Source organism: Myotis myotis, unplaced genomic scaffold (assembly GCF_014108235.1).
Source record: "Myotis myotis isolate mMyoMyo1 unplaced genomic scaffold, mMyoMyo1.p scaffold_m19_p_3, whole genome shotgun sequence".
Lineage (NCBI taxonomy): Eukaryota > Metazoa > Chordata > Mammalia > Chiroptera > Vespertilionidae > Myotis > Myotis myotis.
The window spans coordinates 205,737,901-205,879,637 of record NW_023416335.1 but is presented as its reverse complement, the minus strand read 5'-3'; the positions used below and the strand labels follow the sequence as shown (position 1 = coordinate 205,879,637).

Sequence of the window (141,737 nt, the reverse complement as noted above, 5' to 3'; positions counted from 1 at the left end):
AGAATCAAACCCCCAGACTCTTGAGTCCAAAGGTCAACACTCTATCCACTGAGCCAACCAGCTAGGGCTCATTGGTTGATTCTTGCATGTGCCCTGACCAGGGATAGAACCCACAACCTTGGCATACTGGGACAACACTCTAACCAACTGAGCTACCTGGCCATCGTTTTCTTGAGGTTTAACCAAGTTGTGTGTATCTGTAGTTCATTTCTTTTTATTGCTGAGTAGTATTCCATGCTACGGATATATGAGGTAGGCACCATTATTGTCCCCACTTTACAGATGAGGAAACTGAGGTCTCCAGCAGAAAAGCATCGCCCAGACCCTTGACAGTCAGTGGTTCTGTGCAAGCCCCACTGGGAGACGTTGGGTCCGAACAGTTCAGAGATCCGTGGCTTTTGCTTTAGCCCCAATTTTAATCATCATCATCATCATCATAACATGTGAGGAAAGTCCCTTCTGTCCAACCGCCCAGCAGCTGTTTTGTTCCCTTTGATATTCAAGCCTGTCCGTGGGGATCTGCCTGGCAGCTCCTGCCAGTCTTCCCTGATCCCTGCAGAGCCCAGTTTCCTGGATGAACACAGACGCCAGGCTCTGCAACCCGGAGGCTTTTCTCTGCTCTGGGAACACCCACCCCCTCACATTCTCTCCAGCTGCCTCTGGGAGTCCCTCAGGAATGTCCTCCCGGCCAGTGGCTTTCTGAGACTTCAGTGCAGCTCTTCCTGTGTGCTCGCTCTACTGCATCGCCCTTCCCCAGAAGTCAAACTTGAGTTCCGGATGAGCAACTCGCTCTCCCGTTCAGCACTACAAATTAGCGCGAATATGTGGCCGGCACCGAGCAGAATGCGAAGGACCCAGATGTACCTTCCGTGGGCATCTGCCACCCGCACGGACCCAGTCCAGCAGGGAAGACAGATGTCCCATTAATGACTGAAACAGTGGGATACCACTTCCCACTCACCACAGATTAGAAAGGTCAGTACTCTCAAGTGCTGGTGACACGGAGGGGAGACGGGAGGCCCGGCGCTGCTGCGGACCTGTGACTTGGCACAGCCATTCGGGAAAGTGACCAGGCGGGATTTGGCCAAGTTAAAACTGGGCACGCCTTCTGACCCAGAAATCCCACTGCGGGGTAATCACCCCAGAGAAACTCTCATAAAAATCCCAGAGAGAACCTGGGCGGGGACGCGCAGGGCAGCGTGGCTCATGGCCAGATGTAGCCGGTCCGCGCTTGGGAAGTGGGAGCAGCAGCAAGAAGCAACAATGAGATGTACATACAGCAACGATGACAGGTAGGTCTCAACATAGTAAACGGAGCGAGGCTTAATCTTTGAAAATGAAAACACATAAGAATTCCTTAGAAAACGGACAGGAGTCATGCATGCCTGGGGAGGTGAATGGGAGTGGGTATGAAGGAGGAAGAAAAACATGAAATGAAGAAGAAGGGGGTCGCCCTGACCGGTTTGGCTCAGGGGATAGAGCATCGGCCTGCGGACTGAAGGGTCCCAGGTTCGATTCTGTCAAGGGCATGTACCTTGGTTGCGGGCACAACCCCAGTGGGGGGTTTGCAGGAGGCAGCTGATCTATATTTCTCTCTCATCGATGTTTCTAACTCTCTATCCCTCTCCCTTCCTCTCTGTAAAAAATCAATAAAATATATTAAAAAAAAAAAAAAAGAAGAAGAAGAAAGGGGTCTTGCATAAACTACCAAAGATGGATTGCAACACCCTGAAAGTACCTCCAGTCAGCTTGGTGTGGCTGGACGTCCTTAGGAGCCAAATACAAACATATAACCACACTCACAAACAAACACTCTGAGGGTCATACCCCAGGCTGCTCTGCTCTGTGTTCATAATACTCCCTTCTGGCCGGGGCCCAGTGGCTTCAAATCAGTCTTCCATGTTTGGCCTCTCTTTTCCTTCCGGTGAGCTCTTTCCCGGAAGTCTCCCCAGCCCCACGCAGACAGGCCCAGGTTGGATGCCCCGCAGCCCCCGGCTTAGCTGAATCGCAGGTGAACACTGTATGTCTCAGGAGGAGACTCATGCTGCACCTGGACCACCGACCCATCCGTTCCTCCATTTGTAATCGTTTATTGAGCACCTGCTTCTTGTTGTCAGGCACTGGGGGCGTAAAGAGGAATGACAATGAGAAAACCCTTCTATTTTGCATAGTCTATTCCAGCGCTTTACTTATGTGAACTCACTTAAGTCCATTTACACTTGCACAGACTTATGACATTGGCTTGTAGATCATGGTGCCCCTAGAAAAGAAATGGATGGGCAGTCTACTAAATTCTTACTCGATCTGTGTAAGTGCAAGAATTCTAGGGCAAGTGAACGGAGACTAACGAGTCACCAATACAGTCACCACCCTCAGTCAGTTCTCAGACTTGAACCAGTTTATCGACCAGACACCTTGAGTGAAGTGGAGGCTGGTGTCCCTGGAGAAGAGACCCGGCCACACTGCCAAAGAGTTATACTCTTTTTAAAAAATATATTATTGATTTCAGAGAAGAAGGGAGAGGGAGAGAGAGAGAAACACCAATGATGAGAGAGAATCAATCATTGATCCGCTGCCTCCTGCATGCCCCACACTGGGGATTGAGCCAGCAACCTGGACATGTGCCCTGACCAGGAATCGAACCGTGACCTCCTGGTTCATAGGTCAACACTCAACCATTGAGCCACACCAGCTGGGCCAAGAAAAGTTATACTCTTAATCTCTCCCAGCTTTTCCTGAAGGGACTTCCAGTCATTTACCAGGGTGACTGCGCATTATGGAAAGGGAAATAATCAGACATTTATGGCCTAAACTAACACTAATAAGGGAAATAATCGACATTCATGGCCTAAACTAACACTAATTCCAGGAGATTCAAAACTGTCATTATGGTCCATCAGTCAGCGTATGGGTTTATGGAGGCCAGGTGATCATTTTAGCTCAGGTTTGTCTAACACTTGGCCAAGTGGTGTCCCCGAAACCATCGTGTGTGTGTGTGTGTGTGTGTGTGTGTGTGTGTGTGTGTGTGTTTAATGTTTTCATTGATTTTAGAAAGAGAGGAAGGGAGAGGGAGAGAGAGATAGAAACATCGATGAGAGAGAAACGTCAATCAGCCGCCTCCTGCACGCAGCCCACAATCCAGGCATGTGCCCTGACCGGGAATCCAACTGGCAACCTCTTGGTGCATGGGATGACCCTCAATCCACTGAGCCACACCAGCCGGGCCTGTCCTGTGGTTTTATTTCCCCAGTTCCAGAATGTATAACTGGAATAGACATACACAGCAACCGGCAGACACTGTTATGATCACCCCCATTTTACAGGCCGAGATACTGACGCATAAGAGATCAATTAACTTACCCAACCAAGGTCACACAGCTGGGAAGCCAAGAGTCAAACCCTGGCAGTTTCACCCCAAAGTCCACAGTCTTTCATCAACACGCTATTCTACCCGTAAGTGCTCACAGTTACTAGGGGAGAGAAGCAAGCACACAGTGACTGCAGTGCCCTGTAGAATTGCAGTAGTAGAGATGAATCAGGAGCATGGGAATCTGGAGGGGACGGGGCAGGGGGGTCAGCAAAGGGTTGCCAGCAGAGAGGGTGTCTAAACACAGTGTTAAAGGATGAGCTAGAGCTAATGAGACTAAGGTGGGTGGTGTGGACAAAGGGAGTCCAGGTGGGCAGAGGGGCCCTAGGGAAGAGAGGGGCTGAGGCAGCATGGGTGGCGCTGGCTGTGTGAGGTCGGGTGTGATTGGTCGTGGACTCTGGGACTGGAAGGTGCCAGGGTGCCCAGAGGGCTGCCACGGGTGGAGTCCTGGCCCTGCTCCTGGGGCCCAGCCCAGGCCGAGAAGCTTTTTCTTACCATTGCAGTTTGGGACATTCCAGAGCACCCCCGACATGTGGTTTCTGTCCACAGTCCTTGCAGTGTACTTTCATCTCAGAGTAAACACTGTTTTGGTTTTATTTTTGCTCTTTATTTATCGCCCTGGGCATCTTCCTGACCCCCATCTGAGGCCCCGAAAGGAAGGCCAAGGCTCTTCCGCAAACCTTGGAGAGTGGGTGGCCTTTTGTTAACGACTCTCATCCTGGTCACATGGACCGAACCACAGTCCTTGGATGCAACAGTTCTCTGGTCTTTTCGGAACCAGCAGCAGCTTCCGACATAAGGGAACACACTGCAGGGCCCCTGACCATGGCTTCATGGGAGAAGGGAGGGATGGATGTGTGTGTATGGAGAGGGGGCGGGGGGAAGGGGGAGAAAAGGGGGCGGGCAGTGCCTGCTGTGAGCCAGGCCCTTGCCATTCTGTTCTTTTTCTTAATCCACACTTCCACCTGTGAGATAGGCAGTAGTTTACCCATTTCTTGGATGAGGAAAATCTGGCACAGAGAGGTAAATGAACTGGCCCAAAGCGGCACAGCAGCACTAGGAGGGCTGACTTCAAGCCCTCCGCCGCCTGGCTGTGACATGTCACTTTCTACTCACCCTCCTGTGGCTTGAAGCATAGAGAGTTCAGTATCTTCAGGGGGCTGGAACTTAGGGAAAGAGGTTGAGAGCCTAGAGAAGAATTCTTATTTTCCTTCTCTCATCCAGTCTCCCCACAAAGTAGCCAGTATGAAAATCATAGCTAAGGTTATTGAGTGCTTACTTGGTTCTGAGCACTTTATTGGTATGTCTTGGATGCTATTACTCTCCTCATTGTATACATGAGGGAGCAGGTATGGGATGGTGCTGTCAGGGCCTGCTCTCGGCCCCTGGGCTCCGCTTTGCTCCCTGCATGATAGCAGAGCCAGCCAGCGCTCCAGGCTGCATCCAATCAGTTAGCAGCCTCGGTGCCAGGAGAGCTTCGTTCCTCACAGAGTTCCAGCAAACATCCTGGGCTACCCCCCACCTGCCAGGCGTGGTTTCAAGACCTTCTCAGGACATATCCTGGGATGAGGTCTGAGTCACGTGCCTGCTCCAGATTTGGGAAATGGGTCAGCACCACTTGAATCATGGGGGCTGAGAATCGGGGGGCTGGTGGCTCCCCAAAGGAGAACTGAGGTGCTGTTATCAAAAGCTATGGCAAACAGCCCTAACTAGTTTGGCTCAGTGGATAGAGCATCGGCCTGCGGACTGAAGGGTCCCGGGTTCGATTCCGGTCAAGGGCATGTACCTTGGTTGTGGGCACATACCTAGTGGGGAGTGTGCAGGAGGCAGCTGATCGATGTTACTCTTTCATCGATGTTTCAAACTCTCTATCCCTCTCCCTCCCTCTCTGTAAAAAATCAATAAAATATACTTAAAAAAAAAAAAAAGCTATGGCAGACAGACTGCAGGCGACAACCACGGGTGTTAAGAGTCCTGACCAGAGACCCTGGTCCAAGTTCTGGTCTTCACGCCCTGTGTGGCCTGGAGAGAGTCGCTTTCCCTTTCTGAGGATCAGTTTCCTCATCTGGAAAAGGGCATTTGGCTCTGTCGGTGAGTCCCCACCTGGAATCTCCTGGGAGCTTTTTAAAATACAGATTCCTGCCCTGACCAGTTTGGCTCAGTGGATAGAGCATCGGCCTGCGGACTGGAAGGTCCCAGATTCGATTCTGGTCAAGGGCATGTACCTTGGTTGCGGGCACATCCCCAGTAGGGAGTGTCCAAGAGGCATCTGATTGATGTTTCTCTCTCATGGATGTTTCTAACTCTCTATCCCTCTCCCTTCCTCTCTGTAAAAAAAATCAATACAATATATTTAAAAAAAAATACAGATTCCTGTCTGAGACGGCTCTGGTTCAGTAGGCCTCTGCATTTCTTTCTACAACGGCCTCAGGGGATCCCGACGTGTTTTTGCTTCTGGAATTCACTGGATGAGATGGTTCCTTCCACCCTAATGTTCTCTGATCCTAGAGTCAATGAATGTTGGCCAAATGTCTGAGTCGAAAGATTCTGGCCGACGCAGCAATGTTCACCAGACATGCCATCCACACCCTGGCACTGTCCTGCATCCTTTCCCCTGGGCGAGGCCCGTGATGAGTTCTGGCCAATGAGACATGTGAGAGTGACACGTGCCACTCACAGAACCAGGCCGTTCACAGCCCAGGCCCCAAGCATCAGTCTCTCTCTTGCTTGCCTTGACAACTTGTGATGTAGACCCTGACCTGCGGGTCACTGCCACACGCAGCGAGGATGTGACAGCGGACACAGGAGAGAACGTGGACTTGGGCCTTGCCGCTCTTCCTTCTGCAGCGAACTGGGAGCCTCCGGTGGAGAGGGGTGGTGGTCAGTCCCGACTGTGGCCCCAGAGGAGGAAGGACAGGAAGGCTGTCCAAAGCCAGAGGCATCCCAGGACAGTGGGGGAAAGCCTGGGTGAGGATTGGCTGGCTGGCTTGGGGCTAGTTGATACCCATGTAAGGCATTGGGTTGCGGGAGAGCTATGGCTCCTCGGGGAGGTATTTATCCTTGATTGGGGTAGAAGGGCAAGCCCAGAGGGGAGGAGTGAGTCACCCAGAGTCCTGAGTACCTCTGGTGCTGAGGGAAATCCATCCCTAGGACTTCTAAATCGAGGTCATATCCCTTCATAGAACATGACTTCAGAGTGGCTTTGAGAATGTTTATACCTTCTCAAAGGAATGAACAGTCATGCCTTTCAGGGGTTGGGGGTTGGAAGTGTTCCCCATGGATCTTAGGAGAAAACTCGACCCTGCCTTTCCATGGTGAACTCTGGCATGTGGGACACCAAGTTATGCTTTGCATTTGGGCTTCTTACCCCAGCAGGGCCTCTACCCAGGAGATTAAATAGTAGTTTTAAATTTTAATTGACTGTGTTTTGATTTTTATTTACTACATTTACATAATTTATTATATTCCCCCTTTAAATTTAATTTATTTAAAAAAAATACATTCCCACCCAGCTGGCATGGCTCTGTGGTTGAGCACCGACCTATGAACCAGGGGGTCACAGTTTGATTCTCAGTCAGGGCACATGCCAGGGTTGTGAGCTCCATCCCCAGTGTGGGGTGTGCAGGAGGCACACAGGGCGTGAAGACCAATCAATGATTCTCTCTCATCACTGACATTTCTGACTCTCTCTTCCTCTCTGAAATCAATAAAAATGTATTTAAGTCCTAACCAGTTTGGCTCAGTGGATAGAGCATCGGCCTGCGGACTCAAGGGTCCCGGGTTCGATTCCGGTCAAGGGCATGTACCTTGGTTGCGGGCACATACCCAGTGGGGAGTGTGCAGGAGGCAGCTGATCGATGTTTCTTTCTCATCAATGTTTCTGACTCTCTATCCCTATCCCTTCCTCTCTGTAAAAAACCAATAAAATATATTTTTTTAAAATGTATTTAAAAAAGAAATAAAAAATACATTCCCATAATACAAGTTGAAAAATACAGAAGAGTGTACAGTGAGAAGCAAGTCTTTTTCTACCCCATTCTCCCTTAGTTCTGGAAACAAAATCCAGGGAAACTTAAAGAAAAACTTGCTGGTAATAATATGTACCATTTATTAAAATTTGTTGTGTGCTGGACATATAGTAGGTAATTTCAATACACCATCTTCCAATGGCCCCATAAAGGTGGTATATAGCAGGAGAGGAAACTGGCCCTTCGACAGGTGAAATAACTGTCCAAGGTCACACAGAGAATAAAGGCAGAACCAGGGTCACCATCATGCTTTTTCCAGGGCGCTGGCTGCCTCACAATGTCACTAATTAACATTGATGTAACGTTCTTGTATTTATAAACCGTGTCACAAGACATTTAAGGCTCATGACGCTTGTGTGAGACAGGCAGGGAAAACATTGTTGTTGTATATAGAAGACAGATGATGAAACGAAGGTTCCAGGAATTCCTGGGGCCCTGTGCCAAGTTCCTTATAAAGCTGCCTCACTGAATCCTAACAAGAGCCCATGGAATTTTTTCCTCTAGAGTTAAACAAAGTGAGAGTCAGGTAAAAGTGACTTGCCTAAGTGACACACCTCAAGTAACTGGGAAAACCAGAATTCAAACCCTGGCCTCTCTAACCTCGAAGTGCTACTCTTTAAGTGCTCAATCACTGTGTCTTGCAGAGATAGAAATCCCCTGTTTTCCATTTCACTAGGCCCATCAATCCTCACATCAGAGCAAGGAGCCGTGTGATTATTCCCATTTCCCGGGTGAGGAAATGAGGCTTAAAACCTTGATACACGGGTTGCCCAAAGTCACGCAGCTAACAGATGGTAGGGCAGGATTTGAGGCGGCTTCTGATTCTCTGTGGGTCTCCCCTCCCCCCCCCCCCCCCCCCCCCCAACACTCAGTAGCCAAACTTTGGACCTGCATAATGGACCTTCTGGTGAAGCTGTGTCCTATTTTGCCAGGAATTCAATTAATTTGCATAATGTACTCAATTGGCTCGTGCTACAGGAGTGGGCGGGCTCAATAAAATCAACCTGTCAGCGGGTGAAGCGCCCGGGACAGGTCTGCAGGTGGTGATTTCATCAGACTATGTGAGCACCTGGCAGGAATGACTGGGAGGGAGAGGGTCAGCCCGGAGGTCAGGCACATGACCTCGAGCAATCCCTCAAGCCTCGTTTTCTGAGATTCGGTGCGATGGTCTCCGTTCGGCATTGCTTTTAAGCCCGTCTTCGCTTCTGCAGCTCTCGAAGTTTCCAGCTCCTTTCGCCCAAGGCAGAAGTTTTACAGACTTCTCTGAGCTCAGCCAGAATAGGAACCTGGCTGACCTGTTGCAGCTCCGCAATCGTAGCGCGTCGTAGGGAGCAGGGAATTCAATTCATTTGCATAATGTACTCAATTGGCTCGTGCTGCAGGAGTGGGCGGGCTCAAGGAAATCCACCTGTCAGCGGTGAAGCGCCCGGGCCTTCGGGTGGGAGGGGTGCAAGGAACACCTTGCAGCCTTGAATGAGGTCAGGCCGCCTGTTTGTGGGTCAGCGGCGTGAACGGCCTACACCCCGATCACAGCCGCTCCCGCTAGTGCGGCCTCGCTGTAAGTGTGCATCTGCTGGAGCTGGACGCAAAACACGGTAACATTGGTTACCCGGGGGGGGGGGGGGGAGGGGGGAGGGGGGGAGGAGGGGCCGGAACACATTAGGAGGGCAGGGGGGACTGAGGTCTGGGGAGGGAGTGGGAAGGAGATTTTCATCAGAAAACCTTTTATGTCCAAACTGTGATCCTTGCGAGCCCATTAAAACATACATTTAGCCCTAACTGGTTTGGCTCAGTGGATAGAGCATCGGCCTGCGGACTCAGGGGTCCCAGGTTCGATTCTGGTCAAGGGCATGTGCCTTGGTTGCGGGCACATCCACAGTGGGGAGTGTGCAGGAGGCGGCTGATCGGTGTTTCTCTCTCATCGATGTTTCTGACTCTCTATCCCTCTCCCTTCCTCTCTGTGGAGAATCAATGGAATATATTTGAAAAAAAACACATACATTTAAAACACACATTATTTTTAATTTTTTAGACGAATAGGTTCTCATGGTGTATGTGTACATATGTGTGCGTTCCACATATGTGTGTAGAGAGATATAGATATTGGTAGATGATATAGATCTTAGGACACTATCAGATACTTATAAATGTCAAACTTAGCCTGGCATTCAGTGCCCTCTGCAATCTGCCCTAGCCTTCTTCCCACCTGCCCATCAGCCTGAACCCAAAGCCACAGCCCCACAGATTGGTCTCTGTGCACAATCCACCTTTCTGCACCTACGATTTTGCCCTTGAATTTGCCCTGGCCTTTCCCTCCACACGGATGCCCTCTCTCCTTACACTTTATCTTTGACGTTCCACCCCGCCTTCAGGGACCACTCAGAGGCCTTCTCCCTGAACCCCTTAAGATTGACCTCTGTGCTTCCCGGCTTAGTTTGGTCTTGTCTGAGTGCGCTCATTGAACTGCGCACCCACACAGCCCCTCACATCCCCACTGGTTCATTGGCCCAGCTCCCCAACCTTGGCCCAGTGCCATTTATTGATTCAACCAACATTTATTAAACACTTTACTCTATGCCAGGTACTGTTCTAGGCACTGGAGATAGAGCAGGGAACCAACCCTATAAATTCCAGATCTCCTGGAGTTTACGTTTCAAAGAGTAAATGGCTGAATCAGCACAGTGTATAATTTGTCCAGTGGTGACAAAGTCATAAAGAAAACTAAAGCAGGGCAAAGGGGCTACCCTAGGAGGACAGTAGCAGCTGAACCAACCAGATACTGGTTCTCATTTGGGTTAGGGGTTGGGACATGACTGTGTGGAGGTGACGTGTGAGGAGTGATCTGCATGAAGTAAGAGGGCACCATGCAATATGTGGAGTGTTCCAGCCTGAAGGAGAGGGACTAGCCATGTGTCCTGTTGGTGCCCAGCATGTGGACGTTGAACTATATTGGACAGTGGAGACGGGGAGGGAAGATGGTTACTAGTCCAGGGGAAAGGGAGGAGAGCTTCTTATATTCTCCAGGAGTGGTGAACCTGGCCTCTAACCCAGTGACTGAGCTGTAACCAATAGCACAACCTTTGGAAGCCACACCCAACAAGTCAGGCTTTTCTAGGGAGGCAGCACATCATTTCAGAGAAAAGAACCTGGTGCTGGGTTCAGTCCTGGTTTGGGCCCTGTCTGTGTGACCCTAGGAGCCATTGCATCTCCCTGAGCCTTGGCCTCTACCACACCAACAAGCAATCCTCCGATACCATCTGGGTGTCCTGCAGTTCAACTCAGTTCCCACACTGTCTCCAGGGAGTGTCAGATCCCTCAGGTTAAGGGCTTAGTTACAAGACTGACCCTCCTCACCATGTCAAACTTCAGTCAAAACTCCAGGTTGTCACCTGTGCTTCCGACCCACCAGCTACAGATCGGAGGTTCCAACAACCCCCTCCTCAGGTTTGATTTGCTAGAGCAGCTCACAGAATTCAGAAATCCATTTATTAATTAGATCACTGGTTTATTATAAAACAGTATAACTCAGAAACAGTTAGATCAGCGGTTCTCAACCTGTGGGTTGCGACCCCTTTGGGGGTCAAACGACCCTTTCACAGGGGTCGCCTAAGACCATCGGAAAACACATACATAATTACATATTGTTTTTGTGATTCATCACTATGCTTTAATTATGTTCAATTTGTAACAATGAAATTGGGGGTCACCACAACATGAAGAACTGTATTAAAGGGTCGCAGCATTAGGAGGGTTGAGAACCACTGAGTTAGATGGAAGCGATGCACAGGGCAAGGCATGGGGAAAGGGGCGGAGCTTCCACGCCTTCTCCGAGAAGCCACCTCCGGAAATCTCCATGTGTTTGTTCCCCAGCCTGGAAGCTCTCTGAACCCCATCCCTTTGGGTTTTTACAGAAGTTGGGTTATAAAGGCACGATTGGTTAAATCATTGGCCCTTAAGGATTGATTCAACCTCCCCAGAGGTCAGGGAGTGGGACTGAAATTCCCAACCTCTGATTCCCTGGTTGGCTCCCGGGCAACCAGCCCCCATCCTTCCGCAGGGGGCCCAAAAGTTGCCTCATTAACATAGCAAAAGACTCCTTTGTTGTTCTCATCACTTAGGAAATTCCAAGGGTTTTAGGAACTGTGATCCCGGAAGATCACGTATATATGAGAAATATATTTTGGCTATATAAGTGACATAATATATATTTCTGAGAAATCACAATATCACAACACTGGTGGGGAGGTGTTGATAATGGGGCGGCCTTGCATGTGTGGGGAGAGAGGATAAATGGGAAATCTCTGTACCTTCCCCTCAATTTTTCCATGAACCTAATACTGCTCTAAAAAAGAAAGTCTTAGTTGAAAAAAATAAAAAAGGCAAGCTTAGGACCGCTGGCTATAAGAGCTCCTAAGAAGGGGACCGAGAGCCAGCTGTCCTGGGCTCGAAGCTGGCTGTGGGATGTTGGGCAAGTCACTAACCTCTCTGGGCTTCATTGGCCTCACTTGCAACATGGGAAATCTAAAGAGACGTACTTCCCTGGGCGGGTGTGAGGATGACAGCTGGGGGTATATGGAAATCTCAGAGACTGCCTGGCACGGCCGCAGTGCTAGATAAATGTCAGCTGCTCCCATCCTCCAACAGGCCGTGGGAAAGCACTGATGGAGACTGTGAGCAGAGGGGGAATTTCCAGACCACGGGAAACCACCATAAAGCTGGACATGGGCATTTGCATAGGGTCCGCCCCTGCCCCCTGCACTGATGCTCCCAGCTGCTTGATGCCTGTGTCCTCCATTTACTAGAGGCATCCAGCTGAGCCTCCGCCTCCCATTTGCAGGAACCTCCTCATCCTGCCCAACAGCACTTGCAGTTTTGTCACCATTTCCTTTGGTTAAATGCCTTCTAGGTAGAGGGGCCTTTCTTGGGCAAGAGCAGGGCTTCCTCAATCACTCCTCTGCTTGCCCATCTGTCGGATGCCTCAGCATCGCTCTTATCTCCACAATCTCGTATCTCACTCTCTCCACTTCGGCCAAGATAATCATAGACACACATAGGCCTCTTGCATTTGTCATTCACTTTCTCACACATTTTATCAGATGAGCCTCATCAAACCCATCTTGCACGGAAACACCGAGGCCCAGAGTGGTCAAGTGACTAGCTGAAGGTCACACAGCCAGGAAGTGGCAGAGTTGGCACCCCCATCGGGCCCTCTTTCTATGTAACAGTGAAACATTCATGTGTGTGTCACCTAGTGTGTGGTAGGCACTGTGCCAGGTTTTCACCTACATGATCTCATTTCATTCTCACCCTTCATTCATGGCTGCTGCTGCTGCTGCTGGGCTGAATAGACTGCAGTTTGAATGGCCAGGATCCTCTCACTGTCCTGTGAGGTAGGAATCACCACCCTCCTTTTTTCAGGTGAGCAAATGGAGGCTCTAGGCAAGTAAGAGATTGCTTAGGACCACCAGCTAGTTACTGGCGGAGCTGAGATTCAAGTGCAGATGTCTGGATGTCAGAGCCAGGGTGCTTGCCTTTATTTTATTTTATTTTATTTTATTTTTTAAAAATATATTTTTATTGATTTCAGAGAGGAAGGGAGAGGGAGTAAGAGATAGAAACATCAGTGATGAGAATCTTTAATCAGCTGCCTCCTGCACGCTCCCCATTGGGTACTGAGCCCACAACCTGGTTATGTGCCCTGATCGGGAATCGAACTTTGACCTCCTGGTTTGTAGGTTGATGTTCAACCACTAAGCCACACTGGCTGGGCCAGGGTGCTTGCTTTTATGTCCCAGCGGCTTGGCCCTGCAGGGGTCCAAGTTGCATTTGCTCCAAATCGCTGTAATCCTGCGACATCACCCAGACTCCATCCCCACCAGCTGGGCTGGGCTGCAAAGATGGCTTCCCCATCTTGGAACAAATTTCACACCACATGGCCTGCCCTCCCAGCAAAGGGTACATTATGGCCATACAGTCCTTTGCCACACAGAAGTAATATGAGGCCAAATGTTAAAAATGCGCCCTGGAAAGGAGAGGCCGAGAGCCACTCCCACACCAAGTTAAACATGCCAAGCAGGGCTGCGGTGCGCGCCGGGCAGGAGGCAAGGAGGCCGTGCTCCCTGTCACAGGGCGGGCGAGGGACCCGTGGGCTGGCGGTTCTCCTCTTCACAGACCTGTTTCATGGAACTGGAAGAGGCAAAGTCCATTCCATTTTTTACCCTTTTTATAACAGCTTTCCTGACATATTATTCACATACCATAAAATTCACCCTTTTAAAGTGTACAGTTCAGTGGTTTTTATTATAGTCACAGAGCTAAGCAACCGTCACCACTGTCTAATTCCAGAATATATTCATCATCCCCAACAGAAACCCCATACCCATTAGCAATGTCTCCCCATCCCCTCCTCTTCTCAACCCTGGCAACCACTAATCTCCCTCCTGTCTCCATAGGTCTGCCTGTTCTGGACATTTCGTGTCCATGGAATCATATAATGTGTGGCCTTTCGTGATTGGCTTCTCTCATTGAATGTAATGTTTTCAAGAGCCGTCTATGCTGTAACATGCGTCAGAAATTCATCCTTTTTATTGTCAAACTAGAGGCCCGATGCACAAAATTCGTGCAGGGGCTTGCAGCTATGGCTTTGTCCGGAAGGTCCTTCGGCTGTCTGGTCTAATTAGCATATTACGCTTTTATTATTATAGATGACATCCCATTTATGGTTATGCCATGTTTTGTTTATTCGTTCATCAGTTCATGGACATTCTAGTTGTTTCCACTGGGGGGTGGGGGACATAATGAATAATGCCGTTATGAACATTCATGTAAATTCATGTACAAGTTGTTGTGTGGACGTATGTTTTCATTTCTCTTGGGCAAATACCTAGAGGTGGACTTGCTGGATCAGATGTTTGGTATTTTGAGGAACTGCTGGTTTCCAAAGTGACTTCCCCTTTTCACAATCCCACCAGCAATATGTGATGATGACAATTTCTCACTGTTTGTATTTATTCATTTCCTTTTTAAGCTTTTCAGTGGAAACCAAGACTTCCACCTGAGCAAAGCAAACTGTAGTAAATATGTAGTGACTTTGCTATACTGAAGCAAGCCTGCCCCTGAGCTGTGTGTTTTTAGTAGTCACTCAACCTCTCTGAGCTGCTTTTCTCTCTTGAGAACTGAGGAGGGATCTAATAATAGAGATCACAGATGAGTAGTGTTTAAGAAGCTTTGGACAACTTTGTCCTTTTCTTCTTTCCTTCCTTCCTTCCTTCCTTCCTTCCTTCCTTCCTTCCTTCCTTCCTTCCTTGTCTACTCTGAATTTTATACCTAATTCTAAATTCACACTTATCCTAAGAGGGGCCCACCAGTGGTGAAACAAATAGGTCCCTAGATTTAAATCCCAGCTACGTCTCTTACTGTCTGTGAGGCCTTGGGCTTGTAAATGGTACCTTTCTGAGTCTCCAATTCTTCTTCTGCAAAAAGGAGATTAGGCAACACATTGAAGGGCTGTTGTAGGACCAAGTGTTTTGTGCTAAGCATGCAATAGAGAGTAGACCCTACTATTAAAATCCAGGAAGACCCATTCCTTCTACCAATCTTGACTGAGACCCTGTTAAGTGTCGGTTCCTGTGATACTCAGATGATTAAGATCCTTCATATCTGTAGCTCACAGGTTTGGGGGAGCAGGTTTGTAAGCAAATAATTGCGTCCTAGTGGTTGAAAGTTCTCTGTGGTTGAAGAGGAAGAGGTGTGGCAAGTAGGAGGAAATGGGCGCAGGTAGGACTGGGTGGCCCTGAGGCAGGTGGGAGAGGCCCCTGTCTGCAAAGTGGACAGCAAAGTCAAGGACTCAGCTATACCCTCACCCACCCTCAGCCAGGACTCGGAAATGGCCTGCCTGCACTGAGGCTGGGAGGAGGGCAGACCTTTGTCTTATAAGCCAGATAAGATAAAGGCTAACCACCCTCCCTGAGCACACACTCAAACCTGTGTGTGCATGGCCATAGGGCGCTGGGGATGCTCTGTAGAGTGGGTTTATGAGGCTCAGAGAGACATTTGACATAAACGGGATTGGGGAGGGAGGTAGAATGGTGCAGAGAAAAGGGCTCTGAGTTATGCGTCTACCATTTAATAGCTAGTGATCTCTGGCAAGTCACAACTGCTTACCTAGCCTCCGTTTACTCATCTGAAAAATGGGGAAAAACACCTACTCCTCAAGCAGCAAATGTCAAGATGAGTGAGATGACATGAAAATGCTATTGCAGCCCTGACCAGTTTGGCTCAGTGGATAGAGCGTTGGCCTGCATACTGAAGGGTCCCGGGTTCAATTCTGATCAAGGGCATATGCCAGGGTGGTGGGCTCGATCCCCAGTAGGCGGCGTGCAGGAGGCAGCCAATCAATGATTCTTCTCATCGTTGATGTTTCTCTCTCTCTCTCTCTTCCTCTTTGAAATCAACAAAAATATATTTTAAAAAATGCGATTGCAAAGCTAAATGCTGCATATGTTCATGAAGATGGGGTATCGTCATATGAAGAGTGGATAAACAAAATGTGATAAATCCGTACAATGGAATGTCATTCAGCAATAGAAAGAGGTGAAGTACATGCTACAACATAAATGAACCTTGAAGACTTGTGCTAAGGGAGAAAAAGCCAGACACAAATGACCACATACCATATCATTCCATTGATATGAAATGTCCAGAATAGGCAAATCTATGGAGACAAACAGTAGATTAGTGGTTGCCAGAAGGAGGAGGCTGGAGGAAATGGGGAGTGACTGCCCATGGACATGGGTTTCTCTGGATGATGAAATGTCCTAGACTTAGATAGCGGTGATGGTGGCACAACCCCAGGACTATACTGAAAATCACTGACTTGTATACTTTGAATGGGTGAAATGTCTGATATGTAAATTATATCTCAATAAAGTTCTTTAAACACACACACACACACACACACACACACACACACACACACACACACACAGAAGCATGGTTATTTCTTCTCCAGCAATCTGTCTTTGCTAAGACACCGTGGGACGAACACAAATGAATCATGGTATTATCTAGCATGGATGAATAATAAGCTATTATCTATTAGCTTCTTCATTTGTTTACTCACTCTACAAACATGTAACCCTGCCAGGTCCTGGGGATACAAGCACAAACAGAGCAGTGATCTGTCCTGAGGAAGCTCCTGGCTCCTGGTCTGGAGGCGGACAAGCAGAGGCCGGCGGCGGGCAGGCAGAGGCAGGCAGGCAGAGGGCAAGGGTGCTGTGGAGACAGAGGACATCCATTCCCGGGGTGGGGGTGGGGGAGGGGGGATCCGAGAGGCCTCCTGCAGGAGCTGCCACACTCAAAGTCTCCAGAGTTGGGGAGGAAGTGTGCACTCTTTTTTTTAAAAAAATATACTCTATTGATTTTTTTACAGAGAGGAAGGGAGAAGGAGATGGATAGAGAGTTAGAAACATCGATGAGAGAGAAACATTGATTCAGCTGCTTCCTACACACTCTCTACTGGGGATGTGCCCACAACCAAGGTACATGCCCCTGACTGGAATCGAACCTGGGACCCTTCAGTCTGCAGGCCAACGCTCTATCCACTGAGCCAAACCGGTCAGGGCGGCGGAAGTGTGCACTCTTGAGTGAGGGCGTGGAGATCAGGGTGGGCCCGAGACAGAAAAGGTAAACTGAGCCCAGAGCCATTGCACCAGATTCACAAATAACGAAGAACCTTTGCTGAACGATGCTAAGAGAGGGGCCCTGAGGGCCGTTCCAGGGAACGAGGAGGCGGCGTGGCCCTTGTGCTCAGTCATCATTTGCTGAATTAATAACAAATTTATAAATTACGGCTGCTGGGGCCCCACCCGCTGAGATACTGGTTTAATGGAAGACTCCCCAGGGATTCCAATTTCCGTGGAGTGGAGGGTCCTCAGCAGGACCACGGGGCACTTCCTGAGACGATAGGCACCACCTGGGGGCTCGTTAACACACAGATTTGGGTTCAATGGGACTGGGCTGGGCCCCAAGACCCCGCATTTCCCGGGAGAGGCTGAGCCTGCCGTGCATCTGGTCTGAGGCCAGCTCTCTGCAGCACGCCCTCGCCCCTTCCCACCCCTCCTGGCTCCTTGACCCTTCCCACCGGGCACCCAGCTGCTCAGAGCCCTGATGGGTCTTGCACCCATTTTCCTGCCTGGATGAGCTTCTCCTCCACCTTCACCTACAAGTCTCCTTCTGCCCCCGCAGCCTCCTCCAGCACTTAAGTCTTTGCAGCACTTGCCACCTGTCCTGTCTGATGATGTCCTGTGTCCCATGTGGATATGATCAGAGCAGAGACTGCAGATTGCCACCCAATACCAGCTCTGGCCCAAGGTCTGGCAACGAATGAGCCTTCAGGAAGTATTTGGGGAGTGAAAAAAATGAACCTCATGGGGGAGATAAGATAGGAAGATGCATTATCACCATCCTGATAGCAAACACTTTCTGCAGTTCCTCTGCGCTAACTCTGTTGTCAGTGCTTCTCATACATTAGGCCGTTTCATTCCCACAACAACCCAGTTTTGCAAGGACCCTTCTCCCATTTTATAAACGAGGACACTGAGGCACAGGCAGTACAGTAAGTGGCAGAGTCTGGGTTCTGAGCAGGCAGCACAAGGCAGACAGGACAGTGCTGTCAGAGAAATGCGCAGGTGCCGTCGGTGGGGGGAGCAGCCACTTCCTGGGGGGGACTGGGAGTCTTGAAGGATGGGCAGAATTGTCAGAGGAGGTCTGAAAGCAGTGGTGTGACAGTGGTCAGTTGGTGGAACAGCAGGTTCAGAGCGCAGTGAGCTGCTGCCGTGGCAGAGGACCAGGGAGAGACAGGGCTGCCCAGGAGGCTGCAGACACTTGCTTGGGGCCCAGGATACCAGGCTAGGAGTTTGGGATTCACACATAAAGTGCTAGGAAAATCATTGGGCAGGAGAAGGGCAGGGTGTATTCTAGGGACTTTTGGGGCCAGGGCTGAATCTACTGAGACGGTGCCAAGGAAGAGTTTTTGGTTTTTGCAGCCAATATATCTGGGTTCAAATCCCAGTCTCCCCATCTAGTAGCCAAACAACCTGGATCAAGTTACTTAACTATTCTGTGTTTCTGTTTTCTCCTCTGTAAAACGAGGAGGGAAAAGTGATGATAAGAGTAGGGTTGCTGAAAGTAATGAAGCAATACTAATCCTAATGTTATTAGAATCCAAGAAGATCAAGTATGATCTTGAGCAAATTACTTAACTCCTCTGAGCCTCAGTTTCCTCATCTGTGAAATAGGGGAGAATAATAGTACCCACATCAAAGGACTGAGGTGAGGATGTAATGAGGCAATGTGTGTTCCACGTGGTGAGCACCATGCCTGGCGCATAACAAGAGCTCAATAAGTCTGTGCTGCTCTGACCGGTTTGGCTCAGTGGATAGAGCGTTGGCCTGCAGACTAAAGGGTCCCGGGTTCGATTCCAGTCAGGGGCATGTACCTTGGTTGCGGGCACATCCCCAGTAGGGAGTGTGCAGGAGGCAGCTGATCGGTGTTTCTCTCTCATCGATGTTTCGAACTCTCTTTCCCTCTCCCTTCCTCTCTGTAAAAAATCAATAAAATATATATAAAATAAATAAGTCTGTGCTGAGCTGATACTCATAGCTGGGCTCCAGGGCAATCCATCTGAGGCAGAAAATATGGGTGGAAGTGGGAAGAGACAAGATGGGAGGCAGTGTTTGGGAAGTGAAGATCATGGTCTAGCGTGGAGGTGGGGAGGGCAAGAACCAGAACTGGATGAGAGTGTCTGGAGAAGGAGAGGAAGGCTGGGTGAGGTGGTGGTGAGAGGATGAAAGCAATGGGACCAGGAAAGAGGCAGGACAAAGGAGGCCTCAGGGTTTGAGTCTGGTTGGCATGGAGAGGCCAGGCATGCAGACAGGTTTGGCAAGAACCGGATGGTGGGAGTTCATCACTAGACAGTGAACAATAAGAGACACACTGAGAATCTTCGGTAATAGAACAATAGGTGATTTAGGTGTTTTCCTTCATGCCTTTAACATATTTTCTAACTTAAAGAAATAAATATGTATTATTTTATATCTACATTTAAATTTGTAGCCTGTGTTTTCATATTTAAATTTGATTTATCTAACTGTAGAATATATTTATATGAGTCTAAATTTAAGCGATAAAGGGTTTTTTTTTCAGTGAAAATTGTTTCTCTTCTATCACTATTTCCCAGCCACCCAGTTCTTCTAAAAAACAGCCAATGTTACTTGATTCTTGTATATCCTTCCATAGACATTCAATATCTAGTTGAGGATGTATAATTTTAGCATAAAAATTATGTGGATTAAAACAAAAAGACTGAAGGTCACATGCACCAAAAGAAAACATAGGCAAATTGGACTTCATAAAAATGAAACACTTTTGTGCATCAGACTATAGTACTGCCCTACCCGGTTTGGCTCAGTGGATGGAGCATCGGCCTGTGGACTGGAGGGTCCCAGGTTCAATTCCGGTGGTCAAGGGCACATGCCCGGGTTGCGGGCTCCATCCCAAGTAGGGGGCGTGCAGGAGGCAGCCAATCAATGATTCTCTGTCATCATTGATGTTTCTCTCTTTCCTTCTCCCTTCCTCTCTGAAATAAAAAAATAATAATAATAAAATTAAAGTAAAGAATATTGTACCAATAGAGTAAAAAGGCAACTCACAGAATGGGAGAAATGCCTGCAAATCATATATGTGATAAGAGATTAATATCTGGAATATATAGAGAACTTCTAAAATTCAATAACAAAAAACAAACAACTCAATTCAAAAAATGGGTGAAGGACATTTCTCCAAAGAAGATATACAAATGGCCAATATGCATGTGAAAAGATACATCACTAATCATTTGGGAAATGCAATGAGATACCCGTTCATACCAATTAGGATGGTTACTATCAAAAACAGAACAAAACAAACTCCCAGGAAACAAGTGTCGGTGAGGATGTGGAGAATTTGGAACCCTTGTGCACCGTTAGTGGGAAGGTAAAATGGTACAGCCGCTATAGAAAACAATATGGCGGTTCCTCAAAAAATAGAACTACTATATGATCCACCTGTTGGTATACACCCAAAAGAATTGAAAGCAGAGTCTCGAAGAGATATTTGTACACCCATGTTCATAGCAGCATTATTCATAACAGCTAAAACATGAATGCAGCAGAAGAGTCCATCAGTGGATGAATGGAAAAGCAAAATGTGGTGTATCATATGATGAAATATGATTCAGCATTAAAAGGAAGGAAATTCTGACAGATGCTACAACATGGATGGATCTTGAGAACAATTCACTAAGTGAAATAAGCTGGCCAGAAAAAGACAAATACTGTATGATTCACTTATGAGGAGCCTGGAGTGGCCAGATGCATAGAGACAGAAAGTAGAATGGTGGTTTTCAGAGGCTGGGGCGGGGTTGGAGGAGCAGAAAGTTAGTGTTCAATGGGTAGAGAGTTTCAGTTTTGCAAGATGAAAAGCGTTTTGGAGATGAATGTACTTCATGTTACTGAACTGCACACTTAAAAAAGGTTAAAGATGGTACATTTTATGGTATATGTATACCTTTCTACCAAAAAAATTAGAAATAATACCGCATGTCAGAGGGAGGCTGGAGTTGGAGGTACGGATTTGGAAGTTACTCATATGGATACAATAGTTGAAAGTGGGGGAGTGGATGAGTAGCCCCAGAAAGAGTGTACAGGCCAGGAAGGGAGGAGAAAAGAAGAGAGCTGAAAAGAGGGGCCACCGTGCTGTCGTGGTTGGTGCCTGGGCTCCGACGGCCACGCTCGTGGGCTGAACTCGGGCTCTGCCACATAGTGGGTGCGTGCGTTTGGCAAGTCACTTAACTTCTCTGAACCTTAGCTTCCTCCTCTGTAAAATGGAGAATAATATTCATATCGAACCTCCCCGTGTCATTGTGAGGACTTAATGAGACAATGTTTAAACAAAAAACGCTTAACACAGTGCCTGCCACGTAGTAACACAATCAATGTGAGCCCCTGGGAAGGCGATATTTAAAATATGTAACCACAGGTATGACACATGTACCAGCCAAAGAGAAGCAGCACCGCCTTGAAAAACCTGTGCATTCCAGGTGAATAGCCACCCTGGCTGGCCACGGGGCTGTGGAGCAATCATGGAAGGGAGAACAAGGACGGTGACCAGTCCCCTTGGGGAGTTTTGAGAAAGCCTGTGTTGGGGGAGGGAATGTCAAGCAGTTTCAAGTGCTGCCCAGGAAGGCAGGGCCTGAGCCAGGCATTCAGCTTGCTGACCTCTGAAGACAGTGTCATGGAGCGTCAGGGCCGAAGGCCAGTGAGGACCAGGTGAGGTATCCGAGGGCCTGAGGCAGACTGCTCACTCCCTGGAAAAGCCTGGTGACGAGACGGAGGGAGAATGTGGGATGTATCCACCATGAGAGCACCAGGCAGAGCAGTTCACTGCCCTAGGCGTCCTCTGTGCCCCACCTCTTCACCTCCCTCCCCCCCCAGCCCCTGGCAGCCACTGATTTTTTTTTTTTTTTTTTTTTTTTTTTACTGTCTCCATGATTTCGCCTTTTCCAGAATGTCATAGAGTTGGAAACATACAGTAGGTAACATTGTCAGACTGGCTTCTTTCACTTAGTAATATGCAGCTAAGGTTGTGCTATGTCTTCATGGCTTGATAGCTCATTTCCTTTTCACAGTAAATAATATTCCATTGTCTGGATGTCCCAATTTATTTATCCATTTACCCACTGAAGGACATCTTTAAAATATATATATATGTGTGTATATATATATATACATATATATGTATATATATATATTATTGATTTTAGAGAAGAAGGGAGAGGGAGAGAAAGAAACATCAATGATGAGAGAGAATCATGGATCGACTGCCTCCTGCACACCCCCTACTGGGGATCAAGCCTATAATCCAGACATGTGCCCTTGACTGGAATCGAACCCAGGGCCTTTCAGTCCCCAGGCCAATGCTCTATCCACTGAGCTAAACTAGCTAGGGCTGAAGGACATCTTGATGGCTTCCAAGTTTTGGCAATTAGGAATACAGCAGTTATAAACATCTCTGTGCAGGTTTTGTGTGGACATAACTTTCAACCCCTTTGGATAAATACCAGGAAGCACAGTTGGGTCATATGGTAAGTCTATGTGTAGTTTTGTAAGAAGCTACTAAGCTGTCTTCCTAAGTGGCGGTAGCATTTTGTACTCCCACTGTGCTTCTTTTGCTTACATCCTTGCAGCATTATATGTTCTCGGTGTTCTGGATTTTGACCATTCTAATAGGTACGTAGCGGTGTCTTGTTATTTTTTAATTTGTGTTTCTACAGTGACATATGACATGGAGCATCTTTTCATATGCTTAGCTGCCATCTGTGTATCTTCTTTGGTGAGGTGTCTGGTAAGGTCTTTTTAAAAATCATGTTGTTTGTTTTCTTACTGTTAAATTTTAAGAGTTCTTTGTATATTTTGGATAATAGTCCTTTTTTCTGTTTTTAAGACAGGGAAATCCGAAATATGTTTATAGGCAGGTGAGCTGACAAGATGTTGAAGATCATATATATATATATATATATATATATATATATTCTGAATTTTATTTCTTTCTTCATGCTATTTGTAACTTTTAGTTTTATATAATTACAAACTTATAGAAAATTGCAAGATTAGTACAAAGGAATCCCATATAGCTTTTATTTATCTTCCCAGTAGCTTACATTTTACTCCAATTTTATTATTTCCCTTTTTAAATTGACACATAATTTACAGTCAGTAGAGCACACAAATCTTAAGTGTACACATCAGTGAATTTGACATATGTGTAGACCCACTGTAACCACCAGCCAGTTCAAGGTAGAGAACATTGTAACACTCCAGTAGGCTTCCTTGGGTCCGCTCCTGGTCACTAACTCTCTTCAAAGGTACCCCGATTCTGGCTTCTGTCACTAGAGATTGCTTTTGCCTGTTCTAGAACTTCACATCAAATGGCATCATTCAGCATCTCCTTTTTTTTTTTTTTTTTTGGTATCTAAATTCTTTCACTCAGCAGTATATCTCTGAGATTCTTCCATTAAAAGGTAGCTTTAGAAACAGTTTTATTGAGATACAACTCATCTACCATAAAGTTCATCATTTTAGAATATGTAATTCGTGGTTTTAAAAGTACATTCACAGAGTTGTGTAATCATCCCCATGATCTAATTTCAGAACACTTGCATTGCCTCAAAATACTCCTCATACTCATTAGCGGTAACTTCCCATTTTTTCCTCTCCCCAGCCTCTGGCAACCACAGATCTACATTCTGTCTCTATAGATTTATCTATTTTGGACATTTTTAAAAAAAATGTTGCGCCGAAACCGGTTTGGCTCAGTGGATAGAGCGTCGGCCTGTGGACTGAGGGGTTCCGGGTTCGATTCCGGTCAAGGGCATGTATCTGGGTTGCGGGCACATACCCAGTGGGAGATGTGCAGGAGGCAGCTGATCGGTGTTTCTCTCTCATCGATGTTTCTAGCTCTCTATCTCTCTCCCTTCCTCTCTGTGAAAAATCAATAAAATATATTTTAAAAAAAATCATTGTTGTTGAAAATATTACATGTGTCCCCCTTTTTTTTCCCATTGACCTTTCCCACCCTGCCCCCACCCCAGGCCTTCACCACCCTATTGTCTGTGTCCATGGGTTATGCATAGATGCGTACAAGTTTATTGGTTGACCTCTTCTCCCCTCTCCCCCGCCCCATCCTCCCCTGCCTTCCCTCTGAGGTTTGGCAGTCTGTTCCGTGCTTCTGTGTCTCTGGGTCTATTTTTGTGTGGCCTTTTGTGACTGGCCCCTTTCGCTGAGCATAATGTTTTTAAAGGTCACCCATGTTGTAGTCTGCATTAGTACTTATTCCTTTTTATTGCTGAATAATAGTCTATTGTATGGATTTGTCACCTTTCGTTTATCCATTCAGCAGTTCATGGACATTTGCATCGTCCTTCTTTTTACATGTAACACTAGTTTGTTCTTTCGTATTTCTGTGTAGGAATCAATAGTATGGGCATAATCAATATACCCACTTTACCATTCATAGACCTTTTTTCCTCCTAAGTTTTGGTCATATTAAGCCGCTATGAACATTTTGATATATATCTGTTATTACTCACTGGTAGAATTGCTGGATCATAGGGGATACATGTATATTCAATGTTCTTGATAAATTCTGGATACATGTCTTTTGTTATATCTATGTTTTGTCAATATTTTCTCCCAGTCTGTGGTTTGATTTTTCACTTGCTTATATGTGTCTTTTGATGAAAAAGAATTCTTAATTTTAATAAAGTTCAACTTAATAATCTTCCCTTATATATAAACTTTTTGGGCTATGTTTAAGAAATTTTTATTTACTTCAAGGTCATGAAAATATTCTCCTCTGCTTTCTTCTAGAAGTTTTATTGTTTGCTTTCCACATTTATGTCTCTGTTTCAGCCTAAACTATTTTAGTCAATGGTTTGAGGGTAGGAGTCAAGATTCATGTTTCCACATGTGTATGTAACCCTAACCCTAACCGTTGACCTAGCACCACTTATTAAAAAGACATCTTTTCCTTACTTATTTGAGGTAGCACCTTTGTAATAAATCAGCTGACCATATATATGTGGACCTCTCAATTTTATTTTAAATATGTGTGTATATAAAGATTTGAAGGAAATAACAAAGTTTGTTAATCGTTGCTGTATTGTGGTGATAAGGTTATGGGCGATAACCTTTTCGTTCTTTTTAGTATTTTCTATATCAACCATAACACTATTGTAACACTTAGACAAAATAAATAAAATATATATTTTTTACTTTTACAAAAATAGATACTATCAAGGGTGTAGGATCTTGGGAGACTGGCAGGGTGAGGCTGGACGGTCTGTGGCAAGGCTGTCGGAGTTAGGGAGCATCTGTGCTAGTGGATGGGGAGAAGAGAATTCAGGGTCTGGCCAACAAAGGACTTCCATCTTCTTTGTGACCTGTATTCCCCGGAGAGGGTGGTGCTAGGAGGCTGGGGCCATGAGGAAAATGGAAATGACCCTTACCAATAATGCTCTGCTAAGTAATAATAACAACAGCAGCAGCAGCAATGGTCCTCTGTTCCTCCCAACATTCCTGAGGCTGGGTGAGGCCCTGTGACTTTACCCATCCCTAAAGATAGGGAAACAGTCCTGGCCCGGTGGCTCAGTTGGTTATAGCATCATCCTGATACGCTAAGTTTGTGGGTTCGATCACCAGTCAGGGCACATACAAGAAGCAACCAATGAGTGTATAAATCAGTGGAACAACTCGATATTTCTCTCTCTCTCTCTCCCTTCCTCTCTTTCTCTAACATCATTTAAAAATTAAGTAAAAAAGATAAGGAAACAGGTGCTCTCTGAGTCCTGCTCCAGCATTCACTAAGGACCATTTATGCTAAGACTTGTGTTAGTTCTGGGTCCACAGAGACAAATAAAGCACAGACGAGGGGCACCTAACTGGCCTACAGGGTCAGGGAAGAGATTTTACATCAAAGTGAGTCTTTTTCTTCCATTTTGGAAAAGTTATCCAAGAGATTTATGTTAGAAATACAGATAAGCAAAGGAAAAAATCAGTCACAATCATCTAGCAAGACATAATCTCTATTTATACTTTAATATAATGCCTTTTAAGTTGGTCCGATGGTTGTGGGTTATTGTTAAGCTAATATAATGCCTTTTAAACCTCTCTCTCTCTCTCTCTCTCTCTCTCTCTCTCTCTCTCACACACACAGGCACACACTGCATAAAATAAAATCCTGCTACAACAGCATTCTAAGTGCTTTCTTCACTTAATACATTTTAAATCAGTAAATACAAATCTATGTAACATTTTAATGACTTTCAACATATGGATGTATCAAAAAAATTTTAAGTGATTCATTGTATTGTACATTTATTTATAATATTTAATGACTATAAACAATGTTGCGAACAACTTTTAAACCCATATCTGTATACTTCTCCAATTAAAAAAAAAACACAGAAGTTCCCACAATCACATTCTTTTTAAAAAAAGTATTGATTGATTTTAGAGATAGAGGAAGGAAGAGAGAGGGAGAGAAAAAGGGGGGAGAAGAAGGAAGGGAGAAACATCAGTTTCTTGTTCCATTTATTTATGCATTCATTGGTTGATGCTTGTATGTGCCCTGACCGGGGACAAACCCGAAACTTAGATGTATTGGAACAAGGACATTCTAACCAACTGAGCTATCCAGCCAGGTGTCTTTTGCCTTTATATCATAAACTTTTTCTGAAGTTCATTTGGAAGGATAGTTTAGTCGTGATATCATGAAAATTCCAAAAGGAAAGAATAATGAGAAATTTGCCCTCTTATATATAAAATGTATTAGAAAGCTACCTTCATTAAAACATTGGGGAACTGGCACAGGAACACACAGAAAGATCAATGGATCCAACTCAGAAACAGATCCAAACATATAGAAGTTCCATAGGTGATGAAGGTGGTACCTGAAATCAGTGGAGAAAATGGTATGTGGACAACTGCCTGTTACAAAAATTATATTAGATTTCTTCCTCCAAAATCAACATAAATCCTAGATGGATTAAAAGGTAAGTGTAAACATTCTTTTAAAAAAATTTAAAAAAAATCTTCTTGTATTGGCCAAGTGCTCTGCCTACCTAAAAAACAAACAAAAAACCCAAGAAAATATTTGCACCAAATACCTAAAAGTGTGCGAGTTTACACGTGGAGATAAAGAAAGGCTTGGAAGGCATTCCAGGCAGTGGGAAACCGTGGCAGCAAAGGTCTGGAGCCTGGAAGAAGGCAGGCAAGCGTGCCCGGTCTATGGAGAGGGTTAGGAATCGAACATCGAACTCCGGGCGCCCACAAGGAATCCGGGGCTGAGTCCTTGTACGCCCCACAGGCCATCATAATTATGTAAAATAGCACTTTTTCCATATATGGTACTTAATATCTGTTCTTCTGCTAGGATGACATGGGACAGGGAAAACTGCTCGCGGGGCGGGGTGTCAGAATCCTGGACCTTCCCAGTCCGCTCCCGCCCGACCTCGCCCCCGCCCCCGCCCAGGCAAGGCACCAACATCCCAGTTCTGAATTGAGGGCCTCCTCCTCCTGATTGGACTCGTTCTGTGTCAATCTCCCCTGGAACCTGGCTGTCCGTTGAACCCGCCCTAGTAGGCGGGGCTCCCGCCTAGGGAGCGCGGGGGGAAGGTGGAGAGAGCGTAGAGGTGGAGCGGATGAATCCCCACCCCTCTGGACTCAGAGGCACCGCCCCTACCTATTCCCATAGGCTAATATGTCTGTCCATCAAGACTTGGAGCAGGTCGGAGTGGGTGAGACAGCCAGGAGGGCGGGATCGTCCCCCCAGGCTCCGCCTCCGGGCCGGCGCCCGCGAGGAATGGACGGGCGGCTGAAAGGGCGGGGCGGGAAGGCGGAGAGGAGCCGACCGGGTGCGGTGAGGCGCGCAGATCACCGCGGTTCCTGGGCAGGGCACGGAAGCAGAGCCAGGCTGACCTGCTGCAGCTCCCGCCTCGCGCGCTCGCCCCACCCCGCCGTCGCCCGAGCGCTCGAGAAAGCCTTTTCGGGAGAAGCAGCGCCTGTTCCCCGGGGCCGATCCAGGTTCAGGTGAGCGAGCCCCACCAGTCGGTCCCGCCCCGGGCTGGCTGGTGCGGACGGCGGTGACCGGACGCAGGCGTCTGGCCGGCGGGCCGGCGTGCGGTTCTCGGCCCCGGCGCGGCCGGCGACCGGCGCGGGCGGGCGGACCCGAGCGCTGCGGGCCGGGCTGGCCCCGCATCCTTCCCCGAGGGGCAGCGGGACCCCGGCGCGATGCTCGGGAAGGCGCCGCTGGCAGCGCGGCCTCGGGGAGCCGAGGGAGGCGGTCGTGGGCAGCGCTCCCCGGAAACCCCTCATCTCCTCCAACCCCACCCCCGCCTGGCTCACTCCCGGCGGGGCACCGGGGAGCCTCGACCTCCCCCTGCTGCCGGGCACGCGCCCCGCCCTCGCCTCGCCCAGTGCCCAAGTTGGGCAAACTTTTTAACCCCTTCCGGGGAGCCGCTGTCCCTGGGACCCGGACGGGGGGTGGGCTCGGGGCCGCGGCCCCTTTGGAAGTTTTCTCGAAGGCCTTTCCGAAGCGGAGGTAACGGGCAGGCGGGGACCGTTTGGCAGCTGTCAGGGCGTCCTCCTGAGTCAGACTCGGACAGCCCCGCCGCAGACATTGCGCTCGGCGCGGTTTCCGCCCTCCGCTCCCGACTTCCTCCTCTGCGCGGCGCGAGCGGTCGGCAGGGGAGGGCACGGGGAGAGGTGCGGCGGGCGCCTGCAGGAGGAGGACCCGCGGGCGCCGGGCTGCCAGGCAGGAAGAGTTCCCAGTCCCCCCGCAGCCCCTCGCCCTTCGACTCTTGACTTCCCTCCGGGAGGAGAAGGCCCGGGACCGCCCGCAGCCATCTGTGCCTCCCGGGCATGCACCTGATTCCACCGCACCTGGGGCCGCCCCACCCGGGCGTGGCCGGGCGGGGTTGGGGGGAAGTTGGATCCTGTGCTTTTAGGACTGGGCCTGGGCGATTGCATCGTTCCTGTTTGGGCCAGATCTTGGGGTTTTCTGTACCCGCAGCCCCTACTTCCCGTGCAGGGGTCCTCACCCCATCCTGTCCTGGGGCCACGCCCAGAGCAGGGCTGCACCCGTCTTCCATCCCTCGAAACGGAGGACCCTCACCGGCTGCCTTGAGGTGGCGGCAGCGGTGGCAGGGTGAGTGCCAGGGCTGCTGTCTGCGGCCCCACCCAGCCCCCACCCAGCAGCCAGGTGTCGGGAGAAAGGTCCCTGGGAAGTCCCAGGTCCTGGAGACACGCGGCTTCCTCTGCTGGGCAATTGAGAGGCCCAGCCGCTTCTCGGTTCGCTGGGCTCGCTGCACTCGGTTCTGGGTTTGACAAGATTTCAGAGTAACTGTTGAGTAACCTGAAGGGGAAGAGAGCCTTAGCCTTCCTGCAACACTGTGGCCATTTCTGACGCCACTGTTTGAGGCCCTCTTGGTAACTCACCTGGTTATTCTTTTTTTTTTTTGTAGGAAGAGAGGCTGCTTTAAGGCTCATTTAGACAATCACTTGATTAATATTAGTTAGTTTATATACAAGGCTGCTGGGAGTGAGGGGAGGGTACATAGATGTGTAATTGAGCAAATATTTAACTGGCTTCTCTGTGCCAGGGACTCTGCCAGGTGGTAAGGGGGTGTGTGAGGTTGAGTAAGACCTGGCCCCTGCCCTCCGGCAATTAGGGGAGAGCTGAGACAAATTTGTGGATGACTCTGATGTGAGGCGAAGATGACAGAGACCCCAGAAAGGTACTGTGAGTCATGGGGATTCGGAGAAAGAAGCCAGCCCATCCTGGGAGACCGACCCATAGGCCTCTGCCTTTGAGGAGTTCACAGCCCTCAAGGGGAAATATGGCCCAGTGACTGAAATACAAAGGCGGCCTCTGATAAATGTCCCGAGCATGCTGTAGACAAAGGACTCGAGGAATTCCAATAGGGGCCACTTCTGTCTGAGGCCAGGAGGGAAGCGGCCTCGAGGAAGGAGCCCAGTGCCGGTTTGCAAACAGGGCAAGCACTGGGTGTTGGAAAGCGAGGACTCATTTAGTGGGTAATTGAGGGGTAATTAAAAGCGTCAAGAGATTGCTCAGTGTAATTTGAGAGCCGCTGTGCCCCCCAGATGGCTGTGGGGTGACACCAAAGAGCTCTACTCTTCACACTCAGCAAGTCCTGGCAGTGCCTGTGGGCAGATCCAGGTGCTGGCAGACCCAGGTGCCCAGATTGGCAGGCTCTGCTTGGGGAAGGGCCGCCCGAGAGGTGCATTCTGTGGCTGCTTGTCTGAGGGGCACAGGAGGGGAGAGGAAAGAGGGGGTCAGAGCCCTGGTATTGTCTTTTTATTTATAAACTTTTTAACCCCGGGGGTTGGAGATGGGACAACTTCTCTCTTGCAGGATGAAGGATGCATGTTAATCACAGCCTGCCTTTCGCCTGTTCTTGATCCAGAAAAAACAAAACAAGGATCTGTTAGCTTTTTAAACGGAAAAAAGCACAGGAAAAATGCAGCATTGTTGTGTAGCCTGGTAGGGTATTGCTAGAGACCAGGCTAGCTGTGCTTTCTTCACTTCCTCTTGTAGCTAATCCTTCAGTAAAGTACTTAAGACAGCCCTTACCAGCTTGACATCTTTATTTCAAAAGGAGAGGAGGGGTTGGCTGTTGTTTTCCTCAGAGGCGGGCCTTGCGCTTCTCTTGGGGTAGAAAGAGAAACCCAAAGCAAAGAAAAAAAAAATCCAAGCCTTAACAGCTTCCTCCCAAGCATCATGTTCCAGAAATATTTAGAATAACAAAATCTGTGTGTCCTCTTAATTAAACAAACGTCCTAATTTGCTGAGCATTAAAGAGCATCCCTGCCACAGGGGCAGGAAGTGCATTTTCTCTTTGTGCAGCCCCAGAGAGTCACTGCCTCGGCCTTAACCCTTGGTGCACTGAGCCTTTGGGCTCAGGCCCTCCAGTGACTGAATGGAGCCCTGGCTGCCCCTGGGAAGTGGTGCTCCTGTGACTTACAGAATCCCATTCTTAGAGCTGAGAATTGTGGGGTTGTGAGCTTCAGAACAAGACTCCAGTCCTGACCCTGCCACTACTAGCTTAATACCTTAGGCAAGTCACACAACCCACGTGGGAATCATGACAGCTCCCCTACAGGGTGAGATGTGAGAACTAAAAGGAATAAGGTACGGAAAGGGCCTATGTAAGGTATGTAGAGTGGCTATGTAAAATTTTAAGAAAATATATAAATGTTCCGTCTTAATTCCCTGGGTTGTCAGGGGAGGAAACAGAAGAGGAGGGGTAGATGGTTTTCCTGGCTCCTGGCTCAGTGCCCTTTCTACTTCTAAACAGGTGTGCTGGTGCCTGTGCGTGTGCGTGTGTGTTTGCAGCACTCGTGGCCTCTGGAGCCTAAGTGGTAAAAGCACAAGTGGTCCTGGGGCCCATCCGCTGATGGCTGCGGACGCACTTGATGAGCTTGTGCTGAGCAGCCTCATTTCTGGGCCCTGGCCTGGGTAGAAGGTGCGCAAACTAACTGCAATAGCTCTAAAACATGGTTTCCAGTGCTCTAGTCTAGGACATTGCCAAGGGGTAGCATGCAAAGAGCCTTGAGTGTCTGGAGACCTGACTTCTAGTTCTAGCTGAGGGAACATTTGATTTTGGTAGAAAATGCCATTATTGCCTACAAAGATATCACACCACTAATTATGGATGAGAGGGTGGGGAAAACTGACAAATTTAGGCATTTTAAAAAATATATATTTTTTATTGATTTCAGAGAGGAAGGGAGAGGGAGAGAGATAGAAACATCAATGACGAGAGAGAATCATCCATCAGCTGCCTCCTGCACGCCTCCTACTGGGGATCGAACCCACAACCCAGGCATGTGTCCTTGATGGGAATTGAACTCAGGACCCTTTTGTCCCAAGGCTCTATCCACTGAGCCAAACCAGCTAGGGCGAAATTCAGTCATTTTAATTTCTCCAATATGCCCCAGTTTCGTAGGTACTCTCCTGCCCCATTGATGGACATATGAGTTGTAACAACTCTCCTTTTTTTTAAAATCCTCACCCAGGGATATTTCTTTACTGATTTTCAGAGAGAATGGAAGGGAAGGGGAGAGAGAGAAACATTGATGTGAGAAAGACACATCGATTGGTTGCTTCCTGCATGTGCCCCGACAGGGCCTGAGCCTGCAACCAAGGTACATGCCCTTGACGGGATTTGAACCCAGGACTCTTCAGTCAGCGGGCTGACTCTCTATCCATTGAATCAAACTGGCTAGGCACAATTCTCCTTTTTGAAGGTAGTTTGATGGCAATATTTGTCAAAGCATAGTCCTTCTGTCTGAATTCTAGGAATGTGCCCCGCAGATCAACTCAAATGTGCAAAAGGAAATGTTGAGGATATTGTTTGCAGCATTGTCATAGACAAAGACAGGAAATAAGCTCACTGTCCATCAGAAAGGTCAAATAAATCATGGCACAGCTGTACAGTGGCAGTCCTCACAGCCCTTTAAAAAAATGAGGCCGATCTATATGTACTGATAGGCCATGCTCTACGGGATATGTTGTAAGTGGAAGAAACTAGATGTGAAGTAGTATAGATGGTGGTCCCTTTGTGTGAAACATGCTATGTCACCTTGGTTCTGTGCCTGAAAAGATATTGAGATGCTGGTAATAGTGGTTACCTCTTGAAAGGGCCCAGGAAGTGAGACTGGGGGTGGGGGGTGGGGTGAGCATTATTTTTCATTAAATGCCTTTTTATATGTATTGCCCTTAAATCATAAAAAACTTAAAAATTTTCTTATTACCTATAAAAACAAGAGGGTCTGCTGGCCAGTCTTGTAGGTCTCAGTTTAAAATGCATTGCTCTAGATTCCAAGTTTCCTATTGAGTGCCTACTGTGTGCAGGGAAGGAGGGAAGGTTTTCAAAATTGACTGACTTGCTCTTGTGGTTGGAACATTTTGGGTACTGTTTTCTTCTCCATGATGTCATATTATCACCAGAGTAACCCTTAACAAATGTCTACTCTGATCCACTCCCTCATATTCTGGAAAATGGTAGATGATTGCTTTTCTTTGCTGTAAATGTCTGGAAAATATTTCAGGATGACCTTTTGCCAGGTTTTCCACAGTTCCGCTGGCTCCAAATTACCTGGAGTCCTTTCCTGGGGAGTCTACCTGACCAGAAGCCTATACCAGGCCTTTATTCTCTTGGGTCCTCTAACCTAAAGGTCATTTCAGTCACTAGTGTGCCCCTTCCCACTCCATCCTGTTATCCCTCAGACATCTGGCCTGTGGTTCTTAGGTATTAACAGTGGAAAGGCCCAAATTCTTGAGAAAATGTGATCAGAAGAGTGTTTTGACTTGGAGGACCCCCATGCCCTTCTTCAGGAAGCCCATCTTCATCTTGCATGGCGTGGGTACTGGAGAAGCTGCCAGCTCTGTTCGCTGCTGAGTTAGCTCTTTACTGTGGCAAAGGCAGTGGAAGACCCCTTCAGGGTCTCTGCCAGGCCTGTGCCCTGCCAGGCAGCCTCCGGCCTCCAGGAGGAGTGGCATGAGTCACCCATGAGTATACGGAATGAGCCTAGGTCTAAAATGGGCCTGCCACCACATGGGCTCGAAGGCTGGATGCTGGCCTGCCAAATCCCCTGGCCTGCCAAATCCCCTTGCCCCCATCTGCCCCTCGTGCTTTGATGGTACCAAATATTTGGGAAGCAGGAGGGGAGCTGCCTTCTGGGTCTGATGCATGTCTCTTTAAAAAGTAACTGAGGCTGGCTGCTCTGTTGGAATTTCTCAGGCCCTCATTCTGCTGACTAGTCTCTCAGGCCCGAGGTGATTCAGCACCCAGAATGGAACACAACATCCTGGCCCCTGGGCAGGTGGGCCCAGAAAAGGCTCTTGACTGGCCTTGGGCTGAGGACAAGGCCTTCTTGGGAGCTTCCCCCCAGCCTGACCCTCCAAGCCTCACAGTGGCATGGTCTGTAGGTACCTTCTTCAGCCGGTGGGTTACTGCACTAGGAACCTTCCTGCTGAGGCTGGAGGGAGCCTTGCAAGGCCTTCTGGAACTTGCCACTGAAGGGTGTGGCTTCCTGCCTGGGCAGGTTGGGCTGGGCCGCAGGAGAAGTTGAAGGTGGAGCTGATCTTCCCCCACCAGCCAGTCTTTGCTTCCATGCCTCTCCGGGGTCCTTGTCCTCAGGGCCCTACAGTACTACCCAGAGGAACAAGGGGCCTCTGAGGAGGTCCCCTCTCACTTCCATGGACATTTCTTTACAGTTTGGGAACATGTGTCTTAGGTTTCTTTTCCTTTCATTTTAACTCTAATGCTTAAAAGAAAAATCAACAGAACAATAACATCTCCCTATTGAATTTACTGAGAATTAGAGGATGCCCGAGCTGGAAGGGATATTAAGGACAGTGTAATTTTTCTCCCTTAATTCGAAAAGGAGTGGTTTGCCCAAGCTCATCTGTCTGCGAGTTGGTAAAAGAAAGCTTTGGCCCTGGCTTCACTCACCCCCAGTGCCTTTCTCTCAAAATGATGTGGCCTCGTTTAAAAGTGTTTTGAACTGTTATCATCCCTTTTATGCGCTGTTTAGCCAAGCAACACATACTTAGCTCCTTTAATCTTTCCTCAAGAGTCTATTCTTCCCCACCCTTAATCTTTTTCGTTTTTTTTGGGGGGGTGGGCACTGGGATTAAGAAATAGGGTGGGAGGTGTTTCTCGGGTTTCTCTGAACTTCTTCCAGTTGGACAGGCCATTTAGGCTGAAAGTTCCCACAGCTCAAAAATCAATATTTCACATGGGGTCGTGCCAGGCAGCAGGGTGGGCCCTTCTGAGAGGCACTGGCTTTCCGGTGTTCCTCAGCCAGTCCTCATTTCTAGTCATTTCAAGTAATTTAATGTCTGGGGTGATCGATTTGTTGTATTTTCAGCATGAGACCTACAGCAGAGGGACCAAAACAAGGGCTTTGGGGTCAGATGGAACTAGGACTAGACCCCCCCACCTTTTCTCCTAACTGTTAACACTGGAGCCTAGTTTCTTCACCATGGAGATTCCTGCCTTTTTCAGGCTTGTTGTAATTAACATATAAATATGTGTTAAGTGAAGTGGTGCTTTTCTCTCTCCCCTCTTCCTCCTTTTTCTTATGTTATCACCAACATCATCAGATGGTAGAAAATACATGTTCAGGTTTTAAAGATTTTCAATTTGTCTCACAAGCCTGTCCCTTGAGAACAAGGTGTGGTGACCAAGGAACCTGCCAGAAGATTTCCTAGGCTGGACGCTGAGGTTTCAAGGCCTGCAACCTTTGCATTCTGACCACACAATACAATTCAAGGTGTTATGTCTGCGCTGCTTATGAGCTGGCTGAAGCATGTTAAAAAAGCTTGCTGCAAAGCACTACCTTTATTTAGAGTTGTCTGTGTTCAAAAGCCGCCGCGTTTCCTGTGTTTTGCCTTAAGTCACTGGGCTGGAGAAGGCAGCTTCCTGTCTGATAAACATAAAGTCAGGCATTTGGAACAGTTTGGGTGACTTCATCTAACTGGGCTGGAAGGGGAAGAGGATTTTAGAACCCACTGGACTGTGAAGATCTGGAGGCAGGAGGCAGGCTCTCCCCCTCTCTGGATCCCCGGTTCTTGCCCGGTGCCTGGCTCAGTCAGCCCCTGGTCCTCGTTGTAGGAGCGGAGTTTAAGTCTCACTGGTGCCTTTGCCTGTAAGCCAGGCGACACGGAGGCCCAGGCAGCCAGCGATTTAGAGTGCCCTTTAGTAGTGATCTCTCCATTTTACAGAATTTGGTTGCAAGGTGCTTACTTGTCTGGAAACCTCTGGGGTGAGGAAGGTGGTAGCGGGGAGCCGTTTAAAAGGTTTGGTCTATTTTTTAATATTTAAGAGCCAACTATTGGGTATGAGAGTATTGACCTCAATTTTTTTTTTGCCAAGTCAATAACCGAGGCTCCTTGGGCCCCTGCTGCACGGCCTGCACTGTGCCAGGCTTGGTGGGGCTTCAGTGGGGCCGGAGGGCAGAGGGCAGAGAGTGCCTCCTTGTCCTCTAACCGTGGGTAGGGACACTGGGAGAGAGATTTGCCACATGAGACAGGTCGTATACTACGCTGAGTGGCTGGGGATTTCTGGGGATTTCTGAGCCTTTGAGCCAGCTTCCTGGAGGCTAGACTTGCCTGGAAGGTGGAGGGAGATGGGGATGGTGGGCGGGGAAGGAAGAGGCTGGGAGTCAGGAGGTCCGGGTTGAAGTCCTCCCAGCTCTGCTAATATTAGCAATCATAATCATAATAATTAAATATTATTGGGCACTGTGCTGGTGCTTTTACCTGAATTATCTCATTTCTTGCCTCATTCTCATGAGGTAGGAAAATATCCCCATTTTATAGATGAGGAGACTGAGCAGGGATTCAAACATGGGTACTCTGACTCTAGGCCCCGGTGTGACCTTGTAGATGCCCTTCACTCCAGGGCTTGACAGTGAGGGGATGGGCTGGTCCCTGGGCCCTCTCTCACCAGTGACCGGGAATTAACGGAAGGAGCAGACTTTGGGCCATGGCAGAATGGGTCCTCCTGTTCTCTAGTGCAATTGGCTACTCAGAGAGAGGTTGCCAGTTCGATAGTGTTGCCTTGGCTACGGACTTCACCTTTAACCTCAACTGGTCATTTTTCAAATGTGTGTGGCTGGTCCTAAGGGAGGGCAGGTGAAAAGACTGCTGCCGGGCAGTGCATATCCTGGCTGCTGTGCCTGCCTGCTGGTGGCCGGGCCCTGGTGCTCTTCACCAGGGAGCCAGCCAGCCAGCGGCCTGCCACCATCTTGACCATTGGGCTCTTCTTGACCTCAGCCCACTTGCATCCAACAGACTGGCATTCCTTCCTTTCTTCATTTGTTCATCTGTCCACCATCGTTCAGTAACCACTCTTCAGAGCTTCTTATGTGCTAGGCACTGGGCTGGGGCTGGGAACGTGGAGGTGAAGGAAGCAGTTTCTAGGAGCTGATGGTGTCCTGCCAGCTAGAGTGCAGGGGTGGGGTTGGGGGGTTGGGGGGAGCGCAGGGGAGAGAGGCTCAGGAGGGTCTGAGAAGGCTTCCTGGAGGAGGCGGCATCTGAGCTGATTGCAAGCTAGGGACGTGGCATAGTACATCCAGGAAGAAGGGCTGGGACCTTGTTCAGTTGCTCAGACCCTGGCGGTGCTTTGTTCAGGGGTGATTCAGGTTGCCAAGTCCCTCTGAGTCACTGGGCTGGTAAAAGATTTCCTCTTTTTAGGAGCTCTAGGCCCAGCCCTTTGTCCCAGTCTTTACAGAGCTCAGATGGCTCATTGAGGCCTCCTTTCCCCTGGCCATTTCCTGGGAAATGTGGGAGTGCAGGATTCTACTCCCAGGTCCTTAACTCCTGAGTGGCTGCTGGGAATTCTGCCTGTGCCCTCTGGGTGTGTGGTCAGCATGCCGTTTCCAGCTGGAGGACTTGGGGGAGATTTATCATGGAGTGTTGAGAGAAACATAATTGTTCCCCTCCTTAGAGTTTAAAAAAGGGGGTGTTGTGTATACCTCAAACAATATTAGCAAAGCTGGTGAGAAGATTTGCCCTCACCCCATCCACCGTTTGCATCTTTCTGGGCTTTCTGACCATATTGCCACAATTAGTATTTTAATGGAGGAGAAGAAGCATTACTTACATTGCCAGAAAGCTTATTGGGTTTTATTGACTGTTTTGGAAATTCATTCATTCAGCAAATAGGTCCTGAGCATTTGTTCTAGGGCAGACACTGCTAGGTCAGCAGTTCTCAACCTTCCTCATGCCACGACCCTTCAATACAGTTCCTCATGCTGTGGTGACCCCCAACCATAACATTATTTTCGTTGCTGCTTCATAGCTGTAATTTTGCTACTGTTATGAATCATAATGTAAATATCTGATACGCAGGATGTATTTTCATTGCTACAAATTGAACATAATTAAAGCATAGTGATTAATCACAAAAACAATATGTAATTATATATGTGTTTTCCGATGGTCTTAGGCGACCCCTGTGATAGGGTCGTTCGACCCCCAGGTTGAGAACTGCTGTCTAGGTGGTTAGGAGGTAGATGAATGAGACGTTACAGGCCCTGCCCTCAGGGGTTTATGGTCTAGGCCCAGGGAAAAACCACTTCACTCTGGTGGTGTGGGTTGTGATAAAGGTGAGCCCAGGAGAAAGTGGCAGCTCAGATGCCCAATTTGAGTCGCCGGAAAACAGGTAAAACCACTTTGTCATTTGTGGTGAGAAAGCTTAGGAACACAGACCTGGGAGATCTTTCTGGGCTCATTGGAGGAAGATCTTCAACCAGCTGCCCCTCCCTGAGTGGTTCATGTACTGCCCTGGCCCAGAAAAGACAGCTGGGAGGAAGTGAGGGGGCATAGACTCCCAGGGCTCATGTCGACAGGGAGCGGACCCCTCAGTGACCATGGCAAGAGGCACCTGAGGGTGGAGTTAGCAGGGGGGTGAGGTGGAGTGGGGTGGTCTCCAAAATGTCTAAAAGCTACTGGTAGGCCACTTAGACTGTGCTGTGGCCCCTACCCTCTCGATTGTAGCAACAAGTTGCAACAGTTTAGTTTTGTTGCAAAGAGGAAGTTTCAGAATCCTAGTGGCAGCTTTTGAACAGATAGATGTTAACAATAGTAAGGGAGTTACTCAGGGGTGGGCTGGGCAGCGCATGAGGGAGAAGATGGGAGAAACTGGAATGCAATGTCTTTGCTCTGGAATTTTCTTACCTTCCAGATAATATGGCTTCCTTGCCGGTATCTTTCCTTTTTCCAGCCCCCATTGTCTCTGTTTTCTCCAGCCCTAGTTCCTGGCTCTAGGGAGCCTGACCAGAACTCCACTGTGTTCCTGGAGAGCAGGAGTGAAGTCACTTGTTCTGAAAGGAGCCACAGGCTTATTGTCACCCACCCGCCCACCTAGGGAATGAGAGGGCCGGGAGTGGCCCCAGACATGGTCACTGGGACACTTGCACAGCCTTGTTTGTGTTTCAGGCTTTGTCAACCTCTGAGTTCCCTTTTCAGCCTGCAGTGGGGATTTGGCTCAGTTCCAGGCCGCTTGGGTTTGAGGTTTGACTAGGAGAGCTGTGTTCCTCAATGCCCCCTTCAGCACACACTCATAAAACCCAAAACAAACCCTGCACCTTAACCCAACTTTATTTTTACATATTGACTTAGAATTAGTAATAAGACGAAACCTAAGCTAGGGGTTTTGGCACTTGGTAGATGTTCCCTGGTGGCAGAGGCGAGGTCCTTTGTGTATCTTCTTTCTTTATTTCCTGTCACCTTGTTTACACTATTACTTGGTGCTGATTATAGGCTAGAGATTATCTTTGAGTTTATACTGTTTTTAATTATTGACCAGCTATAATATTGGAGGAGGAGAAGTGGGTGCAAGAAACAGAGAATTAGATAAAGCAGAAGGAGACTGCGGGGTGTGGGAAGGGAGTGGGTGACTTTAGAAGCAGCAGCTGGGTTTGAATCCCATTTTCACTCGGTTTAGTAGTTGATTAAATATGCCTCAAATGCTGGGGATAGGCGACTGAATAAAACCACCAAAGTCTCTGTAGTTCACATTCTGTCAGCCAGACAAGCCCATGGCAGGTCAGGATGGTGGCAGGTGCTGACAGAACAGGTGAGGGCATAGTACAAAGTACCACAGACGGGATGACGTAAACAACAGACATTTATTCTCACCGTCTGGGGCTAGACGTCCAAGCCCATGGTGCTGGCAGGGTTGGTTTCCTCTGAGGCCTCCCTCCTTGGCTTGCAGATGGCTGCGCCCTTGCTGCCTCTTCACATGGTCTTCCCTTTGTGCACGAGCATCCAAGCTGTCCCCCAAGTGTCCAGATTTCCTCTTCTTATAAGGACAGTAGGCAGATTGGATTAGGGCCCACCCTGATGGTTCATTTTAACTTAATTACCTCTTAAAAAACCCTATCTCCAAATACAATCACATTCTGAGATCCTGGGGGTTAAGGCATCAACATAAGACTTTTTTTAAGGGGGGAGGGACACAATTTACCCCACAACAGGGGAGAAGAGAGTGAGGGGGTGTCAGTGAAGGCCTCTCTAATTCAAGAACATTTTTTCAGTCCCTGAGGTGTGAGGGATGAGCCCTCCAGGACTTGTCTACTTTACCCATTTATTTAACTGCTTTGAGTCCCAGTTTTCTCACCTGTAAAATATGGTTAATAAAACCCATGTTTCCTTCTGCCCCCCACCCGCACCTTTTCCTTCTGCCTCTTTCCTCCTCTCTGCTCCCCAGTTCCACTTCTGATCAGGGTGTTTTAGTAACTGGGCCCGCAGGAAGGACCAGGACTGCCCCCCACCCCCGGGCTGTTCCCAGCCCCCATGGGGCTCTGCCTTTCTCACTGGGGTGATGGCATCCCCACACAGTTCTTTGGACCACGTGTTCTTGGAGGTGGCTCTCCCCTCTGAGGAGCCGCAAACACTGTTTTTACACGAGCAAGGAGTGACACTTGGAGAAAACTGGTGCAGGACTATAAACATAAAATACCAGTTGCAGGCCAAAGCGTGGGATGGCTGCCAGGGAAAGAGCTTCCCTTGCTTTGTTAACGCTCCCAGAACAGGCGACAAGGTCTCACACCTCCCTGTGCCGCTCTCGCTTCTCTCATTAGAGGTGTTGCCCCTCGGACCCGTGTGCATGCCTGGCCCGAGGTGGGTACTTACTGTGTGCTTGAGAAATGGGTGAATATATTCATATCTGAGTGTGGGTCCAACAGACCCTGGTTCAACATCAGCGCTGTCCCTTAGCGCGGTGTGACTTTGGGTGCAAGGCTGTCTGGATTCCTTTGGGTCCGGAGGCTTAGCCACCGTGATGTGCACGTCTAGTACTTATGTACAGAGGCAGGGGCTCTGGAGTCAGACTCTGACCTAATCCTGGTTTGCCCATTTGCCAGCTCTGATGTTGGTTAAGCCAGGCATCCTTTCCGTGCCTGTTTTCTTTGTCTGTAAAATGAGAAAATAAAGTTTAGCTTTATTGTTTATATGTTTTTTTTTGTTTGTTTTTTTTTTTTTAATATATTTTATTGATTTTTTACAGAGAGGAAGGGAGAGGGATAGAGAGCTAGAAACATCGATGAGAGAGAAACATCGATCAGCTGCCTCCTGCACATCTCCCACTGGGGATGTGCCCGCAACCCAGGCACATGCCCTTAACTGGAATCGAACCCGGGACCCTTCAGTCCGCAGGCCGACGCTCTATCCACTGAGCCAAACCGGCTTCGGCTGTTTATATGTTTTATTTGTACATAACTTGTCCAGCATAGTGCCAGGCTATCTATAAATATATCCTTTTTTTTTTTTTTTTTTTAAAAAAAAACCCCCGTTAAGTCTATTTCTATCACTATGAAGCTTGAAGTCAAACAAAAGTCTCCCAGTCCCATGAGAATGGCGGTATTAATGTTCCCATTTCATAGCTGGGAAAAATTGAGGCTCGGAGAACCTAAGTGTCTTGGCCCTAGGTAGCAAGTGAGAGATCTCAGATCCCCTCCCCGGTCCTCTGATTTCAGGCCGGTTATTTCCCATACCTGTCTCTCATCCCACGTAACCCATCATATGGAAAATGTCTGTGAAGTTGGGGGCTGCCGACTGCATGCTTTTGTACACAACATTGAAGCTGTGGTTATTAGGACCCAGTGCCTCACTGGCTTATGGTATCAGGTGTAAAATACAGCCCCCCTCCCTTCCATCCTACACAAATCAATGTTTAGCAGGTGGGGGTGGGCGGCCTGGTGTGTGAAATCTGTCAGCCTGGTTCCTGCAGCTCTTCTCCCTCAGCTCCCTAGCCCACCAGCACGCTGTTCTCAGCCTGCCTCCCGCCCAGAGCCAGCCTGCCGCCCACCAACTGATTCCCGCATTTGCCAGTGTGAGGAGGAGGTGGCGGGTCGCTCCAAGTGCTCATGAAAAATGCCTCCTTATGGGATTAATTACTTGATGCTGAGCACTGTGGAATTCGCAGGGCTCCCTCCGCACTCTGACTTCTCACCTCCAGTCGTTTCTACTCCTTCCGCCAAACGTACCTGAGTTCTGCACACATCTGGCCAGCACGTTCAACCTCATGTCAGAGAGGAAAGAATGGACAGTGACTTCCGAGCTGAGGCTGAAGACCCGGCAGGCAGGTCCCCTCCCTGCCACTTCCTAGCCGCCTGCCTGGAGTCTCGCTGTATCCTCAGAGTGAGGACACTGGGCCAGGGGCATTCCAGGTTGTAAAGCCCCTTGTGTGCAGACCTTCAGAGCACCACACACCCTGGGCAGGCGTATTAAAGAGAGGCTTTCTTTTCCTAAAAGTAAACAAGTCCCTGCTTTAATTATCCTTAGGTTGAAATAGTGGACTCCCCTCCCCCTTCTGGCTTTCAGACAAGAATCTGAAGAATGTGATACTCCTGGACCTGAGCAAAGAAAGATCAGGCTCTGGGGCAGGATTCAAAGCACTTCGGGCCTTACCAGGCATCCTTTGTAGTTCCTGCATCTGGGACATTCCATATTAGTTGTGGTGGGGAGTCACTGATGACTAGGAGCTCATTAAATTCCTCACTCCTCCAGGCCAGGTAGCTCAGTTGGTTAGGGCATTGTCCCGATGTCCCCAGGTTGCCGGTTTGATATCTGGTCAGGGCGCCTACAAGAATCGACCAACGTGTGCATAAATCACGGAACAACAAATCGGTGTCTCTCGCGCTCTAAAAATCATGTTTAAAAATTAAAAAAAAATTCCTGGCTCTTCAGTGGGACCCACAGGGAACAGCGGGGAGGCGTCAGGGAGAGAAACACTCCCCACCCCAACACTCTTATCTTTTTTTTTTTTTAAATCCTCACCCAAGGATATTTTTCCATTGATTTTCAGAGAGAGGGAAAGAGAAATATCGATGTGAGAGAAACACATCGATTGGTTGCCTCCTACACATGCCCTGACCAGGGCCCGGTGCTGGGGAGAAGCCTGCAACCGAGGTACATGCCGTTTGACCGCAATCGAACCCGGGATCCTTCGGTCTGCAGGCCGATGCTCTATCCACTGAGCTAAACCGGCTCGGGCCAACACTCTTATCTTAGAGAAATCAAGTTAAAAGGAGTTTTGCAGGGCAAACACGGTTGCCGAGGGGCTTGGTATCAGCCAGGAGAACCGCTACTACTGCTTTGGTTTGGGTGACAGGAAAACTGGGGGGTCACCTGAGGTTCCTTCCCCTTCCTGATTGGTGGCTGACGGTGTTTACCTGTCCTGGCTGGTCCTCCTTGCTGGGTGCACTGTGTTTGCAGCTTCCCTGCATGTGCTCCGAGGCTGTGGGCCACGTGCACTGGCACACGGACCCTGGAGCCTGATGAGACCTCCAGGGTACAGACTCCAACAACCAGCAAGTCACTTAAACACTCTGGGCTTCAACTTCTGCATCTGCAAAACAGGACAGTAATAGGACCTACGTCACAGGGCTGTTGTGTGGGTTAGTGCGCTCTCGGGCGAAAAGCACTCAGAACTAAGTATTAGCGGTTGTCAGCATGGCCTTGCCATGTGGGCTTTGTGATTCCCATTTTCCAGATGAAGAAAGAGAGGTTCAGAACGTTTAAGTAACATGCCCAGATTCCCTCAGCCAGTGCGTGGAGACCGCAGCACTCACATCCACGCCTGCCTGATCGCTCGCATCCTCTGAGGTGTGTGTATGTGTGGACATGTCCATGTGCACATGTCCGTGTGTGTGCACATTCTGGGGGGTGGGGGAGGGTGCTGCCCAGGACAGGATGGTGTTGCCTGAATCCGGCAGCTCCCTAGGGCAGGGGCTGCTGCCGTCCCTTCTCTCACCTGCAGCTTCAGCCTTGGCCCCTTTGGAACTAGACTGGTTCTGGCAAAGGAACAATTCTTGGTGGGTGGTCAAATAAGCAACGGCCAGGTTCCTGGTGAAGGATGTGTGAGGTCATCCCTGTGGCCAGGCTACCCACCTGCTCAAGGGAGGCGGGGTCGGCCGGCTTTTCAGACCAGGGTGCTACCACAGCCTGCTCTAGGGAACTGCAATTTAATTTTTTTATACAGTGTGAAATAAGTGGGTTTTATTTTCACTCAATGGCTTGTATTGGGGTCATTCTCCCCAGGGAGGCTGATGGTTCTGGAATGCTGCTTGTCCACCCTGGCTGCAGCCTGTATGCCCAGGCCTGGCACCGGGAGAAAAGGCCCAAGGAAGGAGAGATGGCTCTCCGTCCAGTTTTGGATTTTTTGTTCCTGCGGCCCAGGGTGATCCAGAGTGATCCAGAGCTGCCCTGGGGAAGGGACCTCCGCTTCCCACGCAAAGTCACTGCTGGTTGTCCGGACTGCAGCTCTGCTCTCAGACCTCTTTTGTGAGAGTCTGCTTAACCCTCTGCAGGAAGTGAAGGAAGAGGATCCTCTTGCCTTTGTTCATGTTGCCTTGGCGGAGAGGAGGCCACTCCAGTGCCCCTTTGCCTTTGAGCTCGTCAACAGGGGCCCCTAAAAGTTCTTAGGCTGAGCTTGAGGGTCTCTGAGCCCCTAAGATGGTAGGCCAAGGGGTCACAGCCCTCAAAGGGGTCCTTGGTGACTGAAAGCGTTAAGAATCACTGATCCGGAGACATGGGAACTTTGGGTTTCCTGTTTATAGAGCGAGTGTGTGTGTGTGTGTGTGTGTGTGTGTGTGTGTGAACAGATCAGCATGCTATTATCGGCATGAGGGTTTGTTCATTACAGGTAGCTTATGCTGCCCAGGCAGATAAAAATGTGGGAGCACCTTCCACAATCTCATCTCTGTACAGTGGCCTACTTCTCCCACCTGATCTTTTTTTTTAATTTTAAATATATTTTTATTGATTTTAGAGAGGAAGGGAGAGGGAGAGGGAGAGAGAGATAGAAACATCAATGATGAGAGAGAATCATTGATCGGCTGCCTCCTGTCTGCCCCCTACTGGGGATCGAGCCTCCAACCCGGGCATGTGCCCTTGACCAAAATTGAACCTGGGACCTTTCAGTCCGCAGGCTGACGCTCTATCCACTGAGCCAAACCAGCTAGGGCCCACCTGATCTTTTTTTAAATTGAGTTTATTGGGTGACATTGGCTAATAAAATTATAGGTTTCAGGTATACAGGTCTACAACACATCTTCTATATATTGTGTTGTGTTTACCATCCCAAGTCAAGTCTCCTTCCATCAGCATTTTTCCTCCTGTTTACCCTCTTCTACCTCCCCCACCCCCCTTCCCTCTGGCAGACACATACTGTTGTCTGTGTCCATGAGTCTTTTTGTTTCTTTGCTTAATCCCGTCACCTTTCTCACCCAGCCCCCACCATCTGATCTTTCTTGTATTAAACTTTTTTTTTTATAAATATATTTTATTGATTTTTTACAGAGAGGAAGGGAGTGGGGTAGAGAGTTAGAAACATCGATCAGCTTTCTCCCGCACACCCCCCACTGGGGAGGTGCCCGCAACCAAGGCACATGCCCCTAACCGGAATCGAACCCGGGACCCTTCAGTCCCCAGGCCGACGCTCCATCCACTGAGCCAAACCAGTCAGGGCTCTTGTATTAAACTTTAATATATTACTTCTGGGTGTCTCTTCAGCGCGGGCCTGGGACTGGCGCTTTGAGTGGTGATGTTTTGACTGGAGATTTGACCTGTTGTTATTCTGGATACTGAGGAAACTGGGCTCTTTCTTTCTGTCCTTGTGATCACCCACCTGCACTCCAGGTGCTCAAAGGATGTTTCCTCAGCCATATCCGGGCAGGTGGCTTCACAATTCCCCCCCCCCCCCACCCCATCCCCCCCAGCTTCTGAGTCTCTTTTTAAAGAGGGAGGGTGGGGCGCAGGGGAAGGGGGTGCGGTAAGGATACCTGCCATGGCTTCTTTGAGGTGGTCCTGATCAAATGGTGGGTGCAGTGGGAGAGGAACATGTTCCCCACAGAGGCTCACTTCGGCTTTGGACTTGAGCTTGTGCTTGGGCTAATTCCCTGTGTGATCTTGGGGGAGTCGCTGGATCAGTCTGAGCCTCATCTACCCAGCCTCATGGGTGGGTCGTGAAATTTAGTGGATGGCAACCAGCATTTTTAGAAATGGAATAAAATAGATTCAAATGACAAATATCGGAGTGCATAGGATGTATTCGTAGGTTTTGTTTTGTTTGACATACTTGTGTATAATTGTGATAAAAAGTTCTTACTTTTAATTTTTTTTCTGGAGGCTTGAGATAAAAAAGAAAATGTTGGTACCCCAGGATGAGATGCTCTGGGGAGAGTTTCTTTTAGCCCCAACTTTGTGTTGGTCCCACCTACAGGTCTGAGCTGCTGGGTCTCCTCCCGCCGCTCCAGCTGAGCCTGTAAATGGAGCCCCTTGCAAATCACAGTCTTTAAAGTTCTTTACAAAATTCTGGGAAATGAGCTGCATTCCTGGGGTGGAATAAATCATGTTGAGTTAGGCTAGGCAGGATGTGACTGCAAACCCCTGAAGTGGGCTGTGTGAGGGCAGCGCCTGTGACTGACTCATTATGAGCTCAGTGGCGACACAGACTTCTTGAGAGAAGAGGCAAAGATTGTGGGGGAGGGTAGCTGGCTGCCCAGGGCGCCACCAAGTACCACTCCTCCGTTAGCTCATTCTGATCTTCACAATAGTCCTGTGAGTGGAGCAGTGCTCTGACCACATTGCAGAGACAGGGCTGGCACTCTGTACTGTGCAACTCACAGCTGTCCTGGGGGGTGAATGCTAGCACCTCCATTTTACAAATGGAGAAACCGAGGCCTGGGGCCACGTCAGCCCGGCAAAGTTTGCTCTTTTGGCTCAGCGATGGGTCTGGAATTCCACAGCCAGCCAGGCTGCCTCCTGAGTCTGGTGCTTTCTAAGATGCTGTCTGTAAAGGTCATGAATAAGCTTATCACCATGTGGAAGGCCTCTCTCCTCTCAGTGATGAAGCTCATTAGTGGAGTGACTTGAATGACCCGCTCCATCAATTCAGGAAGATTGTTTTTGACCCTTGGCCAGTCGCAGTCTCTCAGAAACAAAATAAAGATCAGTGGACATCAGATTTAGCTGGAAGGAGGGAGGGTGAGAAGAATAGGACAGCGATGCGGTCCTGGATCCTTTGCTACTCTGCCTGCTAAGGGGGGAATGAACCACACGAGAGTCACTTATGTTTGGAAAATAAGGTGTGGGATTCTTGGGCTTAAGCATTAGGCACTTTAAGAAAGGGTGGCAGAGAGTCTGGGGAGTTTGGACTTCTTGGGAGACTCCATTACTTCAGTACCTGCATGTTGGGCAGTGAGGACCCAGCGGTGACTGGGACACATTGTGGCCTTAGAGCTCTCAGCCCAGCCAGACCAGGGTTAGAATGGCTATTGGTGCAAGTGGCTATACCAGCGGTTCTCAACCTGTGGGTCACGACCCCTTTGGGGGTCGAACGACCCTTTCACAAGGATTGCCTGTGACCATCGGAAAACACATATATAATTACATATTGTTTTTTGTGATTAATCATTATGCTTAATTTGTAACAATGAAAATACATCCTGCATATCAGATATTTACATTACGATTCATAACAGTAGCAAAATTACAGTTATGAAGTAACAACACAAATAATTTTATGGTTGGGGGTCACCACAACATGAGGAACTGTATTAAAGGGTCGCGGCATGAGGAAGGTTGAGAACCACTGGGCTACACTGTTCTGTTATTTTAGTATTACTTATACATCACGTAGAAGAGCACGCTGCTGAAGGCCTGGTGGGTTCTGGGCTGAGGAGTTTTCAGAAGTTGTCTTTCGTTCCTGATGTTGCCTCGGGTTTCTCAGCCTCCAGATGTGGATGCAGGAAGCTAGCGCTTGCCCATAGTTACATCTTCGCAGTGAGGTTACTTTTTTGCATTGGGTTTCAGCAAGCCGCTCCCTTGCTTGAGGAAAGGAAAACCGCGCTCTCAGCAGGACCAGAGGGAAGGAATTACTTTGCTGCAGAACCTGAATGGTTCACATTGCCCGTGCGCGTGAGGGCAGCTCGAGCAAGCTCGGGAGATGCTATCTGCCGGACAGCAGGCTCGGTGTGTTCGGTGAACATTCCTAAGGGGCAGGCAGCCAACCAGTTGTCAGCCTTGTCAAACTGGGGGCCAGTCTGAGGGCAGAATCTGCGCTCTTCAGGAGGGGATATTGTCCCTGAAATTACTTGCTTCTCTTTGCAGTTTCTCCTGGACTACTGAGTGCAAGGTCATTACCAGGTAGGTGAGGCACGGGTATGACCTCACTATCCAAATATGGACTACTTTACAAGTAAGGTCAAGGGTCCAGTGCAGATGACTTTCCTGCAGATCCACAGATCCAGCCTGTGGCCCGGCCTCTTCCCATTTAGTGAGAGCTGCTGAACCTGTTGCTCATGTACCTGCCCGCCTCTCTCCCTCTCTCCCTCTCTCCTTCGACAGTAGACATGAGGGGTGAGGAGGGGTTGCCTTTGGAACGGTGAGCTCTTGGACAGCCAGGTTCCCAGATGACACAAAGTGAGCGTAAACCCAGCACTTGGAGCAGCTCACGTCACTTCAGCAAGTACTGATTGAGGACCCGCTCTGTGCAGTACCCTGGGCTCAGTCAGCACCTGAGTAGGGAGCAGGGGACAGTCCCTGCCTTCAAGGAGTTCTAGGGACGCTGGTGGGACAGGCAGAGAAGCAGTGGCTCTGGTGTAAGGCAGATTGCACTGTGGACTGCGGGGGTGGGGGGTGTAGAGATGAATAACATACTAGGGTGTTAGGAAAGGCTGCCTGGGCCATCTGGGAGCAGAGACATCCTCCGGGAGCCATGGCTAGAATGGAGGGTGTCTGGAGGTGACAAGAGAGGTGGGCTGCAAAGATTGTTGGGTTTTGAAGGCCACGGGCTGTCATTCTGAAGGGGGCTGCCTGCAAGCTCTAATTGCTTTGTGCCCTGATTGATTAGTCAAGAGATTCATTTATTAAGGAATAGTTTCTGTGCCCAAAGCCATGTATCTGACGCCCTGAGGACGAGGGTGGTATCTTAGTGGAAGAAACTCCGCTGGGCACTTTGGTCTGCGTGGCACCTGATGCGTGAGATCCATGGCGGGAGAGTTCCTGACCCTGGGCCAGACTGTTTGGAGTAGCAGCTCAGACGGTGAAATCTGTGCCGCATTTGCCCCTCTTGTGGCGTTGAACCACTTTTCCCCAGCCGCCTCACAGAACTCTTTCCTCCTCTCTAGATAAAAAAGCCCCTCCTGGCTAATCCATGGTACTTTCCAACGGCTGGCCTTGCCCCCTTAAATTGAGGTCAGGGAGGGTGATTTTTTAAAAATACAAATCCAATGATGTCACCCTCCCTACCTCCCACCTCCTGAGGTGGCCTCTCCTTATCCCTAGAATAAAATCTACATTCCTCCACATGGCTGATAAGATCCTGGGTAAGCTGCTGAGTTTATCCCCTCCAGCCTCATCTTCAGCTACCCAACCCCCCATTCCTTACACATACAGGGGGAGGGGAATCTATGCACAAAATTCTGGTGCCATTTTTGATGCTCTGGGTTCGTTGGGTGCAGGGCAAAGTCAGAATGACCGCAGGCCTCGCCTTCTTCAGGCAGGCAAATACCAGCATTTCTCATGTTCCCTGGGACTCTCAGGAGTTCTGGGAAGTCTCTCCATGGGTCTCTCTCTGAGGAGGAAGGGCAAAGGGGGTGGGTTGGGGGTTCTGGTGCTAAATTCCTCTCTGCCCCCGTCTCTGGTCTGGTTTTCTTATCTGCTAAGCATCAGCACAGACTGGGGTTGGACTACTGCTAAGGGAAACAAGTCCCAGCTTCTTCTGTAAGCAAACAACATTCCTGAGGTTGGGAGGGAGGGGGCCCTCTGTAGCCCTCCCAGTCCTCAGCAGCCCCTGGTCCTCCCCACTTCATAGCCTGGGGAGGATGAGCACCTTAAAGTGGGGAGCTGCTGTAAGGTTGGCCCTGGGGGCAGAGTGGCTGACCCCTCCCTGTAGATAACTGTTTTAATAGCCCTGCTGCTTCTACAGGAGGCTCCTGTACATCTCTGTCCTTGTTGGAGCCTGATAGCAGCATCTGAGTGCTGTGCAGGGCCGCACAGCTGGGCAGTACCAAGCCACACTCAAATCCAGCTCTTCTGCTGCTGGCCTCACGCACATCCCACCAGACCTGCGTTTCTCAGGTCAGCATCGAGAAAGTTTCCTGCAGAATGTTCCTGGGCCCTGTGCCTGACGGACAGAGGGAAGCGGGCTTCCTTGCCGCAGGCTTCTCAGAACTGCTGTGTGCATGTGACTGCGGGAGGCTGTGGGTGGCAGCGGGCTCAACCTTCCTGGGCCATGAAACCCTCTTTCCTCAAGCAAAATCACTGTGTTTGGGAGTCACCGTACTGTGCCACGTTGTTCTCTGGACTGATGTCACCTGGAGAGTCACCAAACTTGTAGAAACTTTTCATAGGCCCCAGGTGTCCTTCTAGGAAGAATTAAGACTAATTAGGTCAGGAGGACAAGAGACAGGAGTTGGGAGGGGACTTCCTATTATTAAGTGTTGGATTCTTTGCTGGGAACTTGAGTTACAATCCCTGTGATGGTAGGTAGGCATTTTTTCTTATTCTAGAGCGAGGAGATTCTCCTGGTATTAATTAACAGCTTTGAGATCATAGGAATTGTGAGCAGGAGATTGAGACGCAGTACGTCTGACTCCAAACTCAACCCCATTGCATTCTCTTATTGTGCATTATAAATACCTGTCTTGGGGTTTGAAGAATCGGCGCTCCACATGGCAGTGGTTTTTCTAAGTTCTGTCACTCTCTTTTAGGTTGGCAAAGATTGATGCCTGTAGCACTTGCTCAGTATTTCTCCAGAAGCGGCAGGAGGGCAGCCTGAGGCCTTCCCATGGGTCCCAGCGAGGGCTGATGCCTGCCCGCTAGCCTATGCCAGCTGAGGTCCTATGGGGGTGTGTCTGGTGGTAGATGGTAGGCGCCTCAACATTGGTCAATCAGGGGACACTAGAAATTTCCAGAAAACTGAGATGGTTTAGTCAACCTTATGAAAAGTTTCTTGGGGACCAAGAAATAATTTTTACTCCTGCATCTCTTTGTGGATTGAACGCTCTAATCCTTTTTCCCCCTTTTTTGTTTTGAGGATATAAGAAAATTAGTCCATTAAAAAAAAAGTAGTCCATAAATGGCTTGGGTTTTGTAACAGAGTAGGTGGCTGTGACCTGTGCGTGCTTTCACCTTGGGTCAGCTCTCCAACTCTCTGGCCCTCTGTACCAAGGGGATTTTCCAGCTTCTAACAAACCTTCCCCACCACTCCTTCCTCATTTTTGCCTTGTTCCTTATGCATTCATTCAGGAAACTTTAACCGAGCCCTGCTCTGGGTCAGGCATTGTGCTAGACATTTGAAATAAAAATGAACGAGACCGCTTCTGTCCTCAGATAAGGCTGCAAATAATGAGTGTGGGTGCAGAGCGGGAGGGACACAAAGAGGAGGGAAGTGTTTTTGCAGCAAACAGGGGAGGGCCTTCGAGAGGAGAGAGCATTTGGACTGGGGCTTGAGAAAGGGTTCCTGGTGCAGAGGACATACCAGCTTCTTCCAAGGCCTGCAGGCATGCGCAGAGAAGGATGTGAGCAGGAATGGATTAAGCCGCAGAGAAGGGCAGAGGAAGAGGCAGGGCTGGAGCATTATTGGAGGAGATGTATGGGCAGAGCAAGGGCCTTCTCACCATGCAAGGATGGTTAGATTTTGTCCTGGAGATGTAAAGCCATTCAACTGTTTTGAACTGGTGGTGATATCAGTAAAATAGGAAGTAGCATGAATAGAAATGGAGCTGCCAAGTCATCCTGTAGGCAGCGAGGGGGGTGGATTTGAAGGGCAGGGAAGCCTCAGGGGAAGGGCAGTAAGGAGGCAGCTGTGCAGCTTAGAAAGGAGGGGCTGTGGGCATGGACTGGAGCTGGGCACCAGCGGTGGGGTTGGCAGAGCACTTCTCATCCTCCAGGGAGATGTTTACAGTGATTGTCTTGGGTGACCAGGTGACCAGTCTTTCTTAGAGATGGAGACCCAGAAGACAGTGCAGGTTGGGGCAGAGGGGGGTAGGGGAGAGTTCAGGTATGATGGTGCTTGTGGGTCCTCCAGGATGGAGACACCCGTCTGGTTGGTGCTTAAGGTCTGGGAGGAAAGTTCTGGGTGGGAAACACTCATCTAGGTATCATCCCTGGAATTAACACTGTTTTGCCAAAACCATTAAAAAATAGCCTTTGATGGCATTCCTAGGATGGTGGGATGCGCTGATACAGCATGAGAGCAACCCCTCCCCCTCCCGCAGTGTGGCTGCTGCCTGTCTGTCTTCCATTAGTCGCCTGGACCTCTTGATGCTGATGAACTCTGCTTATGAGTCACTGTCTGAACTACTGTGTCAGAGGTTCTGGAGACTCAGGCCGTGTCTGGGGAGGCACATGTGCCTTCTTTGCCTGATTCTTTTTAAAAAAATCGGGCATTTAGGAGTCTTTACTTTATAGTCCAGTAGTGGGTTCTGGGCAGATCCCTTAAATTCCATGTATTACAAGGGACAGTCTCCTTGGTGATGGTGTCGTCCAGGATGGTCATTGTTTGGGCCCCGGGAATTATTTTACTCTGAGGACTTCTCTGTTTTAAAGATTGGGCTTGTGCAGTTCACTGTTGGGAGAGTCTTTACAAAGTTGAGGTCTGGCTTCTGTTCAACATTTGCTCATACTAACCTTTACATTAGTGGTTCTCAACTGGGGGTGATTTTGCCGCCCCTCTTCCCGAATCACCACCTTTGGCAATGTCTGGAGACACTTTTGGTTGGGATGGGGTGCTATGTTGATTAGTGAGTACAGGCCAGAGGTACTGCTAACTACCCTACACTGCACAGGACAGTCCTTCACAACAAAGACTTACTTGGCCTGAAATGGTCACAGTATTGAGGTTGAGAAACCCTCCCTTACCTGATCACGTCCTTTTATGGTTCGTGAAAAACAGCACCTTCTTCTCCCTTGGCCTGGGATCCTTTTCTACCATTCCCCACTCACATCAATGTTCCATCCATCTTCCAGGATCCAGCTTCAATGTCGTCTCTATGAACTCTCTCTCGAGCTTCCACGTTTTCCATTCAATTGCCCCTTTCTCTCTGTTTCCACAGCAAGCTGCTCGCTCCTGTCTTCCTGCAGAGTCCTGTGGTGTAGAGCTGGTTGTTTACACGGTCTCCCCTCTGCAGTGACTGTTACACAAAGACAAGCGTCCTGTCTCATTGTCACCTATGTTCAGTGTTGAACTAACAGCCTTGTGAGGTAGAGAAGGTGACACGAAATGTTATCTGCATTTACAGTGCGCCAGAGAGGTGGCATGTGCCCAGGGTCACAAGCAAGTACTTCTTAATCCAGGTGGCATCTATCTATTGGGCGCCCACCATGCTTGTTGGGTGCAGCAGTTAACAGGACAGAAAACCCAGGAGCTTGCTCTGTCCACTCTAAATAAAGCCCCAGATTGGCACTTCAGCGATATGTGTCATCCAGTACATGATAAACTCCTTGGGTGTCCTTTATACCTTTGTCACAATATTTTTGCACATAGATCCTCAGTATGATTTGGTTGACTGAGTACATCTAATGGGTTTGAAATTTTCTTTATTATTTCAGTAGCTGCTTTCATAGAACCATCCTTAATAGTTTATTTAACTCAAAAGCAATGGCTGGCTTGGCCCTTGTGGTTAAGCATGGACCTATGAGCCAGGAGGTCATGGTTCGATTTCCGGTCAAGGCACATGCCCGAGTTTCTTTTGGACTCGATCCCCAGTAGGGGGCGTGCAGGAAGCAGCTGATCAATGATTCTCATCATTGATGTTTCCTCTTTCTCCCTCTCCCTTCCTCTCTGAAATTAATTTAAAAAAGCAGTGGCTGTAAGGAGAAAGAGAAGGGGCATATCCACCTGTGCTCCCTGGGATGGGGGTAGGATGAAAAACAATCAGAGGAGCTGTTCGCATCCATCATTGATTATGCTGGAAAAGGGCTCCGGGGTCTGGGGTGAAGCTTGGGTCTCTGGTCTGGAACCTTGGTTCAGAGAACTTAAATGGCTCGCCCAAGGCCATGTCCCACATCCTCTTACATCTTGCTTAGCGATTTAGAAGTGGGAGAAGTCTCTTGTACAAACCAGCACAAAGAGAATATGGGGTTTGCAGCTTTAAATTGGCAAATCAATGTCTGTTTTACTGGTTTGCTTAACCAGGGGTTCTCAGTGGAACCTGAGTGGAAACTGAGCAGAGCATTGAAGCCGAATGGGTCTGAGTGTGAACCTGGGTTTTGGGACCTGTCTGAGCCTCATTTCCCTCACCTGTAAAATGAATATGACAATATATACCTTAAAAATGATTGCCGGCCTTGAGTGAGAAAACAGAGAGCTTCTAAGCAGGCCCTCCGTGCTTGGTATCTTTGATGAGGTGGGCTGCCTTCAAAGCTCCAAGCCTAGAATTGGCCCATGGAAGGCTTTACATAATCCTAGTTGTCTAGGAATGGAAACGCTCAGTCTTTGGACCAACGATTTGTCCTCGTAGAATAAATTCTGTCTTTAAGGGGCTAGTGGTTTCTTTTCCATACAAGCACACAAGTAAGTAAAAAGAGAACCCGAGGGAGGGAGGGAGGGGGGGAGGAGGGGATTCTTTGGGAAAACAGGAAGGAGTAAAAGGTCCAAGTAGATGTTTTGCGGGGTGGGGGGCGGGAGGATGGAAGTGGAGAAGGGGAGAAGGCAAATAATCGAGGAATTACATTTTGGGTTGAAAGCAGAGGTTTTTGGTTAACCTATTTACTTTCAGTTTCATCATTTCCTGAGCGTCCTAATTTAGCCTCTGGTGTGTCCTCTCGATTATGGCCTAAAAAGGCAACTACTTGGGTTTCTTGGAGTTGGACTGGCACCCACAGGAAGCCACATGGGAAGGGCCTGGAAGGGCCTGCCTCAGCCTGATCTGATCTGCAATGGGGAAGAGTGGCCTTCTTTCTCCTTAACTCCTTGCTGGCTGGCCAAGCCCCCCCCACCCCTGCCCCGTTCCCAGGGCTTCCTGAGGGCCCCTAATCTGAGCCAGCAAGGTCTTTCCTGCAGACAGTTTTCTAAGTGCTGGTGTGGCTGCTGCTCCAGTGGCTGTGCTCATCAACCCCTTTGGCAAACATTTTGATAACATATCTCAGGGCCATAAAAATGTCCAGATTATTTTGATCCAGTAATTCTGGCAATTTATCTCAAGATGGTCCACTATATAAGAGGAAAAAATCTAGTAGGTAGCGAGTTATTAAAAATCACTTTGGAATATTATGTAGCCATTAAAAGTGGCCTTGGAGTTAGGAGTCCTGGGTTTGAGTCTTGGCTCCCCCAGCTGTGACTGAATGGAGGTAGTTCCCTCTCGGAGCCTCTGCACCATCACCTGTAAAATGAAACATTTTGGTAAAAATGGCCAACAAGCAAACTATGGCCCTCTGGGGAAATGGTCACAGGAAGTAGGGAAAATACCAAGTGTGAACTTCGCTCTTTGCCTAACGTAGTTAAAAATCAAGTGTTTCTGTGACCCAGGACTAGAAAGGACCATTAAAAAATAAAAGAGAGCCGAAACCGGTTTGGCTCAGTGGATAGAGTGTCGGCCTGCGGACTGAAAGGTCCCAGGTTCGATTCCGGTCAAGGGCATGCACCTGGGTTGCGGGCACATCCCCAGTAGGAGATGTGCAGGAGGCAGCTGATCGATGTTTCTCTCTCATCGATGTTTCTAGCTCTCTATCTCTCTCCCTTCCTCTCTGTAAAAAAATCAATAAAAATATATTAAAAAAATAAAATAAAATAAAAGAGAGAAAACTGATATATTAAAAAGAGAGAGAGCCCTAACCGGTTTGGCTCAGTGGATAGAGCGTCAGCCTGCAGACTGAAAGGTCCCGGGTTCGATTCCGGTCAAGGGCATGTACCTTGGTTGCGGGCACATCCCCAGTAGGAGGTGCGCAGGAGGCAGCTGATCGATGTTTCTCATCGATGTTTCTAGCTCTCTATTCCTCTCCCTTCCTCTCTGTAAAAAATCAATAAAATATATTTTTAAAGAGAGAGAGAGAGAGAGAGAGAGAGAGAGAGAGAGAGAGAGAGAGAACTGATTTTTTGGAGGAGAGGGTCAGGAATTTAGGGAGATATTTTTCTTTATTTTGAAAACCTTTACATTACATTCAGTTTGTTTGTTTTTTTAATTTCAAAGTGACTGTTTAGCAGGGTCCCAGGATGGGGCAGGCATGCTGGCTGCTGCATCGAGTAGACTGCCTCCTTGGTACCCTTTCTCTAGTGCCCCTCATTTCATTTCTGACACCTCTTGACGGTGGTGGCTTACTCCACCTGCATCCTTAGAGGTGCGTGGTAACCTGTCCGCATCCCCAGCTCCCCCACTGGGCACACAGACTCAGCAGTCGCTGGGCCTGGGAGCCTCTTTACTGTACACAGGTGCCGCTGAGCGGCAGCCCTGTGGCCTCCGAATGCTTGAATGTGATGTTCCTGTCCGGGCTGGGTGGGAGGGCTTTAACTGCAACCCCACTGTTTATCGTGACCTCTGTGGTCCTCCCCACCAATCCAGCCCGTGTATTGATCTTGGCACTACTGCTCCCCCGCGTCATTCCAGCAGAATTGCTGAAACCAGATAGCTCTGTCCTTGGCCTGGCCCAGCAGGGCCCAGCCGTGTTTAATGAAGAGCTCTAGCCCAGAGAGAGGCACTGAGGCGAGTGGGCACTCCTCAAGCCCACCATCCGTGGGTGCCTTGGCACCACGGCCCTCTGTGTTGGTCCAGCTCTGAGGGAACGCAGTGGGTCTCCCTCTGTTACAGGAACTGTGGCTTGGCCCCAGGTCTCCGATAGGTATTGGAGGTGGACAGGGCTGGCCTGTAACTGCCCCTTCCCTCCTTCTGAGGCCTGAAGGTCGGGTCGAACGACCAGCCGAGGGCGGTGGGTTGGGTGGATTTTCCCCGTCACCTGCGCATTATGGCCCTCCAGCGCAGACCCACCAATGAAAGGGCCGGGCAGTCTACCCGATTTCCAGGGTAGGCCGAGTGCCCAGGCCTGCAGCCTGAAGGGAGCCCAGCTGCTGCTGTGATGCCAGGCCTCCAGATAGGTTCTTGGCTGTTGGTCCCACCAGGGGTGGTGTTGCTGGGGTGAAATGGAGTTTGATGAGGACCAGAGTCATTTAGCCATCAATGATGGGCTGCTTGGAGCAGCTCACAGGCCAGGGGAGTGAGAATATTGAGTTTTAATGTGCTCTGCTTTTTTCTTTTTTTTTCTTTTCTTTTTAAAAATCCTGGAGGATATTTTTCCCATTGCTTTTTAGAGCCAGTTGAAGGGAAGGCGGGGAGGGGAAAGAGATTGGTTGCCTCCTGCACAAGCCCCAACCAGGCTGGGGATCGAACCTGCAGCCAGGTACAGAGCCCTTGACTGGGAATTGAACCATGACCCTTCAGTGTGTGGGTCGATGCTCCAACCACTGAGCACACCAGCCAGGGCTGTGCTCTGCTTTTTGACAGGCCACACGGTCCACACCAGGAAGGCTCATCCTCAGCCTCCCTGCCCGCTTGCTCAGTAACTATTTGTTGAATGCTGTGGAATGCCTACCTCTGCGTTCCCCATGTCCCACTCAGCTTATCAACAGTTTCAGCCCAGCTTCAGTGCCAGCCTGACTTTTTGTTTCGTGAGACCCCAGGCACAAGTGTGCCTGGAAGAGCCCAGGCCTGGGGGCCAGGAAGTTCTGGGTTAGGATCCTGCGTCATGACGGCTGGGAGACTGGACAAACGACTTGCTGTCTCTGAGCCTGTTTCCTTATTTATAAACTGGGGGTAATAAAAGCTCTTTTTTGGTGCTTGATGGTTAAGTGAGGTTGGAAATAAACAGAACTTATGTTGGTACATCTACATACTTAATGACGGTCCCTTTCCCACCTTCTCTTGGAGGGGGGGATCTTGTAAAGGGTGTAGTGTATCCTCAGGTTTCACAGGGCTGGGTCAGTGAACTCTTAACCAGCAGCAGATTTAGGATTTAGGAGGGGACAAAGTTCAGGTGACTCCCTTTTTGCATTTTGATGGGAGATTGTCTTACCTTTTATGGGTTTACGATTTGCAAAAGATTGAGAACCAGCAGCTTGTGAGACCCTGTGCTTGGCAGTCATTGCAAGTTCCTGAGCAGGGCAGTGACACAATGGGGAGACTGGTTTGGGGAGCCGGGATCCTGAGACTTTGGAGAGGCCAACTGGCCAGTGGTCAGATAAACAACGGACAGGCAGATGACAGCTGGTATTTATGCTGGCGGAGAGAAGCCTTCGATTGCTTGAATGGACTGGCCAGTGTGGAAGCAAGGACAGCTGGAAGTAAGCTGCCACCTGCCTAGACCCCAGACCCACACGGAAGATTAGGGCTGGCCAGGTGGTTTATAGCTGTTCTGCTCATGCCTTGTTTGCTGCTGCCTAACCCTGGGCCCTGCCTTCTCTTGGGGGGTGGTCCTTGCAGGTGGATGGCGCCCCTGGTCCCCAGAGAGGGGCTTCCAGGGTTTGCTTGTGCTGAGAATGTAAACCAAGCCACCAGCTGGGGGAGCTGGGGAGGCTGCCAGGCTCTGCTCCCTGGACTTGCCTGTTGGGGGGAACCAGCAGATTTCCTGGAAAACAGCCCCTCCTGGAGTGAGTCCAAGGGAGCCCTTTAGCCTTGATCTGGAAACCATTTAATGAGCCCAGATAAGAAGGCCTGGGCAGCCCAGACTTTTCCTTTTGTTTTCTCCCTCTCAACCCTCCAGCTTCCTTGGCATCCAAGTCCCTTTTGGAATCTGGAAGCATGAAAGCCTGTGTGACTCTGTGTTTGGATCTGGGGTCCTCCTGGCTTCCAGTGCCTGGGCTGGGGACCTTGGTCTCACAGGGAAAAGCCTGCCTGTGTTTGAGCAGGCAGTGGGCTTCTGGGCGGTTCCTCCGGTGGCATGGCTGGCTCTGTTGACCGGGGTTTCTGAGTCCTGCTTTTGGTTCACTCAGAGCAGCTGTTCTCTGAGCTGACCCGAGCCTGAGCCTGAGCCTTTGAATAGGAAGCAGTTCTGTGGTTGCCACTGTGGAAAGGCCACGGACCAGGAGTCGGGAGCTCTTCCTGGGTGACTGCACAACGCCCTTACCTCCAGGAGCTTTTGTTTCCTCATCTGTAAAATGGGATAATAACATGTACCTTACCAATCTCACAGGGTTATTATGACAAGGATCTCTCCAGATAGCAAAATATAGGTGAAAGCGTTTTATGAACAATAAAACCACACAGGTGTAAGGGGTTATTATTTCATCATCTTTATTTTGCAAATGAGTTTCAAAACAGGCAAACGCACATGTGCTTACGTTCTTCTGGCCCTTAATTGTGAGGGTAGCCTCTGTACACTGGTGCTTCAGAGAAGGAAGCACTGGCTTCTTTTCTTCTCGCCGCATTTCTTTGGGCTTTATTGTCAAGATGGAATTAAAATGTATTGGCAACATATTGGTGTTTTTTAAAAAAAATAATATTTTATTGATTTTTTACAGAGAGGAAGGGAGAGGGATAGAAAGTTAGAAACATCGATGAGAGATAAACATCAATCAGTTGCCTCCTGCACACTCCCTACTGGGTATGTGCCCGCAACCAAGGTACATGCCCTTGACCGGAACTGAACCTGGGACCCTTGAGTCCGCAGGCTGATGCTCTACCCACTGAGCCAAACCGGTTAGGGCAACATATTGGTGTTTTATTTTCTTTTGGTTGACTCTGTGAAATAAGAAAAAATTTTTAAAACTGGAAATTTCCACTGTGTGTAATTGTAGTCAATTGCCCATTTTTTGGCTAATTAGGAACCTGTTTTTGTTGGAAGTTCTCTTAAATTGTGTGGTCATTTTTCTGCCTTTATAGGCATGGCAGCGTGACTATAACTGCACCTATCTTTGAGACTCTTAGTGCTCGTCATGTGGCATAATAGTTGTTTATAGATTAGTTGATCGTGTATCGATCCTAGAATATACCTTCCTATTAATTTCTTACAGCATCCCTGATATTACCTTGTTTTCTCAGCGATGTACATCTTTCTCCCAAAAGTAGAAGCAAGGAAATTTTGGCAATTTGTGCAGCCTGGTTATATAGAGTTTTACTGCACTGTAATACTATCTAGTTTGCAAAGATAAGAGGTGCATGTTAGCGATTCTTGTGTGGCTAATGTAGTTATATCTAACGTTTGTCCTTTTTTTCTCCCTCAGGTCCTGGCTGTAAGTCACCATGGCGCAGCAAGCTGCTGATAAGTATCTCTATGTGGATAAAAACTTCATCAATAACCCCTTGGCCCAGGCTGACTGGGCTGCCAAGAAGCTGGTATGGGTGCCTTCCGACAAGAGCGGCTTTGAGCCCGCCAGCCTCAAGGAAGAGGTGGGCGATGAGGCCATTGTGGAGCTGGTGGAGAACGGGAAGAAGGTGAAGGTGAACAAGGATGACATCCAGAAGATGAACCCGCCCAAGTTCTCCAAGGTGGAGGACATGGCGGAGCTCACGTGCCTCAACGAAGCCTCGGTGCTGCACAACCTCAAGGAGCGTTACTACTCAGGGCTCATCTATGTAAGTGGGCCCGGCTCTGAGGCAGGGGCTCTAGGTCTGCCCCCCCCGCCAAGATCCTGGGCGCTGGCTCTCTGGGAGAGAAGGGGGTTTGAAGGAATGCAGGGGTAGCATCCTTGAACTTCAGTATCTGAACATCCTAATGGAATGTTCTCATAGCGTGACTTTTATCTCTCCTCTACATAGCCAAAACCACAACAGGAAGCCTGGCTTAGGTCGGTGTAGGGAGGATGTGACATGTGTGAGGTACGCTCACGCACTGGCCTTGGTGGAGATAGGAAGGGCCAGTGTGATCAGTTCCTTCTCAAGGAGGGGAATGTGTGCCCTGGTTTCCCACTTGTTCCTCCTGCACCACCTGGTCCCTTCCTGCCTCCCCCCTCACATCTGTCAGTGTGGCTTGCTTCCCTAAGGAGTGTGCTTTGAGCAGAGAGGCAAGCTACCAAGAGGCAGGCTTGGATTCCTAGTTCATCCAGCACTTTAGGCTGGTCCCATGCTAGGCTTACAGTGCAGAGAACAGCATGTACAAAGGCCCACAGCATGCAAAAGACAGGGCGGTCTTTTCTCTTTCCTCCAGCTAGTAGGATTACATTTGCAGGACAGCAGCTCATCACCCCTGTAGAAAACGTCAAGAGATGAGCATTTACTCATTCCCTTGGTAACACGCTCCAAGCTCCTTTGGCCCTAGGGTCACAGAGTTCTTTCTCAGATCCATCCCAATTTTTTCTGTTCAGTTTAGAGATATTTCCTTCTGGTTTTGTCTCCAGTAGGGAAGAAATATCTGGTTCTTATTATTCCTAAAATAGCTCTTTATTTAATTATGCTGTTGTATTCACCTTGGCCTTTTTGGCCTTGGAGCTGAATAAAACAGTTCTCAACATTTTTTTTAGTTGGAGGAAGAAAACATTTAGATCATTACAACCTTCTCATTTTATAGCTGGCAAAACTGAGTCTCGGCCTGAGGGGTTTGCCCATGATCATGTGTATCATAGAGGAGACACTGGGCTCATCCTGTTACAGGGAGGGTGAGAGACTCCAAAGAGCCAGCCATTTTCTGTACAATTTCATGGTGACTTCAACGCACGTTTCCCCAGGGCACTACCCTTACCCCACACGACTGGCACTTCTGAGTGCCCTGCAGTGTGCACGGGCCATTTTGGATTGCCCAGAAGTCCTGACTGGGCTAGACTGTGTGCCAGGACTGCATTGCCTTGCTGATCGCAAAGCTGGTCTGTGGTCATGAGGTCCTCATTCTTGCTGTTGATGACCACCCTGTGGGGATGAGCTTGATTAGTCAAGGACCTGTCAGTGAGGAGACACAGAACTGCCTACCTGGAAAAGTCCTTCTATACAGGCCAGCTTAGCCCATCCTTCTTATATGACAGGTGGGAAGAGGTAAGGCCCAGAAAGGGCAAGGGGCTAGCTCAGAGTCACACAGCGAGGCATTGGCAGGGCTGAGACTGGAACTTCACCTTCCTGACTCTCCACCCAGATATTTCTCTGTTTCTTGGTGAGAATATAGTCTGGACCAAATTGAAAAGCCCCTGCCCCTTGTGATGTTAACTGCTGAAATTCAAAATTAGTGACCTGCAAAACCGAAGGGACCTTAAAGTCTCCCTCCGCTTGGACTTTTACTGGTGTCACTGTTCATCTTGGGTCCCGTTAGCGATTTGCCGAGTGTGAAACAAGCCGGAGGCCTGCATGCAGTTGCCTATACCAGCCGGCTGCGATGGCCTTTCCCTGCTTCAACTAGGGGTATTACTTGTTAAAGTGCAGTCAATGTTAGTTATTAAAGTGCAGTCAATGTTAGTTGCCTCATCTTTCCTCTAAAGTGTGGGTTTACTCAGTAGGCGGGCATGGTGGGTAGGACCTGAGCTTTTTCTCTAGAACTCTCTGGCTGGAGGCACAAACTCTCATTTTTGTTCCTTTGCTGTCACCTCCCATGTGCAGTTCCTCTTGCCTCAGACCAGCCTCCTCCTCCTAAGTGTTGTCACCAGGAAGGAAGTTGGTTGTCGCTGTAGTTGCCCTAATGAAGACCCCAGCAGGTGCAGAACTGTGGCGAGATCAAAGCCACTTGGTGGGGCTGCCTGGGTGGGGGTGGCCACCCCTTCCCCCCGATTCACAGTCCACCTCTCGGCACACAACATTCCAAATTGCGACACCGGGAGCCTTTGTGCAGCATGTTTGCCTGGCCTAGTGGGCGGTGTGGCTAATTCTGTACCACAGCTGCTCTGTCTGTTTCTTCGGGGGGTGAGGCTCTGGGATAGGGGGCGGTCAGGCACAAAGAGCCTCTGTGGCCCGTGAATGGAGCAGCTTCCTGGCGTGGCCCGTGTGGGAGCAAAGCCACTTTGCTCAGTGTCTGCGCCTCCATGAGCATCCAGAGAGAGTGGCTTGCAGCCGAGCCTCCTTCCTCCCACCTGAGCTGCTGCATTCATTCCCCAGGGCTCAGTTTGATCAAATCCACTGATTTCGTGGGCTTAGCCCAGAGAACTTTGAGGCCCCATAGAACTCTCCACAGGACCATCTGCCCACCCAGCTGTCAGAAAGACTTGTCCTAGTAACCCCTAGCCCCTCTGCTGTCACCATCAGCTGTTCCCAAACATCTGGCTCCGTGGCACGCCCTAAATGTGTGGCCATGTGTCCTTCACTTTCATCGGGCTGGATTTCCTAGAGTGTGGGTTTTCTCAAACCCAGGAACAAAGCTCAATTGTTTCTGAGCTTCTGGGATGACCTTGCTGCTTTCTGGCCTCTATCTCATCCCCACCCACTAGTCACAGGGAGGGGAAACAGGAGTCCCGGCTGCACTCCTGTCTTCCCATAATACCCAACCCTCAGGTTGCCAACACCACATTCAGACCTCTTTGCTTCAGAGCTTTCCTGGTCCCTAGTGACAGGAGTAGTTGGAGAGAAAACAAATGACTGATTATCCTAGGAAAAAAGGAAATTGAGGGCTCTGTGTGCCCTCCAGACAGGAGAGGCAGGCAGACCCACTTGTTCATGTCCAAACTCAGCTGCTCTTCTGCATGCAGAACAGTGTATGGTTAGTGGGTCCCTCTGGAGTTCTGCTTTCAGTCTAACTTCTGCTTGGAGCATCTGAGTGCTATAGCCTTTCGCCAACGCTTGGTAGAGCCATTGTCCTCATGACTGGTTCCTGGGTGGACCCTGTCTGTGGGTTCAACCACAAGATCCAGCTTCAGTTTTGGTGGGATTAGAGAGGTAGGGCTGCAAGGGTTTGGGTTAACCCATAGCAAGGGGTCGGGTTGACCCATAGTGCAACCCTCAGACGTTGGCTGCTGTTGGATCAAGGAGCAAAACTGTGGACAGTGAGGGTGGAGGCCGCTTGTAATGAGAACAACATAGAGACGTGAGGAGCTCAGAAAACTGGCTTCTGTGACCAAGGAGGTCCCCACTGGGGGTGTGAGACTGGGTCCGCTCCCAGCTCTGTCATTAACTACCTAGGACTGCAGGTGTGTGTGAATCATGGCATCTAGGCCTTGCTTCACCCACCTTCTTCCATCCCCATTTTACAGATTGAGACATGGAGGGAGAGAGAAGTTAAGAAACTTGCCCTTGTTGGGACTTGAACTCAGGACACATGACTCCAGGGCCTAATTTTAACCTGGTCAAGTCAGACTTAGAGCACTGAGTGTATTTTTGGGTGCCTCACATTAAGGCTATTGACTAATTGGATTCCCTTTAACAGAAGACCAGGGTCTTGGAGAAGGCTCACAGGCGACATGAAAGTGGTCTAGGTTTTTGAGAGGTTTCCATGTGAATGTCTCCAGAAGTTTCCAGGGAGGGAAGTATCTGTCCATGATCTACTAGCCCACAAAAGATCTAGTTGGTTGAGGAACATAGTGAGTTCTTCCCAGTGCTAGGAAAGTTTAGGCTTAACTATCTCTGAGAGGCCTTCAGGGTAGAATAATTTGTGTTTCTACACAGTTTGCTTGCTACAGCTGAATGCTTTTCTCTTTGTGCATCTCACGACAAACACATCTCTTTTTGTCCTTGGAACTGAGTTTTGTAACTGGATTTCTGCTGTCTGTGAAATTTGCCACAGTTCTTTTCTGATGCACACACTCATGGATGTGCAAAGCCTGCAGCAGTCATGCCATTGAGGGAGGACCCTCACCGAAAGAGCAGATGGTGCTGGTGTGCCCACATGTGCAGCAGGTCTGCTGAGCCCAGAGAGCAAGGGGCCCAGGGAGCGCTGTCACTCAGGCCACTGTGGCGGCCTCGGAGGCAGCAGGTCTTTGCCACAAGTTTGCGCACCACTGAGAAGACTTCCTAACCCGTTCCTATTTGCTGCTCTTTTCTTTAGACCTATTCAGGCCTGTTCTGTGTGGTCATCAATCCTTATAAGAACCTGCCCATCTACTCTGAAGAGATTGTGGAGATGTATAAAGGCAAGAAGAGGCACGAGATGCCCCCTCACATCTACGCCATCACAGACTCCGCCTACAGGAGTATGATGCAAGGTGAGTGCCGTGGCCTCCCAGGGGCTGTCTTCCCCTGCAGCCTTGTTGACACCTTTGCAAGTGCTCACTCACTAGTGACGGTGATCTAGTGGCTGGATCAATGGTGACGGGGCTGTGTGTTGTGGAGGTCTGTAAGCCATTGTGTGAGAGTCAAGACCATTGGCTATCAAAGGACATGTTTACTTGTTGATAGAAAGTCCTAGAAGCTTTTCCCGGCTTCTCATTCTTGTCAAAAGCTCCTGCATCAGTCCTCTCACTTCTGGACCCCTTCTTCTGCCAGTTACTGCCTTTCCTTGTTTTTCACCTCTTTCTCATTTCCTCAGTGTGGAAACATGCTTCAGTTTTTCCCATTAAAAAACCCAAACAGACACGAGGGCTCTTCTGAATTCTGAACCCCACTCTAGCTTTTCTCTACTCTCTCTGTCCCATCACAGTGGAGTTGTTTTTTTATTTCTCCCCAATTCTCTCCTGATACATATTTAGATAGAGAGGAGGAAGGGAGAGGAGGGAGAGAGAGAAACATCTATGTGAGAGTGGAACATCAATTGGCTGCCTCCTATACGCTCCCCACCAGGGATTGAACTCACAGCCTATGTATGTGCCCTGACTAGGAATTGACACCTCAACCTTTTGGTGTATGGGATGATGCTAAAACCAACTGAGCTACTCGGCCAGGTCCACAGCGGCGTTGTTTAGAGGAAGTATCTGTGATGTCTGGCCCCACCACTTCTCAAGACTGTCCCACAAAGGTCACCCTCACTTCATGTTGGGAAATCCATTGTACTCATGAGTTCTTATTTTACTTACCCTCTCCCCAGCATTGGACAATCTTGACCACTCCCTTTCGAAAGCCTTCCTTCCTGTGACCCTCTCTCTGGTTCCCCTTATCTTTGCCTTACCCATCTGTGTGGTTCTTTCCTGTTACTCCCGCTTCCTCACACATTGATGCTCCTCAAGGTCTTGTCTGCTCACTCCCTTCACGTATTCCTCTGGGTGATGGCCGCATTCACTCAAATAGATTCTCCATCACTCTCTGGCTGAGGACTGGCCCTATCATCTGATCCCCATGTGCTCCCAGCTGCCATTTCTCCATTCAGCCATTCATCCAAGCCTGGAACCTGGCTCTTTCTCACCTCTTTTCCAAGTCATTTGCACTCTCTGTAGATTTTATCTCTTGTCATGTTTCGACCTCTTATCCACATGGTCCTGGCCTTAGTTCAGACCCTCACAATTTTTTGTCTGCATGATTTCAATGGCTTCTTAACCTTCACTCTCAATAGAGCCCTGTTTCTTGTGTTTCTACCAGAGGGTCATCTTCCTAAAATGCAAACCTGGTCAAATCTCAACTAGAAATCTTGAAAAATCTGGAAAAGAGTCCTCATTGCCCCCAGGATTCTACTCAAACCCTCCAGCAGCACACAGTGCCCTCTGTGATTGGCCTCCTGCCCACCTCCAGCTTCCCAGCTACCTGGAACTCCTTTTATCAAGCCGCCTTACCCGTTCCCTGTGCCCGCAATGCCTGGCAAGTCCCTGTTCTTTTGTTAAAGACACAACTGAAGCATTACTGCCCTTCAGGGAGGCTATCTGGGCCAGACTTGCATAAGAGCCCTGGTCATACTTTATTTGAATTAGATGTTTACATATTTGTTTTTCTCTCCTAGACATGGGTAGGACTCACTTTGCCTTTTGATTCTCAGAGCTTAGCCGGGCACCTGGCATATGGTGCATTTACTGTAATTTGGAGTCAAGCCCAGCCTTCAGGAAGGCTATATCCTCATATCTTATATATATTTTTCTCATATCTTATACTGATAGTGATTTTTCATGTCCTATTACATGTGCATCCTTTATTTCTTTAAACTTTGTGATCAATCTAGGCAGTGATAGTAATGAATTTTGTAATGATAACAACTTTGTCTCTGGTTTAGTGGTTTAAAATGGCAGCATGTGGGTCTTGTCTGTATTATACCATAGTGCTGTGGAGAGGGTGTCTCATTGCCAGGCTTGATGAATTATGGATGATGAACAAGTTTGGCCTAGCCTTTGGCTTATGTTCACGTCTATCAAAATTCTTCAAGGAAGCAACCCTTTAGCTTTAAGGTAGTATGTCTGTTTCCAAGTACTAACTACGGCAGTCTGGTGGGAGAAAGCCTGTGAGATTCCTGAAGAGCTGAGTCCTGTCCTGTCTCTGGAGGTTATGAGTCAGTTTTCTCCTGGCTCTTTTAATTGGCCAAGTGCAAGAATTGCATCCTGGGGTCTTCTTGAGCTATGTGCTACCGAATCAGGATGCTCCCACACTTGGATGCTGGACTTGAACCGTGTCCTAGCGAGCGGGCTTTCTTCCTTTTTAGACCGGCTGTTATGACAAGAATAATGTAACGATGCAGAGCAAGGCACCAGGAGTTGGCATTCTTAGGACTGGACTTCCCGACAACCTGTGGAATTGCTTCCCAAAAAGATTTGTTCGTGGTTTATTTGTTCAACAGCAACAACAAAATGGAGGGGCAAAGTCAGCTCCACAGGTTGGAGATAATTCTGAAAAACAAAGAGACTGTGCAGGGGGCCGGAGGTTTCCTTTGTGCCGACAGGAAGTCTTGGCCATAATGGGAATGGCCTTGACAGGAACCGAGGAACTGCCCCAAATTATGAGGGCCAGTGGGTGATAGAAAGTACTCCTCATCTTGTGGAGACCCGGGAGAGGAAATGCATCTGCGGGCACGGGGAACTGAGGCCCCGGTGTTTCTTTTTAGTGGTGTGTGCCCGTGATGGGTCCACATGCTCTCTAACCCTCAACCTGAGAGGTTTTCACTCACCTTCAGGTTAATCTTGGACTTGCTGTAGTTCTTAAGCTCCCATGTTGACTGACTGAGGACATTTCCAAGTTCCTCTTATTGTTCACAGTTGACCTGCAAAGAAATTAGCAATAGGTCTCTTGTCTTGGGGCAAGGAGGAAGTTAACTAACAGCAGTTGCCCCTGTTATGACAAGAAGGTTCATTAGTAAAGAAACTTCCTGAGAATAGGGTTCTCACCTTAAGTTGGGTGTTAGCAGGGAGTGGCGGGGTCAGCAGGCTGTTAGAATGAGCTCCTCTCTTTGGGAGAGCATGTCTTAGCACATGCCGCCCCCCTGGCTTTGGGGGGGACAGGTTTGTTCTCTGCCACTCACATCTTAAAAGGCATGGCTAGACAGTTCCTTTTCTGTTCTTTCTTTACACAAGAAGTAAAAAAAGAGTTCCTCTCGGCTGATTGTGGCTTATGACATACTAGCATTCATTCTGGCAAATAGGGTAGTTGGTGGCTTTGCTTGGGGACTTTTATGAGATTAGCTGTTTGACCCTTTGAAGGGACCTCCCTCTGTCTTTCATCTCTTACATACTCTGGTTTGCCTGTAGGCCCTGATTTGTGCTTGTTGTCCTGGAGTTAGTATTAATATATCACTCCCTTTCACTCTCAGAAACATGTCAGTTTAGATGATAAATTATATGGCTACTCTACCTAAGTCAGGATTTCTCAGACTTGGCACACTTGTCATTTGGGATCAGATACTTCTCTTTTGGGGGGTGGGATACTTGTCCTGTACATTGTAGGCTGTTTAGCACCATCTTGGCCTCTATTTACTATAAGCCACACTCCCTTTCCAGTTGTGACAACCAAAATGTCCCAGATGTTGCTACCAAATGTTCTTCTGGAGAACCATTGGACTAATAAGCTTTGCAGGTTGGTTTTACTCCGAGTGTTAGCTCCCATCAATGGGTAGTGGTTTGCCCAGCCCTGTGTTGGCAAGGAGCTAAGATTCAATGCCAAGGAATGCTGGGATAGATGAGTGCTATCTCCCATGGGCATGGGATGGGGCATGGCAGCATATGGTGTCCTGCATTAGGCCATGGAGATAAGAGATAGAAAGTACTAGAATATCAAGAGGTTTAGTACCTTTTTTTTTTTTTTTAAATATATTTTATTGATTTTCCACAGAGAGGAAGGGAGAGAGATAGAGAGCCAGAAACATCAATGAGAGAGAAACATCGATCAGCTGCCTCCTGCACATCCCCCACTGGGGATGTGCCCGCAACCCAGGTACATGCCCCTGACCGGAATCGAACCCGGGACCCCCCAGTCCGCAGGCCGACGCTCCATCCACTGAGCCAAACCGGTCTCGGCAAGAGGTTTAGTACCTTATCCTGGCCCTGGAGGCCCTGGCAGTCTAAGTGGAGAGACAAGCTATGTTTGAACACAGAGATCTGTGGCTGGAGCTGTATAACAAGGCAAGTTGCTACCTACACCTGGTGCCAACACAACTGCGGCAGGTGTCTTGAGAGCGCAGAGGAATGTGTGGGCGCTGAGGCCTGGGGTGGCCGGAAAGGCACCGTGGTGGTCGGATCCTGTGGGCAGGCTGGCAGGTGTGTCAGTGAGTGGTTATAGTGCAGCCCAGACGTGCCCAGCACAGTTTTGTTTGTTCTTTTAATCCTCAGCCTTGGGTTTAATTAAAGTTGTGGTAACATAGTTGGTTCGTTTGTTGTCGTGGCCGTTGATGGGTCTTCCTGTCTGGGGGATTGAACCGATCCTTAGGATTCTGTCAAGTGAACTGTCTGAGCCCGGGAGGGGAAGGAGGGTGAGAGAGCATACACTCTGCTCGGCTGCCCTTGCTGGGCAGACATCAGCCGTAGGGGGGAATAGGAACTTGTCAGGGGCAGGTACTGGGGGTTGCCAGGGAATTTGACAGAAGCAGAAGTGGTCTGCAAAGGTGTGACTGGGTGGGGAACTGGTGCTGCTGGCTTTCTTTGGGGCCAGACCTCGGGGTCTCCCTCTGAGGATGAGTCTGTATATTCTTACAGAACCTGCTAGTTAAAGAATTGGACTTGAGCCCAATTATCTCCCTAGTAAGAGTAGGGTAAAACACCCTCTTCTATGCTAATTAGTTAGAAAGCCACTCACCTCCAGTGGCTTTTTGGTATTTTAATGAGCACCCGGCATTTCTGGGGGGTGTGGCAGCAGGGTTTGCTTCCATTCCAGGCCTAAACGAATTCGAGAGCTATTTCTTTAACCCTTTGCTCTGCTTCTCAGCGGAAGCTGCACCAGAAGTGGTTGGTCACCAAGCAGTTGCTCAAAGTGCCCCGTGAGTGTCCACATTCCTCTCAGTGGTTGCCTAACATTTTGGGGTAAACAATGAAGGTAGAATTTTAGCGCTGTCTTTACATCTGAATAGACCCTTCTAATTCACAGGAGAAGGGACAGGCCTATATATGTTAGCTGACATGTTCAAAGGCCCAAAGGCTGTCAGCTCCAGAACCCAGGGTCTCCTGATTCCATCCTGTGCCCACCCCCCCAGGAACGCCGTTGTCCCTCATTTCTCCGGCTGGTGTTTGGAGGAATTCTCCTGGGCCCGCTGGTTTGGAGGAGGAGCGCCCCCCTGCCCCTCTCTCCGCATTCCTTCCGCCCTGGTGGGGGTTGCTTCCGAGGAGCTGTCTGCTTTCCAGGGTCTCTGAGGAGAGGCTGGGAAATGCTTCGAAGGCATAGGAAAGCATGACTTTGAACAGACTCATCAGGCCAGTCGGCTGAGGAAGCCACAGATGTGATGACTCCACTTAAGGAGGAATGTGCCAGCCAGGTGGCTCAGCCCTGCCAGCCAGCGGCACACAGAGGCCCACTGTCTGCAGGGAGGTCTGGGCCACATGTGCAGCATTGGTTCGCCCTGAGGGTGTGCTCTGTGCCTGCACATGGTTCCTTGTGTTATCAGAGCACCTACTGTGTGCTAGTCGTGGCCCTGCCTGAAGGAGACCAAGGCCCAGTCCAGAGAGGCAGGTAAATAAACTACAGGAGGAGAGTGAGAGTCTAGCACGGAGGGAGCGCCCCACTTAGCCTTGAGGGTGCTGGGGTAGCAAGGGGCTTTGATAATGACATAACCTCCTGTGGTAGGTCACCAAAAGGGAGCGGCTGGGCCCTAGGGTTAGGGAGCAGCTTGCCTGTGAACAGGAAGTATGGTGTGGAGGAGAGAGTGTGGGGTTGGGCTGGATTTGGGTCACTTCCCGATTGTGTCACTTCCTCGGACTGGGCCTCCTTTTCTCGTCTACCTCTTGGGTTAATAAAATGGCACAGTTATTGCAAGAACTAAGGAAGGCTTCTGGCCTGAGGTAAGTGCCCCTTAAATGGTAGCAAGAGGAGTCTGGCAATGCAGTTTCTGGACTGAACTGTCCCTGCCTGCAAGTCATGCGTCCCTTCAGTCCACGCTCCTCTGCTTAATGAAGGTGACAGCCAGATGCTTCCTCCAGGCGGTGGCTTACTCGCCTCAAAGAGTTCAGGCCCTGGGTACCAGCACGCACAGGAAGTGGCTTGTCAAAGCTGCCTTCCCTGCAGTGAACGCATAACACCACTTGTCTGATCTAGTCTACGGACCCAGAGCTTGCCTTTGTGTGGCTAAGGCCTCCGTGGGGCTTTAGGAGAGCGTGGTGGGGCTTTTGGGGAATGTCATGTGTGCTCTAGGCTGGTTCTTCAGCATCAGTGATGTGCTGGTGGGGACCCAGACGTCTGACACGCAGCCCTGGGCCCACTCCCATGCACCGAGCCTGCATCAGGAGGCACTTTCAGGGCCGACCCTGGGAGGCTGCTTGTCATGCCCCCAGAAGGGAAAGCCCAGCCCCTGGAATGAGGCTGCTGAATTATAATGTGGTCATGCCTGTCAGTCTTATTTCTGTAAAATGTTCTTTCTAGAAGAGGGGTCTGTGGTTAATGGATCCTTTTCAGGGCTTCAGTTTTGGGTTTGTCTTTTTTTTTTTATTTTTTATTTTATTTTTTTATTATTAGTTAAGGTATTACAAATGTGTCCTCATCCCCCCCATTAACCCCCAACCTCCCCCCATTGGGTTTGTCTTTTTGTTTTGTTTTTAAATCCAACCCAACAGGTCCACTGTGCTTTGCTCTGGGCGACTGAAGTGGGAGAGAAGAAAGAAGGGCCCTCTTGGAACCTGAAACTTTGGGGGTGGTTGAAAACTTGGCCTAATGCCTCTGTTACTGCTCCCCCAAAACAAACAACAAAAGCTCACCTGCGAGTCTCTAATGGCTAAGCCCCCTTAGGCTTTCAGCCTCCTGGGCGCTGCATGGTGAATGCTGCTCACCAGCCCGTTTTTCCTGTTCTCTCAATTGCTGGCTCCTAGACTGCAGTAGGGCTGTGTTGCACAATGTCAGGGCTGAAAGTGATGCGTTTGGAGAAAAGGGTTGCTTTCCTTGCCCTGCCTGATTTCTGGAATTAAGCTATCAGATGAGAAAAAGAATTCCCTAAAACTACAGAGAGAAAAGAGCTGAAAGTTGCAGGGATAAGAGTAAGGATTCTAGAAGTGGCTTCTGTAAAGTTCCTGTAGTCTTGACCACGGTGTTGGCCCAGTGTCCACCTTTGTCATAAACTCTGGGGACCCGAGGTTCTTTGGCAAACAAACAGTATTGATTGGGGCTCAGGATGCCATTCCAACTGGGCTTGGTGACTCTTGATGGAGATAATGTTTCTCCCACACGAACTGGTCCACAAGAACAATGGGACAGAGGTCTAAGCTGAAAGCCAAGGAAGAAAGCCATGCTCTGGGAGCAAATTCTGGCCTTTCATTTCACTTGATTGCCCTTCTCCAGGGCAGCCAGAGCCCCTGATTTCTTCAGGAAGCATCTTCATGTTCCTGATTTTCTCCAGCAAGTTTGACACAACTCATCAACAGGGTGTTTCGCAAAGCCCATTGTTCTCTTTGCAGGCCTCTTTCTGCTCCAACATTGAGCCAAGTTTGTCCTGAGCCTTGCCTGGCAGTGTTTGTAAGTTCCTTGTTCATGGCCTTTTGTCCTTCTCCCCTGTCCTCCTCTTTCTCCCGCACTTCGAGCCGAGCCCTCTGCAGACCTGTGGTCGGTGGCTTAGTCCTCCCTGCCCAGGACTCAGCCAGGTTTCTGCCTGTGTTTCTTTTTCCCGAGGGCAGTGTTGTTACAGAGCAGAACTGACCTCAGGTGTCACTGTCCTCCCAGTGTCCTGGCGGCTTTTGCTGTGGGCCGTCAGCACTCATATGTGGCGTTTGAATTTCCCTCCACCCTGACAAATCTATCAGCTGCCTCAGCTGTAACCCACAGAACGTTCTCGCTTTTGGCCCCGCCCATGGGAAAGGTGGATAAGCAACCAGCAGTGGTTTCTGGCAGGTTTGCCCGTGTACTGGGAGCTCACCTGTACAGAAGGCTTGCTTGGGGCTTTGCTCGCCCTAGGACATAATGAAAGCTAAGAGCAGTCTCTTGAGCTGCTTTTTAATTATCAAGGGTGCCTGGTTTCTCTGCCTCTTGTAACTGGGGACTAGGGCCTCCTCAGTAGGGTTCACACCACAGCCCTACCTTGGGGGAGTGTGTAGGCAGAGGCACTGGGCCAAGTTCAGCTGGCTTCCGGCTTGGGTTGCTGCTGACCGAGCATCTGTCTGGTCGTGGCCTACCTTTGTGCCCTGGAGAGAACATAACCGGTGACCATGTTGTGTGCTTGGGAGCCACCGACAGCGGCTGCCTTCTCACTGGCTGACTGCGAGGCAGGCGGGCTGCCAGAGGCTCCATGGCACAGGCCTCCGGGGCCCGGCATCCACCTGCAGCCTCGGCTAACGTGCTTTATTTTGCACCTGCTTTTTCACACTTCTCTGCTTCCCAAGTGCTTGTAACCCAAGCTCATGAATTGGGGCTGGCTTCGGAGACAGCTTGCAAGGCCCCACGTGACACTTTGCGAGTGGGCAGCACGGAGGCAGGGCTGCTGGTGGCTCAGTGCTGCCCTGAAGGAGCGCTCTGGGGAAGCACTGGGCATCCAAAGGCTTGGGTTTTTGGCCCAGCTTGCGTGACTTTGATCAAGTCATTGGGTTTCTCGGGACACGGTGTCCTGACCTCTAGATGCAGATGGTGGAACCAGATGTCCTCTAGGCCTTTCCCAGCCCCTAGGTTCTGAGCTCGAACCCACAGTTCTCTTCATGCTTTAAATGCACTTTGGCCCATTAAGACCCTGATGGGTTCACGAGAGGCTCTCTGGGGAAAGGACTCTAGAGTCCAGGAGTTTGCGTGGGGCAGCCTGACACTTCCTGTCCCAGGTGACTTGGAGTAGGGGTTCCCTCAGTGAGTGACCCAGGGGTCTGCTCTCAGTTTTCATGAAAGACAGACCCCTTGGTGGTGGAAAGTTTCAGGTCCGTTTGTCATGAGTCATCCCATTAGTCTCACCCCAGGCAGCACATCACCCAACCCGAAACTGCCCTTTGTGCCATTTTTTCTTGTTCTCGAGAAACCAGGTTGACTTGAAGATGGGTCTTGGGGGCAGGACACTTTTCTAGGTGTAGCCCTGAGAGAGCAGCTCTGGCCGAACCTCAGGTGGCATTATCTTGTGAGCCTCCAATGAGTCAGCCCCGAGCCCCTGTTGGTGAACCAGGCCTGTTGGTGAACCAGGCCCATTCTCTTCCTTCTGTACTTCCTGTCGGGGCTGATGTCACCGCTGTGTGAGCCTCATGGCCTTTTATGGACAAGAATCGCAGCTCCTCTCACAGAGGAAGTGAGCGATAGGCCCCGAGCATAAGTCTGGTCCTGGGGTGAAATATCTGTGGTCATCTCTGCCCACCTTCTCAGCTGCCTGGAAACACTTGTCCATTTGGAGATGTGCTTCAGCTCCAGAGCGCCTTGGGCACTGGGGGTTTAAAATAAAATCAGGAGAGGGAATGGCCTCACCACGAATGTGTAGCTTAAAACCTTTCTTGCTCCAAGGACAGTGCCCCATGGACCTGGGCAGCAGAGGGCTTGGCTGTTAAGGACAGTTTCTGAGCACCTGTGCTGTGCTGCCCCAGGGGCCGGGCATCACGAGGGGGAGTGCAGAGCGAGGCTTGGAACCAGGGCTCTGGAGCACGTGGCCAGTGGCTTTCTCCTTGATGTCACTACTCCAGACATCAGGACCAGTGGTTGTCAAAGTGTTCTCCAAGGAACCCTGTTTCCACCTTGCAGGCAACTCTCAGTTTTATCCCCCATTCATCATATTGGGAATTCAGAAAGATTTTATCTGAGGAAAGGCTGCTCTTTCTTTTAAAAGCATGGAAAACCACTGCCGAGTCATAGTTCTGTCTTTACCCCACCCCCACCGAGTGGAGGCCAGGCAGGAGCCGCCAGGCTCTGAAGTCAGGTGGAGGGCCTTATCCCGGCAGGGAGCCCGTTTCCCAGAACGGGGTTATCTCTGGGGGGTGCGTCCCCCTGGTCTGGGCCACAGGGTTCCTGCCTGTTTGTCTGTCTCCTCTGGTGTGGAGGAAGGAAGGGCGTTTTCAAATTAGCCGTTAGTTCATATGGGCCCAAATAAAGACTTGAGCCAAAACAACTGAGTGGGCTGGACTCTCAGGTGTCCCCATCCCGTGAGATGACCCCGTGTGGGAAGGAAGGGATTATAGAGTGAGTATTAAGGAGGGGCCTCCTTGGAATGCACCAGGGGTCTGGCAGAGTAAACTGAGTCAGGTGGAGAGCTGACTGGCTGCTGAGAATTCTAACCATTGCACTGCCCAGAAGAGGAGGCTGACAGCAGGGACAACGCAGCCTTATCTACCTCCCAGGGTTATTGTAAGGCCACGCGATAGCAGAGCCAAAACTACTGTAAGACTTGGAAAGACCTTTCGGATGTAAGGGCCAGGATGTCATTCATTGAAGGCAGGTGGACTTGGGGACCAGAGTTGAGGAAATAAGATAGGCCTCCCGTCAGTTTTCCTCTGCACAAGCCTTTGCCCAAGTGCATGTCCTGGCAAGGTGAATTGAGGCTTCTTTAAAGTGAAAAGTGAAAGTTTTGGAGTTTTCCCTTTTAGGCTGTGTTGACAGTGCTCACTTGGCTTCAGGGATTGGAGGTGAAAGGTCAGAGGAGAGGAAGAGCTGGGGTGGGGGCGCGCATGGTCTGGAATTGGAATTTGAGTGTGTGCAGGAATCTGTGTGCATGTGGCCCTGTGTGTGTGCATCTCTTATACACGTACTTGTGGTGCACACGTGTCCATGTGCAGCTTGTGCATGTCCCTGTGTGTGCATGTGCACCTATGTGTGTGTACCCACATGTGGGCGGATGGGGAGCGGGCTGTTCTGCTTCCTGTTGTTCAGCATCTGACTCCTCACACAATTAGAGGAATTCCAGCCATCCCAGGGACCTGGCCTAGGCAGTTCTGGGAAAACGGTTCCTTCTGGGAGGGATGGGAATGTTTCCTTTTATGGTAGTGTCGGCCGCTGCTTGTCTCAGGCTGCTGCTTGTCTCACGACTTGCCAGCACGTACAGGTATGGTCTTGCCCGCTTGTGAGCGCTGACTAAACATGCCTGCAGCTGGGGCCGGCCCAGGAAGATGTGATGGGGGAGCTGGGGCCCCAGATCACAACCGTGTTTGTCCCAGATTCTTCTCCGTAGCTATTCTGTGCTTAGGGGGCAGGTGATGGAAACTGCGTGTCTCCCCCAACCCTTAGCCCCCAGCTCCTTCCCTCTGCCTTTCCTATGGAGAGTGCCCCAGCCCCAGCCGCAGCCCCAGCCTTGAAGGACTCTGTTTTGTGGGAAAGTTGAGATGGAGGCAGCAAGGTTGCCCCTGTGGGGCCTGCTCTGAGCGTTCCACAGTGGAGAGCAGGATGGGTGGTGGGGGGTTGTGTGAAGGCAAAAGGCTGAGTTCCCTCCGTACCCCCACCCTGTTATTTCTTTGCTGGGGTCCAACTCCAGCAGGTCCAGGGGTCCCCAAAGGTGTGGACGGAGTCGGCGAAGAAGGAAGGACACGGAGACAGTGTTCAGTTGATCAGCAGCCTAGCCAGGATCTCCAGCCAGGATCTCCAGCCAAGTTCTGGTCTGGATCTCCAGAGAGGTTCTGCTGTTTATTGTCTTGTTACATCCGTATTTATCTTCTTTCCTGCAGCGACTGTGTCAAGCAGCAAGGATGGACCGGCTTCCGGCATTTCTTGATGGGGACAGGGGGAGGCTGAAGAGGAGCTGGGTGGGCAGCTGCTGTTTGTGTCAGGTTTGAGGTTTAGGTTTCCTTCTTTCTGTCCCGACTCCCTTTTTTCTCCTGAGTGATCCGCAGACAGAGAAGCGAGGGTAGTAAGAGTCCAGGCCTGTGTGCTGTGAGATCAGGCATGCTGGAGGCTTACTTGCCAAGAAGCAGACCTCGCTGTGCGTCTGCAAATCCGTCTCCTGAGGCCATGCACACAGGAAGCTATGAGTCACCTTCCCTCTGCCGCCTTGCAGGGCCCTGGCTGGCCAGGTGGGGGCCAGTGAGAGTCCTTCCGGATGGCCATCCGTTTCTGTGCAGCACCTGTGCTAACAGCTATAAGTGCTAACAACTCGAAGTGCTCCCGGCCCTGACAATGCACTACCACCCCCTCAGGGCGGCTTCCTGAACAGGCAGCAGCCCCTTGTGGAGTACATTCTATTTGCAGGGTACCATGCAGGCCGTTTCATATGTCATTTCTGTTCTTCAAACTAATTCTCCCAGGGAGTTGGGAGTTGGGAGCATATTTATTTTGTGGATAAGGAAACTGAGACTGGAGAATGAAATACCTCTCCACAGCTCAAATATCAGTAGGTAGCCTAGTCCTGGATTCAGACAGACTTGACTTCAAGCGGGTTGGGGGTGTTACATGGGGTGGGATGAAAAGAGGAAATAGTGAGTTTGTATTTTCAGCCATTGCTTAAAACTGCACACTTAGCACTGACATAGGTCAGGCCGAAGATCTTAAAGCAATTCTGTCAAACTTAGCTTCAAAGTGTGGGTATTACTGTTCCCCCTGCGCCCAAGGGGAGCACTGAGTGGCTTATATCCTTACTCGCCGAGGGTCACAGAGCTGGGGGTAGGTGCAGAAAGTGCCGACAGCCAGGCCCGGAGACCCACTTGTTACAAATCTGCTGACATCACTGAGCACCTTCCACGTGTCAGACACCACACCGGTGCTTTCTTGCATGTTATCTACATGCATATCATTGTCCCCATCCCAGGAGGAGGCTGGGGCTCTGAGAGGCTCTGCATGTGACCAAGGCGGCATCTTGCCCCAGGGCTGTGCCCCTGCAAACCAGCCTTACCTACCACACCCCTCACCCAGCCTCTGAACCGATGCTCCTTACTCAGATGGGGACGATATCGAAAACGCCTGCCACACGCCTGATTTCTAACAGCCTGTCGCCCAGTTATAAACACACAGGGGATGCCCCACCTGGGTGCTCAGAAAAGTAGGTTCCTGGGGAGCTTTCCATAGATTGACTTTCTCCGAAGTGAGAGAGACAGACTATTTCTGGTGTCACGGGGGCAGGCAGGGCAGTGAGCGTGGGCAGTCGGAGCTCCTGGAGGATGAGTGGCTGCCACCCAGGAATGTCCCTCCTCTGAGTGAGGCATAGGGTCAGCACATGTCAGCGCCGTGGAGGGCCCCCTGCAGAGGCAGCATTCGGGGCTGCCTCTCCTGGGAACGGGCAGCTCTTCAGAAGCCCAAGGGGAGCCAGAAGTTAACCCGATGTCTTCTTTGTTTCAGACCGAGAGGACCAGTCCATTCTGTGCACGTAAGTGTTTCTGTTGGGGTGGCGGGGCCATGTGTCACTGGATCTGCTCTTCCCCTTGAGACTCCTACCAAAGCCTAGGCTGATGGGTAATCTATTCCCAGCTCAGGCCCTGCCTCTCCCCCAGGGGACGGGCTGCTCAGTGTTCCCACAGCACGGATGAGCTTTGTCTCATGGGCAAAGATCTAGCTGTGCCGCCTTCCTCAGGGCCTGACGAGCAGGCCGGCATCTGTTGGCCCCTCTGGCATGCATTCCTCTGGCTCTGAGCACTGGCTTTCTTTACCTGGTTGAAGAGGACACTGGATGTCTCATCCTCATCCTTTGAACTTGACAAGGAGATAAATAAACCCCACTGCGGCGGGAGTCAGTGGTACAGAACATTCCTTCAAGTGCAGCTTCGAAGGAACATGTATGAGTGCCTTTGACCCCTGAGTCAACAGCTGCCTTAGACTTTTCTGAAGACATTTGGATGCAAAGGCTGCCAAGTGACCAGGGCAGGCAGTGGGCCATGGGAAATGGCCTGAGTGAGGATCCCAGAACCAGCGTTATTTTGCCCGTCCCCTCTTCTGCCACTAGGTGTTGGGCCCCTCACTGGCACCCAACAGAATGGTGGGCAGGAGAGCATGCAGCGGGGAAGGGACAGACTTCAAGGATTTGCCGCCTCTCCTAACTCCCTTGGTTCTCTTGGCAGGGGTGAGTCTGGAGCTGGCAAGACGGAGAACACCAAGAAAGTCATTCAGTATCTGGCTCACGTGGCCTCCTCACACAAGAGCAAGAAGGACCAGGTGAGTGGGCCTTCCTCCCCAGGAGGAAGAGCATTGAATGCTTCATGGCTCGGCTTAGGTGAGAGCCTGTGGGGAAGGAAGCAGAGGCTGCGCCTGCTTCATCGACACTGCAGGAGGCTGTCCATTGGTAGCCAGCCTACTTCTCCCTTGGCCTCCCAACTTTCGGAGTTGCTATGGAAACTGGAACCCCCTGGGGTTTGGCAGCTAATTGCTGTGTGGCCTTCACCTCTGAGGTTGGAAGAGAGATTCTAAACCTTGGTTCTCAAGCTGATGGAGACTTGCAGACCTGCAATTGACTCCCTGCTGCTTTCCCTGCTGTTGAAATGCCTCTGGGTGGACAGCCCCCAGCGAAGAGAGAAGGGGCAATCGGAAAGTCTTCTCACCTCCCTTTTTTTCCCCTCTCCCTTTTGGTGGATTATGGTCGAACTCAGCAGTGTCCTCGCTAGGTGAGCTGCACGTTTACTGCACGTTCTGCACCAGGAATGCGTGTTCTCATCATCGTGTGCCCTTGAATTATGTATTTTTCCCTAAGCAGCTTTTCACTCCACACGTTGTCACTTTCTTCGGCTAGAATTATTCTCATAGGCTCGGCTCACTGACTGTCTGGGGCGGAGGGGCCGGGTGTGACACACGGTGACCTCTCGTGCACTCTGAAATGACAGCTCCACCAGAATGGTTATGGGCCTCATCACCTAGCTGTCCTCAGCAATTCCAGTCCTGCCGCGAACTCCCCACGGGCCCCGGAGTGTATTGTAACGCCCCGTGCAGAACCCTGACCGAGGCACAGTGGGGCGGGAATCTGCTGTCCAGGAGCCCCACACGCGCAGTGTTCAGACCAGATGGAGACGGTGGGCCCCTTCACCTGCCGCGTCTGTGTGGTCAGAAGCAGTGCCTCGAAGGCCCACATTGGACTTGCCCAGAGCGGGGGGATCGGTCTCAGCATGCCTGTGTGGTGCTCTCTCTCTTCCTCGCAAGCACACACTTTTCCCTGTCAAATCTGAGTGTCCGTGGTATCCCCTCAGGCTGCGGGGGAACTGCGCCGTCTGGGTGGCTCCCCCTTACAGGGGTGCTGTGTGCCGCGCATATAAGTAAGTAGGGGTGTGTGTCCCTTTGCATGCAGACCTGGGTGTGTCCTGCATAATGTCCTAATGAGTACAGTTTTCTGGAATGGAACCAAAAGTAACTTTTCATGTGCCAAACTTCTCAAGACATTCTGAATCTTTTTCCATGGGGCGTCAGGAGTTATATTTAGAAACTAATAAAGTTTCTTTTGCTCCCTCTCTCCACCCCCCTTTTTCCATTCTTTATAGGAGGCCTATTTTTAAAACAGGGCTGTGAGGTTAGGAGTTCTCTAGCTGTGGTTTTCCATCTCTGATTTTGCTGTAAAATCCATTTCCCAACTATGTATTGAATGCCTAGTATGCGCCTGGCTCTGTAGAGGGTGACCTTGGAGTCCCTGGTAGAGAGCAGGAATGTAGACCCATCTGCATGACTTCCGAGACTCCAGCTGCGGAGGGGAAGGCAGCCCCCAGCACCGAGGTAACATGGCATGTGGAGGAGGGTGTGATAAGTGGGAGCCAACTTGTCCCATCCTCTTCCCCAGGCTTCGGTGTGTAATGGGCACCGTGTTCCTGACTCCAAGTCCAACCTCAGTGAGTGAATAGGTTGCCTCTGGTTTCTGACTGTTGCTCAGGCCCTGGCTTGTAAAGACCATTGACCAGCTGAATTGATTTCCTTGCCTGAAGCTGTGTGGCGGCTTTCCACACAGCTGGGCCCCGAGTCACTTTTTTTTTTTTTTAAAAATATATTTTATTGATTTTTCACAGAGAGGAAGAGAGAGAGATAGAGGGTTAGAAACATTGATGAGAAAGGAACATTGATCAGCTGCCTCCTGCACACCCACTACTGGGGATGTGCCCGCAACCAAGGTACATGCCCTTGGCCGGAATCGAACCTGGGACCTTTCAGTCCACAGGCCGACGCTCTATCCACTGAGCCAAACCAGTTAGGGCCCGAGTCACTCTTGAACTTACCACCCGAGGCCTGTTGTGGCACGCTCTGGCTGAGCTCTCTCCCCCTTGCAGTGAGGGACTCAGTTGCTCATTCCAAGACCACCCACTGGACGTCCCAGGCCTCACCTTGCTGTGGGAAGGCTGGGCTTTGGCTGGGCGCAGGTTGGCAAGGTAGAGCTTGAGAAAAAGACTTCCAAGGTGGAATTCCATAGTCTGACCTTTGCCCACCTCCTCCGCCCCCCTATATTTTATGTACTAGTTGTAGCCCACTGCCAGAACCCCCAGCCAGTGAAGCCCTTCAGAAGCCAGATGGGTAATTCCAAACTCTGAGCATTCACAGCCTCCAGTAACTCCTAACTTCATATCCCACAAATTTCACTGAAAAAATAAGTCTCCTCTGTGCTCAATTAGGTATCAAGAGGGAAAGACCCCTAGGTTAGTCATCCCATTGTCAGCAGAGAACTGGCCTCTGGAATCCCTAATGGTTGCTCCTGAGTTTGGTCTGGCCTCTGTGTTCCGTGGCAACAGCCTGCAGGCCCGAGACAGAGGCCTTGGGTTTACCTCCAAGCTGAGGCCGTGCCAGGCTCCTGTCCGGCCCCGCTCCCATCTGTCTGCGGGAATGGGAGTGGCTCGGCCGGCCTGGCTGCCGGGCCTGTGTTTTGAGAGGAGTGTTTTAGTGGGTGGGGGAGCAGCACTCACCCAGTTCCTGCCCGTGGGCTGCCTTGCAGACTTTCCAGGCCTTCCCAAGCCTGCACTCCAGTGTGCTGTGACCATTGGCGCCAGGCACACATGGAGAGCCGGCTGTGGGTGTTTGACCCCTGCCCTTTGACCTGGCTGCCTGACCCTCCTTCACTTAGCTGTGTGGTGTGAGAATAGAAGACTCCCTCAGGCCTGGGAAGAGGTGGGTCTGCTAGGCCCCTTCCAATCTCTAGTGGGCTTCCTGCATCCTCAGCGCTCCGGCTGCGGCAGGTGTTCCTGGAACACTGTAGTTCACGACTCTCCGGGGAGCTGCTGCTCCTACCAGTCTTCCTTCTCATCACTCACCGGCGGCCTTTATTCCCGTAAAATCCTGGCTTGGCTCCAGCCTTGCTAATAAATCCAGAACCCCGCCCGGCCCTTGCACGATCTTCTTTCCCCCAGAGGGTACCCAGGTATTAAAGTGAACAAGATCCGTATTTTCCCCAGCCAGTGTCAGTTATTATCTGGTCTGCTGGGAGGACAATGGCTGCTTCCAAAGTTGATCTGACTTGACAGGTAGAGCCCTGAAGGGCGGGAGAATGGCGGTGACTGACAGCTGTTGGTGGTAGACTCGAATTCCAATACCTGCTTTGCTAGTTGATAGTTGCATAACCTCAGCCAGACCATTCTTCTTCCCTCAACCTCAGTTTTCTCTTCTGTGAAATGGGGCTACTCTGTTTTGCCCCATTGTATCATGGGAATCCAGGGACAAGAAGGCACAAGGGCACTTTTTGTCAACCACAAAGCATCATGTGACCACAAGTAGAGTTTATTAACACAAGTAGGTGTTAATAAACAGTTCAGAACCCTTGTCGATCCCATGCTCAGACACCCACCTGATGTGCTAGGAGTGGGTCTGGGGGGTGGTAGGGCAGGGACCAGCAAGGAAATGCAGTGTGTATTAGGACACGGATGAGATGAATTGTGTCTGGCCTATGAAATAGGAAAAATGTGGCCTGTTGGGTGGGGATTGAGGTAAGGAGGGCAGAGGGAAGCCAGGGTACCTGGGATGGAGACTGTCCCAGAGAAGGAATGGTGCCTTGTATCTCTTTTTGGTTCATGGGCTGCCCTCGTACACATCCTCTGGGGTTGATCTGGGTCCTTGTACCAGGTTCCTGGAGCTGGGGGAGCTGCCACTTCCCCTTTCTAGGCCCGCTGATCGGTCAGTCCAGGGAACTAAGTTCAAACCATAAAGGTATCTGAGGTTCTGGTGGGAAGGTTGCTCTTGAGTGATGTGGAGACCAGGCCGAGGCTGGCATGGAGGGCCACCTCCCTTCCAAGCCTGCAGGGGGGCTCTGCCCCCGTTTCCTCTCCCTGGCCTTCACCGCACCTCTGGGTCCTTTCTAGGGCGAGCTGGAGCGGCAGCTGCTGCAGGCCAACCCCATCCTGGAGGCCTTCGGAAACGCCAAGACCGTGAAGAACGACAACTCCTCGCGATTTGTGAGTGGCGGCCAGCTGTGTCCTGGCTCATGGGGTGGGGGATACTACACAGAGCTTTGGCACATGTTACCTTCCAAATGGGTGCCCTCGCTTTAGAAGTGAGGAAGATTCCAGCTTGGTGCTTCCTGGGCAGCTGCGTGGAGCAGGCCAGGCCGTACTCGAGTCAGTGTGCACCTCCATGTGCAGCTTCTTCAGCCTAGGGAGTGGGGAGTCACTGCTGGTCCCCGATTGTCCCACTGTAGCCCGTTAGAGCCTGGGTCAGACCAGGCAGTGGGGAACACTTCCCTGCGCGGAGAACTGGCACCACCGCACCTCATCCTGGCTCCATGCTTGAAGCAGGGGGCACTTGAGTCCTGAGCGCCCATGTGGTATATGGTGCGGGGCCCGGGCTGCCAGGCACGTTGGTTTTCTCCATCCAGGCTTTCCGTCTGGAGGTAGGGACTGGAGGATGGGGCCTCTGACCTCTTCATTGTCTTTTCTTAGGGCAAATTCATTCGCATCAACTTTGATGTCAATGGCTACATCGTGGGAGCCAACATTGAGACTTGTATCCTTATGGTTACTGTAACTAGAGTGCTGGGTCTAGCGCGGAGGGAAGTGACCTTGATGGAGAGGAAGCTGCTCCCTGGGCCTGTTAGGACACCTCCTCTGCGGCATCAGAAAGAGTACCAGGATCGGCTCATTGAAAGCCCAACTCTGAGCCGGGTTTTTTTTTTTTTTTTTTAAATATATTTTATTGATTTTTTACAGAGAGCAAGGGAGAGGAATAGAGAGCTAGAAACATCGATGAGAGAGAAACATCGATCAGCTGCTTCCTGCACACCCCCCACTGGGGATGTGCCCGCAACCAAGGTACATGCCCTTGACCGGAATCGAACCCAGGACCCTTCAGTCCACAGGCCGACGCTCTATCCACTGAGCCAAACTGGTGCTGGCATGAGCCGGGTTTTTCTTCACGGGCAGGATGAAGTCCAGCCTCGCCTGGGACGGGCCTATCAGAGATCATCCAGTGTGGTGCCCGGGGGTGGAGTTGGGGTGAAGCTGATTTATTTCTCCCCACACCAGCATGACAGCCTTCTCTGGGGGAGCCTTCTGATCTCCACGGGCTCGTGGGAAGGGGGCTCTTGAAATAGATAAGGTCCCAATGTGTACGCCCCTCTTTGGACAAGCTACACCCCTGGAAGGGTAGAGCCAAGTGAGTTTGCTTGCATTTTATTTGGCCTCTTTGCGCCGTTGTTTGCACCTGGTGAAGTGCACTGGCTTGTGGTGGGGATAGAGGGAAGTGGAGGGCTCGCCTTCCTTCCAGCTTGCACAACTCCTCAACGTTTGCAAAGATCTTTTGGAGAAATCTCGTGCTATCCGCCAGGCCAAGGATGAGCGGACCTTCCACATCTTCTACTATCTCCTGTCCGGGGCTGGAGAGCACCTGAAGAGTGAGTCATGGCCTCTGCCGACATGGGGGCTGCTGGGCACGGGGGCTCCTGCGCATCGGGCCAGCACGCCAGCTGGGAAATAAAACTCCGGCTGAGGTCTGGGGAGGAGAAGCCAGAGGAGCTCTGTTTCCCAGGCCATTCTGACATGGCCTCTGTTTCTAACCATGCAGAGAAAAGCCAGGGCGGATTGTGGGTGCAGCAGCTGTGAATCACGGGCCTTGTGGGCTCCACGTGTGTCAGTCTCCCACGCTGAGGAAAGTCAGCATCCTGGCTACTCCACAGCTCCTGGGGTCTCTCGGGGCTTAGGGGCACTACCCAGTCTCCCAGACCCGTGATGTTGCAGCGCTGACCAGAGCCCTGGTTTCAGCACGTCACTGACCGCCCTTGCCTCCACCCCTCACAGCGGACCTCCTGTTGGAGCCATACAACAAGTACCGCTTCCTGTCCAATGGGCACGTCACCATCCCCGGTCAGCAGGACAAGGACTTGTTCCAGGAGACCATGGAGGCCATGAGGATTATGAGCATCCCAGAAGACGAGCAAATTGGTACAGGCTGGCCCTCCTGGGGGTGAGGGAGGGAAGGCCCAGGCTGGTCATCACTCTCTCGTGGCATCAGAGCAGCTGATGAGCCTGGGGAGAGCTTCCTGTTGGCTCTGGCTCTTGGGGAGCCCTGGAGAAGCTGGAGAAAGCCTTGCGTGTGTGGGAGATGGTACCTCAGGGTTGAGTTTCAGGGTTATTTGTTCCCCGTAGAACCACAGGCATTTACACAGAGGAGAACACAGTACAAGTGCTTAACTGCCCAGGGACTACATCTGCCCTTGCAGTCCTTGTCATTTGCTGAAAGTAGAATATTCCTGCTTTGTCTCAGGGAGTGTGGAAGGGGCGGGGGCCGGGGGCCGGGATCTTTGCGTTGGTGAGGCCTAGAATGATTAATGGTGTGGAACCTGCCTGTGTCTTCTCATTTCCCTGGGTGGCGAGGGTGAAAAGGGCCATGAGGCTTTATTAGAAAGTTGGGGAGAGTGCACCCATTCCCTAGCATTAAGGTTGGAGCCACCTTTAATTAGCCATAGATAATATGTAATTGGATGGGCCTGGCTGTGTTCCAATAAAACTTTATTAAAATAGACAGTGGCATGGCCCTTGGGCTAGAGCAGGGGTGGGCAAACTTTTTGACTCGAGGGCCACAGTGGGTTCTTAAACTGGACCGGAGGGCCGGAACAAAAGCATGGATGGAGTGTTTGTGTGAACTAATATAAATTCAAAGTAAACATCATTACATAAAAGGGTACGGTCTTTTATTTCAATAGTTTTATTCATTTCAAACGGGCCTCATCCGGCCCGCGGGCGTAGTTTGCCCACGGCTGGGCTAGAGGCATATCCTTAGTTGGTCTGGATTTAGAGGTGTTGGGAAGCGTAACAGCTCGCATCTAAGTACAGGGTTGTTCAAGCTGAGGTCTTCCAGAGGCCCTGGAGACAGCCGCACTGGCGGGAGGCAGCGAGCCCTCCAGGTGCTGAGCCCTCCACGTGGACTAGGCCACGGCCCAGCCAGGGCTTCTTCCGCCCTCTGCTCGGTTCTGAGCTGCCTTTGCTTGCATCCCAGGTTTGCTGCGGGTCATCTCGGGAGTTCTTCAGCTCGGCAACATCGTCTTCAAAAAGGAGCGCAACACCGACCAGGCATCCATGCCCGACAACACAGGTACCCCGTGGCCCTCCCACTGAGTACGGGGCAGGCGCCTGGGCTGGGGTCAGCTCAGGAGGGAGCCCTGCGGGATCCCGCACGCACTCTGTTTAATTTCCGCGCGTTGCTGGCTGGCTTCCACTCGCACTTTTTGTGAAGCGCCTGAGCGCGACCCTCCTGCACGGGGCAGCGTGGGAGTGGGGTAGAAAGCGCGACCGTGTGGACTAGGGCTCCCTTGCTCGTCCCCGAGACCAAACCAGTTGTCTCAGTAAGACAGCGATTTCGGCTGCCGCTGCGGCTTAATGCACGCTGCACCGTGCACGCATCAGGGCCCCGGAACACTGCTGTCACCGCGTCTGCCTCGGCCACAGCTATTCCTGTGGGTCACTGCACATGACCCCTTTTAAGTTATCAGCCTTAATGCGCCCTGCTTAGGGGCTTTAGAAAAACGTTTAACGTGTGGGTGCAGGGATTGAAAGATGTTTCTGTGGGCCAGTGCCGTTCAGTCCCCTCTCATCGGGGCCTGGTGGGCTGCCTCCTCTCGGTCCTGTTTGTGGGTAAGACCTACTTGCACACTTGGCAGATGAGGCTGAGAGCGTGCAGAGGGACCAGTGCTGGGCCCAGGTTAGGACGCGTTCCTCCCCGCCGTGCCCGCCGGGTCGAAGGGTGAGGCTCCCGAGGCAGCTGTCCTGGTGGTGCTGGCTCAGTTACCACCACAGCTTTCTTCTCTCTAGAGGCTGGGCAGAGGGACTTGTTCTCGAGTCTAATTAAAACTTTTTTTCCCCTCCCCTCCTTCTCTTTGAAAAATACTAGCTGCCCAGAAAGTGTCCCACCTCTTGGGTATCAATGTGACTGATTTCACCAGAGGAATCCTCACCCCTCGCATCAAGGTGGGACGGGATTACGTCCAGAAGGCGCAGACTAAGGAACAGGTATGCGTGCGCACTGGCAGTGGGGTTGGGCCGCCGCCTCAGCGAGGGTCCTGGCAGGGGCCAGTTTGAGGGCTGCTCTGGGCCATGCCTCAGTTAGGCACTGTCACATGGGTTCCCTCATTCAGTCCTCACATGAGCTCTGAGAACAAGGTCATGTTTACTCCATTAGGAACACGAGCCCTAGCCAGTTTGGCTCAGTGGATAGAGCATCGGCCTGCAGACTGAAAGGTCCCAGGTTCAGTTCTGGTCAAGGGCACATGCCCGGGTTGAGGGGGCTTGATCCCCAGTAGGGAGTGTGCAGGAGGCAGCCGATCAATGATTCTCTCTCATCACTGATGTTTCTATCTCTCTCTCCCTCTCCCTTCCTCTCTGAAATCAATAAAAATATATATGTATTTTTAAAAAGAACACGGGGAAGCTGACCCTGAGAAGTTCATAACATGCCCCAGGCCACTTGCCTAGAAGGGCCATCCTTAATAGAGTCTCAGGCTGCGAGGTGCCTCTGCATCAAGCCAATGCTTAGACTGATTGGTCAGCGAGGACACAGGCCTGTCCGTTCTGGTCTAAAGCGAGAACTTGATGTTTCTGGTGCCAGGGTGGCTGCGGCCTCCACCATCCCTGAGGTCCGTGCCAAGCGGCTGTCTCTCCACCACCTGCTGTCTTGCTGCCTGTGGTGAGAGATGGGCAGGCCTTGCCTCTGCTGTGCCTCACGGCTGTGCCCGCCTCCCCGGGAGCTGAGGTCCTTCCCAGCCAGGACCACTTATCCCCTCTGTTGGCAGTTTCTAGTTTCTGTAGTGGCGATAGGCGTTTTTAAGATGCTACTCCATCTCCCAGAAATATTTTGAAGTTCAAGTTGATTCGTCCTTTTCCCAGAGTGCCGTGCTCCGGTCCTCACGCTGGTGGCCAATAGCCTGCGGGTGATTCTGTGCAGAGAGAGCCAAGGACATTGTTTTCGAAAGGCGGCCTGCATAATCATTACCAACTGTTCATTTCCCTAGCAGTTAGAACCTTTGTTTTTTCATTACGAAAATGCTATACAAACAAGCACTTAAGTTTGGGGAATTACAGAAAAGTCTAGAGAAGGAAAAAAAATTGCCCTAGTTCCTCCCCAACGACAGTCATTGGGCAGCTTGTTATTTCCTGCAAGGCCTTTCCTTCTTTTTATTTCAAACTTAGTTGTCACCCTGGCTTTTTATTATGGAACTTTTCGAACATTTGCAGGTAAAGTAGGGAGGACAGTGTAATGAGCCCCTGTGCCCATCACACAGGCAGCTTCAAGGGTGACTAACTCATGGCCAGTCTTGGCTCACCGTTACCCTTATCTGCGCCTCCACCCCCCACCCCCCACATTACTTGGATCAAATCTCAGACGGCTTGTCATTTCTTGTAGGTACTTCAGTATGTCCCCATTTATTTTAAAAAGGTCTTTGCAGATGTCTTTCTAAGTTACTGTGTCCGAATTGTTGGATATTCAGGTTGTTTCAACTCTTCGTTGTTGTGAATAACGTTGCGGTGAACATGTTTGTGTGCACGAAGCTTTTCTCCCTTTTTAGGGCTGTTTCTCTGGGGGAGGGCCCTGCAGGTGAAATTACTGGGGCAAAGGGTTCAGGTTTAAAGGCTCCTGGTACCTGACGCGCTGTCCCCTGGTGTTCCTCCCCCCAGGCTGACTTTGCCATCGAGGCCTTGGCCAAGGCGTCCTACGAGCGCATGTTCCGCTGGCTGGTGCTGCGCATCAACAAGGCCCTGGACAAGACCAAGCGGCAGGGCGCCTCCTTCATCGGGATCCTGGACATCGCCGGCTTCGAGATCTTCGATGTGAGCTTCCTCCTGCTGCCCTCTTGTCCTCCTTGCCACCTCCTTGGCCTCTGGCTCCTTCTCCTTGTCTGTGAATCCTCTTTCCGCTAGTTCCACAGCAACCCAAATTGGCCATCTCCTTCCTAGCATTGGGCATATTTTAAGCTGAAACAGGCATGCCCTTTGCCAACCAGAATGCTGGAGAGCCCTCGCTCGTTTGGCTCAGTGGATAGAGCATCGGCTCGGGCACTGAAGGGTCCAGGTTCGATTCTGGTCAAGGGAATGAATCTCGGTTGCAGGCTGGATCCCTAGCCCTGGTCAGGGCCTGGGAGGGAGGCAACCAATCGATGTGTCTCTCTCACATTGATGTTTCTCTTTCTGCTTTTCCCCTCCCTTCTCTCTAAAAATCAATGGAAAATATCCTCGGGTGTAGATTAACAACAACAAAAGAAATGCTGGAGAGAATGGGACTTCTAGCTGGCGTCCTGGGGGGCTTCATGGGCAGGTCTTTCTGTGGATTTATTCTTCTAGAAAATATTTATTGAACTTTGGGACAAGACATTGCCCCTGCCCACAAGGACTTTGAGACCTTGTAGGAAAAAGTTGATAGTTTTGGTAAATCAGAGCTTCTTAACCCGGGGGCCCATGGTAGATTCCAGAGGAACCAGGCCCTTGGGTGGGGTAAACATTACCTCTGTTTTTCACCAGCCTCTCATTGAAATGACACATTTTTTCCATTGTGAATTGAGCAAACTGCACCAACCACAGCTGCACTGGGAGTAGGTTTTCCTATGTTGCGGTTGTGAGAGATGTTGTAATATTGTGTATGTTCATTTCTACTTCAAAACTTTAAGAGTTACCAAGCCCTTGTGCTTGTTGATAAAGAAGCATAATGTATTACTGTGTCTCAGTATTTTGATAATTATATTACACCGTAACTTCTTTCTGTCATAATTCATCTATTTTATGCGTTTTAAAGTATTATGCTTAGAAGGGCTTGACTAGGCTGCTAGAGAGGTCCTCGGGCCTCAGGAAATGAAGAACCTCTGCTGCTGGTGTGATAAGGGAAGGCCCCTAATCACTTAGGCTCCACAGGGGCAGCATTGAGGTGTCTCAGCAGGTCCTTCCTGAATCCCTGTTCCACTCCTTCCTAAGGGGCGGTGGGCATGGCCCATGGTGGGTGTGGCCCCACGGTGGGCAGCCCCCTGACATTGCTCTCCCTCCTTGCAGCTGAACTCCTTCGAGCAGCTCTGCATCAACTACACCAACGAGAAGCTGCAGCAGCTGTTCAACCACACCATGTTCATCCTGGAGCAGGAGGAGTACCAGCGCGAGGGCATCGAGTGGAACTTCATCGACTTCGGGCTCGACCTGCAGCCCTGCATCGACCTCATCGAGAAGCCAGTAAGAGCCATCCCTGCTCAGATCTCAGACCCGGCCTGGCCTCACTCGTTCCCTCTGGGGACCCTGTTCTTACCTCCCACCCATGCTGGTTGTGGGTGTCTAGTCCTGCCATCCGAGCAACCTGGAGGCATAAGCTCTGGGCTTAGATCTGGTGCCTGGCAGCCTGGGGCAGCTGCCGACCAGGTGTGGATGGGGCTGGTGCCTGGGTTTCCTGTCTTCAGCCCCAGAAGACCACCCAGTATCTACTCGAGGGGTGAGCTCAACAAGCCTTTCTTTGTCCTGAAGAAACAGGCAGGCTTTTATGTAGCAGGATCCTAGCCCCAGATGCCTTCGCTGTGTGGGGTTGTGTGGACCCAGGTTGCCGAATGCTGCTTCTGGCACACGCGGAGGCTCAATCTGTCCTCTCAGGACTGACCCGGCAACGGACTCCTGTCCCACAGCACTGACTGCCGGTGGATGCGGGAGCTAGAAAGCCCTTCCCCTTTGCCGTCGGTTTCCATGGAGAGCTCCACCCGGTGCGGTGTGGGTTAGGTTTCAGGGCTGTGCTCTTTTGGAGCCCGAGCCGTTTCTGTGTGTGGATTATGTCTTGATGAGGGTTCAGTGCACTGAACTCACGTTCTCCCCGAATCCTGGGCTGCTCCAGAACGTGTGCACCAGACTGACACTGAAGTGTGAAGTGGCCCGAAGGCCTGGGAAGGAGTTTGTGCATTTTTAGAGTGTTACTCAAAGGTGGGGTTTGAATCTCTCCGTAATCCTGGCATGGAGCAGTTTACTTGTTTTGTGATGAGCTTGTATTCAGTGGAGTTTTCCAGTGCACAAGAACGCATCTGGCTTTGTGTTTGTCAGCAGTCCCCACGGTGTACCCTGTACGGGCAGCTCAGGGGCTCTGCCGCACTTTCTCTTCCTAAAAGTCACGCCTTACCACATGGTTGTGCAGACGGAGCGTGTGGGGTGATGTCGCAGAGTGACTCCAGGGGCTGGGGCGCCAGTTGAGGGCAGCCCCTGGGCACATGGATCGGGGTCTGCACAGTCCAGGAAGCCCACCAGGTGACTTCAGAGCACTGGCGTGGAGAATCCCTGTGATGGATCATTGGATTGAGGTGTGTCGGCCACAGCCTAGACCTCAGAAGTGTCTCTTTAAATTAGAATCCTCACATGGAGTGCTTTCAGTAATGCTCCTTTTTTTTTTTTTCCTGTGGGGGAAGTGTGCCCACCTTCTGGTGAGATTCTGGGGGTTCTGAAAACTCCCAGAAACCCCAGGCTTTGGTCTCTTGTGAGGGGAGGGCTGGGGTGGGGCTCCCTCGTCACGCTTACCTGGGCGATGCTGTGCTTCCTCCAGGCAGGTCCCCCTGGCATCCTGGCCCTGCTGGATGAGGAGTGCTGGTTCCCCAAGGCCACTGACAAGAGCTTTGTGGAGAAGGTGGTGCAAGAGCAGGGCACTCACCCCAAGTTCCAAAAGCCCAAGCAGCTGAAGGACAAAGCTGATTTCTGCATCATCCACTATGCCGGCAAGGTGAGTGGGGTGTGCACAGGAAGTGCGGCTGGACCTTCTCAGGAGGATGGGAGGGACTCCAAGACCATGAGCCAGGCAGCCCCAGGGCAGGGACGGGGCATAGCATTCTCGTCCAGTGATGCGTCCGATAATGTGCTGGTGGCAGTAGTCAGCATTCACACAGCTGTCCCATCTTGCAAAGCCCCGTCACGTGCTGCACTTCATCAGAAGCTCCTGCCATCCTGTAAGGCACTCAGGGGTAATGCTGTGTGTGTTGTTCTTAGGCACGTTTTCTAGTGCGGATATGAGATTTATGCTAAAGGCATGGGCTCTGGAGTTTGAGCTCTGCTGCTGTGTGGCTTTTGGCTCCTCATCCTCTGAGCCTTGATTGTCTCATCTGGAAAATGGGGGCGACTCCCACCTTACAGGGTCACATTTGGGCACAGGTCAGTGCTCTAGGCAGGGCCTCTCAGCGTCCGCACTGCCAGTAGTTATTGTCGGGGACTGTCTTGTGCTGTGTAGGATGTTTAGCAGCATCCCCGGCTTCTTCCCACTAGAGGTCAGTAGCACCCTCCCTACAGCAGAAATGTCTCCAGACCTTGCCAAACAGTCATTATGGGGAGGTGCGGGTGTGGTTGAGTGGCGAAAGCTTTGTTACTGCCAGCGTGACCCGGTGAGGAGAGCCGGGGGCTTTCACAGCACCGCTCCTGAGCCACACGAGTCCACGCCCGCTGCTCCGGCACGTGGCCCCACTGCCCAGCCCTCTGACTTCGCTCCTCACGTTCCTAGGCTGCTGAAGCAACTCTTGACTAAACTACCCATTAAAAAAACAAAAACACTGTTTCCGCAGTTTCTAAGGTGATGCCCGAGCCTGCACCTCTACTTCCGCCTGTTAGAAATGCACGGGCAGTGACCACACGGGGAGGCTTTTGTTGAGCGTTGTTTATAATGCAAAAACCAGGGCACACCCGAACCCCATTGGGGGGGTCTGAACGATGATGAAACTGGCCGTGCGCATCCACCCCTGGGCACCTGGGCTGTGCCGCAGCAGCTAAGAGGACCAGCAGGCTGGCTGTGCGCAGGTGGCCAGGGCACTGGCCTGGGGTTGGTCATCTCCCAGGACATAACTCTGCTCCTAGAAAAAAAGAAGCCACATTACCATGTCGTTGACAGTAGTGCACGTGACCACCAGCCAGAGCACAGCAGTCAGCCCTGGGCTGTGGTGTGGGCTGGACAGAGGGGGCCAGGGCGGCCTGCTGCTCTGCTCTTACTGTTCTGGGATCTTTGCAATGAAGATACAACATGTTGTATTTTTAAGACATATTTCAGAAAAGATAAGAATACATGCTCATTAGAGAAAACTTGGACATCCTGAAAATACAAAAAGCAAAAATGTCCTATCACTAAAAAGTAATGTTAAACATTTTGGTATATGCTTTTCTAGGATATTTCTTTATTGTCATATTACCTAAAAATGAAATAAAAAAAACCCACCCAGAATATTCTCTTGTGTAGCTGCAGCATAGTTTTCTTAGTCTGGTTGGCTGGGTAATTGCGTTGTTTTAAATTGCTTGCTGTCTGTGTAACACCTCAGGAAACATCTTTCTTGCTGGTCCCTTGCCCTTGTCACTCATCATTTCCTTCTTAGGGAGAGAAACCCGGGCCAAGGGGTGTTCATGTGTTTTAACTTTCCCACACATGTCCTCCGAGAGGCTGTGGTGTCACGCCCCCAGAGCAGCCTGTGACTCAGGACTCTGGCTCTTGCAGGTGGATTACAAAGCCGACGAGTGGCTGATGAAGAACATGGACCCCCTGAACGACAACATCGCCACGCTCCTGCACCAGTCCTCGGACAAGTTCGTCTCGGAGCTGTGGAAGGATGGTATGCCCTTTGCCCCCACCCCGTCTCCCTGTGGCTCTCCCCACCTTTGCAGTGGCTGAGCCACAAAACAAGGGGCGCGTCTCCACCTGACAGAGTCTGAGGGGGGGATTGTAGTTCCCATGACAGTGTCTCTTTGAGCCGAAGGGCTGAGGCTGCCCTTGAGTGCCCTTGAATGTGCTGCATAGCCACTTCCTCTCAGGGCTTTGCTGTCCGCAGGCAAGCCACAGCGCTTTCCACGTGTGGGAAGTCACAGGTGGCCCAAAGCCCGGCCACGCAGGTTCCTGTCCGCACCTCCCTGCGCTGCCGCCTCTTCTGGGTAGACTGGTGGCTTGGAGCTGTGCTTTCTCACGGTCCTGTCGGTCTCTCCTCCTTCTGCCTGGGTTTTGCTTTAACCTCTCTGTTGCAGAGATGCAGAGCACTCAGAGAGCCTATTTCTATCAACGCTTTCCCATTCTCCACGTAGAACCAGGTGACTGGCCACCCGAGTGGCGGCCCTTGTGTGTGGTGCATCCAGGGCTGTGGCAAATGCTTCTGCTGCGTCGTCCTGCCTGTTGGCTGTCCTGCCTGACTGCCCCGCCCTGGTCTGCCCGGCCTTGTGGGAAGGCTTCTCCCATCGCAGGCCCCTGGGAGAGAACTAGCCAAATCAGGAGACCTCACGTTACAGATCTTAAAGGACAAAACTTTGTTTAAAAACCCATATGCTCTTCAGAGCTCCACTTGGCTGGCGTTTGAAGGTGGCGTCTTACTGCTTGAACGGCTCAGGGGTCTCAGCATGAGGTGTAGGTGTGAAGCTGCCTGTGCATGTGCCTCTGAAATAAAATGGCATCTGTGTGTTCCTTCACCAAAAACTCCACAAGCCCCCACACCTGCCTTCAGGGGGCAGCACAGGCCCACAGGAAGCCAGTTATTATGGTGCATATTTGATCTTCCTCTGGGCAAGCTGAGTGGCCCTGGGTGTAGAAGGTCAAAAATGTCTCCCATTTTAATTGGTTCATCAGGACCATCCTCACTCCTGGCTTCTGTCTTTTGAGTTTCTGTCCTCCTTGCTGTCTTCAAATAAATAATCGAGATCTGGCCATAAAGGAGTAGGGAACAGACTGTCACAGAATTCGTAACCTTTGCATCTTGCAGCGGACGGCTTCCGGTTTAACATTGGCTCTTGCTTAAACCTGACCTTAGGTCGCTGGCTGCTTTGGGTTCGTTTGTTGTTTTGTTTATGCCGTGGAGGAAGCAGTTCATTTCATCGCTTCTGCGCATGAGTCACGGTGACAAGGGCAGCTCCTCAGAGGGTTGGTGCAGATGATAAAGACCCTTGAGCTTGGAGACAGAGCAAGTCGCAGTGTGAGGAATCTGGAGTGGAACGGGCGCAGTTGGCTGTGGTTCTGTGGAGGACTCCACTTCGGACGCCACCACGCAGCGCTAGGTCCCGGGTTTAGAGAGCGCTGCCTGGGCGGTCCCCGATGGCGAACCATGAGTGTTGAGTGCTGAGTGCTGTAGATGAGGGCACGTAGCTCTGGGGCCCCACCTGCCTCCCAGGCCCGTGCTCAGGTGAAGGGCAATGGAATTCAGGGTACTGATTTTTTTCCCAACATGACCATAGGACTACAGGATCCTGTAAGACAAGTTTTCACACACCCAGAGCCAGGGAGGGAGAGCTAGGCTCACTGTTCCAAACACATGGCGAGCTTTATTGTGTCTCTGGGAATAGCTGCTCCAGTGGGCTGAGGATAAGCGATGTGGACAGAGCTATGGCTGCTGCCCAGGAGAGACCAATCTCGGCGGCTTTCAGCCCTTCCCCCTTTCCTGCTTCCTGCTCATGAGGTCAAGTGTGCTCCTCACTGGGGATGACTGTGGACTAAGCAGAAAGACTCCTGCTGTTCTGTAGTCTCACGTCTTTTTCTGTCCAGATGTCTGTCTCTTTCCTGCCCTGCAGGGACCGCTGGGCACTCACGTGCTTTTGTGTGCTCTCTGTAGTGGACCGCATCATCGGCCTGGACCAGGTGGCCGGCATGTCAGAGACGGCGCTGCCCGGGGCCTTCAAGACACGGAAGGGCATGTTCCGCACCGTGGGGCAGCTCTACAAGGAGCAGCTGGCCAAGCTGATGGCCACACTGAGGAACACCAACCCCAACTTCGTCCGCTGCATCATCCCCAACCACGAGAAGAAGGTGCGGGCGTCCCGCCCTGGTCTGTCTCTCCAGCAGCAGTGGTTCCTCCCTCACAGCACTCGGGGCTCCCAGGGGGTGGGCTGCACTTGAAGTTGCATTGCCGCCTGGTGGCGCCGTCTTGTAGCCTCTCCAGGACTTGCATCGTGTAACTTAGCATCAAAGCCCGTGGATTGCTGGGACTCCTGAGGCTTTGGCCCTGTTGAGTCAGAGGGGACCCCCACCCTTCGCCGTGAGTTCCTAGGCACCGCAGCAAGACCACACGCATGTGTTTTCTCTAGTCTGGCAAACTGGATCCCCATCTGGTGCTGGACCAGCTGCGCTGCAACGGGGTTCTCGAGGGCATTCGGATCTGCCGCCAGGGCTTCCCCAACCGTGTGGTCTTCCAGGAGTTCCGGCAGAGGTGAGTGGGGCCCGCAGGCCTCCCGGCAGGGCCTTCCAGCAAGGAAGCCTCTTCCTCGGCCACCGAGCGCCGAGGTCTGGCCAGCTCCTCACACGCTCCTTCTCTGCTCCACCCTCTACATCAAAAAGGATTTCCCTGCTTTTCTTACGAAAGTAATCTTGTTGGCTTTCACGCCTAACCACTGCGGGGCCTGGCACTGTTTGCTCCAGTTAGAGGCGCTGTGCAATTTACAGAGATCAGCCAGACTTGGGCATTAAAGGAACATTAGGACACGGAAGTCATAGAACACTGCAGCTTCTTGTCATGTGTGCGGAGAGGCGCGTTAATGACACCGTCCTGTTTGCCTAGTGACTGTGTTTAGTGACAGTTGCTATCATGACCAGCCCTCTATTTCTTGGACCATCCTGTGTATTGGCAGTGCCCAGCAGCATGTCAGGAAGAGATGAGTCGCCGTCTAGGTTTATAGACGTGGAGACCGGGCAGTTAGCAACCAGAAAGTCCAACCGAAAGCTCACCTTTGAGTGAGTTAAATAGTCCACCGTGAGTTTTTGTTCACATGCCGGGAAACGCCAAGGCTTCCTGTGCCATCAGCCTAAGGAAGGGCAGGGTGGTGTTTTCCAGATGTCTTCTTTCCTTGAAACGTGGAAGGAACTCTATGTCTGCCGCACTGTTGGGGTGGCCCTCTCTCACGGACATTCCAGGCCACTCGCATTGAACGGGGATGAATGACCCGGCTTCTCTTCTCTTCCTTAGATACGAAATCCTGACTCCCAATTCCATCCCTAAGGGCTTCATGGATGGGAAGCAGGCGTGTGTGCTCATGGTGAGTTGAGCTCCCTTTGCTTGCAAGGACCTTTGGCTGGTGCGCGCCCACATGGCTAGTGCCCGTCTGACTGGGGGGGAGGGGGTGCCCTGTGGGGTCAGGTGACACCCATACTCCATTGGCCATCCGATGCTCCAGGTCCCGTTCTTCATTCCCTTCTCTAATTCCCACAGCTCTACTGTGAGGAAGGTATTATTATTTATTCTGTTGTTAGCTCTTTTTTTTTTTTTTAAATTAAAGCATCCCCATTCTATAGCTTAGGAGACGTGAGCTCATAGAGGGTAAGGCCGAGGATCACCTCCTGTTAAACCTGGGCCTGGCCTGTTCTGGAGTGTGTTCATCTCCGTGACCGCGATGCTGGTGCCTGGTTGGAGGGTGGCAGCCTGGGCTTCTGAAGAGCATGACTGTAGTACACAGAGGCGGGGGAGGAGGAAGAGAGGACTTCACATTCCCTTTAAAGCTGAGGTTCTGTGTTTTCCTCAAGTCTGACTTGCAGCCCTGCCCATGCTGGAACCCACATGCCCCTCTTCCTAGCATCCCCTGAGCCCCAGGATAAGCAGCGAAGCAGAAGCTCCAGGACTGACCCTATCTTACCCCTCCCTCCACACACACACACACACACACACACACACACACACACACACTCCCCCCCCGAGGCAGGATCTCAGCATTCACTGATTGAGGGCTCCGGGTGGCACGCACTACATGGCCTGCTCTCCCCTGTCTAGATCAAAGCCTTGGAGCTGGACAGCAACCTGTACCGCATCGGCCAGAGCAAGGTCTTCTTCCGGGCCGGCGTCCTGGCCCACCTGGAGGAGGAGAGGGACCTGAAGATCACTGACGTCATCATCGGGTTCCAGGCCTGCTGCAGGGGCTACCTGGCCAGAAAGTGAGTTCCAGAGACACCCAGGAGGAGGGAGGTCATAGCCTGCCCAGTCCCCTAGCCTGCCCTGCACTCGGCCCTTCGAACCCTCCTGGCCTGGGAGCCCTAATGCCAGTCAGGTGTCTGCCTAAGGGAGGCCCAGGTGGCTCTCCCTGATCCCCTGCTTCCTGGATTTCCGCCTGATGTTTAAAGTGACCAGGTTGACAGGTGGTGAGTGTGCTTGGATTTCCCTGCCGGGAAGGCTCCCGCTCACTGGTATTTCTTGCTGTGTCCCTTGTGTGGGGATGACACCTGGAGCCTGGCTGTCCCCAGAGCACTCCGAGTTTCCAGGGGAGGAGGCTGCCCTTGGGGCTCACCTGCTGCAGGACATTGGTCTCCTGAGCCCAGGGCCATAGGTTGCAGCCTAAGCTCCGAGTGCTGGGAGCCAGAGCCTTTGCTCATCCAGAAGCCCCGCTAGTGGCTGTCTTGAGGGTGAGAAGATGGTTAGTAGGTCGACTGAATGACCAGCGATCACGCTTGGCTTGGGTCTGCGGTTAGTGCACAAGCTCTTCCACCTCATGAAGGAGGGTGGGCCTGTGACCCAGGTCCTTGCCACCCTCTGCAAGGTCACCCATAGGACTCAACTCCAAGGCCAACCTCTTTCTCTTTCTGTCCTGAGGTGCCCAGGCAGCTTCATCCCTCCGGAGAAGCTTCTGGGAGCAAGATCAGGACTGACAGGTTAGAGGTCTGTCCCCTGCCCTGAGGTGCTGACTGTGCCCCTCGCCCACAGGGCCTTTGCCAAGCGGCAGCAGCAGCTGACGGCCATGAAGGTCCTGCAGAGGAACTGCGCTGCCTACCTCAAGCTGCGGAACTGGCAGTGGTGGCGGCTCTTCACCAAGGTAGGTCCTGGACGGGCCTCCCGTTGGGGCTCATGCCCTGAGGCGCTTTGCTTTTGCCTCCCCCATGCCTGGCAGCATGACTCCAGGGTGGCCCTGCCCATGGGGTCCAGGGCATGTGAGCTGTGGTGCTTGTCCGGTGTGGATGGCCATGGCCTGCTGACAGGCCGGCCTAGAGTGGCTCACACAGCAGCTTCCACGATGGAAAGCCCACCTGCCACGGCCACACGTGTCTTGGGCACTGCCCTCCCACCAAATTGGTTTCCAGAAAGATTGCCCCTGTGTGTACCCACAGCGTGCCTGGTTACCCCTCACATTTCTGTGGGTGAGGGGATAGCCTCATGGCTGTTGTCCGGACAGACGTCTTCAGCTGAGCATGTCTGTCTCCATCTCCTCTCCTAGGTCAAGCCGCTGCTGCAGGTCAGCCGCCAGGAGGAGGAGATGATGGCCAAGGAGGAGGAGCTGGTGAAGGTCCGAGAGAAGCAGCTGGCTGCGGAGAACAGGCTCACGGAGATGGAGACCCTGCAGTCCCAGGTGAGTGTCTGTGGACCCGCTCAGACAGTGCAGCTGGTCCCAGTGCTGCCATCTGCTGGCCCTCTGCAGGAGAGGCATGTTCAAGGAGATGTTTCCCTAGGAAACGGTCGATCTCTCTGTAGACTTCATTCAGGGTTATGTGATGTAGAGGGGCTGCCCAATGGGATGGAAAGCTCATGAGTGTTGGGTTTGAGGCCCAGCTGCAGCACTTAATCTTGGTGTGCAGCTCCTGTCATAGCGGTAAAGGATGGAGGACATGATAGTTAGAAAGTGGCTGGGAACTTAGCACTTCCAAGATGGAAACTGCTATTGTCAGCACGGTCCTCCCTCTGGAAGCCTGAGCTAGGGAACGTCTGCCCTGGAGCGGCTTGAGCAGGCTGAAGGAACTTGCATTCTGCACATGTTGTTTGCAGCTCATGGCAGAGAAGTTGCAGCTGCAGGAGCAGCTGCAGGCTGAAACGGAGCTGTGTGCCGAAGCCGAAGAGCTCCGGGCCCGCCTGACGGCCAAGAAGCAGGAGCTGGAGGAGATTTGCCATGACCTGGAGGCCAGGGTGGAGGAGGAGGAGGAGCGCTGCCAGCACCTGCAGGCGGAGAAGAAGAAAATGCAGCAAAACATCCAGGTAACCCAGCTCTGCCCCCTCTGGACACCAGGCACGGGGAGGAGGGGACGGTGCCGTGAGGAGCAGTGACGCGGATACTGGAGAGAACACAGAAATGGAAGTGCCATGGTGGGCCGATCCTCCCCTTTTGTCAACTTGGGACAGTCTTTGAGGGGCTTTCTCTTTGGGGCAGTTTCTCAAATGTGTGTCTCAGCTCTCCATGTGCCGCCCAACTGAGCACAAAGTCAGTTTTATTTCCCGGCCCAGTTCCGCGCCGGCCGCTCTGAGGAGCAGAGGGCGATCTGCTCTGCTCTCTGCCACGTCCTCACAGCGGGGAGCTTGCCAAGGGAAGCACCTCAGAACAAGCGACCCCATGACTGGACCAGGCTTCTTGTCTGCATGCCCCAGTCTTAACTGTGTGACCCCACGTGTGGGTGGGCCACGTCTCAGCCACCCCACGGGGCTTGTGTGGCCCACCCTCCTCACGCCCCTCGGCTTTGTGACAGGAGCTGGAGGAGCAGCTGGAGGAGGAGGAGAGCGCCCGCCAGAAGCTGCAGCTGGAGAAGGTGACCACCGAGGCCAAGCTGAAGAAGCTGGAGGAAGACCAGATCATCCTGGAAGACCAGAACTGCAAGCTGGCCAAGGTGAGGCCTCGCGTGCGGGACGCGGGCTGTGGAGGGCGGGCCAGGCCCAGGCCACAGCCTCCCCTCCCCTCTGCTGTCTGCAGCACTGCGGCGTCTGCTCAGGAGCAGATTCTTCCTGTGCCCCCTCGTGGGTGCCCCCGGCCCCCGGGTGCCAGGGTCATATTTGAAGGGATGGTTCCCAAGGGACAGGTTTGACATTTCTTCTCAGAAAAGCTCCTCATAAGCTCCTGACTTGGTAGAGCTGAACCATCGGCGTGGCATTGCACCTTAGTCTCCAGTGCGGTCTGGGCCCCTCGGTGGCCTGGCATTGAGGTGTGAGTGCTTCTCCGTAGCCTTCTCCGGGGGGAACTGTTTCTTTTGAGAACCAAGTTGGGTCCCTGACCGCTGATGAGCAGATCGAAGCTGGAGAGCGAGCTAAAGGAGAAGGAGGGGCACGGTCAGAATGCCCTCCTCATCCCGAGGGCTGGGGGGAGTCAGAGTGGCAGGATGCCTGCCCGCAGCTCTGACACAGGGGCCAGCTGCTCGTGCTGAGTGACGGCCTGTATCTATTACGGCGGCTGTGCTGTTGTGGGGAGACCCTACGGAGATCAGGACTCCAGGGGTGGCCACACCATGGATCCATGAGGGGAGCAGCCTAGGGCACTTTGGGACATAAGGAGGTGGGAGGTCATAGCCCGCCCAGTGGACAGGCACAAGGCCTGGAGAAGGTGGTGCCTGAATTCCCTCACCCTGCCGCCCGGAAACCTTGCTTACCTGGGCCCAAAGGGAAAATCCAAGAAGAGCTTGGGTACCCACATTTGTCAATCAAGGAAGCTTATCCGGCTCTTTAAAGGGAGGTAGTGACCTTACAAAGTGACCCCTTTGATCCAGGGAGTCCTAATGAGTGGAATGTTTAAGTCCTTGTCCTTCCATTCAGTCCTAAACTTCTGGACGAGGCATACTTTGAAGAGACCTAGTGTCTGTGCTCAGCCAACACTAAGCTCTGACCACCCTCACACACTGCGCACCCTCACACACACTGCACCTCCTCACACACTGCACCTCCTCACACACTGCGCACCCTCACACACTGCGCACCCTCACACACTGCGCACCGTCACGCACACTGCACCTCCTCACACACTGCACATCCTCACACACTGCACCTCCTCACACACACTGCACCTCCTCACACTGCACCTCATCACACATTGCACCTCCTCACACACTGCGCACCCTCACACACACTGCGCACCCTCACACCACGGCGCACCCTCACACACACTGCACCTCCTCACACACTGCACCCTCTTCACACACTGCGCACCCCCTCACACACTGCGCACCCTCACACACTGCGCACCCTCACACACTGCGCACCGTCACGCACACTGCACCTCCTCACACACTGCACCTCCTCACACACACTGCACCTCCTCACACTGCACCTCATCACACATTGCACCTCCTCACACACACTGCGCACCCTCACAATCATTGCGCACCCTCACGCACACTGCGCACGCTCACGCACACTGCGCACCTCACTGCGCACCGTCACGCACACTGCACCTCCTCACACACTGCACCTCCTCACACACACTGCACCTCCTCACACTGCACCTCATCACACATTGCACCTCCTCACACACACTGCGCACCCTCACACACATTGCGCACCCTCATGCACACTGCGCACGCTCACGCACACTGCGCACCCTCACGCACACTGCACCTCCTCACACACTGCACCTCCTCACACACACTGCGCACCCTCACACACACTGCACCTCCTCACACACTGCACCTCCTCACACACTGCGCACCCTCACACACTGCGCACCCTCACACACTGCGCACCCTCACGCACACTGCACCTCCTCACACACTGCACCTCCTCACACACACTGCACCTCCTCACACACTGCGCACCCTCACACACTGCGCACCCTCACGCACACTGCACCTCCTCACACACTGCACCTCCTCACACACTGCGCACCCTCACACACTGCGCACCCTCACACACTGCGCACCCTCACACACACTGCGCACCCGCACACACTGCGCACCGTCACGCACACTGCACCTCCTCACACACTGCGCACCCTCACACACTGCGCACCCTCACACACTGCGCACCCTCACACACTGCGCACCCTCACACACACTGCGCACCCTCACACACTGCGCACCGTCACGCACACTGCACCTCCTCACACACTGCACCTCATCTCACACTGCACCTCATCACACACTGCACACCCTCACACACACTGCACCTCCTCACACACACTGCACACCCTCACACACACTGCACACCCTCACACACTGCGCACGCTCACGCACACTGCGCACCCTCACGCACACTGCACCTCCTCACACACTGCACCTCCTCACACACACTGCGCACCCTCACACACACTGCGCACCCTCACACACTGCGCACCCTCACGCACACTGCACCTCCTCACACACTGTGCACCCTCACACACTGCGCACCCTCACGCACACTGCACCTCCTCACACACACTGCGCACCCTCACACACTGGGCACCCTCACACACTGCGCACCCTCACACACTGCGCACCCTCACACACTGCGCACCCTCACACACACTGCGCACCATCACACACTGCGCACCCTCACGCACACTGCACCTCCTCACACACTGCGCACCCTCACACACTGCGCACCCTCACGCACACTGCACCTCCTCACACACTACACCTCCTCACACACACTGCGCACCCTCACACACACTGCGCACCCTCACACACTGCGCACCCTCACGCACACTGCACCTCCTCACACACTGCACCTCCTCACACACTGCGCACCCTCACACACTGCGCACCCTCACACACACTGCGCACCCGCACACACTGCGCACCGTCACGCACACTGCACCTCCTCACACACTGCGCACCCTCACACACTGCGCACCCTCACACACTGCGCACCCGCACACACTGCGCACCGTCACGCACACTGCACCTCCTCACACACTGCACCACCTCACACACACTGCACCTCATCTCACACTGCACCTCATCACACACTGCACACCCTCACACACACTGCACCTCCTCACACACACTGCACACCCTCACACACACTGCGCACCCTCACACACTGCGCACGCTCACGCACACTGCGCACCCTCACGCACACTGCACCTCCTCACACACTGCACCTCCTCACACACACTGCGCACCCTCACACACACTGCGCACCCTCACACACTGCGCACCCTCACGCACACTGCACCTCCTCACACACTGCGCACCCTCACACACTGTGCACCCTCACGCACACTTCACCTCCTCACACACTGCGCACCCTCACACACTGCGCACCCTCACGCACACTGCACCTCCTCACACACTGCGCACCCTCACACACTGCGCACCCTCACGCACACTGCACCTCCTCACACACTACACCTCCACACACACACTGCGCACCCTCAAACACACTGCGCACCCTCACACACTGCTCACCCTCACACACTGCGCACCCTCACGCACTGCGCACCCTCACACACTGCGCACCCTCACACACTGCGCACCCTCACGCACACTGCGCACCCTCACACACTGCGCACCCTCACGCACACTGCACCTCCTCACGCATACTGCACCCCCTCACGCACACTGCACCTCCTCACACACACTGCACACTCCCACACACTGCACACCCCCACACACACTGCACACCCCCACGCACACTGCGCACCCTCACGCACACTGCACCTCCTCACACACTGCGCACCCTCACACACTTCACCTCCTCACACACTGCGCACCCTCACACACTGCGCACCCTCACACACTGCGCACCCTCACACACTGCGCACCCTCACGCACACTGCACCTCCTCACGCACACTGCACCTCCTCACACACTGCGCACCCTCACACACTGTGCACCCTCACACACTGCGCACCCTCACGCACACTGCACCTCCTCACACACTGCACCTCCTCACACACACTGCGCACCCTCACACTGCACCCCATCACACACTGCGCACCCTCACACACACTGCACCTCCTCACACACTGCACCTCCTCAAACACACTGCATCTCCTCACACTGCACCTCATCACCCACTGCACACCCTCACACACTGCACCTCCTCACACACACTGCGCACCCTCACACACACTGCACCTCCTAACACACTGCACCTCCTCACACACTGCGCATCCTCACACACTGCGCACCCTCACACACTGCGCACCCTCACACACTGCGCACCCTCACACACTGTACCTCCTCACACACTGCACCTCCTCACACACACTGCACACCCTCACACACACTGCGCACCCTCACACACACTGCGCACCCTCACGCACTGCGCACCCTCACGCACTGCGCACCCTCACGCACTGCGCACCCTCACGCACACTGCGCACCCTCACGCACACTGCACCTCCTCACACACTGCACCTCCTCACACACACTGCACCTCCTCACACTGCACCTCATCACACACTGCGCACCCTCACACACACTGCGCACCCTCACACACACTGCACACTCCCACACACACTGCACACCCCCACACACACTGCACACCTCCTCACACACACTGCGCACCCTCACACACACTGCACCTCCTCACACACTGCACCTCCTCACACACTGCGCATCCTCACACACTGCGCACCCTCACACACTGCGCACCCTCACACACTGCGCACCCTCACACACTGCACCTCCTCACACACACTGCGCACCCTCACACACACTGCGCACCCTCACACACACTGCGCACCCTCACGCACTGCGCACCCTCACGCACTGCGCACCCTCACGCACTGCGCACCCTCACGCACACTGCGCACCCTCACGCACACTGCACCTCCTCACACACTGCACCTCCTCACACACACTGCACCTCCTCACACTGCACCTCATCACACACTGCGCACCCTCACACACACTGCGCACCCTCACACACACTGCGCACCCTCACACACACTGCACACCCCCACACACACTGCACACCCCCACGCACACTGCGCACCCTCACACACACTGTACACCCTCACACACTGCACACCCTCACACACACTGCACCTCCTCACACATACTGCATACCCTCACGCACACTGCACCTCCTCACACACACTGCACACTCCCACACACACTGCACCCCCCCACACACACTGCGCACCCTCACACACACTGTACACCCTCACACACTGCACACCCTCACACACACTGCACCTCCTCACATTGCACCTCCTCACACTCTGCACCTCCAACCTCACAGGAGAAGAAGCTGTTGGAAGACAGAATAGCCGAGTTCACCACCAACCTCACGGAAGAGGAGGAGAAATCGAAGAGCCTCGCCAAGCTCAAGAACAAACACGAGGCCATGATCACCGACCTGGAGGGTAAGAGGGTGATAGGCAGGAACCCGAGGCATCCACCACTCAGAGCCAGGCTGGGCGTCACTGCCGGGAGCAGGAGCGCCAGGCTGGTGTCATGCCCACTCTACATGGGTGAGGCTCAGGGTCCGCAGCAGCCAGCCACACATTGCCCTCAATATCTAGGGTCCAGCACCTGGTCCCGATGGGACTCTAGGCCAGCAGGCACCGGTGCTGTGTGGTTGGGAGGGAGCTACCCCTAAGTGAGGAGCGTTCAGGGTAAATCCCTGGCGTTTCTATCGTGCACCATGGCTTTCACCAGCTTTGGAGACTTCCTAAGAGGCTCTAGGTAGACCTCCTCCTCCACCCCTACCCAGCCTGCCACTTCCTGGCTGTGTCATCCTGTGCCTCTCACTTCATCTCCATGAGCTTTAGTTTTACTCACCTCCAAGGGGACACAGTGAAAGGGCATTTGTGAGAACTAAAGGGTCTAATGCTGTGGACACGCTGTGTGTACTATCAAATGCTAGACCCATATTGCAAGGTTCTTGCTTGTCTTGGGACAGAGTGACAGATGGTGTCCTTGTCTCCCTGTGCCCTGGGGATCTGTGGTGAGGAGAATGGGGTGGACCTGCAGACCTGTGGCTGTCTGTGGACCACTTGCTTCTCCCCCTTGAGAGGAGTGGACTTGGGTGATAGGGGAAATCATGGAACTCTGAGCTTGTGCCAGGAACCACTGCATCCTCTGCGGAGACACAGGGCAGGCCAGTGTGTCCAGGGCAGCAGGTGGGGTTGGACAGACACAGGACCTGGCAGCTCATGGTGATGTTCTTTCCTTCATCCTAGAGTTGGTATGAGTGTCTGTATTGTGACCCTTTAATCCTCATATGTGTTTTATAATATGCAGTGTTTACGTAAGAATTAAAAATAGCCCAGCTGGCGTGGCTCAGTGGTAGAGCATTGACCTATGAACCAGGGGTCACGGTTCCATTCCTGATTAGGGCACATGTGTAGGTTGCCGGCTTGATCCCAGTGTGAGTCATGCAGGATTCTCTCTCATCATTGATGTTTCTATCTCTCTTCCCCTCTGAAATCAATAAAAATATATTTTAAAAAAGGAATTAAAAACCAAGACAGCAAGGTCTATGGCCACTAAGGGCTTTGTCGGCTTCTCCCCGTTCTTCCTTCTCAGAGCGCCTCCGAAGAGAGGAGAAGCAGCGTCAGGAGCTGGAGAAGACCCGCCGGAAGCTGGAGGGAGACTCCACGGACCTCAGTGACCAGATCGCTGAGCTCCAGGCTCAGATCGCCGAGCTCAAGATGCAGCTGGCCAAGAAAGAGGAGGAGGTCCAGGCTGCCCTGGCCAGGTGAGCCAGAGCGTCAGCCACCAGGGGGCCAGAGCCAGCACTTCCTGCGGCTGCCTGCTGTGGGCCTTGGTGCCTCAGTGAGCTGTGAGTGCTTGCTCTGCTGTTGTCGTGGAAACCAGTTCACAACAAAACATTTCCTGTCTGTTTGTTTGTAATCCCCAAAAGTCATCCATACTATCACCAGGCCATTGACTATAGGCATGCTTTTTAAAAAAATAGACTATTTCTTAGAGCAGTTTTAAGCTCACAACAAAATTGAACCAGCAGTATAGAGAATTTTGATACTCTCCACCCCCACCCCCACAACACACACACACACACACACACACACACACACACACACACACACACACAGTCTTCTCCCACAATCAGCATCCTACACCAGAGTCGTATACATTTGTTACAGTCGATGAACCTACATTGATACATCATTATCACCTAAAATCTGTGGCACATTTGTATTTTTATTGTTTTGCAGTCTTCATGGACTGTAGTGATTTATTTTTATTTGTTCATTTAATATTTGAACTTCTCTTTATGTTGAAAGCACTAGAATTCAGTTTGGAAAATGAAATGATTTCTCTGAGGTTTTTCCCGTCCTCAAAGTGGCATTGCCCTTAACTCTTTGGCATGGTGTGCCTCAGATATTGTTTTTGCTGAGTGAGGCTCCTAAGGGCCAGGACTCAGGCTGCCACAAGTGGCTTTGGCTGCTTTTCTCTAAAACCTTATCTGCAAACTCTGCTCCTTAAAGGTGAAATGGCCTCATCTTGGTGTTGGTTTCTTTGGCAGAGTGGAGGAAGAAGCCACCCAGAAGAACATGGCCCTGAAGAAGATCCGTGAGCTGGAATCTCAGATCTCTGAACTGCAGGAAGACCTGGAGTCAGAGCGTGCCTCTCGGAATAAAGCTGAGAAGCAGAAGCGGGACCTTGGGGAAGAGCTGGAGGCTCTGAAGACAGAGTTGGAGGACACCCTGGATTCTACGGCTGCCCAGCAGGAGCTCAGGTGTGCCATGATGCAGACTGGCCAAGCCACAGACGGGAAAGGAGGCCGAGGCCTGGAAGGGGTGGTTCCCAGGCCTGTGACTATACAGAGTGTGTGTGAATGCACACAGCGTGTGTGTGAATGCACAGAGTGTGGAAGCTGTAGGTTCCTCAGTATCTTCTCTACCAAAGCCCTATTCAAGAACCTGGCTTGAAGTGTGGGTGAGACAGGCTGGGCTTTAAGGCTGAAGGGTACGGAAGCCTGTGCAGTGCCTACGCCTGTAGAGGATGGACAGCTGGGGCGGGAGGCCCAGTGCACTGGCTGGCCCCAGCGGCAGCCCCGCTCCAGGCTCCCTGGCCTCCATTCTGAGGGCATTTCTCTCCAGGTCCAAACGTGAGCAGGAAGTGAATATCCTGAAGAAGACCCTTGAGGAAGAGGCCAAGACCCACGAGGCCCAGATCCAGGAGATGAGGCAGAAGCACTCACAGGCCGTGGAGGAGCTGGCCGAGCAGCTGGAGCAGACAAAGCGGGTGCGTGGGCTTCCCCAGGGACGGGCTCCGTGACTTCAGCTGGGGGGTCTGGCACCTTTCAGGGGCGGGTCCTCCTGGAGACTGGCTGCCTCTCCGGGCCAGTCCTGTGGGACAGAGCAGCTCCCCAGCTAGACTGCTGGGGTCAGGGGTCAGAGTTCAGCTCCGGCCCTCAGCGGCTGTGTGACTTTGGCAGATAGTTACCCCCATGCCTCAGTTTCCCCCTCTGTAAAGGAGGTAATGATAGGCCTGTCTTATACGTTCATGTGACAGTTGGAGTTAATGACTTGTGAAGCACTTAGATGGCATTGAAGCACTTAGGGGCTTGGTATGTTGTTCAAATACAGTTATTATTTGTTCACCAACCTGACGAGAAAGCTTCCAGGAATTGGAGCAACCCTGAACCTGAGTTCCACAGGGCCTGAGGGTCCCTTTTCTGAAGTCTGGGTCCTCTCTAGACACCTCCCACCTGGAGTCTTTTGGGGGAAAACCCTGGGGATGTTAATCCAGCTGGTTTCTCTGTCAGGCAGCTGATGGCCTGGCAGTTCCTTAACAGGACAAGTCCTGCCTCCTGTGGCTCCCAGCTCCCAGCTCAGAGCTCTTCTGTGTGGCAACCTATAAAGTGTTTCCTATAAAATATTTTAGAGCCCTGGGCAGTGTGGCTCCATGATTAGAGCATCAGCCCATGCACCAAAGGGTCGTGGGTTCCATTCCCCATCAAGGGCATGCAAGTTTGATCCTCAGCCCTGCCTGTGCCCCATCCAGGAGACAATCAATTGATGTGTCTCTCTCACATTGGTGTTTCTCTCTCTCATCCTCCCTCTCTCTCTCAAAAAAAAAAATCAATGGAAAAAATATGCTTGGGTGAGCATTAACAACAACAAAAATTTAGAAACAAGTCTGTCCATCTGTCTCCCTTCAACTTCCACCCAGTTCTGCAGATTGAAACCTTTCTTTGACCTTTAGCTGTTTTACCCAGCATCCCTTTGTATTCACGGCTTACCCTTGAACTTGCCCAGGACCCTGTGGCCAGCATGGTGCAGACTAGAATGGGATTGTCATGTTTGTTCTGTAAACTCCACTTTATTTTTTGGAAGAACATTACATCATGACTTTGAACATCAAATCTGAAAGAGGCTTTACTGGATGTCTAACTGTGAACAGTTATAATCTCCTTCATTCTGTAATATCATCACTAACGCCATCATATCAGCAGTGACAACGTCTTACACGTTAACATTCCCTCTCCCCATGAGGGAAGCTGGGCAGGGGTTGGTTTAGAGGTGGAGAAGCTGAGGCCTCAGAGACGAGGACACGTGCTGGTGTCACGCATGGGTGTCATGTACTGGTATCACACACGGGTGTCACGCACCGGCTGAGTGATGAGTACTGATCAAGTGTGAGCCTTCTGAGTCTGGGGCGCTGGCAAGCAGGCCACCTCCCAAACTTACCCAACATCATTTTTCGGCAGAGGCAGCGATTCTCCCGATGAAAGACCAGCCTCGTGACAGGGTGTGGGTGATGCCCCTCTCACACCTTTGCTTCCTTCCCTACCAGGTGAAAGCCAACCTTGAGAAGGCCAAGCAGACCCTGGAGAATGAGCGAGGAGAGCTGGCCAACGAGGTGAAGGCCCTGCTCCAGGGCAAAGGGGACTCAGAGCACAAGCGGAAGAAAGTGGAGGCCCAGCTGCAGGAGCTGCAGGTGAAGTTCAACGACGGAGAGCGCGTGCGCACGGAGCTGGCCGACAAGGTCACCAAGTTGCAGGTGAGAATTCCGCCGGGACCTGGGCCTGGGCAGTGGTCCCTTTGGCAGCTCCTTGGCCGGGCCCAGTTCTCCAGGCTCCTGCTCTTTTTCTTGCTTCAAACTGGCTCCTTGGCGAGGCTTCTGGTTCAGCTTAGCCTGAGAGCATGGAGCTGGGGCAGGCCTGGTCAGCCTCATGCCTTTGTCTCCACCGTCCCTGCAGGTTGAACTGGACAATGTGACGGGCCTCCTCACCCAGTCTGACAGCAAGTCCAGCAAGCTCACCAAGGACTTCTCCACCCTGGAGTCCCAGCTGCAGGACACACAGGTGAGGGTGGCAGCAGGTCTCTGCAGCTGGGCCTTTCCTGGGAGGATGCAGTGCCTGCATGTCATCACCTGCCAAACCTCTGGGTCCTTCTGGCTCCCCAGCAGGGTTTCCCGGCTGTGCCCTGAGTCAGAGGGACCAGCTGCTCCCCTGCCAGGGGTGTGGGGGCTGCGCGGCTCTGATGCTGTCCCTCCTGACCCCGCGCCCCTCTTGTCCTCGTGTAGGAGCTACTGCAGGAGGAGAACCGGCAGAAGCTGAGCCTGAGCACCAAGCTGAAGCAGGTGGAAGACGAGAAGAACTCCCTGAAGGAGCAGCTGGAGGAGGAGGAGGAGGCCAAGCGGAACCTGGAGAAGCAGATGACCACCCTCCAGGCCCAGGTTCGGTACTAGCTCCCCCGCAAGAGGCCCAGGCTGGGGAGGCACGGCCCTGTCTGCTGGTCCACTGGGCCACCCAGGCTGCCAGTGCTGGGTGCCCTTCCTCAGGGAGCTCCTGCCCTCTCCAGCCCAGGGCTCTTAGCCCAGGGTCCCCAGGAGTTCGTAGTCTGCTCTAGACTGTCAGAGGACCCACACCCAAACCCAATCAAGAGCCCTGTTCTAGGTCCTGTCTTGGGACTTAAATGTGCCTGGTCGGGAGGCCTGCCCTGAGCTCAGAATGGGTGCACGGTCCGCTCCGCGGTCTGGGGGGGAAGAGTGGCCAGCACGTGCGCGTGATGGCAGCTCTGTGTCCAGGTGCAAGGACGAGGCTTCAGGACAGTGTCTGGGTCCTCCTGGCTCCCGCACACCAATTCCCCAGAGGGCACTGGCCCTGCTGCCTGGGGCAGGTGACGAGGATGCTCGCGTCTGGGTGAGCCCCTGTAAGGGGTAGGTCACAGTGGAGAGGCCCTGCGAAGCTGGCCTGCGCTCCACTCCATGTCCACGGCAGACACTCTCTGCAGAAACTCGGCTTCTCTTGCCGGTGGAAGAGGGAGGGCTCCATAACTGGTGGCTCCCTGGCCTCCATTCATGAGGTAGCAGGCCAGTCCCAGCCGGCTCGGGCACAGGTGCTGTCTTGGGTGTCTCCTTACTCCTTGCTCCTGCCCAGGTGACCGACATGAGGAAGAAGATGGATGATGGTGTGGGGTGCCTGGAGACTGCCGAGGAAGCCAAGAGGAAGCTGCAGAAGGACCTGGAGGGGCTGAGCCAGCGCTACGAGGAGAAGGTGGCCGCCTACGACAAGCTGGAGAAGACCAAGACGCGGCTGCAGCAGGAGCTGGACGACCTGCTCGTGGACCTGGACCACCAGCGGCAGAGTGTCTCCAACCTGGAGAAGAAGCAGAAGAAGTTTGACCAGGTGTGTGCCGTCCGCATGCTCCTCATTTCCTTTCTTCTGCAAACACTAGGGCTTCAGGCCTCGGCCGCGGACACCGAGGGAGCCCTGGGGTCCCGTCACTAGCAGCAGGCGCTCAGAGGTGTGGGCTTCCCACTTGTTGAGGGGCCTGGCGAGAACGGGCTCGGCCCTAGCCGGCTTGGCTCAGTGGCTAGCGCGGTGGCCTGCAGACTGAAAGGTCATGATTCCGGTCAAGGGCACGTACCTCAGGTGCAGGCTCAGTCTCGGCCCAGGCCCACCGTAGGGGCGTGTGCGGGAGGCAGCCAGTTGATGTGTCTCTCTCACATTGATGCTTCTCTTTCCATGTCTCGCCCCCTCCCTTCCACTCTTTCTAAAAATCAATGAAAAAAATATCCTCGGGTGAGAATTAACAACAACAACAAAAGGAAAGTGCTCGGAGCAGGGCATCTTCGTTTGATAGGAGTGACTTTCCGCTTTCTGGTTTCTTGTGTTTTTCACATTTTCTATAACGAACCGATTTTTTAATGCATGTGTTCATGCCTCTTCCTCATTCTAAAGGACCGGAGGCAGCATATAGCGGGCAGACCGTGGGCTGGGATAGAAAATGGGAGAAATCAGGGCTCAGCTCCCCGGCCTCATGCCGCTGTGGCAGAGGGCGCATTGCGCTCAGCCAGGCCGCTTCGTCTGGCATCTCTGGCTGCTTTCCTGCTATCTGCACAGAGTCAGGCAGTGGCTACATACACACAGCCTGCAGAGTCTAAAGCACTTACTCGCTGGTCCTTTCAGAAATAGGTCCATGGGGTAAATGAGGGGCGGGGCAAAGGGAATGGGAAGGTGGGACAATAAGGCTCAGCAAGGGTAGGCCCACGTGAAGAATGGGCACCAGGGGGATTTAAACTCACATCCCTGGGCGAGGCCACAGCAGCCAGAGTCACCCCCTTCAGGTCGTTCAGGAGAACAAAGCCTTCCCAGGCCTGAGCGGCCATGTTTCCTGTGGTTCTTATGGAGGGAGCTGTGGGTTCCCATGGAGGGAGCTGTGGGACAGAGAACCATTAGTCAGTGACAAAACAAGGACCTAAATCCTGGTGGCAGAAGCAATCTCTGCCCTCATCGGTTACACACAGGACAGAGCCTGTCACCCTGGGAGGCAGCTGGGTTGCCCAGGCAGCAGCATGTGCTTGCTCTTCCTGGTGCCCCTCCCCTCAGAGCCAGCGCTGGACCTTCACAGTCTGCCCGTGCTACCTGCCTGGGGTCCGCAGGTTCTGAGCTCTTTCTAAGGGCCCGTTGCTCGAGTTTCATGGCGCCCATCTCTTTCCCAGCTCCTGGCGGAGGAGAAGACCGTCTCTGCCAAGTATGCGGAGGAGCGTGACAGGGCAGAGGCGGAGGCCCGAGAGAAGGAGACCAAGGCGCTGTCGCTGGCCCGGGCCCTGGAGGAGGCCATGGAGCAGAAGGCAGAGCTGGAGCGGCTCAACAAGCAGTTCCGCACGGAGATGGAGGACCTCATGAGCTCCAAGGACGACGTGGGCAAGAGTGTGAGTACCGGGAGGGGCCCTGTGGGGCAGCACCGAGGATTAGTGGGGGATGGGACACTGAGCCTCGGGGACCTCTTGTCCCTCTGCTCCTGACTCGGGTTCCCTCGGTGGCAGGTCCACGAGCTGGAGAAGTCTAAGCGGGCCCTGGAGCAGCAGGTGGAGGAGATGAAGACCCAGCTGGAGGAGCTGGAGGATGAGCTTCAGGCCACCGAGGATGCCAAGCTGCGGCTGGAGGTGAACCTGCAGGCCATGAAGGCCCAGTTCGAACGGGACCTGCAGGGCCGGGACGAGCAGAGCGAGGAGAAGAAGAAGCAGCTGGTCAGACAGGTGCGTGTGGTCCTCCTCCTCCAGGGTCAGGGCCTTCTTGGCCTCTGGGCAGAGGTGGGCATGGAATCCCCCACCCCGCCAGGTTTCCAGCAGACGTCCCCTCTCCTTCCTCTATCTGGATGGTGGAAGGCTCCCTGCCATGTGATCATATCATGATCATGGCCCCTGAGCCCCATGGATCCACAGAGCTAAGCCAAACCCATCTGGACTCAGAGCTGGCGTAGGGTCTGTGTGTGGGTCCGGCCTCCTGAGCTGTCGGCATCTCCCCCAGGTGCGGGAGATGGAGGCAGAGCTGGAAGACGAGAGGAAGCAGCGCTCACTGGCAGTGGCCGCTCGGAAGAAGCTGGAGCTGGACCTGAAGGACCTGGAGGCCCACATCGACTCAGCCAACAAGAACCGCGACGAAGCCATCAAACAGCTGCGGAAGCTGCAGGTGCGGTCAGGCCCGACCACAGCAGATCTGGCCGCACACGGAGGTGCCGGGATCAGCGTGGGGCTGGGAGGCTAGTGGGGTGGCCAGTGAATGCGGATGTGCCGCCTTCCCCTGTCCCAGGAAGGTCTTGGTGCCCTTACCCGTCTCACAGACGGGGACTCAGGCCCAGCGGTTGAGTCGGAACGAACAGTCTGAAAGCTACTTGACCACGATCTGTAGGATTAAAACAGACGGCAGGAGAAGAGAAAGGAAATGTGCTCCTGCGTGTGGTCGGGATAACCTGGCAGAGTAGCAGGTGTCGGGGGTGGGGGGGCAGGGGAGGATGGGGCCAGAGCGCAGGATTCAAGCCAACAGGCAGTTGTAGGAAGTGAAACACGAGCCACGAGGGTCCTATGGACACGGTGACTGACGCTGCCCAGGGTATGCTTCGTAGATCCTGGCGGTCAACAAGTATAAAATGGCGCCGGGTAAAGGAACATTTTGTCTTTGGTTACTGTTTTGCCCTTTTAGTTAAGCTTGTTCCCTGTGGTGTCAAGGAAAAGGGCAGCCACAAGGTGCTGTTGGTGGTGGTTGTCCCTTGGAGGGGATGGGGGGTGGGAGGTGGGAGGTGAGGTGGGCAGGACATGAGTGGCCACTGGGTTCAGGGTGGAGGTAGGTACCAAGCTCCTCCCCCCACAGGCCCAGATGAAGGACTACATGCGCGAGCTGGATGACACGCGGGCCTCCCGCGAGGAGATCCTGGCGCAGGCCAAGGAGAACGAGAAGAAGCTGAAGAGTATGGAGGCCGAGATGATTCAGCTTCAGGAGGTGATCAGGGCCAAAGGGTCGATCTGGGTCTCTGGCCAGCAGGTGGCAGTGCAGGGCCTCCACTGGGCTCTTGTTGGTCAGGGTTGAAAATAAGCTAGGGGAAAATAAATAAATAAATAAAGAAAGAAAGAAAGAAAATAAGCTAGGGGAACTCCAGGATTTAGTTGGGCTGGGTCTTTATGAAAGAATTCCCTGCAGGATTTCAGTTTGTAACCTCCACCTCTCACTGTGAATGGCCTCCTGGCCAAGAGAGGTCCCGCCCAGAGGCTTGTGGGCCGAGTGACCCTTGTCTATCACACATGAGGCACATAGATTCCTCAGGGTCTGGGCAGTCTTCTGCAGTGGGGGCCAGGCATGCAGGCAGGTCCTCGTCCGCTCTTGCTAATTGACTGTGCTCTCCTGCCTGGGCCTGGGTGGGATCCTTCCCTCCATGGTCACATGAGGGCCTTTGTCCATGGCCCCTCACCCTGGGCGTCAATCCCCTCTCCTCCATCTGGCTTTCAGAGCCCTCACACCCGGGTCCTAACTCACATCTCTAGCTCATCCCTCCTGATATCTGGTCTACCCGGGATGAAGAGGGACCAGCATGCCCCATTAGGCCACACGGTTTCTTATTTTCCGCTACATCACTGGCTCTAGGCCTGCTTCCGAGCACTTAGATGGCGGAGTAGGAGGGGACGGTGGTTTAAACTGTGGTGCCTAATATGTGACCTCTGAGGGAGGACTCAGCCCTGTGAGCCAGAGGGGCTCATGAGAAAGGACCTCATGGAGGAGGCAGGCCCAGAAGGGGGTTTGTGAGGGGGCGCCAGGGTCTTGGGGAGGTTGGCACTGCAGAGGACCAGGAAGGGAAGGGGTGGCCTTTCAGGACAGCGGGCTGCCAGCGGGTCACACTCTGGGTTCTCGTGGCAGGAACTGGCAGCTGCAGAGCGTGCCAAGCGTCAGGCCCAGCAGGAGCGGGACGAGCTGGCGGACGAGATTGCCAACAGCAGCGGCAAAGGGTGAGTGAGCCACTAAGTAAAGGTGGGTGTTGTGGGGGGTACACCCCCTCTGGGACTGGCCCCTTCTCACTCCTCCCCGGCCTCCCCAGAGCCCTGGCGTTGGAGGAGAAGCGGCGCCTGGAGGCTCGCATCGCCCAGCTGGAGGAGGAGCTGGAGGAGGAGCAGGGCAACACGGAGCTGGTGAACGACAGGCTGAAGAAGGCCAACCTGCAGGTGGGCAGGGCTGGGCTGCCTGGGCACTCCCTCGGCACCGCACCGTGCTCGGGCTGTGGGTCCTGAGTGCCACCTCGGCCAAGCCGGCAGCTTCCTGATTGCTTAGGGGAGCATGTCCTGGCCCTGATACGTTTGGGCGACCTGGTGTTATAAGGAGATCTGTGGGGTCTGTCCCCAGCCTCCCTCCATTCACGAGCCCTTCTTCCCACAGATCGATCAGATCAACACAGACCTGAACCTAGAGCGCAGCCACGCCCAGAAGAACGAGAACGCCAGGCAGCAGATGGAGCGCCAGAACAAGGAGCTCAAGGTCAAGCTGCAGGAGATGGAGGGCACAGTCAAGTCCAAGTACAAGGCCTCCATCACTGCCCTGGAGGCCAAGATCGCGCAGCTGGAGGAGCAGCTGGACAACGAGACGAAGTAGGTCTCCCTCTCCCGTCACCTGAGCAAGCTTCAGGCCCCTCTGGGTGTAGCCAGGAACCAGCATCCTGTCCCTGCGACTCATCTCCCCCTCCCGACGGGCTCTCCTCCGTTTCCCTGGGGCCTGAAGAGCTTGAGGAGCCCTTGGCCCACCTCTGAAGTTGAGTGTGTGGCTGTCTGTTAGGCTGCCTCAGAGAGAGAGGTAGACATTCACAACCACCTGGGCACAGTCTGGGCTCAGCAAGACAGAGACTTGTTGGGAGGTAATGGGGTTCCCACTGGGTCCCCAATCTCAATTTTCCCTTTCCCTAGGGCCACATATGCTCTGAGATGTGTCCCTTTTCTTCTCGGAGGCCCGGTTTCCCCATCTCTGAAATGGGGCCAATTAAAGTGCCTCCCAGAAGCCAAGGCTCACAGTGGGTGTCCAGTAAAGAGGGGCTGCCTTAGCACCAAGGCCTCCCTGGGGGGAAGTAGCAGTGAGGCCAGGAGTGGGTGGTCCAGCCTGTGGTGTGGCCGGACCCCCTGAAGGAGGGTGTCCCCCTAAGCCACGCTGTCTGTGCCTGGCAGGGAGCGCCAGGCGGCCTGCAAGCAGGTGCGCCGGGCCGAGAAGAAGCTGAAGGACGTGTTGCTGCAGGTGGATGATGAGCGCAGGAACGCCGAGCAGTTCAAGGACCAGGTGTGTTTGTGGGCAGAGCGGTGGGCTGGCCAGAGGCCGTACAGGCCACACTCGCCGAGGACGCCTAACCATGGCCACTGGCCACACATCCCCACAGGCTGACAAGGCGTCCACCCGCCTGAAGCAGCTCAAGCGGCAGCTGGAGGAGGCCGAGGAGGAGGCCCAGCGGGCCAACGCCTCCCGCAGGAAACTGCAGCGCGAGCTGGAGGACGCCACCGAGACCGCGGACGCCATGAACCGGGAGGTCAGCTCCCTCAAGAACAAGCTCAGGTGAGCCCTGCCTCCCCCGGCCCCTTCCCGTCATTTCTGCTTTCGCAAGTGAGTTCTCGACAGCAGTGAGCACAGCCCTGGAGGCCGAGAAAGCGGCATCAGGGCCCTGCCCCGGGTTCTGCTTGCCCTCTGGGCTCTGGCCCCGCCTTGTGGATGGGCATTGAAGTCTAGGTCACTTACTCCATCCCATCTGCAAAGTCTGCTCCCGCGGCCGCTCCCAATCCGGCGGCAAGGGTCCCATGCTGGGCGTTTGGAGCTAGAAGGTGCGAGGCAGCTGTGGGTCCGGCCCGTGCTCGGTGCCGTGAGCGCTTGCTGAACGCAGCTGCTGCCCTCTCACCGCACCTGCAGGACAGAGGGCCTCTCGCGCTGCTGGAGGAAGAGCGAGCATTCAAGGCTGAAGCGGCTGCGGGGAGGCCTCTCCCCAGTCTCATCGCTGCCTGCTGTTCACGGCAGTCCTTTTTCACGCATGCAGTCCACAAGAGCCGACCTTTAGTCAGCATTGGATACTGCTTTTTATTAATTGAATACTACTTTCTTACACGAGGTGGGAGGAAGGTGCTGGGCTTCCCACACTGCGTTCCTGTATCTCTCCGTCTCTGTTTTAGACTAAGTTTGAGGAAAGGGAGGCATGTTGCAGAAGGCGACTCCATCTATTCTAGTGCCTTTCCCCCTTGTCATCCGTCCTGATTTCCTGGTGGGTTTTGCTTCCACTTTAACCACCTGCTCCCTGAGAGCCGGCCTGGCCTGTGTGGAGGCCATGGCCCCAGAGGCCAGCATTGCTTCTCCTGTGGGATGTTAGGCGCCCATTTGCCTCTAGGGGCCGCTGTGGTGTCTCTGACTCTCTGCCTCTGCCTGCAGGCGCGGGGACCTGCCGTTTGTCGTGCCCCGCCGGATGGCGCGGAAAGGCACTGGCGAGTGCTCGGATGACGAGGTGGACGGCAAAGCCGACGGGGCAGAGGCCAAAGCTGCCGAATAACCTCTCTGCCTTCTGCCCCAGAAGGACAGACAGACAGACCGAACGACCAACGGATGACTCCGCCTCCCCTTTCTAGCCCCCGCAGCACCCCTCACCTCCTTGGGACTGCTGTGACTGTGACCCCAGCCCCTGTCACCAGGCCAGGGGACCTCAGGCCTGTGCCTCCCCCTGCCCCGCCTGTGAGGGCCTCTGGCTTCTCTGCTGCCGCCCTCCCCTCGCCTGCCCTCGCTTCCCCACCCTCCCTCCCACCCCGAGAATCTGATACCAAAGAGTCAGGGCCCTGGGCCCCTGGCTGGGGACAGAGTGGCCTGCAGGGTCTTCAGCCTCCTCTTGCCAAAAGCGCAAGGTGGTGAGGCCGGAAGGGCAGCCGCCAGGGACGGGCAAGAGAGTTTTCTACGAATCTATTTTTCTTCAGACTAAGGAGTTTTGATAGCCCAACACCCCAGAAGAATCGTCACCTTACCCCCTCTGCCACCAGCTCTTCCCCACCCCCTTCTTTGCTGTTGGCAATCACACGCGGTGACCTCACACCCTCTGCCACCGGCCCCCTCCCGTGGGCTCTGGGTGGTTCGGCCAGAGCAGGCCCAGGGTCGCCACCTCTGTGCAGGGCACAGAATGCTGGGGGAGGGGGGACCGTTCCTCCCCACCCCCACTGGGCAGCGCACTGTCCCCTTCCTGATTCTAGAACGTCTCAAGTGCAATGATGACCCCTTCCCCTCCTTTGCGGAGGGCAGCCTGCCCTGCCACAGCCAGGCCGGGGGCCCGCAGACAGGGCCTAGGGGCAAGCTGGAAAGGCCAGCAGAGGCTTCTCCCAACACTCTTGGGGACCAAATATATTTAATGGTTAAGGGACTGTCCCAGATCTGACAGCCAGGGCATCAGACGGGGCCAGTGACCCTCCCACACGACCTGACCTACTCCAGGACTGGGCCCGAGGGTCGTTGATCGGCACCGTTGACTCGGTCGCATTGAGAAACCCACCATCTGCACAGATGTTTTTGAAAGGAGAAAAGTAAAAGGTTTTCTTCCCCCTTTAGTAAATGGTAAAGCCCCCGGTCTTCGTCACTGCCTTCCTTTGGAGCCTGTTTGGAAGAGGAGTGTGTCCTACACTGGTCTGCACTGGTTGCTGATTCCCTGTATTCCTAACTGTTATGTATATGCTGCATTTAGACTTACTTATGGCAAAGAAGGTGTTTTTTAAAGAAACAAAGTCCACAAATCATGAAGCTGTGTAAAAGCTACATATGCCTCCAAAGCTCTGAATTCAGGTCCCAGTTGCTGTCACAAAGGAGTGAATGAACTCGCACCCCACCCTTTTTTCTAGAGTAAAAGTGCCTTAGCATGTGCTGCAGCTGTCACCACTACAGGAAGCTGGTTCCAGAGGTTTCCACTGAGCGTCACAATAAAGAGTCCATGTGCTATGAGCCTGTGTCTGTGGAGTCTGTGCGCAGCGAGGGCTGGAGGCGCTGTGCTGTGTTTGTGCAGCGGGCACCTGCGTGCTGCATCCTGGAAGCTGCCAGCAAGGCAGCGTGCTGGGAGCGGGCCTGGGTGGGCGGCAGCCATGCAGAAAAAGAGAGAGGCAGGCTGGGCCCGGGCCAAGGAAGCTAGGAGTGTCTCCTTTAAGCCTTAGGTCATTAGTTATTGAGCACCTGCTGTGTGCTTGACACTGAGCTGGCTCAAGGAAGAGACAGGTACTAAGTTCCATGGGCTTCCCTTAGTCATCAGACAGTGCAGAGTCTGCCCTATGGAGGGCGCCCAAGCGCCCTGGGAGCAGGAATGGGGACTTGGTGGGTGGGCCTGAAGGTGTTGGAGCTGGAGGCCCTTCATGGGACCGTCAAAGCTGGGCTCAGTCATTCATTCTTTTAACAAAGGCAGAGCATAAATAAACCAGGCCCTTGCTCACCAGGAGGAAAAGGGAAGTAAGGAGACCAATGTCCCCACAGTTGCAAAAGGGGGAGGGAGCAAAGGTTTTCCTCAGAGAAGGGAGATGGCACCCACTTGACGCGAGGTGTGGACTCCAGCCGCGAGCTTGGGCCACTGGCCAGCAGGGCTGCTAAGGACAGCTGGGCGCCGCTGGGCAGGACATTCTTTATATATATGTATTTTCATTGATTTCAGAGGAAGAGAGACAGAACATCAATGATGAGAGAAAATCATTGATCAGCTGCCTCCTGCACACCCCATACCGGGAATCGAGCCTGCAACCCGGGTTATGTGCCCTTGGTGAGAATCAAACCCCGGACCCCTCAGTCTGCAGGCCATGCTCTATCCACTGAGCCAAACCGGCCAGGGCAGGACATTCTTTTTTTTTTTAATGTGTGATATATATATACGCCCCCCAAAGGGGGCTTGTGCCCTGACAGGGATTTGAAACCTTGACCTCCTGGTTCATAGGTCAATGCTCAACCACTGAGCCAAGCTGGCCGGGCTGGACAGGACATTTTGACCAGTCGAGCCCCTGAGCAGGCGCACTTCCTCCCTAGGGAGGGAGCAGCAGGAGGTGCCCTGGGAGGGAGGTGGGGCCAGGCCCCAGAGGACTGGGGGGTTGTCCTTTTCAGTAACGTGGTTTCCGGGCTGCCTGATTCATTCACATTGGTTCTCACTTCGGACGTTCCTGGGTTGGGTTTCTGGTTCACCACCTGATTGCAACCTGACCAATGGGTGTGGAAGTTTCTTTTTTAAAAATTTTTTATTTATTGTTTGATTTTAGAGACAGAGGCAGGGAGAGAGAGTGAAAGAGAAACATGAATTTGTTGTTCCACGTATTTATGCATTCACTGGTTGACTGTTGTACGTGCCCTGACCGGGGACCGAACCCCAGCCTTGGCGTGTCAGGATGATACTAACCAACGGCTACCCGGCCAGGGCTGAGGTGTGGACGTTTTCTGACAAATCTGGAGCCAATAGGGAGCGTTTAGGGCAGAAAATGACACTTTCAGGACTTCTGTTGCTGTAGGGAAATGGCATATGGTCCAAAACACAACGAAACAGGAACCAGACCAGCAGCTTCCTCCCTCCAGGGGCCAGCATGTCACCCCGTGGGAACCTCGGTATTCTGTTTGGGAAGGTGTGATACATGTTTTCCTCGCAGGCCCTGCAAGAGTTAGAATTGCGTGGGTGACAATGCTTCCCAGGGTGTAAAGGGCTCAATGCTGCTATTTCTTTCCTATAAGGGCTGGGCTTCTTAAGGTGAATTAAATGTTGAGAAAATCGTGAAAGGATGCGCTCCAAAATACACCCTCAGCCTTTTTGCAGGACACAGTTCGGCGGCATTGCATCCATTCACATTGTGCAGCCATCACCACCATCCATCCACAGAACTGTTTTGTTTTACAAAACTGGAAATCTGTCCCCATGGAACACTCCAGGTCTCCTCCCCTCCCCTCCCAGCCCCTGACTACTTCCTGTTTGTGAACTTGTCTACCCCGGTACCTCATAGGTGGAGTCATAGAGCATTTGTCTTTTGTGATGACATTACAGGTAAGCATATTGTCCTCGAGGTTCCTCCACGCGGTAGCCTGTCAGAATGGCCTTTTCGGGGTGAATAATACTCCATCGTGTGTGTGACAGAGTTCTTATCCGTTCACCCACCGATGAACACCTGGGTAGCTTCAACCTTTGGCTGTTGTGAGTGATACTGCCGTGAACATGAGTGGACAGGTATCTCTTCGAGACCCTGCTTTGAATTTGGGGGGCATGTGGAGAAGTGCTGGATCGTGATGTTATTCTCCGGTTAATCTTTGAGGAGCTGCCATCTTGACTTTCTCAGTAACTGGGTGCTATTACTTTTTTGTTGTTGTTCAGCCTCACCTGACAATATTTTTCCATTGATTTTTTTTAGAGAGAGTGAAGGGACAGTGAGAGAAAACATTGATGTGAGAGAGACACATCGATTGGTTGCCTCCCACCTGCACCCCGACCAGGGCTGGCGATCAAACCTGCAACCCAGGTACAGGACCTTGACCGGAATTGAACCCAGGACTTTTTAGTCTGAGGGCCATAGCTGTATCCACTGAGCCAACTAGGCAGGACGGGATGTTATTACTTGCCTGGGAGGTGGTGCCTCCGGAAGCAGGATGTTACTACTTCTGAAGTCTGGGAGGCGGTGCCTCAGAGGTGTCTGATGGCGTGGTTTTCACAGCTGCCTCTGCACCCCTGCCCGCCACTCCCCACCCCTCCTGTGCTAGGAACTGATGAACTTGAGGCTCCCTCCTCTCCGCCTTTGCTCTGAGCAGAGTGATTTTCAACTTACAATCGTTATTTGAGATAAATTACTCCATTTCCTGTTTTTGTTTTTTTTTTAATTTTTTTAAATTAAATCTTTATTGTTCAGATTATTACATTTGTTCCTCTTTTTCCCCCCCATAACTCCCCTCCTCCCAGTTCCCGCCCCACCCTCCGCCTCACTCCCCACCCACTGTCCTCATCCATAGGTATACGATTTTTGTCCAGTCTCTTCCCGCATCTCCCACACCCCTTTCCCCCCCAAGAATAGTCAGTCCATTCCCTTTCTACGTCCCTGATTCTATTATGATCACCAAATTATTTATTCACTTGATTCTTAGATTCACTTGTTGATAGATGCATGTTTGTTGTTCATAATTTGTATCTTTACCTTTTTCTTCTTCTTCTTCTTCTTAAAGGATACCTTTCAGCATTTCATATAATATTGGTTTGGTGGTGATGAACTCCTTTAGCTTTTCCTTATCTGTGAAGCTCTTTATCTGACCTTCAGTTCTGAATGATAGCTTTGCTGGATAAAGTAATCTTGGTTGTAGGTTCTTGGTATTCATCACTTTGAATATTTCTTGCCATTCCCTTCTGGCCTGCAAAGTTTCTGTTGAGAAATCAGCTGACAGTCGTATGGGTATTCCCTTATAGGTAACTGAGTTTCTTTCTCTTGCTGCTTTTAAGATTCTTTCGTTGTCTTTTGCTCTTGGCATTTTAATTATGATGTGTCTTGGTGTGGTCCTCTTGGATTCCTTATGTTTGGGGTTCTCTGCGCTTCCTGGACCTGTAAGTCTATTTCTTTCACCAGGTGGGGGAAGTTTTCTGTCATTATTTCTTCAAATAGGTTTTCAATATCTTGCTCTCTCTCATCTTCTGGCACCCCTATAATTCTGATGTTGGTACCCTTGAAGCTGTCCCAGAGGCTCCTTACACTATCTTCGTATTTTTGGATTTTTTCATTTTGCTTTTCTGGTTGGGTGTTTTTTGCTTCTTCGCATTTCAGATCTTTGCCTTGATTCTTGCGCTCCTCTGGTCTGCTGTTGGGTGTCTGTATAGTATTCGTTATTTCAGTCCGTGTATGCTTAATTTCTAGTTGGTTCTTTATCATAACATGGAGGGTCTCATTAGATTTCTTAAGGATCTCACTACATTTATCAGCGGCTTCTAGACAGTTCTTAAGAGACCTTAAAAGTGTGGTTCTGAACTGAATATCCTCCATTGACAGTTTTGTCCTGTTTCTTTGTCTCCGCATTTTTTATGCTTTCTTGGTGCACCCCCTAGTGGTCTTTGTGCGCAGTCTTGTTGTAGTTAAGCCTTGATTGTTGTCGGCAATAGTGGGGGTGATTTGACCTCCAGGCTAACTGGCTATGAGCCCATTTCCTGTTTTAAATTGACATCCAAAATCTAATAACTCTGAGAATGTGCCCAGTTCGCTTACACATTGTACGTTCACTGACGTTAAACACAGTGCATTCGTCTTGAATTTCAACACGAAAATACTAACATTATGGGTTTGAGTTTTGTCAACTTCATTCTCAGTCCTGGCCCTACACTGACATTTGTTCCTCACTCGGGTCCCAATTTTGCCACCTGAGGAAAGACAAGGAGGCTGTCCTCCGGGAGATGCAACAAGGGCTGAGGCAACAAGGGGTGAGGCCAGTGGCCACTTCCCGTGAGGTCGGCAGGTGCTGTTGGCATGGAGAGCAGTGCCCTGTGCTCTGCAGCCCAAAGTGCCTGTCGGTGAGCCACTGTGATGATGGCACCAGCCCCCTGGGTTACATGCTCCTGCCCACTCCCACTGCCCTATAAGCAAAACTCTTCGTGTCTGGCGTGTCTGAGCCAAGCTCCCCTCCCCACGTGTTGGAGAGACTGGGCCGGGCCTGTTGAGGGTGCTGGCTGAGTGCCCCCAGCTGGTGACTCCTCCAGCCTCCACCAGGCGATGCTGGTGGCAATGCCAGACCCCATTCCCGGTGATTCTGGGGTTACTTTTCCCCTGAGTGGCGATTTTCCTCACATCCTGAGGGAGGCAGACTGGGTGGGGCTCACCTGGGGGCTGAGAAGGCTTATTGACCAAAGAATTTGTCCAAGACCCCGCCTCTGAGCTGTCGTCATCCCAGGTGACCTTTCTTGTGATGTTGGGGGTCCAGCTCAGCCCGACGTAATAGTCACTGAGTCTTTTGGGTCCCTAAGTGGGGTGATCTCAGCTCATGCCAACAGGCGCCCATCTCACCGGCCCCAGTTGTTCTGCCCGGAGAGTGTGTTCACGGAGCCCACAAACATCTGTCTGGGGTCTTTTCTGTGTTCTTATCAGAGGGCCCTTTGGACAACGGGACTCCGCTCCTGTGGGTCTGGCGTGATTCTGCTCCTCAAAGGGGATGTGGGGTGTCCAGCGGCAGTCAGTCCAGTGAAAGGGGGAGGAAGGCAGGTTACAGGAAAAACAAGAAAAAAATAACTGTAAACAGCGCCAGAGGCCAACTGTGACACTTGCTCTGAGTCTTGGCCCCTCCCCTGAGTGGCCTGGTGCAAGGCCCGCCTCTCCCCTCACCTTGGCTTCCTCTTCTCTGAAACCAGGCCTTTGCTGAGGGATCATGTCAGGCCCTGGTGTGTGGTCCTCATGCAATACCATCATCACTCTGCCGCCCCTCCCTGAAATGGGGGAAGTGGCCATGGCAACTCATGGATATTGGTCCAGGATGAGCAGGCCTCATGGAGGGGCCATGCTGGCCTCTGGGGTCCATGCCCAGCCCTGCCTGGAAAGGGGGGCGGGGGGCAAAGCAGAAAAGCCCAACAGCGGCACCGCTTACAGGCGGGGCCATTTCCCTCCTGTTTCTTGATCTGGAAAATCCAGGTGGTGATTCCTGGAGCCGGTGTGAGAATCAAACAGGAAAGGCCGGGAAGGTGCCTGCACGGTGCCTGGCACGCACTCAGCGCTGCGTCCCTTCTGTTTTCAGACTTTTCTGTGAGACGGTGACACTGGGCTTCCTATAGAGAGATCTGCTGTCAACAGGAAAGGGGCCCAGAGAAGGAACAGCCGGCTTCTCTCTGCCGACGCTCACAAACTTGTGCTCCCACAGACAGCCATGGCCACCAGGGAGGGCCTCCTCGGACAGGTCACTGTGGTTCCGAGGCTCTGACTCTGCCACCAGGGACAGGCTCAGAGAGGCCTGATCTAAAGGGTCAGGGGAGACGTGGACACAGTGGCCTTGGGCCTCCCCCAGGTGCCAGGGGAGCAGAGCCTGCAGGGGACAGTGACCTCTGGGAGGGGAAGATGCTGGAGGGCTTCTCAGAGGAGGTGATCCCAGAGTTGGGCTTTGAAGGATGAGCATGTTGTTCCAGGTGGAGAAGCAGGTGCTCCTGGCAGAAGGACCTACAAAAGCAAATGTCTGGAAACGGCCTGGGTGGGGCCTTCAGTAGGAGCAGGTACCAAGGCAATGCAAGGAGGCAATGAGCATCTGCTGTGCTCAGGGATGTGCTCATTGCTGGGGACAGAAGGGTGAATAAGGGGGGCATTTGGGGGCGTGTGGGGGAGGAGGAGAGAGGAGGGTTCTGGGGACAAGCCCATGGGGTGGAGGGAGAAATTTACCCAGGATCCCACTGTCTGTCTGTGGCAGGTCTTCCTTCTAGAAACCTGAGGGAGGCAGGATGGGCTGAGCGGAGAAGGACCTGGGAGGTCAGACCTGGGGTAAGGCGTCAGCAGGCAGGGCGGGGCTCGCCTGGCGCGGTGCAGGTTGGGTAATGTGATTGATCCTGAGCTTCTCAGAACCTGGGCATTTGCTTTCGGTTTTGCTTTCCAGGTACCTTGGACCCAGAGGTGTTTGTGCAGACACAGCTGCCGAGGGGATGTGCACAGCTAAGAACAAGTGGGTCTTGTTTTAAATCTTCCAGAGGGAGAATCTTGGTAAGTTGGGAGGGTAGGAGCCCCTCCCGTCTTCTCATCCTCACACTTTCTAAGACAAGGATTATTGTCACTATTGTATAGATGAGGGAACCCGAAGCCTGAGGAGGGTGTAAATGGGTCCAAGGGCACATGTAAGCAGAGCCGGATTGGAACCCTAGTTTTGTCTGACGTTCCTCCCCACCCCAGTGCCCCTAAACAGTGGAGAGGGAGGGGGACACTGCTCAGGTGGGTTCACATCCTCCCTCCAGCTCAGCTAGGCCTGGACTCCCTGAGACAGGAGCCAGTGACCCCAAAGGAAGAGGGGTGCTGGGGGAAGCAGAAAAGTTGGGGGACGGTAGGTGAGTAAGAGCCTCTGTTCCTTGCGGCCTGGATGCCCTGAAGCTGCCTTCGGAGGCTGCTGCTGAGGCTGATGGGGCAAAGGATTTCCTTTGAGATTTCAAATCCTGACATTGCTTCACTCACCCTTTCAGCTTAGTGCCGGGCCTTGTGGGAAACTGAGGCCCTGAGAGGGGAATGACTGGCCCGGGTGCCACATTGAGACCCTGAGCAGGAGGTGGGTGGGCTCTGCCTCCCTGCTCTGGGCCTGCCTCCCTGCTCTGGGCTGGCCTCGCTCATAGCCGTGGGGGATGGGAGACGTAGGAGGTGGTCCTGTGGGTCTGAGCTGGAGGAGCCTGAGCCCAGATCCCTGTGTCTGTACAGCAGAGACACACCTGGGAGCTGCTGCCTTATTCACACCACATCCCTCCTCAGCCTCCAGCATCAGGAGGTGTGGGCTCTACTCTGCCCCCAGGAGCTGCCTGACGCTGGGCAAGCCCCTTCCCTGAGAATGATTTCTTTTTTTTTTTTTTTTTCTTTCTTTCTTTCGTTTTTTTTTAATTGCTTAAAGTATTACAAAGGGTATTACATATGTCTCCTTTTTTCCCCCCGCCCTTGACAATCCCCTGGCCTCCCCTACCCCCCAGTGTCTTATGTCCATTGGTTATGCTTATATGCATGCATACAAGTCCTTCGGTTGATCTCTTACCCCCCCACCCCCGGCCCCCCCCCCCCCCCCCCGCTTCTGCCCTCCTACCTTCCCCAGCCTTCCTGCTGCAGTTTGACAGTCTGTTTGAGGCAGCTCTGCCCCTGTATCTATTTTTGTTCATAAGTTTATAATGGTCTTTATTATCCATGAGTGAGTGAGATCATGTGGTATTTTTCCTTCATTGACTGGCTTATTTCACTTAGCATAATGCTCTCCAGTTCCATCCATGCCATTGCAAATGGTAAGAGTTCCTTCTTTTTTACAGCAGCATAGTATTCCATCGTGTAGATGTACCACAGTTTTCTAATCCATTCATCTACTGATGGGCACTTAGGCTGTTTCCAGATCTTAGCTATGGTGAATTGTGCTGCTATGAACATAGGGGTGCATATATCCTTTCTGATTGGTGTTTCTGGTTTCTTGGGATGTATTCCTAGAAGTGGGATCACAGGGTCAAATGGGAGTTCCATTTTTAGTTTTTTGAGGAAACTCCATACTGTCTTCCACAGTGGCTGCACCAGTCTGCGTTCCTACCAGCAGTGCACGAGGGTTCCTTTTTCTCCACATCCTCTCCAGCATTTGTCGTTTGTTGATTTGTTGATGATAGCCATTCTGACAGGTGTGAGATGGTACCTCATTGTTGTTTTGGAGAATGATTTGTTCCTGTGTCTCCCCATGTTTAAGAATCTGGGTTCAGTCTCTCCATGTTGGTCCATAGGCTCCTGTGAGCTGTGGTCAGAGAGTCACCTGTGGTCTCCTCTGTACCTACTGCACACAGTGGCCCGGCCTCTCACAGTTTCTGCCTTGGCTGATGGCAGCCTTTGCCGTCTTTAATTGTTAAGACGTCAAATCAGTCACAGTTTCCCTTTATGGCTTTTGGGATTTTCGTCTTGATTAGCTATGTTCCAGGCAGCGTCAGGAGGGCTGTGCAGCCCACAGCAGGGCTGCAGGGCTGCAGGGCTGGGGCCAGGGCCGCAGGACCCCAAGGCCTTAGGGCATGAGGGTCTTGCAGAAGCAAGAGGGGTTCAGGCTTGGGAAGCTACAGCCCCAGAAATTTACCACCACAGAGACTTGGCATAGGGTGCAAGACATTGTTTGGGAATGAGAAGAGTCATTTGTACCCTTAAATAGTCAACATGAGTTTTAACATTTCTTTCCCCACGTTTATAGTTCTCCTTTTGGTTTTACATTTAGATTCCTTTGGGATTGATTGATTTTGGAGGAAGCTTTTGTGTTTGTTTGTTTGATTGATTGTTTGATTGTTTTATTAATCCTCAATGGAGGATATTTTTTCCATTGATTTTTAGAGAGAGTGGAAGGGAGGGAGGGAGGAAGAGGAAGAGTGAGACAAACATTGATGTGTGAGAGATGCATCAATTTGTTATCTCCCACATGTGCCCTGTGCCCTGACCTGGTTCGAGGATGTACCCTGCAACCCAGGTCCGTGCCCTTGACTGAGAATCAAACCCTCCACCCTTCAGTGCACAGACCTGCACCACATAGGCAGGGCTGTAGAAGCTTTTTGTTTCTTCTTCCTTCTCTTCTTCATCTGCATGTGTCTTCTTCCTAATGCAGGACAGATGTAATGGCACCTACAGCCTTCAAGGAGCCTCTGGTGCAGGAAGCAAAGTGCCTGGCAGCAGGTAGTGAGCAGGAGTGGGAGGGGCTGGACAGAGCTGGGCCTGAGCCCCAGACCTGGGCGCCCCACCTGGGGGAGCGGCGGCTTTGGGATGTCCTGCTCAAGGCCAGGCGTCAGAATCAGATTTTCGTTCCTCTCTTCCTCTTTCTCCTCATATAAAAATGTGATGGCTGCAGGAAGGAGACAGGAGGAAATAAATGGAACTCTCAGAAAGCTGATAGAACTGTCAGAAGTACATTAAATCAGTGGGGGAAATTTGTGTGAAATCTGTGTCACAGTTTTTGCATCAAGATCAACAAGAAAACCAAATGGCTTGACTCCGTTGAGAGGGAAACTGTGGTTTGCTGTGTGGTTGAGTGGCTGGTTGTCCTGTGTCCCCGCCATGGGGCACACCAAGGCTTGAGCCATCAGTGCCAGGAGGGCAGAAGGTGCCTGGGGTCAGGAGGGGCAGCAGACAGTAGACCTGGACCTGTATTTACAGATATAAATGGTTCGCAGTTCAATGGTTATTGCAAGAATGTGAGTCATTATTTGCAAAGTCTTAGAGCATCCTGGGCAGAGCAAAGACACGCAGGTGAGCCACCTTAGTATCAGCTATTAATATACCAGCAAGTCCCTTGGCTCTCTGTGTCAGGCAGGTCTCAGGAAGGGGTAGTTGATAAATGCTGTTTTGCTTCTAAAAATAACGCCTACAGACAATCAGCATTTCCTTTCTTCCCTGGGCTCCAAGGCAAGATAGTCCAGACAGAACTGAGAGAATCCTCTCCATGGAAAGGTCTGTTTCCATCATGATCGTTCATAGAACAGAAATGATCCAGAGTGTTTTCATTATTATTGATTTGCCATCAAGAGAGACGGACAGACAGACAAATATCGATTGTTCCACGTATTTATGCATTCATTGATTGATTCTTGCATGTGCCATTCATATGTGCATTGTATTATTGAACCCACAAACTTGGCATACTGGATCGATGCTTTAACCAACTGAGCTACCCAGCCAGGACCAGAGCCCAGGATTACAGTATTGTCCCATCCCAATGGTCACCAAGACAAGGTGGACACTGACACTGACACTTCCTAAGAAAGAGCCCTCCTAGCGCTGTGAGACCACACTATCCAACCAAACGGTTGGTCATCCATGCATCCTTCAACTTGACTTGTCATCAAAAAGGGGACCGTGGATGAAAAATGGGTTCTATGCCAACTAACCTCACAGGGTGATGCGATCACAAATTTCTAGCTGGACAGGTCATGGTGGGGGTCACATCCCAGGCATATAACATTTTAGTAAAAGCTTTGTTTTCCTTAAGGAAGCCCTGTCCATTGTTTCTGTGCATCTAGGTGAACTCACCTTTGAAATAACCACTCTCAAGAACACAATCTGGCCTGGCCGGTGTGGCTCAGTGGGTGAGTGTTGGCCCATGAATGAAAAGGTCACCAGTTTGATTCCTAGGCAGGGCACATGCTCGGGCTGTGGGCTTGAAACCCAACAGAGGGCATGTAGGGGGCAGCCACTGGATGCTTCTCTCTCATCGATGTTTCTATCTCTCTCTTCCATTCCCTTCCTCTCTGTAAAGTCAATAAAAACATTTCTGGTGTGTGTGTGTGTGTGTTGTTTTTTAAAGAAGAGACCACACTCTTGTTGACTGTCCTGAAATCCAATCCCCACCTGCTTTCTCCCAACTTCATGTAACCTTCCTTACATCCCCTCCTTCATTTCAAATGCAGAGAAGATGCTGAGTCACTGTTATTCTCCAGAGTATTTTAGATCTTGTATGCAGTTTGGCTCAAATAAATTTTCCCAAAAATCCATTAAAAAAAATTACAGCCTTAAAAAGGAAGCGCATTCTGGCCCATGTTCCAACCTGCATGACCCTTGAGGACACTGTGCTAAGTGAAATAAAGCCGTCTCAGGACGATAAACATTGTGTGGTTCCACGTAAATGAAGCACTCAAATCCGTAGAGATGGGAAGTAGAATGGTAGTTTCCAGCGGCTGGGAGGTGGGGGAGTTATTGTTTAGTGGGCACTGAGTTTCTGTTTTATAAGATGAAGAGAGCTCTGGAGACTGGTGCACAACAGTGAAAATATAATTTAACACTATTGAACTGTACCCTTAAATATGGTTAAGGTAGCCCTAACTGGTTTGGCTCAATGGATAGAATGTCAGCCTGCAGACTGAAAGGTCCCAGGTTCGATTCCGGTCAAGGGCATGTACCTTGGTTGTAGGCACATCCCCAGTAGGAGGTGTGTAGGAGGCAGCTGATCAATATTTCTCTCTCATCGATGTTTCTAATTCTCTATCCCTCTCCCTTCCTCTCTGTAGAAACTGAATAAATTATATATTTTTTTAAAAAGACAAGAAATAAAAAAATGTTAAAAAATAATGGTTAAGGTGGTAAATGTTATGATTTTTAAGATGTGTGTGTGTGTGTTTAAAAAGTACTATGAACTGGGAGATGGAAAAGATGGACACCTCATATCCTGTGAGCATAAATGTAAATTGGTGCAATTTGTTTGCATTAGAGTGTGGCTCTAGGCATAAAGGAATTTTTATATGGCGATACCCTCTGTCCCAGTCATTCTATTTATTAAATACTAGAGGCCCGGTGCACAAAAATTTGTGCACTCGGTGGGGAGGGGGGTCCCTCAGCCCGGCCTGTGCCCTCTTGCAGTCTGGGACCCCTCGGGAGATAACGACCTGCTGGCTTAGGCCTGCTCCCAGGTGGCAGAGGGCAGGCCCAATCCCTAGGGGCAGCCCCTGGTCGGGCTCAGAGCAGGGCCGATTGGGGAGTTGGGGACCACCCCCTGTCATACACAGAGCAGGGTGATCGGGAGGTTGTGATTCCACCCTCAGTCACGCTCAGGGTAGGGCCGATTGGGGGGTTGGGGCACCATCCCCTGTCACACTCAAGGCAGGGTCGATGGGGAGGTTGCGGCGCCACCCCCTGTCATGCACAGAGCAGGGCTGATCAGGGTGTTGGGGTGCCGCACCCTGTCACACACAGAGCCGCAGGGCGATCAGGGGGTTTGGGCGCTGCCCCCTGTCACGCTGATCCCGGTGCCGGGAGGCCTCGCGGCTCCGCTGATCCCGGTGCTGGGAGGCATATTTCCCTTTTACTATATAGGGTAGAGGCCTGGTGCATGGGTGGGTGCCAGCTGGTTTGCCCTGAAGGGTGTCCTGGATCAGGGTGGGGGTCCCCACTGGGGTGCCTGGCCAGCCTGAGTGAGGGGATGATGGCTGTTTGCAGCTGGTCACACACCCTTCAGGGTGGGGGTCCCCACTGGGGTGCCTGGCCAGCCTGGATGAGGGGATGATGGCTGTTTGCACCTGGTCACACACCGTTCAGGGTGGGGGTCCCCACTGGGGTGCCTGGCCAGTCTGGGTGAGGAGCTGAGGGCTGTTTTCAGGCTGAGGGTGACTGAAGCTCCCAACCGCTCCTTTTTTTCTTTTTTCTTTTTTAATTCTGGGCCAGCTTTAGCTTTGAGGCTTGGCTCCAGCTCCTAGGCCTCCACTGCTGAAAGTTGGTTTCTGGCCTTTGCTTACAATGTTGCGATCCGGCTGGCAGAAGCCCGGCAGGTTTCTGGGGTTTTGTTTAGCTTCTATGTTTGTTACATAGCTGCTTGCAGCTCAGAGGCCTGCAGCGGCAGGCGGGGAACGTTGGAGTCCTCTGTCACTGAAGCAAGCAAGCCTCATGTTAGTTTCAAGCTGCCTGGCTGCCGGCCGCCATCTTGGCTGACAGTTAATTTGCATATTGCCCTGATTAGCCAATGGGAAGGGTAGCGGTCGTACGCCAATTACCATGTTTCTCTTTTATTAGATAGGATCTTATGGGAAGCAATCTCAAATGCAGACGAACTTTTATGCCTAATGGATGTTTCTGCACTATTTTCACAAAGAACTGGAAACAAGCTAACATCTACCAGGGGGCATGGGAAGCAGAGAGGACCGGGCAGCGTCAGGAGAGCTGGGCAGTCCACAGCAGGGCTGCAGGGCTGGGGCCAGGGCCGCAGGACCCCAGGGCCTTATGGGATGAGGGTCTTGCAGAAGCAAGAGGGGTGCAGGCTTGGGAAGCTACAGCCCCAGGAATTGATCAACACAGAGACTTGGCATAGGGTGCAAGACATCGTTTGGGAATGAGAAGAGTCATTTGCAAGTAACACAGACACATTAATAAACGTTTTTGTATATAAAAGAGAGTCGAGCGTAGTCCTCACAAACACAGGATTGGGATCAGGAAGACTTGGGCTGGAGTCCTAGCTCTAACACTACTGTGAGACTTGGGCTAACCCGAGTTTAGGTGAAAACCTAGACTTTGTCATGGTTTCCTCCACGTTCCAATGGGAGCCACCATGGCGCCCACCACGTGGAATGTGTGAGAGTATTTGATGAGGGAACTCGTAAGGAGCCTGTGGTAGACACACCATCAATATTAGCTGCAGTGATTAGTCAACACACATGTCCCCAACCTCAAGTCATTTCCAAAACATTCCTTCCCATCTTTCCTTCCCATCTTTTGTGTCTGGTGTTACTGCTTCTTTGGTTTTATGACTCCTCAGCTGTGTGTTTCCTTGTCTGATGGTCTTGTCCTTCTGCCCCCACAGGACAAGGGGACTGTCACTGGGCTTGGAGTGGGCTGGAGTGAGGTGAGTACCTTCTCTTAACTAGCAGCTGGCAGAGCCCGGCAGACAGGGAAACACAGTGGACCGAGTCCATCTGGCACTTGCGGCCTTCCTTCCCTGAAAGAAACTCCTGAGACGGAGCCCCTCGCTGCTCCCTGTTGCTCAGCTGGCTCACCTTCAACCCCACAATTTGTTTTCTCTTCCCCAAGGGTGAAGCGACACCTCCTTCCAGCTGGACACAGACTGGTGAGCTGAAGGGGAAACTCTGAGATCCCACTGCTGACACCATGACCTCAGAAGCTGACGGGATCTGCCCAGGTAGTCAGCTTCCTCCTCTCTAGCTGGTTCCTGCTCATGATCTAGAATTGAGGGAGGCACCTCCAAGCTGGGTTAAGCTACACAGGAATCAAGAACCTCCAAGGGGATTGATGAGTGTCCCTGAGCCCCCAAGAGGGGCCAAGGGGAGTCCCCTCAACCAGAAGTCTATGTGGGGACCTCCTTCCTGGCTCTCTCCTCAGGCTGCTCACTGCCTCCCATCCTCTGCAACTCATGCAATGTCTCCAATGAGGCCAGGACAGCCCATGGGAGGTGGGAATTTCTTGTTCACTGTACCTGGAACCTGCTAGTTCCTGGTGGAAACCTTCCCCTCCAGAGAACTGCCACCTCCCACAGCTGTGCTGGGCCCTGACCTGTGCTCCCAATTATAAACACCTGTGTACCAGGTGTGACTGTCAGGCAGGAACTTCTTCTGTTGGTCTCAGATACCCCTGCAGAGGCCTCTTTTGTTATCTCCCACACCCACCCACAGCCTAGCCCACAGATACACAGATGCAGTCCTCTGGGTTCCCTCCATCTAAACCCTGGTTTACTTTCTCCCTCAGAGGATGAAGCAAGAAATGGAGAAAACACCCCTCCACCCACCCAAATCAACACTGTGTTGCCTAGGCAACCAAATCACCCCCCCGCCGCCGCCGCCCCCGAGAGGATAAAACTTGTTCCTGTTGTAGCATAAGGGAGGAGAGGACAGATCAGAAGCCTGCAGCTCCTGAGCAGACTCCCAGGTCCATTCCTAAGGATAAATAAGATGACCTCTTGTTTAAGAAGTGGGCGAGAGTGGTGCCCACAGGGAGCTGTGACCCCTGAGACCAGCCTGGAGGGGGGAGAGCTGATACTGATTGATCACAGGATTAGAGCTGAGGCTCCAACCCCCACCCACCTGAACACACCCCTCCACTGCCCACCTTGGAGCACCTGTGAGAAGCAGGAGGAATCCTCTTTCCTGGTAGCTTTACTCCATCAGTGGTGTGTGGACTGAAACATTACTTTTAAATTTATAAAAAATCCCATAGGTGAACTCTAGGGTAGAATGCAGAAATCACATGAATTTTTGAAACATAAGGAGGCTTCAACCTAATGTAAGGAAATACATGGTGACCTTTGATGCCACCTTTGAGCTTTCTGCTTCTTGGCTTGGGCCTTCTTTTCCTGTCTGAGTTTTGCTTTCTCTTTGTCTGTGAAATAAGAATAATATGTCTTGTGTGTATATGGCAGGAAACACATTTCCATCCTGTCTCTGTACACACAAAACATACACCAGTCCCCAGTCCCTTATCTGCATTTCCAGAGTCTCCAAATCCCTGAGAGTCACACATTTTTAAAAGATTTATAAAAGTTATTGATTTATACAGAGAGAGAGAGAGAGAGAGAGAGAGAAAAAATAGAAACAAGTGGGGGAGGGAAAGTATTGGTGCCTCTCCCTCTTTTCATAAGGACACCATTCATATTGGATTAGTCCCACACTTATGACCTCATTTAACCCTAATTATAAAATACAGTCACATGGGGCCTGGCCATTGTGGCTCAGTGGTTGAGTGTTGACCCATGAACCAAGAGGTCACTGGTTCGATTCCCAGTCAGGGCACATGCCTCTGTTGCGGGCTCAACCTCCAGTAGTGGGCATGCAGGAGGCAACTGATTGATGCTTTTTTCTTATGGATGTTTCCATCTCTATACTTATTCCTTCTTCTCTCTAAAAAGCAATAGAAACTTATTAAAAATAAATGAATAAGTACAGTCACATGGGGTGTCAGGCCTGCAATATATAAATTTGGGGGGACAGTTCTGTCCATAACACCAGGTGACTCACCAAAAGTTCCCCCGAGTTAAAAAATAAGTCCCCCATCCCCTGACTGGTGGATAGAGCGTCAGCCTGCGGACTGAAGGGTCCCGGGTTTGATTCCAGTCAAGGGCATGTACCTTGGTTGCAGGCACATCCCCAGTAGGGAGTGTGCAGGAGGCAGCTGATCGATGCTTCTCTCTCATCGATGTTTCTAACTCTCTTTCCCTCTCCCTTCTTCTCTGTAAAAAATCAATAAAATATATTAAAAAAAAAAATAAGTCCCCCAGTTGACAGCTGCTCAGGAAGATGAACATTTAACCACTTTGTTTATACTCAATTCCATTTCCGTTCTACCAGGATTTCTTCTAACCTTATTCTTTTTTCTTTCCATCTAGAGGGCAAAGACTTTGTTGATGCCATTGAGTATTTAATGGACCCAAGGGACAAAGAGAAACTGCAGTGCCTGCTGAGTGATGAATCCTGGGAGAGATTTGTGACTGTGGCCAAGTTGTCCAGGTAACCTCCAGGGGATGCCTGTATTGTACCCCATCTCCCCTGCATCTAGATCCCTCTGGCAGGCACACTCCTCCAGGCAGGATCCTGAGCTTGGGGTTGAAGAAGTTCCTTCTCAACAGTCCATGAGGAACATTTCCTTCATATCATTCCTTGCAGAGAAGGGCCTCAGGTTGAGAAGAGATGAGGCCTGCAGGGGAAGGTTACATGACCTTGGGCCTGTTACTTAACCACTCTCTGTCTTACTCATCTGTTCCATTTCATTGTGAGGAAAATAAGATAATGCGTGTAAACTGTTTAGCCTAATGACTGACACATAGTAGGTGGACACTTGACATGAACTTTTAAAAAGATGCTGGGAATAGACAGGGCCCAAGGGTCTTCTTGTTGGATGTGAGAGCCACGCAGGACTTCCTGTGGGACAAGCCAGGAAAATCCTGGCACAGTGTGTGTCCCTGGGGATTGTGGCTAGAGAGCCTGCTCTCCCTAAGAAAGGGATTGTACAGACTCTGCAGGGTCCTGCTGGCCTGGAAGGCGGAGAGCTGGAGTGAAGCTGCACCATGTTGGGTTGAATCCTGACTGAATCTCTGCCCGGCTCTGGGGCTCTGGGCTTATGTCATCTCCCTCTTCAATGGAATAGCAAGTCTGTCTGATAGGACTATGGTGAAGGCCTTGGGGTGAACTGCAGGGTCAAGGCTGAGGAAGTAGGTGCAGTCATCCTGTCCAGAGGTCCTGAGAGGCCTGGAGCAGGGGCAGAGCCCGGTCTGGATGGAGCAAGGGTGGGTCCAGGTGGGAGGATGGTAGGAAGGCTTGGCAGCGGGGCTGGACTAGAGTGAGGCAGCTGAGGCACCTGGCACAGGCCTGAGGAGGCCAGGGGCCTAGTGGAGGGCTGTGCGGGGGTCAGGGGGACACATTTCTTCCTTCCCTGACTTGATCCCCTCACTGCTGGGGGTAGAGGGCCCTGGCTGATTATGTCCTCCAACCCTGTCTGCGAGCTGGAGGGCCCCTGACCTCCCTGTGGGACCCTCTTCTATTCTCCCTGGAGTAACCCTGACCAGAGGGAAGGCAGTGAGGCTTAGTGACTGCTTCCAGTCAGAATGGTGGCTGCCAATGTGGTGTAATCTGAGGGCTTCTGGGTAGATGCACACGTTCCCACCATAGAGGACAGGGCTTCCTGCACCAGCTCATCCAGTAGGGGTCTCAGCCTTAGCGATTCATACACCTGCCTTCGTTAATCCCCTGTCCTTCATTATTACAGGGATGAGGCAGATGCACTCTATGCAGACTTGAGCCAGCTGGAAGCACTCATGGCTGTGGAGGACAAAGACATGCCCTCAGCAGACCAGCTGTATGTGGAGAGCTTTATGAAGGAGTTTCCTCAGGTGAAACAGGACCTTGAGGAACGCATAGGAAAGCTCTACGCACTTGCGGATGAGGTTGACAAGGTGCACAAGGACTGCACCATCACCAAAGTGGCGGCCTCTACCGCCGGCGCTGTGTCTGGCATTCTGACCATCGTTGGCCTGTCTCTGGCACCTGTGACAGCAGGGGCTAGTCTGGTGCTTTCGGCAACTGGGGTGGGACTGGGGGCAGCAGCTGCTGTGACCGGTGTGACTGCCAGCATCGTGGAAGCCTCAAAGAACGCGTCAGCTAAAGCCGAAGCCAGCCGCCTAGTGTCAACCGGCAGTGACACAGAGAAGGTGGTCGAGGAGGTTCTAAGTCGCAGCACACCCAAAATTGCTTCCTTAGCACCGAAGTGCTTCCAATCCCTGAAAGATATTGTGAAGAATGCCCGTGCCTTCAACCTGGCCAAATCCAATCCTCTCTTAGCAGCTGAGGCCACGCGCTTCTTGAGCACGGGGGCAGTCTCAGCCCAAAGCGGCAAGCAGCTGCAGAAAGCTTTTGGAGGCACTGCTCTGGCCATGAGCAAAGGAGCCAGAATCGCTGGTATCAGCCACTGCAGGTGTATTCCTTATCATGGATGTAGTCGACATAGTGAAAGAGTCAAAGCACTTACATGAGGGCGCAAAGGCTGAATCAGCAAGAGTTGAGGCAGGAGGCCCAGGAGCTGGAGAGGAGGTTGGAAGAACTCACCCGCATTCACACAAGTCTACAGGAGGACCTGACTCCGTGATCCCCAGACAGTGCAGGGAGCAGGGTGTGTGGGAGACAAAGGCATGGACTTACCTTGTTAGGAAGCATAGTAACCTCCATCTTGGGTAAAAACTGCCATTTAAAACTTTAACCCTGCTATTTTGGCTTCTGTAAACGTTTGCGGCTTAAATAATAGGGAAAAATAAGACTACTCCCATTCCAGAGAGGACATAAACTATGCCCCAGACAGAGCTGTCAGTGCTGGCGCCAGGCCAGGCCTTGAGGTCTGGTGTCACAGCCCAGGTCCAGCACACAGGACTTCTTCTCAGAGGGTCTGGAAGTCTTGTTCCAAATTCAGAAGACAAAAAGCAGAAAAACATATAAATGGAAAGAACTTCCACCATATTGGACCCCAGAATTGGAGAAGCAATATTTCCTCTGGGCCTGCTAGTGCTAGCGAAATGAAAAAGACTCCAAATAAATTTGGCTTATTGATGAAGGCAGTGGTTCTCAACCTTGGCTGCACATAGAATCACCTGGGAATCTTTTTAAAATCCTGATTTCTGGGCCTCATCCTCCAGAAATTCTGTTTCTTTGTTACTAATGTTGTGGCCCCACCCCATAACAAACAGAATTTCCGGAGGATGAGGCCCAGAAATCAGGATTTTAAAAAGATTCCCAGGTGATTCTATGTGCAGCCAACGTTGAGAACCACTGGATTAAGGTGTCTTCTGATTTACAATATAAAACACTTAGAAGGGAAAAGCCGGGGAGATCGAATGGATTTAACTGTGTGTTAAGGTGTTGAGCACAGCAAAGGAGGGGTTCATGCAGATGGCAGGTGGGTCAAAGAGAAGGAAGGAACCTGGAGCCTGGAATCAGGGAAGAGAGGGGACAAGAGAGTTGGGGGGCTGATTGGGGATTTATTTGGACTAAAAAAGACATTGGGGTCATGAATAAAGAAAGAGAAGTGGAGGAATAAGCACCGAGAAGGCCCGAACTACTAAAAAGTTGACAATGGGAGAAAGGGAAAGAGTTTGAGTTGTTGGGATATGGGAGTTACAGTGGCTCCTGGACTGGCCCTCCCCAGGGTTCACCGTCCCAGCAGGAACCTCGTCTCTCCCTGGTCCTGGTCTCTAGCCCTGCTTTCCAGTTCCAGCTCGCCTTTGTCCTCCAGCAGTTCATCTTAGGTAGGCAGTGACTTTTTTCCTTTTTTAAATTATTATCTATAGTTTAATGAAAAATAGTAATGATTGTGTAACCAAATAGCTAAAAGTATAATCACAGGTGTTTTAACAATTCCCTGATTAGTACACAATCCACAGAGCAACATGCCTATATGAATAGATCAAGTACATTGACCTTGAGACACTATGGGTGGCCTAGGAGTGGTCCAAGCAATTATTCAAGAGACCCAAGGATGGTCACATCTTCCCAAGCAAGAGAAGAGATTACAGACATTTTCTTATGTCTCACATAGAAATTCACATATGTTATTGGACAGACAGTAGTTAGTTATTCATACTTCATTAAGAAAATAAATTCTAAAAGATAATGAATTGTTTATTATTCATTTCCTATACCTGCATAGGCACAAGCTAAAGGCATTGAAGTTCTCGCTATTAGAAATAATAACCAATTACTATATGGTCATTCATGCTTCCTCTTACTTTCTCTTTCAGTCCCTACCAAACCTTACATTGTCAATGCAGTAAGAATGATAGGACAAATCTTCAATTCGGGAGCTCAAGGCATAAGTCTACAAACACACTATTACATGTTTGATGTTGGGGCTACATCAGGAAACAAAGATAAAAAACCTTCATGGACCTTAAAATCTCAGCTTTGTGTTAAAATAGGTACAATTATGGCTTTGAGAATTATGAATGAAGCTGCTCAAATACATATTCATAATAAAGTATGCTCTTAAAGAACTGCATTAGTAGCCAGGGGATTTGTATGCTCTTTTTTTAATTTAAATTCTTTATTGTTTAAAGTGTTACATACGCCTCCTTTTCCCCCCATCGACCTCTCCCAGGCCACCCGCACCCCCCAGCAGTGACTTTTTATTTTTATTATTTTACTATTATTTTTAATTTTGTTTTATTGCTTAAAGTATTACAAAGAGTATTACATATGTCTCCTCCCCCCGCCCTTGACATTCCCCCAGCCTCCTCTACCCTCCAGTGTCTTGTGTCCATTGGTTATGCTTATATGCATGCATACAAGT

The 141,737-nt window shown here is 51.6% G+C and overlaps 2 protein-coding genes across 2 annotated transcripts; both read left to right on the top strand.

The window, feature by feature from the left end:
• Positions 1–27,905: 27,905 nt before the first annotated feature.
• MYH9 (myosin heavy chain 9) lies at positions 27,906–120,789 on the top strand. Its single transcript, XM_036299190.1, has 41 exons — positions 27,906–28,079; positions 60,242–60,593; positions 64,909–65,065; positions 78,546–78,573; positions 79,262–79,355; positions 83,453–83,545; positions 84,029–84,092; positions 84,880–84,978; positions 85,382–85,525; positions 86,580–86,675; positions 87,471–87,589; positions 89,252–89,404; positions 90,614–90,787; positions 92,127–92,300; positions 94,047–94,161; positions 96,136–96,329; positions 96,608–96,729; positions 97,483–97,552; positions 98,281–98,441; positions 99,205–99,313; positions 99,713–99,844; positions 100,258–100,464; positions 100,950–101,087; positions 106,354–106,477; positions 107,643–107,814; positions 108,604–108,816; positions 109,181–109,325; positions 110,880–111,086; positions 111,286–111,390; positions 111,612–111,764; positions 112,468–112,716; positions 114,033–114,245; positions 114,360–114,572; positions 114,844–115,005; positions 115,684–115,812; positions 116,722–116,810; positions 116,900–117,023; positions 117,235–117,443; positions 118,011–118,119; positions 118,217–118,389; positions 119,248–120,789. The coding sequence occupies exons 2-41, from the start codon at positions 60,261–60,263 to the stop codon at positions 119,363–119,365; spliced, it is 5,883 nt and encodes a 1,960-aa protein (XP_036155083.1). The 5' UTR covers positions 27,906–28,079; positions 60,242–60,260; the 3' UTR covers positions 119,366–120,789.
• Positions 120,790–137,416: 16,627 nt separating this feature from the next.
• Positions 137,417–140,089, top strand: LOC118651608 (apolipoprotein L3-like). Its single transcript, XM_036300922.1, is given in 3 exon segments — positions 137,417–139,356; positions 139,358–139,455; positions 139,457–140,089. Coding segments are annotated over 3 exon segments (825 nt in total). The 5' UTR covers positions 137,417–138,720; the 3' UTR covers positions 139,548–140,089.
• Positions 140,090–141,737: the final 1,648 nt, after the last annotated feature.

What these genes read in the sequence shown, in the direction of transcription:
- MYH9 (XM_036299190.1), top strand. Translation starts at nt 60,261, where the DNA reads ATGGCGCAGCAAGCTGCTGATAAGTATCTCTATGTGGATAAAAACTTC. An exon ending in TTCCAGGAGTTCCGGCAGAG is followed by an intron (nt 96,730 to 97,482) that starts GTGAGTGGGGCC and finishes TCTCTTCCTTAG; the next exon opens with ATACGAAATCCTGACTCCCA. An exon ending in AGATGATTCAGCTTCAGGAG is followed by an intron (nt 115,813 to 116,721) that starts GTGATCAGGGCC and finishes TTCTCGTGGCAG; the next exon opens with GAACTGGCAGCTGCAGAGCG.